At 41.4% G+C, this 144,179-nt stretch overlaps 1 protein-coding gene, 1 long non-coding RNA gene and 2 pseudogenes across 8 annotated transcripts; 1 reads left to right on the top strand and 3 right to left on the bottom strand.

Annotated features, from left to right (window-relative positions):
• Positions 1 to 66,655: 66,655 nt before the first annotated feature.
• Positions 66,656 to 68,093, bottom strand: LOC114708844 (annotated as a pseudogene).
• Positions 68,094 to 88,179: 20,086 nt separating this feature from the next.
• LOC114708871 lies at positions 88,180 to 89,269 on the bottom strand (annotated as a pseudogene).
• An 8,702-nt stretch (positions 89,270 to 97,971) lies between these two features.
• On the bottom strand, positions 97,972 to 98,939 carry LOC114708859. The gene is made up of 2 exons (XR_003736858.2): positions 98,815 to 98,939; positions 97,972 to 98,244 (listed from the first exon to the last, which is right to left on the bottom strand). It is a non-coding gene; the product is annotated as an uncharacterized LOC114708859 (long non-coding RNA).
• Positions 98,940 to 108,113: 9,174 nt separating this feature from the next.
• Positions 108,114 to 138,204, top strand: Resf1 (retroelement silencing factor 1). 7 transcript variants are annotated; one of them, XM_028892383.2, is made up of 5 exons: positions 108,114 to 108,218; positions 109,030 to 109,071; positions 127,997 to 132,461; positions 134,152 to 134,235; positions 137,318 to 138,204. In XM_028892383.2, exons 3-5 carry the CDS (start codon positions 128,054 to 128,056, stop codon positions 137,473 to 137,475), a joined length of 4,650 nt encoding a protein of 1,549 aa, XP_028748216.1. In that variant the 5' UTR covers positions 108,114 to 108,218; positions 109,030 to 109,071; positions 127,997 to 128,053; the 3' UTR covers positions 137,476 to 138,204. The 7 variants fall into 7 exon arrangements, with proteins under 7 accessions (XP_028748216.1, XP_028748210.1, XP_028748217.1 ...); XM_028892377.2 differs by having other exon boundaries at positions 109,030 to 109,089; XM_028892384.2 differs by lacking the exon at positions 108,114 to 108,218 and adding an exon at positions 108,241 to 108,625.
• Positions 138,205 to 144,179: the final 5,975 nt, after the last annotated feature.

Genomic DNA, 144,179 nt, shown 5'->3' with positions numbered 1-144,179 from the left:
GACACTCCCTCTCCCAACAGGTTTTTTTTTTTTTTTTTTTTTTTTTTTTAAAGATTTATTTATTTATTATGTATACAGCATATATGATGGCCGGCCACAAGAGGGCATCAGATCTCATTAGATGGTTGTGAGCCACCATGTGGTTGCTGGGAATCGAACTCAGGACCTCTGGAAGAGCAGTCAGTGCTCTTAACCTCTGAGCCATCTCTCCAGCCCCCAACAGGTTTTTGTAGGGTTATGGATAATTGTCATCTGTTAGGGCTTGGTTACACATTGTAATAGGGTTGGAAGTGGAACAATAAAGTTTAGACTCAGGAAATCTCCTTTGGAAAAGAAAAAAGGGGATAGATAATCTAGGATAGGATAATTAGGTAGATTATTATCTCTACTTGTAAACTAATTTAGCAACTATCAGCTTTAGATAATTTGCAATAGTATGGATTCTCATATGTTGATACAAATGTAAAATTATTTTTCTATTCCTGTTTAAGATAATTTATATATTGATACAAATTAAAAACTATACTTGTCATATTGTACATGTGTTCCTACTTCTGTTTAAAATATTTTTGTAGCCAGGCAATGGTGGTGCACGCCTTTAATCCCAGCACTCAGGAGGCAGAACAAGGTGGATCTCTGAGTTCGAGGCCAGCCTGGTCTATAGAGCGAGATCCAGGACAGGCACCAAAACTACACAGAGAAACCCTGTCTTGAAAAAACCAAAAAGAAAAAAATTGTATATTGATATAAATGTAAAATTATATTTGTCATGCTGTATGTTTGTTCTACTTTTGTTTAGGATATTTTGTATATTGATACAAATTAAAGATATTATCATATTGCACTATACATTTCTACCTCTGATTAAGATACTTTTGTTTATTGTCACAAATTTGAGATCATTATCCCTATACTGTACATCTGTTTACAGATTGTTCAATTTTAAAATGTGAAGTCTTAGTCTTTAAGTTATATAGGTTGCTAAGAGTTACAAGTTAATAATCACCCATGCTTGTCATACTTATAGTTATGTTAGTTAGGTTTTCTAGATATACAGAGATATATGTGAGATGGATAGGTAATCTTCAAACATTTCATAGACCTGGAGAATATGGCATTTAAATGTTTTAATAACTTAGAATACTATTGATGTGAGATACGATTGCTCCTGGGAGCACCAATCTACTCCTGAGAGGATGTTGGATTTTGGAGAAACTCCAGATGGAATTTGTCTTCTTCTTGGCAAAAGTGGCCTGCTGGGCAAAGAACTGCCCTTGCCTTGACTGCTGACAGTGAGCACGCTGTCCAATCTGGACAAGCAGGACACAAGATAAGTGACTGCTGAATCTTGCCAAGACAGGGTAGGACAGTCTTTCAAATTTTCCTGCTTCTGAAAAAGGTCTGTCAGATATTCTAGGTCTGTAGTCAATAGTGGATGCCCCAACATTGCAGAGAAACCCTGGGTGACTGTCCAGGCAGCCGGCTGTCACTGTCATTTCTTGCATATTTCAGAAGTTGCTTGCTTGCGCTTCCTGCTCACTCAGGTAATATTCTTTTCCTCCTCAGGTGTTTGATGGGGTTGAAGACTAAATTGTTACAGTTACAATCCTCTTGTGACTTAGCTAAAAACACATTAATTACTAGATTTAGATTCTTCAGTATAGGACAACTATTCGAGTATTGTAATTTGCCATTTATTTATGGTCTGGACATTTAGTATGTGTTTCTTGCTTGATGTTCTTGTTGGTTGTAGTTCCATTTCTGTTTATATTATTCACTTTCCTTTCTCCTGGGCAACACTTCATCATCATTCTTATTGTATATAGTTTTGTATTAGGTTTAGAACCTTCTTATTTAGACAAAAAGGGAAGGTGTTGTGGGAATTCATTCCACCAGTAGCTTTGCAGTACAAGTCTTAGGACATGGTTTCTTGTCTGCCTATGTGATTGCTTAAAAGAGGAGAGGGGGGTTGCTCTCTCTTGGGTGGTGGAGACCTAGTCAGGCAGCGTGGAATGGCGAGTTTTGACCCCAATCTTTCCTGGGCAAAATGGAAGGACTCTGCAACTGGATCTACCTTATCTTGTACCCATGAGTCTGTTTTCCCATAGCACCCATTAATAAATTGATATATATTCATATATACACCCTTTTGGCTCTCGTTTCAAACATTATTGGGTCTGACAAGTTATAACACTGCATTTGTAAGTGTGAGTTCATCCTGAGTTCTCAGATATGGAGTCCATGAAAAGAGGAGGTTAGGGCTATAACTCTGCTACAGAAACTTGTTTAATATTCACAAGGTCCTGGCTTTAATTCCCAGCACAGGAAAAAAAACAGAAAAGGAATAAATTAAAAAAAAAAAAAAACCACAGTCACAATGAGAAAGAGAACACTCCAGGTTCTTATTACAGTAAAACATGTTACTCAAATAGTAAACCAGGTAAATATTTGGAATAATTTCAAAGCTTATAATACCTATTGCAAAAGAAATTTGTATTGAAAATTTGTGGGAAAAAGGGATATAGAAGAAATATATATTATAATTTCTTGTGCATTTTTGATAACATTGTATGTAATGACAGCACCAAGAACACCAGCCGTCTATGGTAAACTACTAAATGATAGATTAGGGCAATGGCTTGCTTTGTCTTCAGTAAATATTCACTCTCCTTCCCCTTCTACTGAAGGCAGGTAAATCTTAGGCCTGGCCCTATGGTTTGCTTTGGCCAGTGAGATACTGAGAATGGATATGAATGTGAACTGAGGCCTTAAGTAGGCTTGACTTGCCTCTTGGCTTTATTTGCTTTTGTAGTCAAATCACTGAACAACACAACATGCCCCCTAAAGCATGGATCCTTCAGCCTGAGACTTACAACAGCTGGACTAGAACTTGGGAGCCTAGATTGCCACACCCCAGTCTGAAGCATAATTATCAGTTGACTTGCAGACCTCTCAGTAAGAAACTAAAGACTTGTGTGTGTGATGGGTTGAATGAGAAAGGTCAATATGTTGGAATACTTGGTCCCAGTTGTTGAACTGTTTGGGAAGAAGTGGGAGGTGTAGTCTTATTGGAAGAGGTGTGTCATCAGGAATGGGTTTTGTGTTTTAAAAAGACATCATTCCCAGTGTGCTCTATCTGCCTCTTGCTTGTGGATCAAGGGAGCTCTCAGCTGCTGATCTAGCTGCCTGTCACCATGCCTTCACTGTGCCAACATAGACTCAAACTTGTAGAAGTAACCGTCTTATTAAATAAGAAACACAGAGCCAATGCAAAGATGAAAGCCCAAGAGGTCAGAGCTAAGAGCCTTACCCTTCACTGCTGCAGCTATCCTCTTCAGCCAAGAGACCTACTTCCTGTGTGTTTGTCTTTATATAGACTTTCTGTTCTGCCTTCTCATTGGTTGTAAACCCAACCACATGACTGCCTCGTCACTGCCTGTCTGTACAGACCTCCAGGTCTTCTATGGTTGGTATTGAGATTAAAGGCGTGTGTCTCCATGCTGACTGTATCCTTGAACACACAGAGATCCACCTAGCTCTGCCTCCCAAGAGCTGGGATTAAAGGTGTGCACCACCACCACCACCACCACCACCACCACCACCACCACCACCACCCAGCTTCTTCGATGGCTTGCTATTACCCAGCTTCTGTGATGGCTTGCTATTAGCTCTAACCCCCAGGCAACTTTATTTATTAACATACAAATAAAATCACATTTCAGTACAAATAAAATATCACCATACAAACCCTTTGGAACCATACACTCAAATTAAGTTCTTTCTTTTGTAAGTTATTTTGGCCATAGTGTTTTGTCACAGTAATAGAAAAGTAACTAAGACAGTGTGCTACCTGGTTTGGCGTCTTTAAAAACAGACAATGATCTGGGCAGTGGTGGCACATGCCTTTAATCCTAGTACTCGGAGGCAGAGGCAGGCAGATCTCAGTGATTTTGAGACCAGCCTGGTATACAGAGTGAGTTCCAGGATAGCCAGGACTGTTCACCGAGAAACCCTGTCTTGAATAACTAAAAAAAGAAAATAAAAATAAAAACAAAATAAAAAAAAATAAATAAAAACAGACAGTGCTGGCCAGGGATGGTGGTACAGGCCTGTGATCTTGGGAGGTGGGGACTATCGAATCAGGAGCTCAAGACCATCCTCAACTATGTAGCGAGTTAAGGCCAGCATGGGCCACACGAGACCTTATCTCAAAACTTAAACAACAAAAATTGTTTTAAAACAGGGCCTTGCTGTGCTATCCAGGCTGGGCTATAATTTCTAGGCTCAAGTAATTCTATTTTAGACTCTAAAGTCGGTGAGACTGGTAGAAAGGCTTTGGAGTATTTTGTTTTTGAGAAATGGTTTCACTGTATAGCTATGGCTGGCCTGAAGCTCAATTTGTGTACCAGGTTGGCCTTGAATGCATAGAGGCCTGCCTGCCTCTACAGGGACTGTGTGTATTACTATGCCCAGTTAGTTTTGATTTTTAGACAGGTTATCACTTTGTAGCTCAGGAAGCCCTCAAACTCACAGCAACCCTCCCATCTCAACCTCATAAGTGCTGGGATTACAGGTGTGAGCCATCATACCCACTTAATATCTTTTTATATCGCATTGTATGACACTAGTTGTGGAGTTGAGAATGAGATATTTTGTTGTTGGATTTTTTTAAGATAGAGTTTCACTGTATAGCTGTAGCTGACCTAGAGCTCCTGACAATCCTTCTGCCTCTATCTCCTGGGTTCTGGGATTACAGGTGTATATCATAACACCCAGGTATGAAAGAATACTTTTGTTCTACTCAGCAGGATTTGGTTAGCAGGGCTGGCTAAAACTAGGAAAAAGTGGAGTTACTTTGGCCAGTTCTAATAGTATATGAACTACATTTCAATAAACTTATTCAAAAAAAGAAAGAAAGAAAGATATTCACAATTTCAACATTGCTAAATGAGACAGTTGACCTATGTGCCAATGAGAACATTAGGATTCAGGGAAGTTTGCATATACAGCTTGCCTTCCAGACCCCAAGGATCCACATCTTTAGATTCTATCAACTACAGTCTAAAAACTATTTTGGACCCAGCATGATGCTTATTTTAGTTTTAGGGAGGGAGGGAGATTCCAGAGAGTCATGGAGACTGAGCATCCTTTGACAGAGTTCAATTAAAGCTGATGAGGTAAGGTCTGAATAAAGCTTCAGCCCTCCAAGGAGAACAAAGTGTATTTTTTCAAGGTCCTTTGCAGGAAGTAGAGGGAGATAGGTACACTACAAAGAAGTGGATCCAAAACTGGGCTGAGCCGGGCGGTGGTGGCGCACGCCTTTAATCCCAGCACTTGGGAGGCAGAGCCAGGTGGATCTCTGTGAGTTCGAGGCCAGCCTGGGCTACCAAGTGAGTTCCAGGAAAGGCGCAAAGCTACACAGAGAAACCCTGTCTCGAAAAACCAAAAAAAAAAAAAAAAAACTGGGCTGACATCACCAAACCAGACTAAGAAACTATTTTATTTTTTTTGTGTGTGGGTTGGATCAAGGCAAGTGTTTGAAAAGTCCCAAGGGCATTCCTAGATAAGGGGTCTCTGGAAAAACAATGAGCCTAGTTAGTATGTGGTGTGACAATGATTAATTGTCTTGCCTGTAGCCTTTTTCACTTAAGAAAGGCTGGCCATGAGGGGCCTATTTCTAGAAGCGACAGGTTTCTGATTTTTTGACATGACAAAACACACCTGCGATTCAACACTCAGGATGCTCAGGAAGTATGATTGATTTAAGTTCAAGACTAGCTTGGGTTTGTGAACGAAAACTTCTGGAAAGAAGCTGCATTTGGCTGTGAATGAAAACTCCTGAAAGGAGTCTGTCTGCAGAGACTTTTGGGCTGATTAGAATTTTAGTACTGTGGAGAGACTGTAATGTTAGTAATTACCTTATCTAAGGTCTGGCCCTCCAAAACAGCAATTCTTTGCCCACCTCTGTAGCAGAACTAACATCTTGTGGTGATAGATAAAAACCCTTTTAGCATCTATTGACTTAGCAAAGCATCTAGCTTTTACCAGTTCAAAACCTAATGTTATGGAGTTCCCCAGGAGAAGGACTGAAGGGTTCACAACACGCCCCCATGGTTGGGCATGTTTGCATATGCGCGGCGGACACTTCCACCTAGCCAGTTCCAGGTCAGGATAGCCATTTCTGGGTCAGGGCGCCTCGCGTGACCAGGATGCCCTGCGGACCTGGACACTTCTGCCTAGCCAGTTCCAGGTCAAGATAGCCATTTCTGGGTCAAGGCGTCTCGCATGACCAGGATCCGTGATGTTGCATGGCTACATAGGCGCACAAAGTGGCCATGTGATCTACGCATATGCGTGGAGTAGTGACATCGACCTGTGCACGCCCAGGCTTTAAAATCCGGCGCCATGTTCCCGGTTCCTCCTTTTCCACACACGTGTGTAGTTAGTGTTTTCCTGCCTTGCCCACAGTCAGGACAAATCTTTGTCACCCGCCAGTCTCACAGCCGCTCAGACCCAACCAAGAAAACACAGAGACTTATATTGCTTACAAACTATATGGACATGGCAGGCTTCTTGCTAACTGTTCTTATATCTTAAATTAATCCATTTCCATAAATCTATACCTTGCCATGTGGCTTGTGGCTTACCGGCGTCTTCACATGCTCCTGGTCCTGGCGGCGGCTCGCAGTGTCTCTCTGCCTCAGCCTTCCGCTTCCCAGAATTCTCCTCTCTCCTTGTCCCACCTACTTCCTGCCTGGCCACTGGCCAATCAGTGTTTTATTTATTGACCAATCAGAGCAATTTGACATACAGACCATCCCATAGCACACGTGTCTCTCCCACAGGCCTGCGCACTCTCTGTTCCTTTATCTTTAATAAAACTCTTATTAGCGGGTTCTGTCGTATCTCATGACATTTCCTTGCAGGGTAAGGGCACAGCACTGCCAATTAACTAACAAGGACCATAGACTCAATTCAATTATAATTAAGGGATTTATTGAGTACTGCTAGCAGGACAACAATCTCTGAGCCAAACACGAGACGAGGGGAGGATTTTTAAAGGCAAAACCCACAAGAAGATCTTGAGTATCTGCACAAGCAAAACAAGAGATGTTATGCTCTATTAAGATTAGGTAGTCAGGTGACCTCAAAAGAGTCCTTGACTGTCTGCATAGGCAGGTTACAGAAGCCAAAAATCAGTTAGTCATATCATAGATAGACAGTCATGGCTGTACACTTTTAGGTGGGGGGGTCACTGAGTCAGGGTTACTGGAAACTTATCTTCTAGAGACTGAAGTCAGAGACAGATGGCTAGTGGGTACCAAAATGGATGCTTAGCATAAAATGAAATTTCATTAGCCATCACACTAAGAATACCATCAGATAGCTTCTTAGACCTATAGAATACCTCTCCATCTTGTTGTACATGCCTTTCTGGTGTACCCACAAACTTAATTTAAACTTGCCTTGATGTAGAGAACAAAGAGCCTTGTTTACACAGATAAGCACTGGAGAAGCCAGGGAAGTTTAACACACAGCTCACCTCTTCAAAGGAATGAGGTGTGAAGCTATTCTTCCTGGAACTAGGAATGATGTCGTTTTATATCCTGGTGATCCTTTGCTATCTAATGAGACAGGCTCTGCCTTATCTTCCAGAATTTATGTTTCTACTTATCTAAGACCTTTCCCCCTAAATCCTGAGCATTGCTTTTAGACCATAAAACCCACTCTTACAAGTGATGTCACATGTGCTTTACAGCAGCCTAAGTGATTTCTGTGTTATCTTAGGGCCAGGCCAATCCTGACACCCGCAGTTTACCTCACTCAAACTCCCTAGACCCAGAATCTTGGGCACTATCTCTGAGTCAACAGCACCTATTCTTGTGAAAGCCAGATGTACTTTGTAAGGAATCTCAATGTAAACATGTCATAAATTGTTGTGCACTTGGAACTAGGTTAATAGTTATCTGAATACTTTTTCCCAAAATTGTGCTGTGCTTATAATGACTAAAGTAAAATGATCTGGGCCAGACTTTAGAAGTCTTGGTCTAGCACTGATTACAATAAAAATCTGGCTAAGCCATTCTTGTCTCTCCATGGATCATTTTTTCCCTGCCTGCTGTAAAGCCTGTAGAGGAATCACCACACCTTGATTTATGACTTTCTTTGTTCTGTTAAACTATAAAAACCTTGTAAAGTTGCTTCCACATTGAAACATAGAATTTGGGGTAACCTAATCTGTGTTTCTGAATCATGGTTATTCACAATGGCTCCAGAATAAACTATCTCTTATTCCTTTTTAAGATGAGAGCTGTGTTTTTTTCAACAACAAGCTACATAGTGAGATGCTTTCACAAACAAAACAAAAAGCCTGGGAATAGAATGCTATGATAGAGTGTTTGCTTCCTGGTAAGTTCAAGGCTTTAGGCCCAGTCCCTGGAGTGGGGTGAGAAAAGAAGGAAATTAAAAAAAAAAAAATGTAAAAGGGAAGCAAGGAGAGAAGAGTCATGTTTTCCTCCTTCTGAGTCCTTCTCACTCTGTGGAGGCCCACAAAGTTTTCCTAGTGAGAACTGAGCTTGCTTTACCCAGCAGGACTGCATTAAGGCATGGTTTGACCCTGTGCGTGGTCACCATGTGATTGGAAGGGTCTGCATCTGGCTGTGCGAGGGGCGGGTCTTTTTCCCCACTTGGCATTCCTATAAAAAAAGCCCCTTTGAATAGATGGAAGGGGCTGGTGGATATTGATCTAGACCCTCCTGAAGTTATCCTATGTTTTTTCGTCTGTCTCTTCTCCATACTCTTCCTAACTAATATTTCTTATCCCTCTCTCCTCAAGAGTACCCTGGGAACTCTGTCTCTCTTTTGGCAAGGATGGGGGACATGGGGAGTGGGACAGGGAGAGAGCTTTTCTGTCATTCTTGACAGTTTCCTGCTGAAGGACTACACTTGCCAGCTTACCTTGCAGACTACTTTCCACCCCAATAAGAGACAGCATCCTATCTTCCACTGTAGACATTTTGGCTATCTGCACAAGCTGCCCCCTTGCCATGAATAAACTGTGAAACCTCAGTAAAAGCCCCCACTCTATCCCCTACAAAGAGAAGCTTAAACCAGGATTCCTAAGTGTAGATAAGAACTTAGGCCCCTTTTAAGTTCCCAGGTGGTGATATCAGCTACAGGGACTTAAAAACACAGAGTCAGGGTATTCGAGCACCTGGTAGGGGCTAATTGGTCATAAAACATCCCAAACTTCCCAAACCCGGGAGACAGCTCATAAAACTCCTAAACATGGTTGTTGAACAAACGTGAGATAAAGATAACATGAAAGACTTAAAAAAAAAAAAAAAAAGGAAACTGATACTAATCGGGGAGAGGGAGGTGGGTTGTGGGAAATGAATTATGTGGTCTGTGCCTTTAAGAACTAGCCTCACAAAGAAAGGGCAAGCTCCTCCCAGCCTCATTGCTAAAAGTGAGTGCTTTGGATCAGTTTCCCTTGCTGCGGCTTGTAAACAGAATAAACCTTGCTTTTGCATTCTGTACTTAAACTCTCCAGTGGCCTCTTTGGGGATGCGATCTGGGCACAACAAAACATGGGCCCTCTAAGGTCAGAACAAGCTTCTCTTTTTTTCTGTCCGCTCTTTCACTATAGCTGCTTTAAAAAAATAGTCTAACATGTGGTGCTATATGATTTAGAGGATGTGGGAAGGAGGGATACATTTCATTAAGGTGTATCCATTACATAGATGGAGGATACGCCACGAGTAACCTGAATTTTCCCCAAGAGTCTCATGCTTGGAGGAGGAAAATGTTGAAGCATGGAGCTAGTCAGAATGGAATGACTAGTCATTTATTCACACAAGAATGAAAACTTATTAGACCACCTTGCTGGAGAGACTGGAGCCAAGAAACTGATGGGTCCATGGTGGGTAGGACCACACATGGACCAGGGCTAATTAGATGGACATATCCCAAGGTGGGTAGGACCACACATGAACCAGGGCTACTTAGATGGACATATCCCAAGCTCCTACTTAACTTCAGTCTCACTTCAGGACCCTGAAGATGGACTGAACGGGATTATTAGATCTCTTTGTCCCTCTTGACAGTGTGGACACTGTCTCCTTTTTTGGATTTTTTTTTTTAAACTATTGATTTGGCTATTTTAATTGACTTCTCCAGAAAAAAAAAATGACCAAATCTGGTTTCTTGGGGTACAGATTATGACCCCAAGTTCAGTAAGAAAAACTAAGGCATTATATAATTTAACTCAAAACTTCAAAGGAGACACAGACTCCTATCTCCTTTTCTACTATAAGGTCACTAGCTATGTGGGGTGGTTTGAATAAGAATGGCCCCTGTGATGGCTGTTCTTGGTTGTCAACTTGACTATATTTGGAATGAACTACAATCCAGAAATAGAGGGCACACTTTTGATCCAGATCTTGAAGGCATAAAGGCACAACTTTAATCTGGGCCACACCTGGTTCTTGAAGCCTATATAAGGACAATGGGAAGAAGAAAGGGTTCTTCTTCACCTGCTTGCCCTCACCTTGTCAGCATATCCATTCCTTCACTGACATTAGAGCCTACTTCTTCTGTATATATCAGCATATACAGAAGACCAGCTGAGACAGCCAGCCTCATGGAACTGAGCAACTGCTAGATTCCTGGCCTTTCCATTCACAGTTGGCCATTGTTGGACTGCAGTAAATTCATTATATTATTATATTATATTATATTATATTATATTATATTATATATGAATAAATTCTATGATCTTGTTGGAGGAAGTATGTCATTGGGGGTGGGCTCTGAAGTTTCAAAAGCCCAAGTTAGACCTAGTATCTCCTCCTTCTGTCTGTGGATCTGGATGTAGAACTCTCAGCTGCTTCTCCATCACCATCTCTGCCATACTTCCTGCCATGATGATACTGGACAAAACATCTGAAACTGTAAGCAAGCCCCAGTTAAATGCTTTCTTTTATAAGAGTTGCTGTGGTCATGGTGTCTCTTAATAGCAATAGAACAGGGACTAAAACACTATGCCTTTTTATTTCTAGGCTACTTGGTTCCCTACCACCATGCTTTCCAAGGATCAAAACTTGGGCTTCATATATGATAGGTATGGTGAGCATGGCTGGTGGGCTTTGAGGGACTTGGCAATTAGGATGTCCACATGATATTTGCCTTTTGAATATTCATAGTTTATTCACAAAAACATTCCTTATGCCGGCCAGTGGTGGTGCACGCCTTTAATCCCAGCACTCTGGAGGCAGAGCCAGGCAGATCTCTGTGAGTTTGAGGCCAGCCTGATCTACAGAGCGAGATCCAGGACAGGCATCAAAACTACACAGAGAAATCCTGTCTTGAAAAAAAAGAAAGAAAGAAAGAAAGAAAGAAAGAAAGAAAGAAAGAAAGAAAGAAAGAAAGAAAGAAAGAAAGAAACATTCCTTACAATACCATACTACAGGTATCTCACCAGAGCAGAAAATGGCAGGAAATGCTGCAACCTTCTCCTGAGGTACCGTCTCTGGTGAGGATGCTTTGGGAGCAGCATGCATCCACTATAAGACCCTTCAGCTGTGGCAGGCTGGGGATGTAAGTAAGGCTGCAGTAAAGAAGCCAGCAAGACAGTAGCTCCAAGGTTTGGGGAAAAGGTTTGATTGAAGATAGGAGAAAGAGAGACCATCCAGAGGGATCTGGAACAGTCCAATAGAGAGAAAAAAAGGCCAACTGAACATGGACTGTCTATGAGAGAAGTAAAATTATCAGAGTGGGTGGTAGAAAGCCCTTGCTGCTGCATAGAGAACAAATGGGCATCTGGGAGGAGGGAAGCCTGTGAATGACAACAGCCTTGGAGTTAGCATAGTGGACATGGAGTTGGGGAGGTGAGAAGGGCCAGGAGGCCAGCACGGGCTTTGATATGCAGCCATACATAAATGCCAGGGGCAATGGCCCCCTCTGGCAGGTTTCTGAGAAATGCTTGCTGTCTGCTTTTAGCAATCCTTCTACAGTGCAACTTTAGCTATGCCAAGACTGTCATTTCTGGACATATGCACTGCCTTTTGAAGTTTGGGGAATCAGAATTTCCTTTGGAAGTTCCAGAAAGTTCTTAAGGGCATCAGGCAGCTGCTAGTGCTGATGGGCAGGCATGTGTGAACTCAGTAAGAGGCTTGAGATACTATGACTTGGGAGCATGGCAGTGCCAGTCTTTTGTATTGTCCAGTGAGCATTAGTTTTATGATATCAAGGTTTACAACTTAGGGTTGGTTCATTAACATATCAAACATACCAGAGCCACCCTGAGGCTGGCTCATTAACATATCAGCCTGCTTGGCTCATATCAGAGCTGATTTGTGGCTAGCTTCTTAACACATCTTGTAAGCATTACATTATCCCAAATAACACAGAATGATTTTACATAAAATGGTTTCTGTAGTATGCATCCTAATTGATCTTAATAATAAAAACCTGGAGTCAGATGTAGGGGTAAATGTTGAAAGATCAGAGAGACAAAAGAGCAAGCCACGGCCACCACCTCTTACCTCGACAACTCTTCAGCCTGAAAGAGACAGAGCTCCTGTCTCCTCCCACCTTATATTCCTCTCTCTGCCCATCCATATCACTTCCTGTCTGCACCTCTAAGTGCTGGGATTAAAGGCATGATATCCCAAGTGCTGGGATTAAAGGTGTGAGCCACCACTGTCTGGCCTCTATGGCTAACTAGTGGCTTAGTTCTGCACTCTGATCTTCAGGCAAGCTTTATTTGTTAGATCACAAAGCATCACCACAGGTTTCACTTTTGCGTCTTTTTTCTTCTATTTATTCTTCTCTCATACAATACATCCCAACCACAGCCCTCTACTCCTCCTAGTCCCCCCCCCCATCACCTTCCCTTTTCCCCAGATCTGCTGCTCCTCTCCATTTCCCTTCAGAAAAGAACAGGCCTCTTAGGGATATCAATAGAACAAACATAACAAGACGCAAATAAGACTAGGCATGAACCCTCATATCAAGGCTGGACGAGGCAACCCAGTAGGAGGAAAAGGGTCCCATGATCAGGCAAAAGAGACAGTGATGCTCCCAATTCCACTGTTAGGAGTCCCATACCCCCCCCCCCCCACGGCATGTATGCAGAGGACCTAGCACAAATCCACGCAGTTTCTATAGTCTGCTTCTGTCTCTGAGTTTCTATGAGCTCTGTTTAGTTGATTCTGTGGGCTGTGTTCGCATGATGTCCTCCACCCCTGTCTCCTACAATCCTTCCTCCCCCTGAGCTCTGCCTAATGTTTGACTTGTAATACCATAAATTCACCTGTAAGCCCCACCTGTCCAAGAACCAGGTAATTTCTTGGAATTCTGGGAGTTGTAGTTCTTGGAAAATAACAACAAAGCCACACGGGAAAAATACAGTGGGTTGTTCCATAAACAACTCTGTAACGTGTTTCAGGGCCACTCAGCCGGCAAATTCCAAGGAGTAGTTCTGACCAAAGTCCGTCTTGGTCAATATTTAACATTTTAATAAAGCTTGCTTCAAATTCAGCTCAAAATGGTAGAATTGGTTTTTCTCTGGTGAATTTTAGGAATAACAGGTGATGGTCTTTGCATCTGCTCCCATCAGCTGCTGGAAGAAGCCTCTCTGATGACAATTGTGCTAGACACTAATCTATGAGTATAGCAGAATGTCATTAGGAAACATCTCATTGATCTTTTTTTTGTCAGTCATATTTGGTTCTACCTTAGGCCTCTGGGCCATCCAGCTTCCCATTCCCGGCCACTGGGGATCAGGGCAGTATCAGGTGTGAGTTCCTCCTGTGGCTTGGCCCTCAAGTTAGACCAGTTATTGACAATCTCTGAGCCATCTTGCAGGCAGGACATATTGTGGGTCAAAGGTTTTGTGGCTGCATTGGTGTCCCAGTCCCACCACTGGAAACCTTGCCTAGTTACAGAAGATGGCTGATACAGACTCCATTACTAGGAGTCCTTGCTAGTCACTCTGATAGGTTCCAGGAATTTTCCACTGCACTGTTTCCACAGCACCCCTAAGTTCTCCCTATTCCAGTCATCTCTCCCCATACTCTCTCCCCCCCCTCTGTCTCCCACCTGATCCCTCCGGTTCTCATCCTCACCAGTACCCAGTCCACCCACAAAATCTATTCTATTTCCCCTTCCCAGGTAGATCCATGCATCTCTCTAGCTCACTGCTTGTTATTTAGCCTCTCTGGGTCTGTGGATTGTAGCGTGATTATCCTTTACTTAACAGCTAATATCCACTTATAAGTGGGTACATATAATGTTTGTTTTTCTGGGTCTGGGTTGCCTCACACAGGATGATTTTTTTTTTCTAGTTCCATCCATTTGCCTGCAAATTTCATGATGTCATTTTTTTTTTTTATAGTGGAGTAATACTCCAATGTGTAAACACACCAGATTTTCTTTATTCATTCTTTGGTTGAGGGATATCTAGATTGTTTCTCATTTCTCTCTACTATGAATAAAGCTGCCATGGACATAGTTGAGTAAATGTGCTTGTGGTAGGTTGTTGGGAGCTTTGGCATGAAGGTACTTGTGCCCACAGATCTCCAGAGAAGCTAGGAATGTTAAACACACAGGGTTGTCTGGTGATCTGCGGTATCTGTTGGGCCAGGCCATATTAAGCTCTTACAACCAGGACTGAAGGTAACTAGTAATCTAAATGACCCTTATAGTCGGACACTTACCCAAGCTCCCACAACCAGGACCAGAGGTAGCTAACATCCCAAATAACCTCCATGTTATCTGTATGACTGAGACCAGGCCAGACCCTTAAGCCCTTAAGTTAGTACAGGTAGCATATCTCTAGAATCCATCTTCTTAGAAGAAATGATATGTACCCTGAATTGAGTTTCAATGTAATTACACTTTATTGTGTAACTGGGATTGTATTTAACCAGGGAACTTTTTTTCTAAATTACACTGGGCTTAAATACATTGGGAATAAACTGCCTGGTACTAGACTTTCCAAAGTCTGATCCAGGTTGGCAAAGTCAATCTGCACCAGGTTTTCATTCTTATCTTTTACATGGTTTGCTTCCCTGTATGACACCTGCAGGGACCCCCAAGTAGGGTGGAGTATCCTTGGATATATTCCAAAAAATGGTATAGCTGGGTCTTGAGGTAGATTAATTCCCAACTTTCTAAGGAACCACTATATTGATTTTCATAGTGGCTGTACAAGTTTGCACTCCCACAAGCAGTTGAGTAGGGTCCCCCTTGTTCCACATCCTTGCAACCATAAGCTGTCACTTGTGTTATTGATCTTAGCCATTCTGACAGGTGTAAGATGAAATTTCAAAGTAGTTTTGATTTGTACTTTCCTCATGACTAAAGATGTTGAAGATTTCTTTAAGTGTTTTTCAGCCATTTGAGATTCCTCTATTGGAAATTCTCTGTTTGGATCTGTACCCCATTTTTAAATTGTATTATTTGTTTTGTTGATGTCTAATTTCTTGTTTTCTTTATATATTTTTGGATATTAGCCCTCTGTCAGATGTAGAATTTGTGAAAATCTTTTCTCATTCTATAGGCTGCCATTTTGTCCTTTTGACAGTGTCCTTTCTTTTACAGAAGCTTTTCAGCCTCATAAGGTGCTGTTATTGTCTACCCTAGTGCCTGCACTATCAGGGTTCTATTTAGGAAGTTATCTCCAGTGCCAATAAGTTCAAGGATATTCCCTACTTTCTCTTCTATCAGGTTCAGTGTGTCTGGTTCTATGTTGAGGTCTTTGGTCCACTTGGACTTAAGTTTTGTGCAGGGTGATAAATATGGATCTTTTCGCATTCTTCTAAATGCAGACATCCAGTTAGACCAGCACCATTTGTTAAAGATGCTTTCTTTTTTCAATTGTGTATTTCTGGTTTCCTTATTAAAAAAAATCAGGTGTCCATAGGTGTATGGATTTATGTCTGGATCTTGAATTTGATTCACTTATGTTTCTAGCACTAGGCTACTTAATATTCTCTCTCTCTCTCTCCCTCTCTCTCTCTCTCTCTCTCCCCCCCTCTCTCTCTCTCCCTCTCTCTCTCTCTCTCCCTCTCTCTCTCTCTCTCTCTCTCTCTCTCTCTCTCTCTCTCTCTCTCTCTCTCTCTCTCTCCCTCTCCCTCTCCCTCTCCCCCTCTCTCTCCCTCTCCCATTTCTCCCTTATTTCCTCTGTGTGTTTTTGGAGGTGGGGTGTAACACAGGGTCTCATCTCACAGGCCAGGCTAACCTGGAATTCATGGTGTCCTCCTGCACTCTTGAGTGCTGAGACTGAAATCATGTGGCCCCACGATTGGCTAAACTCCTTTTCCCTACTTTTTTTATTTCATTTTTCTTTATTAAGAAATTTTCTACTCACTCCACATACTATCCACAGATCCTCCCTCCTCCCACCCCCAGCCTTCTTTCCCAAGCCACCTCGCATCCCCACGTCCCCCAAATCGAGGTCTTTCATGGGGAGTCAGCAGAGCCCAGCACACTGAGCCTAGGCAGAACCAAGCCCCTTCCCACTGCACCAAGGCTGTGCAAGGCATCACACCACAGGCACCGGGTTCCAGAAGCCTGCCCATGGACCAGGGACAGATCCCGATCCCCCTGCCTGGGTGCCCCCAAACAGTTTGAACCAAACAACTGTCTTCCATATCCAGAGGGCCTAGTCCAGTCCCATGGGGGCTCTACAGCCACCAGTCCACAGTTCATGGGCTTCCACTAGTGTGGCCGGTCATCTCTGCACATCTTCCCATCATGATTTCGACGTTCCTCACCTGCAGTATCTCTCCCCTCTCTCATCAATTGGATTCCTGGAGCTCAGCCTGGTGCCTGGCCATGGATCTCTGTATCTGCCTCCATCAGTCACTGGATAAAGGCTCTATGATGACAACTAGGTTATTTGCTAGGCTGGTCACCAGAGTAGACTGGTCCTGGCACCCTCTGGACCACTGCCAGCAGACCAAGGTAGGGTCAACCTTGTGGATTCCTGAGAGCGTCCCCAGCACACTGCCTCTTCCTATTCCCACGATGTCCTTATCTATCATGGTATCTTCCTCCCTGCCCTCCCACTCTGTCCCTTGCTGTGGATATTGCTTTGTATAAATAAAATGCTGATTGGCCAGAAACCAGGCAGGAAGTATAGGCGAGACAAGCAGAGAAGAAAATTCTGGGAACAGGAAGCCTGAACAGAGACGATGCCAGCTGCCACCATGAGATGTTAAGATACCGGTAAGCCACGAGCCACATGGCAACTTATAGATTAATAGATATGGGCTAATTTAAGATATAAGAACAGCTAGCAAGAAGCCTGAGCCATTAGGCCAAACAGTTTAAGTAATATAAATCTCTGTGTGTTTACTTGGTTGGGTCTGAGCCGCTGTGGGACTGGCGGGTGAGAGAGATTTGTCCTGACTGTGGGCCAGGCAGGACCAGGAAAACTCTAGCTACAGTCCCTGTTCCAGCTTGACCCTCCCATTTCCCTATGTTCTCATCAACAACTCCTCACTCTCTGTCACCACCCTACACACCCACTCTGCTCATGTAGATCTCATCCACTTCTCCTTCACAGGGTCATCCATGTGTCCCTCCTAGGGTCTTTCCCTGTTAGCTAGCCTCCCTGGGTTGTAGCTTGCAGTCTGGCCAACCCATCCCTCACATTTAGTATCCACTTATGAGTAAGTACATACCATATTTGTCTTTCTGAGTCTGAGTTACCTCACTCAGGATGATATTTTCTAGTTCCACCCATTTGCCTGCAAATTTCATGGTATCATTGTTTTTTACTGCTGAGTAGTACTCCATTGTGTACATGTGCTATATTTTCTTTATCCATTCTGCAGTTGAGGGGCATCTAGGTTGTTTCCAGCTTCTTGTTATTATGAATAATGCTGATATGAACATAGTTGAGCATGTGTCCTTGTGGTAAGATTGAGTATTCCTTGGGTGATATGCCCAAGAGTGGTATAATTGGGTCTTGAGGAAGACTTATTCCCAATTTTCTGAGAAACTGCCATACTGTAGATGTAACCAACCGTCTTATTAAATAAGAAACACAGAACCATTGTAAAAGAGAAAGCCGAGAGGTCAGAGCTCAGAGCTATATTCTTACCCTTCCTCCTGCAGTGCTCCTACCTCTCCGAAATAGACCTACTTCCTGTGTGTTTGTCTTTAGATAGTCTTTCTGTTCTGCCTTCTCATTGGTTGTAAACCCAAACACATGACTGCCTCGTCACTGCCTGTAAGTACAGCCCCCCAGGTCTTAAAGGCATAAGTCTCCAATGCTGGCTGTATCCCTGAACACACAGAGACTCACCTAGCTCTGTCTACCAAGCGCTAGGATTAAAGGCGTGCGCCACCACCGCCACTTTGCTCTTGCTATGGCTCTAATAGCTCTGACCCCTGGGCAACTTTATTTATTAACATACAATTAAAATCACATTTCAGTACAAATAAAATACCACATTTCCCTTTTTCTATTTTTTAAAAAAGAAAAAAAGCAAAAGGTTATAACTAACATGAGAAAAACTATATACAAAAGTACAATAATTATATACAATATATACAAGTAATAAATACCTAAACAATGTCTAGTCCATTTGTATTTGACAAATTCAGAGCAAATAATTTCATTATCTATCCTATTTCGGTAAGTCCAAAATGTATCTAATTTACTTTCTAATCTAATTAATCTTCAACTATAACTAACTAACCTTCAACTATAACTAACTAATCTTCAACTCCCTCAGAGACACAAGAAGGAAATAATATTAGCTAGCAAAATTAAAAACAGGAAGTACATGCAAGCAACTTCCAAAAAATTTGTGAGTTGACAGAAACAGCCAGCTGCCTGGACAGTCACCTGAGGTTTCTCCACAGTGTTGGGACATCATCTTCAGCCTATAGGCTTAGCGTATCTGACAGACTCATTTGTGAAGTAGGATGTACACAAGGTCAACAGTTCAACCTCACATTGAGTGAGAGCAGTCCATGTACCAGAAACACCTGAATTCCACTAGTGTCCTGTCATGATTCAGGATTTTAAATTCTGGAAATTGTTGACGGTTTTTTTAATTCAGCTGTCCATTCTTCTTGGCTGTGTATATATGGCTTCATCTCAGCATCCCCTTCTTCTCCACATCCCTCTATTAAATGCCAGTCTACTATTGAGAGGCATGAGCTTTCAGCTGCTGTTCCATTGCACATAAGAAGCCATCGGCCCACTGCCTGTTAAGCTGCCTTCGAAGAAAAGGGCACCGTACCTTTTCCGGATGCGAAGGCCACTTCAGGGATGGGGCCATAATGTCCTGGCCTCAGAAGATGCCTTTTGATAAAGCCATAACCACACTTGTTTTGGCAAGAATCAGTAGTCCTTTGTTTCATGTTCTGTCTGTCCATTTTGTCCTGTTGATTTGAGGATACTTTGTTGTCCAGTGGCTAACTTTTGCCACAAGGAAAGTTAACTCCATATGCAGTTTCTTCAATGCCCATATTTTCTCTGAAGTAGATTGGTACTGCCAGGAGCTGACATGTCTCAAAAAAGAAAAATTTCTAAGTTATTAAAACATTTTAAATGCCATATTATGTAGATCTCTGAAGGATTTGAAGATGACCTGTCTATCAAAAATATATCTGCTCATTTTTTTTTCTTTTTCTTTTTCTGTTTTTTTTGGTTTTTCAAGACAGGGTTTCTCTGTGTAGCTTTGCGCCTTTCCTGGAGCTCACTTGGTAGCCCAGGCTGGCCTCGAACTCGCAGAGATCCGCCTGGCTCTGCCTCCCGAGTGCTGGGATTAAAGGCGTGCGCCACCACTGCCCAGCTCAATTTTTAAAACATATCTAATATGACTACAAGTTCTATTGTAATGTCTAACTACTAACTTTCATTTCTTTATATCCTAGTAGTTGGTAATAATAACATTCAAGGATCAGAAAATTGCATTACATTGTTAAATGAATGGTATAAATACAATTAGAAATATACATATAGCATTTTCTAACAATATCAATTTCACTATATATAATTTTTATACAATATAAAACAATACAATCCAATGTAAAGTATTTAAAACTAATAATTGTCTTTTTCTTCTTTTCTTTCTTTCCTTTTTTTTAAACAAGAACCTTAAATCTAATCTCCTTTGCTTAGCCTTTTTTCTAACCCTTGACAACAACTTGTAATCAACCCCCCTAAACAATGAAAATTATCCCAGACCCAAAACCCATTAAAAAGATCAAAAAACCACCCGTCCCACACCACCTCTTTGGGAATGTGGGCATCGTATTCTTAAAATTGCTTCCTGCTGGGTATGGGCGAAGTTATCTTTATCCTGAAAGAAAAATTTTAGGTTAATTGTCAAATTCTAGGAAAGGTAACTATATCCTTCATTATTATCCAGTCTGTGTATAATGCCAAAGTTCAGGGTTTATCTCAAGTCCTTATTCAAGTAGTCTTTGAGACTGGATCATCTCAGCTAGTCATCTCAAAATTGCTCTGAGCACCTTGTAGTTCAAAGTTGATCTGTAGATGATGTTTGTCAGCTTAATGATATTATTATTGTCCACGTGGAATTGTTGTTGTTGTGGGGCCCCATCTTCTTTCTGGAGACTTCAGTTGATGTTAGACCTGGCCATGGTTTCCTGTAGAAAACTGATAAGAGACTCGAACACAAAGACATATATATGCAGCTAATTGAAGTCTTTTTTCTAGAATTAGTTAGTACTCTATATGACCATTCATATCTTAACAAAGTTTAAAATGTATATATATATAATATATATATTAATCTATATATATATATTAATCTTGTAAATTTTGATATAAAATTCATACTTTAAGAAAAGTTTAAAGAATCAGAATAGAATCAAAGAGTTGAGATTAATAATAGAATAGTCCCTTAATTAATTTGGCTTTTGTCCTGTCCCATAGCAGAAGATGGCTCTTTTATTCTGGCATGATACAGGGAGTTTGCATTTTCCTTTTAACATCATGCTTGAATTTAAAGAAGGAGAGAGTCATCTCCAACTCCAAAGTCAGCTTTAAATTTTAATCGAACTGGGACTATTAGAATACTAATAGTGTTAAATCTTTAGAGAAAAGCAGAAACAAACGTTTAGGAAGACATAAAATTTCTTAGATAATATATACCCATACACCGTTTCACTCTGTTTCCTGGGATAGATGACTTGTCCCTTTTCTTCAGTTGTCTCATTTGTCTTGTGTTCTTCAGATTCCTTAAGCTTCATTCTCTTAAAAGAAAAGAACAAAAACCTTTCCCCAAGACTAATTTTGGGGATGTTCCTTTTTGGCAAGTAATTATTTGATTAAATGCCATTCTGACAGGTGTAAGGTGATATCTCTGAGTCATTTTGATTTGCATTTCTCTGATGATTAAGGATGTTGAGCAGTTCCTTAAATGTCTTTCAGCCATTTGAGATTCTTCTTTTGAGAATTCTCTGTTTAGCTCTGTAGCCCATTTTTTAATTGCATTGTTTAGTATTTTGATGTCTGGTTTCTTGAGTTCTTTATATACTTTGGATATCAGTCCTCTGTCAGATATGGGGTTAGTGAAGGCATTTTCCCATTCTGTAGGCTGTCTTTTTGTCTTATTGACCATGTCTTTTGCCCTACAAAAGCTTCTCAGTTTCAAGAGGTCCCATTTATTAATTGTTGCTCTCAGTGTCTGTGCTACTGGTGTTATATTTAGGAAGTGACAACCTGTGCCAATGCGTTCAAGACTGCTTCCTACTTTCTCTTCTATCAAGTTCAGTGTAACTGGATTTATGTTGAGGTCTTTGATCCACTTGGACTTGAGTTTTGTGCATGGTGACAGATATGAATCTATTTGTAATCTTTTACATGTTGACATCCAATTATGCCAGCACCATTTGTTGAAGATTCTTTCTTCCATTGTATAGTTTTGGCTTCTTTGTCAAAATTCAGATGTTCATATGTGTGTGGATTAATGTCAAAGTCTTCAATTCAATTCCATTGGTCTGTATGTCTGTTTTTATGCCAGTACCAAGCTGTTTTTATTACTATAACTCTATAGTAGAGCTTGAGGTCTGGGATGGTGATGCCTCCAGAGATTGCTTTATTTTGCAGGATTCTTTTAGATATCCTGGGTTTTTTGTTTTACCAAAGTATTGTTCTTTCCAAGTCTGTGAAGAATTGTGTTGATATTTTGATGGGGATTGAATTGAATTTGTAGATTGCTTTTGGTAAGATTGCCATTTTTTACTATGTTAATCCAACCTATCCATGAACATGGGAGATCCTTCCATATTCTGATATCTTTTTCAATTTCTTTCTTTAGAGACTTAAAGTTCTTATCATACAGGTCCTTCACTTGCTTAGTTAGTGTTATCCCAAGGTATTTTATATTACTTGTGGTTATTGTAAAGGGTGATGTTTCTCTGATTTCTTTCTCAGCCCTTTTATCATTTGTGTATAGGAGGGCTACTGATTTTTTTGAGTTGATCTTGTATCCTGCCACTTTACTGAAGGAGTTTATCAGCTGTAGGAGTTCCCTGGTAGAATTTTTGGGGTCACTTACATATACTATCATATCATCTGCAAATAGTGAAACTTTGACTTCTTCCTTTCCAATTTGTGTCCCCTTGATGTCCTTTTGTTGTCATATTGCTCTAGCTAGAACTTCTAGTACTGTATTGAATAAATATGGGGAGAGTGGACAGCCTTTTCTTGTTCTTGATTTTAGTAGAATTGCTTTGAGTTTCTCTCCATTTAATTTGATGGTGGCTGTTATTATGAAGGGTTGTTGGATTTTGTCAAAGGCTTTTTCAGCATCTAATGAGATGATCATGTGGTTTTTTTTCTTTCGGTTGTTTATATGGTATATTACATTAACAGATTTTCATATGTTGAACCATCCTTACATCCCTGGGATGAAACCTACTTGTTTATGTTGGATAATTTTTTTTTTTTTGATTTTTTGAGACAGGGTTTCTCTGTGTACCTTTGTGCCTTTCCTGGAACTCACTTGGTAGTCCAGGCTGGCCTCGAACTCAGAGATCCGCCTGCCTCTGCCTCCCAAGTGCTGGGATTAAAAGTGTGCACCACCACCGCCCGGCGGATAATTTTTTTGATGTGTTCTTGGGTTCAGTTTGCCAATATTTTGTTGAGTATTTTTGCATCAGTGTTCATGAGGTGTTCATGAGGGAGATTGGTCTGTACTTTTCTTTCTTTTTCTTTTCTTTTCTTTTTTTTTTGAATATATATTTTATTTTACAATACCATTCAGTTCTACATATCAGTCATGGGTTCCCCTATTCTTCCCCCTCCTACCCCCTTCCCTTACCCCAGCCTACCCTCCATTCCCACCTCCTCCAGGACAAGTCCTCCCCCGAGGACTGCGATCAACCTGGTAGACTCAGTCAAAGGAGGTCCAGTCCCTTCCTCCCAGACTGAGCCAAGTGTCCTTGCATAAGCTCCAGGTTTCAAACAGCCAACTCATGCAATGAGCACAGGACTTGGTCCCACTGCCTAGTTGCCTCCCAAATTGATCAATCCAATCAACTGTCTCACCTATTCAGAGGGCCTGATCCAGCTGGGGGCCCCTCAGCCTTTGGTTTTTAGTTCATGTGTTTCCATTCGTTTGGCTATTTTTTTTCAATAATTGAGTAAAACTGAAATTTATTATAAGCCACAGTCATCCTAGGGACCTCCATGCTATATATATAGCCTCTATGGTTCTATGAGTTGTGGTCTGATTTTCTTTATTTTATATCTAGAATCCACCTATGAGTGAGTACATACCATGACTGTCTTTCTGGGTTTGGGTTACCTCACTCAGGATGATTTTTTCTAGTTCCATCCATTTGCCTGCAAATTTCATGCTTTCATTGTTTTTCTCTGCTGAGTAGTACTCCATTGTGTATATGTACCACATTTTTTTCATCCATTCTTCCGTTGATGGGCATCTAGGTTGTTTCCAGGTTCTAGCTATTACAAATAGTGCTGCTATGAACATAGGTGAGCATGTATCTTTATGGTATGAATCAGCATTCCTTGGGTATATGCCCAAGAGTGGGATGGCTGGGTCTTGAGGTAGTTCGATTCCTAATTTTCTGAGAAACCGCCATACTGATTTACACAGTGGTTGTACAAGTTTACATTTCCACCAACAGTGGAGGAGTGTTCCCTTTGCTCCACATCCTCTCCAGCATTGGTTGTCATTGGTGTTTTTGATCGTAGCCATTCTAACAGGTGTAAGGTGGTATCTCAGAGTCGTTTTGATTTGCATTTCTCTGATGATTAAGGATGTTAAGCATTTCTTTAAATGTCTTTCAGCCATTTGTAGTTCTTGTTTTGTGAATTCTCTGTTTAGCTCTTTAGCCCATTTTTTAATTGGACTGTTCAGTACTTTGATGTCTAGTTTCTTGAGTTCTTTATATATTGTGGAGATCAATCCTCTGTCAGATGTGGGGTTGGTGAAGATCTTTTCCCAATCTGTTGGCTGTCTTTTTGTCTTATTGACTGTGTCTTTTGCCCTGCAAAAGCTTCTCAGTTTCGAGAGGTCCCATTTATTAATTGTTGTGCTCAGGGTCTGTGCTGTTGGTGTTTTATTTAGGAAATGGTCTCCGGTGCCAATGCGTTCAAGAGTGCTTCCTATTTTCTTTTCTATTAAGTTTAGTGTAACTGGATTTATGTTTAGGTCTTTGATCCACTTGGACTTGAGTTTTGTGCATGGTGACAGATATGGATCTATTTGTAATCTTTTACATATTGACATCCAGTTATGCCAGCACCATTTGTTGAAGTTACTTTCTTTGTTCCATTGTATAGTTTTGGCTCCTTTGTCAAAAACCAGTTGTTCATATGTGCATGGATTAATGTCAGGGTCTTCAATTCTATCCCATTGGTCCGTATGTCTGTTTTTATACCAGTACCAAGCTGTTTTTATTACTATAGCTCTATAGTAAAGTTTGAGGTCAGGGATGGTGATGCCTCCAAGGGTTGCTTTATCATATAGGATTCTTTTAGCTATCCTGGGTCTTTTGGTTTTCCATATAAAGTTGAGTATTTTTCTTTCCAAGTCTGTGAAGAATTGTGTTGGGATTTTGATGGGGATTGCATTGAATCTGTAGATTGCTTTTGGTAAGATTGCCATTTTTACTATGTTAATCCTACCTATCCATGAACATGGGAGATCCTTCCATTTTCTGATATCTTCTTCAATTTCTTTCTTTAGAGATTTAAAGTTCTTATCAAAAAGGTCCTTCACTTGTTTAGTTAGTGTTATCCCAAGGTATTTTATATTGTTTGTGGCTATTGTAAAGGGTGATGTTTCTCTGACTTCTTTCTCAGCCCTTTTATCATTTGTGTATAGGAGGGCTACTGATTTTTTTGAGTTGATCTTGTATCCTGCCACTTTACTGAAGGAGTTTATCAGCTGTAGGAGTTCCCTGGTAGAATTTTTGGGGTCACTTATGTATACTATCATATCATCTGCAAATAGTGAAAGTTTGACTTCTTCCTTGCCAATTTGTATCCCTTTGATCTTTTTTTGTTGTCTTATTGCTCTAGCTAGAATTTCTAGTACTATATTGAATAAATATGGGGAGAGTGGACAGCCTTGTCTTGTTCCTGAATTTAGTGGTATCGCTTTCAGTTTCTCTCCATTTAATTTGATGTTTGCTGTTGGCTTGCTATAAATTGCTTTTATTATGTTTAGAAATGTTCCTTGTATTCCTGATCTTTCTAAGACCTTTATCATGAAGGGGTGTTGGATTTTGTCAAAGGCTTTTTCAGCATCTAAGGAGATGATCATGTGGTTTTTTTCTTTCAGTTTGTTTATATGGTGTATTACATTGACTGATTTTCGTATGTTGAACCATCCTTGCATCCCTGGGATGAATCCTACTTGGTCGTGATGGATGATTGTTTTGATGTATTCTTGGATTCGGTTTGCCAATATTTTGTTGAGTATTTTTGCATCAGTGTTCATGAGGGAGATTGGTCTGTACTTTTCTTTCTTTGTTGCATCTTTGTGTGGTTTGGGTATCAGGGTAACTGTAGCCTCATAAAAGGAGTTTGGTAATATTCCTTCTGTTTCTATTGTGTGAAACAATTTGAAGAGTATTGGAATTAGCTCTTCTTTGAAAAGCTGATAGAGTTCTGCACTGAAACCATCTGGTCCTGGGCTTTTTTTGGTTGGGTGACTTTTAATGACTGTTTCTATTTCTTAGGGGTTATTAGTCTATTTAAATAGTTTATTTGGTCTTGATTTAACTTTGGTATGTGGTATCTATCCAGAAAATTGTTCATTTCTTCCAGATTTTCCAATTTTGTGGAGTACAGGTTTTTTGAAATGTGACCTGATGATTCTCTGGATTTCCACGTTGTTTGTTGTTATGTCTCCCTTTTCATTTCTGATTTTGTGAATTTGGATGCTCTCTCTTTGCCTTTTGGCTAATTTGGCTAGGGGTTTGTCTATCTTGTTGATTTTTTCAAAGAACCAACTCTTTGTTTCATTGATTCTTTGTATTGTTCTCTTTGTTTCTATTTCATTGATTTTGGCCCTCAATTTTATTATTTCCTGGCGTCTATTCCTCCTGGGTGAGTTTGTTTGTTTGTTTGTTTTTGTTCTGCAGCTTTCAGTTGTGCTGTTAATTTATTGGTATGAGATTTTTCCATCTTCTTTATGTGTGCATTTAGTGTTATGAATTTTCCTCTTAGCACTGCTTTCATAGTGTCCCATACGTTTGGGTATGTTGTACTTTCATTTTCATTGAATTCTAGGAAATCTTTAATTTCTTTCTTATTTCTTCCTTGACCTATTGGTGCTTCAGGTGGGCATTATTCAGTTTCCATAAGATTGTAGGCTTTCTATAGTTTTTGTTGTTGTTGAAATCTAACTTTAAGGCATGGTGGTCCGATAAGATATAGGAGGTGATTCCAATGTTTTTGTATCTGTTGAGATTTGCTTTGTGACCAAGCATGTGGTCAATTTTGAGAAGATTCCATGGGGTGCTGAGAAGAAGGTATATTCTTTTGTGTTAGGGTGGAATGTTCTGTAGATATCCATTAAGTCCATTTGAGTCATAACATCTGTTAGTTTCCTTATTTCTCTGTCAAGTTTCAGTCTGGTAGATCTGTCCTTTGGTGAGAGTGGGGTGTTGAAATCTCCCACTAGTAGTGTGTGGGGTTTGATGTGCAATTTAAGCTTTAGTAATGTTTCTTTTATAAATGTGGGTGCCTTTGTATTTGAGGCATAAATGTTCAGAATCGAGACTTCATCTTGGTGGATTTTCCCCATGATGAATATGTATTGTCCATCCTAATCTCTTTTGATTGATTTTAGTTTGAAGTCTATTTTATTAGATATTAGGATAGCTACACCAGCTTGCTTCTTAAGTCCATTTGATTGGAAAGTCTTTTCCCAGCCTTTTACTCTGAGGTAGTGTCTGTCTTTGAAGTTTAGGTGTGTTTCTTGTATGCAGCAGAAGGATGGATCCTGTTTTCATATTCATTGTGTTAGCCTGTGTCTTTTTATAGGTGAGTTGAGACCATTGATATTGATGGATATTAATGACCAGTGATTGTTAATTCCTGTTATTTTTTTGTGGTAGTGTTGTTTTTCCCTTCTTTGGTGTTTGTTGATGTGGGACTATCTATTGCCTGAATTTTCATGGTTGTGTTTAACTTCCTTAGGTTGGATTTTTCCTTCTAGTGCTTTCTGTAGGGCTGGATTTGTGGATAGGTATTGTTTAAATCTGGTTTTATCATGGAATATTTTGTTTATTCCATCTATGGTTATTGAGAGTTTTGCTGGATATAATAGTCTGGGTTAGCCTCCGTGGTCTCTTAGTGTCTGCATAACATTTGTCCAGGACCTTCTAGCTTTCATAGTCTCTATTGAGAAGTCTGGTGTTATTCTGATGGGTCTGCCTTTATATGTTACTTGGTCTTTTTCCTTTGCAGTTCTTAATATTTTTTCTTTGTTCTGTATGTTTAATGGTTTGATTATTATGTGGCAAGGGGATTTTTTTTGGGGGGGGGGGATCCAGCCTATTTGGTGTTCTATAAGCTTCTTGTGTCTTCATAGGTATTTCTTTCTTTATGTTAGGAGTTTTCTTCTATGATTTTGTTGAATACATTTTCTGTGCCTTTGAGTTGGTATTCTTCTCCTTCTTCTATTCCTATTATTCTTAGGTTTGGTCTTTTCATGGTGTCCCAAATTTCTTAGACATTTTGTGTTACAACTTTTTTGTCTTTAGTATTTTCTTTGACTGACGAATCTATTTTCTCTATTGTGTCTTCAACATCAGAGATTCTCTGTTTCAACTCTTGCATTCGGTTGGTTATGCTTGCTTCTGAAGTTCCTGCTTGTTTAGTCAGGATTTCTATTTCCAGCATTCCCTCAGTTTGTGTCTTCTTTATTGAAATTCTTATTTCAATTTTCAAATTTTGGACTGTTTCCTTCATCTGTTTAATTACTTTTTCTTGGCTTTCTTCCTTTTTTTTTTTTTTTCCTTCCATTTCTTTAAGGGAATTTTTTTTATTTCCTCTTTAAGGGAGTTTTTCATTTCCTCTTTAAGGGTCTCTATCATCTTCTTAAAATCATTTTTAGGATTGATTTCTTCTGCTTCTTCTGCCTTGGTATGTTCAGGTCTTGCAGGTGTAGAATCACTAGGTTCTGATGTTGTCATATAGGTCTTTATGTTGTTGCCTGTATTTTTGCACTGGCATCTACTCATCTCTTCCTCAGCTTGGTACGGGTGGTGTCTGTGTCTGTAGGTGCCTCTCTTGTTCTAATTGATGGTCTTGGTCTACTAGGAGTTCTTGGTCGAATTGGTGCTGTTGGGCTCTGTTTCTCCAGAAGCAGCTTAGTCCAATCAATGTTAATGGGTTGTGTCCCAGGGAGCAGTTGTTCCCAATTGGTGCAGGGTGGGCTTATGCTCCAGTGGTTGTTGGGTTTGCAGGCACTGGGGTTTTTTTTTGGGGGGGTGAGGGAGCTGGGAAAGGTATCTGTTTGGTCCCTAGGACTCCAATGTCTGGGGTCTAGGGGCTAGAGACCTGGTCTGCTGGACTGGAGGTGAGGTCTTACCTGTTCCCAGTCTGTGTAGGGTGGGCTTATGATTCTAATGATCTGGTTTGGTGGCTGGACGGCTCTGTCTCTTACATTCTTAGGTTGCGTTTTGCTCATCTGTCAGCTCCTCGGGTAATCTTATTTCTTCAGACTGCAGACTGTAGGCTTATAAAATCTCTCCCGAATAGATCTCAGCTGAGCAGGTTGATCAGTAGGGCAATCTCACCAGCACCTCCAAGTTGTTGGGTTTCACAGGATTGGCAGCTGGGCCCTCGTGGTTTTATATAATATATATTTGGGCCTTCTTCCTCTTTTCCACACATGTAATTCCCTGTTTGTGATATTTTGTTTGTGTTCTGACAAATTAATCTTGTGTGGAGATCAGAGGGCCAAGCTAGCCACTAATTAGCCATAGAGATCAGGCAGTGTGTGGAGGCCCAAATTACTCAGGTTCCAAGAATCTGAGCCTGCTTTATCAAGCAGGGCTGCATAAAGGGATAATTTGACCATGGACTTGTTTACCAGGTATTTGGAAGGGTCTACACTTGGCTGTATCTAGCAAGGGTGAGGTCTTTTGCCTTGCCCCTTGGCATTGTTATAAAAAATCCTTTTGAATAAAGTTCTGGGCCATTGTGTTTTGATCCAGGTCCTCCTGAAGCTATCATGTGTTTTTGTCTTTATCCTCTTTGCTTTCTATCGAAAAGTTTCTTATCCCTCTCTCCTCCTCATAGAAACCCTTTAAAAGGAGGGAGCAGGCCCCCCACAGATGGTGCCCTGAACAGGGATATAGGTTCAGGGACCCCCACAACAGCCGTGGCACATGCCTTTAATCCCAGCTCTAGGGAGGTAGAGACAGAAATATAAATTAGGTAGAGACAGGATCTCAGCCCCCATTCATTCTGAGGATTCGTAGAGGTAAGAAGTGTCCAGTGGCTGCGGCTCTGCTTCTCTGATCTTTCAGTTTTCACCCTCTATCTCTGACTCTGGGTTTTTATTGTTAAAACTATTTAGGATTGTGCTTCAATTTCCAAAATCTTTAAATTTTTCACAATGATACATTTTTGTGTGTGTGTGCTGTTACACAGTTCAAGACCATTGGGAAAAGACTCAATTCAAATTATAATTAGATGAATTTATCAATGTTGGTAGCAGGACAACCGACTTATGGCAAATTGGAGGCATGACTTCCAGAAGGGGTTGAGGGAAGGAGTTTTAAAACCAATAACCACAATTATTTCATTTCTGGGGAATTTGCAGCTATGTGAGGAATTGCCTCACTCCCTCTGCACACAGCAATAAGCAGGTTTACAGAAACCAGAGCAAGCACTTAATTGTTTTATAACAGTTACACCATTCTGGGGAGGGAGCAGTTGCTGGGAGTTTATCTGTTGTGGGAATTCAATCCCTTCAGCCAATGGCTTCGGGGTAACAGGCCCTCAGGTGTGGTCCATCAAAGGACTACTAAAAATGGATGCCTGGCACAAAAATAGCCATCACAGCATTATTCATTGGGCTAATGGCTGCCAGACCCCACAGAGCCACAGGATGAGCTGGTCACAAGGAAGACTAACACAGGGTAAGGGGTTAGAATCTTTCAGATCAACTTCTGAGCCTCCCACAAGAAGAGAGAGGCTGTTGATTATCATTGGTTATTAAGATGATCTATGTAATAAGGATTCCATACAAGCACACAATAACTGGAATTCCAGGAAATCCCAAGTGACCAAACACATGGAAGCTTCTGGAAGGTGGTGTGTCCAGTAAGGATATATTTGGGTATAACCTGCCCTCTGTATCTCTTTACATGTATCCTTAATAATAAATCAACAAATGGAGTTCAGGTCTTTTCCTGAGCTTTGTGATCTACTCTAAAAGACTGATGAAACCTAAGCCCAACAAAGTAGGCAGTGTTACTTTTGTCTTTTTCCTAAATTTTTTCCCTAATCTTGTAACTGACCACCTCTTTCTTCATTTATTAATGTATTGAGACAGGATCTCCTCATTGTTGTATAGCCTCTTCCTCCAGATTGAAACATTCCCTCCTGGAGGAAGGAAGAAGGCCCAGAAGACTCAGAAAAGTCATGAAACCAGGGCTAGCAAGATGGCTCAACAGGTAAAGCCACTCGACATCACGCCTGACAACCTGAGTTCAATCCCTGGGACCCATGTAGTAGGAGAGGACTGACTCCCACAAGTTGTCCTTTGACCTCCATATGTCCACCATGGCATGTAGGTGCACACATGTACACAAGTTCAGGAAAATCTTGATAGTTACAAGATTCACAAGGCCCTCCCTGAAGTTACATGAGCAGTAACAATTATGAGGAAGAAGAAATGCACCAGCTTGTGGGACTCCCTATAAGCCATGCAGGAAATTCCAGGGATGCAGCTTTTGTGAGTGGTCACCCATGCAAGGATGGTCTTTGATACAGTGGCCTTTGAGTCATCCATATTCCTGTAAGTAACTCTAATAAACTCACTGGTTCACTAAACTAGACTTGGATGGAATCAATTATATGGTCTGTTACTAGTGCCATATCTAGGGTGGATAGACATTTGTTCACATCTCCCTAGGGAAAACCCTACAAGAACTATGTAGTCCTGACTGGCCTAGAACTGGCTGTGTAAATCAGCCTGGCTTAAATGTTCACTAATCCTCTGAAATGGCCTAGGAGAAGTCAGGCTATTCCTGAACCCATGACTGACTTCATACCTTCTTCCTTTTTGACAAGAACCAATGGTCCCTCCTTCTTCCTGAAAAATGATACCTGTTAAATGTTTGATAGAATGAAGAATTCCTCCTTCATTGCAGAGAAAAAGTACTTGTAAATTTCCCTTGACTCACGTCTGGTTTTTACCTTTATAAACCTTGTATTGCTCTACTTTGGGGCAAAGAGTTCTTTGTAGTGGGAGCTCACTCTTGGTCACTGGCTTAAATAAAAGAATTTTATTTGGCTTTCTATTCATGGTTATCTGTAAATTACTAGTGTGAGTATTTCATCTCCTGCTTCTGCCTCCAAGTGCTAAAATTACAGGTGTGTGCCACCATACCCAATGGTATTCTAAATTCTAAAGACTGAAACCTATATCAATGCCTGTCCTCAGGTCATAATAAATCAATAGATACTGGGAGAATGGATGGATAGATGGATGGATGGATGGATGGATGGATGGATAATTTTTTATTCCATATGACAGAAATCATATTCTTAGTGTTATTTTTAGTCTGAGTTAACTTTCCAGCTCAAGTGGCACTTGGATGAATTCGAAGAGTTGATGATATTAACCTCACTCAGTGGTTTGCAAAGGGCCTGAGTTCAGATGTTTAGAAATATGATCATTGGGAAGAAGTGCAAAGGTATTATGAAAGGGCACAGATATCAGGAGTTTCAGGAATATAAAGCACATTTGGCTGTGGAAACAAGCTTGAGGTTTTTTTTTTTTTTTTTTTTCTTCGAGACAGGGTTTCTCTGCGTAGTTTTGCGCCTTTCCTGGAGCTCACTTGGTAGCCCAGGCTGGCCTTGAACTCACAGAGATCCACCTGGCTCTGCCTCCCAAGTGCTGGGATTAAAGGCGTGCGCCACCACCGCCTGGCCTTGAGTTTTAAGTAATAGATTACTATGGTTCATTTTCAATATGAGTCATATCTTAGTTATTTTTCTATTGCTGTGAAGAGACACTGGGTATGATAAGATAAAAAAGGTCAATTATTGAATCTACTTTTAAAAAGTATTTGTTTTACATAGGATAAGTAATGAAAATTTTTTGTCTGAGTTTATCAAATGTTTCTGGACTGCACATTGTTAATATATATAATGGAGTTTTTTGTCTGAATCTGTCTAATGATAATGGACTAGACATCATTAATGTAATTCTTGACTGTATATATTGTATATATGTAGCTAGAGTTTTCCTGCCTTGCCCACAGTCAGGACAAATCTTTGTCACCCGCCAGTCCCACAGCCGCTCAGACCCAACCAAGTAAACACAGAGACTTATATTGCATACAAACTGTATGGCCGTGGCAGGCTTCTTGCTAACTGTTCTTACAGCTTAAATTAATCCATTTCCATAAATCTATACCTTGCCACGTGGCTGGTGGCTTACCGGCATCTTCACATGCTGCTGGTCATGGCGGCAGCTGGCAGTGTCTCTCTGCCTCAGCCTTCTGCTTCCCAGAACTCTCCTCTCTCCTTGTCCCACCTACTTCCTGCCTGGCCACTGGCCAATCAGTGTTTTATTTATTGACCAATCAGAGCAACAGATTTGACATATAGACCGTCCCACAACATATATACTTACTGGATATAGTTTTTCTTGTATTAGTTATAAGCTTTTTAAAATTTTAGACAAAAAGGGGGAAATGTGGTGATATTGTGTTCCCCAAAATATTGTGAACCCTAATAAATTTATCTGGGGTCAGAGAACGTAACAGCCACTAGACAGACATAGAGGCCAGAAAATGGTGGCACTACACCTTTAATCCTAGCCTTCTGTAGGCAGAGATCCATCTGGATCTCTGAATTTAAAGCCACACTGGAAACAGCTAGGCATGGTGACTCACACCTTTAATCTCAGGAAGTGAGCCTTTAATCCCAGGAAGTGATGGCAGAAAGCAGAAAGGTATATAAAGCGTGAGGATGAGGAACTATAGCCTGTTTAAGCTTTAAGGTTTTTGAGCAGCACAGTTCAGCTGAGAGGCATCCAGTCTGAGGAAACAGGATCAGCTGAGGAATTGGTGAGGTGAGGAAGCTATGGCTTGTTCTGCTTCTCTGATCTTCCAGCTTTCACCCCAATACCTGGCTTTAGGTTTGATTTTATTAATAAGACTCTTCAAGATTCATGCTACAAGACACCATGAACAAGGCAACTTATAAAAGAAAACATTTAACTGGGGATTTGATTACAGTTCCAGAAGGTTAGAGTTCATGCTCATCATGGCAGGAAATATGGTAGCAGGCAGACAGACATGGCCTTCGAGCAGTAACTAAGTACTTAACATCCTGATCCACAAGTTGGAGGCAGATAGAGGAGACTGAGCTTGGCTTGAGCTTTTAAAACCCAAAATCTCACCCCCAGTTACTTTCAACAAAGCCATACCTCCTAATCCTTCCCAAAACAGGTTCAAAAATATGAACCTATGGGAGTCATTCTCATTCAAACCACCATGAGGTGGGTTTAGAATTTACTGAGTTACAGAAGGCACTAGGCCCCTCCCTCCCCTAGCTGGCATCTGCTTGTCTTAGGACTCTGAAAGTTAGAAAGTTCTACATGACTGAGCCAAGTATTGGAAGTGGGGAGAGGTAGTCTCAAGCCTTTAATTGTTGATGAGGCTTTGTGACATAGGCCAATGAGATGAGGAGTTTTGAAGGGGTTCAGGTTCTAGTCTATAGCAGAAGAGGTATGTTGGCTAGTTTTATGTCAACTTGACACAAACTATTGTCACTGGAGATGAGGGAGCCCCAGTTGAGAAAATACGTTCATAAGATCTGGCTGTAGGTAAGTCTATAGGCATTTTATAAATTAGTACTTGATGGGGGAGGGCCCAACTCATGGTGGGCGGGGTAGCCCTTAGGCTGGTGGTCCTGGGTTCTTTAAGAAAACAGGCTGAGGGCTGGAGGAATAGCTCAGCTGTTAAAGGCTAGGCTCACAACCAAAAATAAGAAAGCAGGCTGAGGATCAATCCAGTAAGCAGCACTCCTCAGTGGCCTCTACATCAGCTCCTGCCTCCAGGTTCCTGCCCTGTTTGTGTTTGTGTCCTGACTTCCTTCCATGATGAACAGTGATATGGAAATGTAAGCTAAATAAACCCTTTCATCTTCAAGTTGCTTTTGGTCATAGCGTTTCAGTGCAGCAATAGTAACCCTAACTAGGACAAAAGGACAGGAATTTCTTGTCATAGGAGGATTCAATTTTTTTTTTTAATTTAGCCAGGCAGTGGTGGCACATATCTTTAATCCCGACACTCAAGAGGCAGAGGCAGGCAGATCTCTGTGAGTTCAATGTTAGCCTGGTCTACAGAGTAAGATCCAGGACAGCCAGGCTGTTACACAGAGAAAACCTGTCTGAAAAAAACAAAAACCAGCCAAATAAACAATTATGTATATGAATGTTTTTCTTGCATGAAATGCTTTACTTATGTACCTGGTGCCAAGGGATGCCAGAAGAAGACACCAATTCCTTGGAACTGGAATTATAAGCGTTTATGAGCTATCACATAGGTGCTGGGAATCAGAGCCAGGTCCTCTTGAAGAGCAGCCAGAGCTCTCATCCATTTCCCTAGTCTGATGAAAGAATTTAAAAAAACTTTCTTGTACCAAATCAGCATTTCTCTATGGTGGCAACACTTTCTGCAGAATTGTATATTAAAAATTGCTTCATTTGTACTAGTCCCTTATATTTGTTACTATCTTATTTCTAACAGAACCTCAGGATGATTTGATGTTTTTGTTCCCATCCTTATAACTGGCCTTAAAACTGCCAGCTTGAGATGAGGTTTTGGGGCTTTTTCTTTACTATGTTATTCCTCTGCCTTCTCAGATCAATGGACATCTGAAAAAGGTATGATTTAAAGATTCAATATTCTTCCCTGCTGTTGTGGTATTGATGTTTGTAGTAACAGGCAGCAGAAACTCCACATTCATGTTGCAAATTGACTTTCAGAAAAGCAATTGTCTTAGTTAGGTTCTTATTGCTGTGAAGAGACACCATGACCAAGGCAACTCATAAATGAAAACATTTAATTGAGGTGCTCCCATATAGTTTCAGAGATTCAGACCATTATCCTCATGGCAAGGAGCATGGTGGCACACAGGCAGACATGGTGCTGGAGCTGAAAATCCTACATCTTGACTCAAAGGCAACAGGAAGTCAACTGACTGTCACACTGAGAGAAGCTTGAGCAAAAGAGACCTCAAAGCCCACTCCCACAGTGACACACTTTCTCCAACAAGACCACACCTCCTAATAGTGCCACTACCTTTTGGGGTAATTTTCTTTCAAACCACCAGAGCAATGTATCTTTCTTTGGAAACAAAAGGCATGTTCAGGTCTTAAGATTCTAGTTCCAAGATCTAGCTGGAATTTTTCAGAGAAAAGGACAAACAGATGGTGTCTCATGGAGAAACACCCTTCTATGGTGGTCTGAATAAGAATGGCCCCCATAGGGCCAGGCAGTGGTGGCATATGCCTTTAATCCCAGCACGTGGGAGGCAGAGGCAGGCAGATCTCTGTGAATTCAAGGCCAGCCTGGTCTACAGAGCAAGTTCCAGGACAAGCTCCAAAGCTACACAGAGAAACTCTGTCTTGGAAAGCTGCCGAACCCCCCCCCCCCAAAAAAAAAAAAAAAAGAAAAAGAAAGAAGAATGTCCTCCATAGGCTCATATGTTTGAATGCTTGAGAGGGATTAGGAGGTGTGGCTTTATTGGAGGAGGTGTAAGCTTGTTAGAGGAAGTTTGTCACTGGGGGTTGGCTTTGGAGTTTTAAAAGTTCAAGCCAAGCCCAGTGTCTCTCTCTTCCTGCTGCCTGTAAATCTGGATGTAGAACTCTCACCAACTCCATATCTTCCTCATGCCACCATGCTTCCTGCCATATGAAAATGGACTACACCTCTGAAACTGTAAGCAAGTCCCAATTAATGCTTTATTTTATAAGAGTTGCAGTAGTTATGGTATCTCTTCACAATAATAGAACACTGACTAAGATACTCTTCCAAACATTTGTTTCTTACCACTTATCTCATTTTAACTTGTGCCCTGTGTGTTGGCTAATCTTGGAAGTCAACTTGACACACCTGAGAAGAGAGAAATTTGATTAAATAGTTGTCTCCTCCATCTGATTGACCTGTGGTCATGCCTATGAGGCATTTTCTTAATTGCTAATAAGTGTAGGAGAGCTCAGTCCACTGGGGGCAGGGCCATCCCTAGCATGTGTGCATGGACTGTAAAAGAAACCTAGCTGAGGAAGTCAGAGAAAGCAAGCCATTTAGCAGTATTCCTCCATGGTTTCTGCTTCATTTTCTGCTCAGCTTTGATTTTGATTACCCTTAGGGTGTCCTAGATATATCTTGGGAATTTGTGGACCTGCAGCAACTCCCCTGGAATGAGCATGTTAATTGAACTTATTTTTGTCTGCTAAATTCACAAATAACTTTTAAAATAAAACTGTCACCTGGGTCCTCAGGTTTCTGATCCTCCCCTGGGATTTATCAGGTTAACTTGTTAGGGGCTCTTATTATGTTACCAGTCTTTGCAATTAAGCCATCTCACCTTACTATTGATCTCAAAAAAAAAAAAAAAATCAATATTGCCAGTTCTCTGAATTCATACCAAAAAAAGTAAAGAGTTATCCAAATAAAATGTGATAGAAATTTGTTGCCTAAGAGAATTAGTTTTGTCTAAAAGTTCAGGTCTAAGCCAAGCATAGTAGTACACATCTATAACCCAATATCTATGAGGCTGAGGCAGAAAGATTACAGATTCAAGGCTAGTCTGGGCTACATGAGACACAGTCTCAAAATGCCATAAGAAAAGAAAGAAAAAGGAGAGAAGGAAGGAAGGAAGGGAGGGAGGAAGGGAGGGAGGGAGGGAGGGAGGGAGGGAGGAAGGAAGGAAGGAAGGAAGGAAGGAAGGAAGGAAGGAAGGAAGGAAGGAAGAGCGTGTTGGCAGCAGACGCTGAACAGGCCTTGTGCATAGCCTGTTTGCTTGCCCTAAGGTGGGTGCCCTTTTGTTCTTTCTCTTTCCCTGCGGTCAGTAAGTCACAGGATGTTTACGATACAGCTATTGCTGGAACATTGTTTTGAGAATCAGCTCTCTGCCGATTCACTTGCGGTTTTCCTGTTTGGCTGAGCTGCTGGGACACAGATGGGAACCTGAGGACCGTACCTTGACCCTGGTATATAAGGCTGATGGATAGTCAGTAAAAGAACTCTTTTTGGATGACGAATCACGGTGTGTCCTGAGTGCTGCTTAACCTCGACGTCCCTCGCCAGTTCTCGATCTCCTGCCATGCGGGCTGCAGGGGAGGGGGAGAGAGAGAGAGAGAGAGAGAGAGAGAGAGAGAGAGAGAGAGAGAGAGAGAGAAGAGAGAGAGATATTCCCCAGTATCTGAAAGTCAACATTCAGCAACAATTTTGTCGGAAACACAGCCACATTATGAAAGCTAATGTGGGTCTACTTTCTCCTCCACAATCAACACAGACACTAAACAAACAAGTCCTGAAACCTTGCAAGATAGTGGTTTGCTCTTCTCTAGAATACTGTGCCTGATGATGTGTTCTTCATTAGTAAATTCTAAATTCATCTTTTTAGTTTCAAACATGAATGGTAGTTCTCCCCTTGACAAAGCCAGATAAACAGAAGCAAAGACGGCATCAGATGAATGTACAAAGTTGTTGTAGTAGACTAATGTAGAAAAGACCAGTTATTAAATACTGATTATGATGGCTGTCCTTGGTTGTCAACTTGACTACATCTGGAATTAACTAAAACTTAAACTACTGGGTATACTGTTTTGCTGGGGCGGGGCAGCTTGACCACACAGCTGCCATGACAAGCTTAGAGGCCCAGACACAGTTTCTGGCAGGCAACACCTGGACCCAGGAAAAGCCCTAAACTGGCCCCACCCAGGGAGGCTGGCATCTAAGGGGAAATACCTGACATTCTAAACATTCCCTATATCCTTAGACAAATATCAACCAATCAGAGTCCTGAACCCTGGAAATCCCCTCACCCCAACCTCTGCTAAGATTAAAAACCCCACTATGCCTGGGCTTGGGGCTCTCTGCTCTCACTGCTGCATGGGACAGAGACCCCAAGCTCTGAGCTTGAAAATAAAGGCTCTTTGCTTTTACATATGGGATTTGGTCTCCATGGTGGTCTTTTCTGGGCATAACAATACTTGTGAGGGATTTTTCTTGACTGAATTATTTGAAGTGGAAAGACCCCCTAAATCTGGATCTCTTGAGGTAGGAAGATCTACCCTAAACCTAGGCTGCATCTCCTGGTGGCAGCCTATATAAAGGATATAGAAAAAGGAAGCACTTGCTCTTTGCCTGCTTGTCCTCACTCTGGCTGGCAAGTTCATTCCTTCACTGACGGGTATTAGAGACTACTTTTCTGGGAGTCCACTGTATACTGAAGAGCAGCTAAGACAGCCAGCCTTGTGGACTGAACAACTGCTGGATTCTTGGACTTTCTGTCAGGGGACATCTGTTGTTGGAATAGTCAGACCATAACCTGTAAGCCACTCTAATAAAACCCATATGTGTGTGTGTGTGTGTGTGTGTGTGTGTGTGTGTGTGTGTGTGTGTTCATTCTATCAGTTCTGTTTTTCTAGAGAACCCTGACTAATACACTGATTTATTAATTTACTTAGTGATTTATTTAAAGTACTACTTACACTGCTTATTGCCAAACACGACTTCACCTTGCTATTTGGAACAGAATAACCTGGAGGGACTCCAAGACAGGTAGAAAGGAGAAGTAGCTGAAACAATAAGTCATTGCCCTTGGCAACCTGACCACAAAAGTTTACACCTGTCAACTGCAACATATGGTTTTGAAAAGCTCCCAACATTTCAAATCGTATCCAGCACTACTGTCTTCCACGGTCCTACTAGTATGGCCCATTAAGCAACACTTAAAGCATTTCCCTACTTTCCTAACCCAAAGTACCAAAGTCCAGATTCCTCCAAACAAAATCATGGTCAGGCCTATTGCAACAATACCCCAGTCCCTGGTACCATCTTCTGTTTTAGTTAGGGTTTTATTGCTGTGAAGAGACACCATGACCATGGCAACTTTTATAAAGGAAACATTTAATTGAGGGTGGCTCACTTACAGTTTCAGGGGTTCAGTCCATTATCATCATGGCAGGAAGCATGATGGTGAGCAGGCAGACATGGGACTGATGCTGAGAGTGCTATATCTTGCAGGCAACAAGAAGTGGATTGACTGAGGGAAGCTTGAGAAAAAGAGACCTCAAAGCCTACCGCCCCAGTGACACACTTCCTGCAACAAGACCACACCTGCTCCAATAAGGCCACACCTTTTAATAGTGCTGTTATTTATTAAGCTGCATAATGTTATTCGTGAAACAGTGCTGTTTACCATGCGAGAAAAGCCACTATAAGAGTTTATTAGGGGAAGGGGAACAGAAGGGATGTGTTTAGGCCTATGGGAAGATTGTGCAGGAAGAGAAGGGAGGGATAGATGGAACCCACTTTTTTATAGGTTCCCCCTGCACATGTGTATATAGGCTTATGTAGCTACTCCATGCATGCACGTAGATTGTGTGATCACGGTGCATGAAAATTATGTGATTACACAGTGCATGGATTATGTGGGACATAAAGCCCTGGGATGACTAAGCTTCTTGCCTGGCTACTGGACAGCACATGTGCAGTCATGTAGCTGGGGGAGTGGCTAGGAGTTCTAACAAGTGCCATTCCCTCTGGGGACCATTTTCTTTCAAACCACCACACCTCCATGGGTTGGGGAGAAAGCTCAGTGAGTTAACATTCTTCCTGCAAAAGCATGAGAACTTGAGTTCAAAACTCCAGAACCCACATAAAAGCTGGACCTTAGCACAAGTGCCTACAATTCCAGTACTCCTACTAGGAAATGGGAAGTAGAAACAGGAAAATGCTAGGAAGCTCAGGAACAAGTTATCATGGTTTATGCAGTGGAGAACAACAAAGAGAACCTGTTTCAAAGTGGAAGGTGAGGGCCAACTCCAAGGATTATCCTTTGACTGCTACATGTGTGCTGGGGCACACACATGCCTGTGTTCACACACACACACACACACACACACACACACACACACACACACACGCGGGCGCACACTCGCACAGGATTTCTGTAATTAAATGTGTCCTCTATCTGCTTTGTGCCCTATGCTTATATACTTATGATTAAGTTTTATTTATAAATTAAGCACAATAAGATAACATAAAAATAATAATAAAATACAATTATGATCATAAACTAGAATGGAAAGTGAAGGGTTCACAACACGCCCCCACGGTCAGGCGTGTTTGCATATGCCCGGCGGACACTTCCGCCTAGCCAGTTCTAGGTCAGGATAGCCATTTCCCCATCAGGGTGTCTCTCGTAACTAGGATGCCTGACGGACCTGGACACTTCCGCCTAGCCAGTTCTAGGTCAAGATAGCCATTTCTGGGTCAAGGAGTCTCGCATGAACAGGATCCGTGACATTTCATGGCAACGAAAGCACGAAACGTGGCCATGTGATCTACGCACATGCGTGGGGTAGTGACATGACCTGGGCATGCCCAGCCTTTAAAATCCAGCACCATGTTCCCGGTTCCTCCTTCTTCTCCACACACATGTCTCTCCCACAGGCCTGCGCACTCTCTGTCCCTTTATCTTTAATAAAACTCTTATTAGCGGATTATTTGTGTTTTGTGACATTTTCTTAGAGGGTAAGAGCACAACACGGCCAATTAACTAACAGAAAGCTATGGTACTATTGGCTCTTGCTCTTGACATCATGTAATTGGAAGTAATTTTAAGATCATTTTTCACTCATTCCTTATTCATTTACCCAAAGCTTGTTGAATATTTACTGTGTAGAAGTCACTACAGAAACCTTTAGAGTTCAAATTTTGAACAATACATAATCTCTGCTTTCAAGGAACTTATACTATGTCTTGACCCCTACCTGGGTCCTTTTATTTTCTCTGATTTATAGAAAAAGTAACAAAAGTGAGTACTAATTGTACAGTAAAGGAGATTTTTATTTTTGGCCAATAACAGAAATGAGAAATAGTCCATGAATCAACTTCTCAATCCACTGGAACTGGAGAGGTTATAGACATATAATAAAAGAGATAAAGGAATAGGCTGATAAACGGAAAAAGTGTGCATGGATTTTCTTTTCTTTCTTTTTTTTTCCCAGGTAGTAGGGAAGTAAGAGGATATTTTATGGAGATTCAAGTGCCCCTTCTTCTCACTCCTTTTCAGTTGGCACCATGTGTCACAGCATGGGTGTGTGGGTTCATGTGGATCCATTGAATGAAGACTCAGAGGCACCTTAAGAATGAATACAGCCTTTTGAGGGGAATCCAGCACTTTCCCTTTGCCCAGGACATTTTTATTTTTCTCCATATTTACACTTTAGCCAGTTGATTTCCATATGCTCAAAACAACCTGAAAGAAGCTCCCAAAAATACAATGCCAAGTGCAAATTCATCAGGTACCACAGTTTTCTGGGTGTCCTGAACCAAGTTTTGCATAGGCTTTGTATCCTTGGGTCACACAGGACAAGAGAAACAAAGGGTAACTGAGAAACAAAAGAGGGATTAGGCTAGGTGTTAGGGCTTGGAGCCAGGCCAGGTGTAGCCCAATGGGTATTCTCCCACAGTCATGGTTATTGTCAACTGTCATGGTACTAGTCTGTCATTTAGCATGCAAAGGGACTCATTATAGTGAAGTTAGAGTATTATTCTGGAAGACATCTTATATCCAACCAGTTTCAACTGGTCCATCTAAGGAAGGCCTTCTGAACTTCATTTACTCTGTTTTCAGAGACAAGCAAGATTATAGAGGAAGAGAAGTCCAGCTAGGCCAAATAGATAGAGGGTTTCTGTAAGTTGGAGGTCAGCCAGGAATACATAGGAAACCCTATCTCAAAACAAACAAAAAATAATGAACATTTATAGTTGTTTATATTTTTCATTTTTTTTGTTTGTTTGTTTGGGATGCTTATCTTTTTACTAAAATAACCTCTCATTCTTCTTATAAGAACACAATTTCTTCTCTATCTCAGCACTGAAAAATGGAAAATAACTTACACCACAATTTGCAAAACAGGATGTCTTTCAGAAAGAGTTCTAATCAGACCCTTGTGCTCAGGAAAGATAAAACCACAGCTTTTTTTTTTTTTTCTTTTTTTTTTTTTTTTAACTATAGCCTTGCTTAGCCTATCAAGGAAATTCTGACACTCTTTCCTGCCCCAACCCCAGCCTTCCTTCCTGTCCCTCCTAACAGTCTTGATAACTCCCACCCTAAAAGTATCTGTTGACCAACTCTCTCCCCCAAAAAGGTCTACAAAATTCATATACTAGGATGTAGATGAACCTCCGTTGGTACAGTACTTGTCTAGTGTGCACAGGGCCCTGGGTTCGAGTCCTAGCAGCACATAAAATGGAATGACAGTACAGGCTGGGCAGAGTGGTGCACACCTTTAATCCCAGGACTGGGGAATCAGAGCAGGGGGATCTCTGTGAGTTTGAAGCCAGCCTGGTCTACATAGCAAGTTCCAGGTCTACCAAGGATACAAAGTGGGACTCTGTCTCAAAACAACAATAAAAGCAATGGTGATACATGCCTGCAGTTACAGCTCCCACAGTCAGGAGTTCAAGATCCTTTTCAGCTACAGAAAGGGTTCAATGATCGCCTAGCATACCTGAGATCTCACCTCAGGCAGCTAGAGAGATGGCTCAGGGTTAAGAGCATTGAATGCTCTTTCAGAGGACCCAGACTAAATTTCCAGCACCCACAGAGTGGCTCACAACTGTCTGTAACTCCAGTTCCAGAAGATCTGATGCCCTCTTCTAGCTTCTGTGGACACCAGGAATGTATGTGGTGTACAGGCAAAATACCCATACACATAAAAAAAAAATAAAGTAATGAATAAATAAATACAGGAAATGGAAAGATGGTTTAGCATTTAAGAATACTTCCTACTCTTGTAGATTTCCTGAGTTCAGTTTCCAGGTCCCAGCAAACATGTCGGGAAGTTCACAACTGCCTTTAACTCTAGCTCCAGAGTATCTGATATCCTCTTCTGGCTTCTTCAGGCACACACACACACACATGGATGTGCACATGCGCAAACATGCATATGCACACACAAATAAATAATAAATCTTTAAAAAATATGATTCAATAATTTATAATTAAAATGCTAATACCATTTAGCCCATTTACCAACTCCATTTGATCATTGCTGCCCCTCCCCCATTTCCTGGCACATTTCCAATAAATTATACTGATTTCTTGAATGGTGAGATTATAAATGGGAACCACCAAGCTTGGTCCAAGTTATCTATTATTTCATTTTTATTTTTTTTAAAAATAGGCTCTTACATAGCTCAGACTGGCTCTGAACTTGCTATGTCAGGTCCTGAAAAAACTCAGAATAAATGGCTAACTCTGCACATAATGCATGCTGGCTTCACACAGACTCCATGCTGCTGGCATACTGGCTCCTCAGCACTTCTCTCCCTGCCTCCTACCCGAAACCTCTCCAGCCCAGGGCTTTGCTTTCCTTCCCCCGGATTCTCTTTCCTTTAAAAACCTGGCATTTTGGCCACCCACTATTGGTCCTCTTGGCCCTCTTTCCTCTCCTCTTCCTCTCTGGATGCCCTGCCCCCTTTCCTCTCATGGCCCAGTTCAGTTTGTTGGTCGTGTTTAGTCTACTACTTTCTCTCCCTGTTCTAGACTCTTCCAGATGCCTCTGGCTGTACTCTCTGTCATATCTACAATAAAAACCTCCTTAAACATACCTTGGGGTGGTCATGTCATCATTTCCATTCACTATGTAGCTGAGAATAACATAACTTCTGATCCCCCTGGGCTGAGATTACACATGTTTGACACCACACCCAGGATAATTAGTTTTAGAAACATTATGTAGGTCAGAAGATTAGGTAGTAAAATGGTTTGCTTATCTAACACACAAAATCAATTCTTCCTTTTCCACATCCTTCTTTTTCTTCTTCCTTCTCTTCTCTTTTTCTTCTTCCTCTTTTCTAGTGCTAGTGAATCAAATTCATGGCCTTTTACAGACTAGGTAAGCATGCTACCACTGAGCTATATCTCCAGTACTTAGTGTGTTTGAGACAGGGCCTTGCTATATATTTTACACTGGCCTGAAACTTGAGGTCCTTCTATCTCAGCTCCCTACCCACTCCCTGAATGCTGGTATTGAAAATATCCAATGCTCAGTTTGGACTCACAGAAGACTTTTCATATGCAACATTAAATTTAGGAATGGCTTAGGAAATATATGTGGCAGCTTTCTCTTTAAAATTCCTGTTAGTGCAAGTAGAAGTAGACAATATTTCTCTTACACTGCCTTGAGCTTTTTAGCATCTCAGCTTTATAAGGCCACACCACATCATGAGGTCAGAACATTTATACAAGATGATGATGTTAACCCATTAGCTCATCAAATACAAGGCCAGGATGTTTGCACACAAGATGTTCTATTTAAAAGAGAGATGTGGTAGCACAGGTTTGTAACCCCAGCACTGAAGAGCCTGAGGCTGGAGGATTGGTTCAAGTTTGAGACCAACTTGAGTTACAGGGTTGGTCAGAGCTCAGCTTGGGTTACAGAATGGGACCTTGTTTCAAAAACCAGTCAAACAGAAGCTCTTTTAAAATCATGTGGTTAAGGAACAATTATTTAAGGGTCCAGAAATCTAGGGATAAGATAGAAATATAGAAATAACATAAGAATATAGGAATAAGCTTAAGAGACAGAAACTGACAGCCATCAGCTTAGCCAGCAAAAAGGGATTAATCTTTAACTGGGCCCTTCCATGTTTTATAATGGGCAGCTCTGTCAGCAACCCAAATGTTAGTTTTATACTAAAGATTGCCCTCTGTAGCCCTGGGGTTAGCCATTTTTCGATAACCCCCTACCACTCACTACTGAAACCAAAGTTAACTTTTAATGAGTTCTACGTGACAACCTGCTTTGCATTGTTTCATTTTCTTCCCACTATGGGAACTCAGTTACATCAGGAAAAGTTGCAGGTTTGGGCAAACATCAATCAACTGTATCAGGAAGGGCTGTAGGGATATACAAACATCATTTAGCTGAAACCCTCTAAAACATTGTTAATGGAAAATTATAAAACCTAAAAGCAATTTGTCTCTAAAAGTTTAACTTCAAAGTTATAAGAATTCCTTTGTCCATGCCTAATGCTTTCCCCTTACTATAAAAAAGGGCTCATAACCCTCCACTATTGCATGACCCTGGGCAAAACATTATCAAACATTTTCCCACTCCCTATACAAATCAATTCAAGTTCTCCCTCTCTTCAACTTTCTTTTAGACAAGGCCTCAATAGGCAACCTTGGCTTGTCTGAAAATTACAATTGTTAACCTGAAAATTGCTAGGAGAAAGACCAAATCCACAGTTGTCTAATTGAAGCAAGCTGTATTTTGGGATTGACCCAGAACTGGCCATTCTGACTGCCTCTCCCTAAGTCAGGATTTTAGAGAGCAGCCCCTGCTGGTCTCCTGAGGTCCCATTTATGGGAGAGATAAAGTGTTTACAAGGGTAAGAGAGTTGGCTGTTATACATTGTTAGAAAGATACAATGAAAGGGAAGGAACAAGGGTAAGGGTTACATCATGTGAATGGGGCCACAAGTTTAGTGTAGGTTTTGTGAAGGCAATACAGACTCCATCTTAGGGAAGGGCCACCATCTTAGACCACCTGCTGTACTCAGTTCCAGGAAGGACCTCAGGAATGTGCCAGGACAACTCGAACAGATACAGGGCAGTATCTTCCTGGAGACATTCTGTCAGTGGTTTATGGCCCTTGAAGATATCTAGATAATCCTGCTGAGCAGCCCAGATAATCCTGCTCAGCAAGTTGTGATCCCCCACCAAAAGAATAATCCAATAGTTTCAAATATGGTTTCATGCTGAAAGTCTAGACCAGTAGTTTCAAAAAAATCACCTTGCCCCATATCCTTTCTACCCAATCCCAAGTTGCCAAAGCATGTAATTCCTGGCCCATGGTTTTTCCCTATAAAAACTCTCTACCCCTGGGCCCACCACTGCTGCATTTCCCTCCACCTGCACTGCAGTGGCCCAGGTTTGAACATGACAATAAAAGGAACCTTATGTGCTTGTATCAGAAAGTGGCTCCTTGGTGGTCTCTGGGGGTTTCAAAATGGGCACAACAGTTGAAAAACATGTTTTGCAATTTACATCAAATCTAAGAAACAGGAACTTATTCTCAATCACAAATAGAAATCTTAACTTGTAAGGACTTAACACAGGACAAACAGGAACTTATTCTTTAACTGCAAACAGGAACCTTAACCTGCACAGGTATATTGTTGCTGTTTTGGTCTCACATTATGTCAACTAGGCTGGCTTCAAACTCACAGAGATCAGCCTGCCTCTGCTGTACTAAAGATGTGTGCCTCATTGTGGTGATATTTTATTTGTGCTTTGAAAAATAAAGTTTGTGTGGAGATCAGGGGGAAAAGGCCAGCCATTTTAAGTAAACAAAGTCAGGCAGCACATGCCCTTAATCCTATCACTTGGCAGGCAGGGTCTCTGTGTGTTCACGGTCACACTAGGGAACAGAGCCAAGCGTGGAGACACATTCCTTTAATCCCAGTACCAGCCATAGAGACCTGGAGGTCTGTACAGGCAGACAGACTGTGACAAGGAAGTGAGGTAGCTGGGCTAAGAGCCAATGAAAAGGCAGGAAAGCAAGGCAATAAAGGTGTGGGTAGACAGGAAGTAACTCACATTCGGAAGCTGCAGAGTTGGTGAGGTAAGGTTGGCTGGTGGCTTTCACCCCTATATTTGGCTCTGTGTTTTTTTTTTTTTTAATTTAATAAGACCACTTAGAAATTCATCTACACCTCATGCCCTTCTAAAACCCCTTCTCAAGTTAGCTATCTGATCAGCTCTGTGAGTACTAGCTTTCTTCCCCTTGAGTTGGCTGGTTTAGGTTGAGATTCCAATAAATAAGCCTTATCTGTGTTGTTCTGAATATGAGACATGGCCTCATTCCTGTTTCTCCTGTGATAAGATCCCACCATCTAGTATCAGTCCTTTTTTTTGTTTTCCATTTTTCTCTTTTATTGAAAATAGATTATTTTCTCATACAATAAATCCTGGTTACAGTTTCTCCTCCCTGTATTCCTCCCAGTTCCTTCCCACCTCCCCTCCCATCCAAATCCACTCCCTTTCTGTTTCTCATTTTAAAAAGACTTCTAAAAGATAATAATAAAATATAACAAAATAAGCCGGGCAGTGGTGGCACACACCTTTAATCCCAGCACTCGGGAGGCAGGCAGATCTCAGTGAGTTCGAGGCCAGCCTGGTCTACAGAGTGAGTTCCTGGACAGGCTCCAAAGCTACAGAGAAACCTTATCTCGAATATATATATATATATATATATATATATATATATATATATATTAGTAAGATAAAATTAAAACTATCACATTGGAGTTGGATAAGACAAACAGAAGGGAAAAAGCCCAAGAGAAGACACAATAATCAGAGATCCACTGGTTTGAACACTCAGGAATCCCTAAACTGGGAGCCGTAATATATAAGCAGAGGTCCTAGTGCAGACTCATGTAGGCCCTGTGCATTCTACTTCAGTCTCTGGAAGTTCATATGAGATTTGGTCATTTAGAGGATTTTCTTGGTGGCCTCCATCCCCTCTGGTTCTTATACTCTCTCTGCCTCCTCTTCTACAGGGTTTCTCTGAGGCCTAAGGGAAGAGACTTGATAGAGAATTCCCATTTAGGGCCAAATGTTCCAAGATCTCTCACACTCTGCAAAATTCCTGGATGCAGGTTTCTATATTTGTTCCCATCTGCTGCAGGAGGAAGTTTCTCTGATGATGGCTGAAGCAAGGCACTAATTGATTGTTATGCCCATGTCCTGAGTCCCCCCCCAACAAGACCATCAAGGAACTGACTTCTGATGCAAAAACAAAAGGTTTCTTTATTCAAGGCAGGCCTGGGCAGGGACTTCATCCAACACTCAGTTACAGCAAATGAAGGAGGAAGTCCCTGGGCACTTATTACAAGGGGTATTATAGGAAAAAGTTTACATGCAGTGGGTTACACAGCTTGTCATTCCGGGATTGGATCAGGGAGCTAGGGGTGAGGTAGTTCTTTGAAGTTATTGGTAGAACTATAAACATGAAATTAGTAATGGCTGAAAGGGTGCAGGGTATCTACAGAGACATAAATTTTTACTCCCTATATTCTGTTTTGCTGGGTCCAGGATATATACATTCAGATTTATTGTTCCAGTTCAGTCACTGGTCAGCTCTGAGTTCACCTACTGATCAGCTCTGGGTTCACTTGCAGGTCAGCTCTAAATTCATCTACTGATCAGCTCTTTGTTCACCTGCAGGTCAGCAGATACCTCAGGCTGGGGGCTGACTCTCAGGAGGGCTACTGATTTTTTTCCCTTCACTATAAGTACAGCAGAATATTATATCATTAGGAGTAATTTTATCACTACTTTATTTTTTTAGGTCAGTAGTACTTGGTCTCACCCTAGGTCCCTGTGCTATCCAGTCTATGGCTCTTAGTCACCCAAGCAGTGTTGAGTATGGCTCCATCTCATGGAGTAGGTCTTAAGTGAAATCAGATTTTGGTTGATTACACCCACAAGTTTTGTGCCATCATTGACCTAGCATATCTTACAGGCAGGACACCATTGTAGATCAAAGTGTTTGTGGCTGGCTTGGTGTTTACCTTTGTCTTTTGATAGTGTGGGAATGTGACAGTCAGTCTTAACCTGATGGCACTGTGTTATTGCTTGCCCAGGGGAAAAAAAAACACTCTCTATCTCAGTCATTAATGACACTTCTTTCCATTTTTCCACAGTGATCTAGTTTGTGTGACAATTTATACATGATTCTCCTGTGATGCCTAAAGAACTTAACTTGGTATCAGGCACCACTTAACAGCCATTTGTTAAGTTTTGAAATGCCTATGAGAGTCTAGTGGCCTGCGGGTATTATGGCTGTGAGATAAGAATAATAAAAATGGTATTCTCACTATTGTGAGACAATCAACCACTTGCTTTGGCTTTTGGATGAACATTCTTTTTATTGCTATATAATGGGAATGAAAAACAACTGAAAAGAGCAAAGCAATTTTCTCTCCCAGCTGTGGATTCCTTAGGGCATGAGGTAATCATGATGCCTACCTTTGATGTCCATCTTCATAAACTTGTCCTTTAGTCCCTTTTGGCTCTAAGGCTATTGTCCTCCTACCAGTAAGAATAAAATTATGCTGGGCAGTGGTGGTACATACCTTTAATCCCAGCACTCAGGAGGCAGAGGCTGGTGAACCTCTAAGTTTGAGGCCAGCCTGCTCCACAAAATGAGTTCCAGGACAGCTATGGCTACACAGAGAAACCCTGACAAAAAAAGAAAGAAAGAAAGAAAGAAAGAAAGAAAGAAAGAAAGAAAGAAAGAAAGAAAGAAAGAAAGAAGGAAAGAAAGGAAGAAAGGCAGGCAAATAAGAAAAAAAGGATAAAAATCATTTAATCTAAATTTGAATTGAGTCTAACTAAGTCTTTGGTCTTTCTGAGTGGATTGAAGTTCACAACATGTAAAATACCACCCTGTACCAAAGACACTTGTACATAGGGAAGAAGGCTCTATGTAGGCAACAGCTCAACTCTTCCAGGTTCAATGAGTTGTGTAGGTATTGTCTTCAGCAATGGGATCTTACCATCAATTTGTGGACAGCAATCTACATCTTAGCAACAGCCTGAGTTATCTGGGGATTCCCATGGGATCCCTTGGTCAGCAACCCAGTTAGATGTAACCCAGTCCTGATACCAGAAGCTTCATTTGATGTCAAAAAATGGCCAGTTGAGTCTCCCCTACTAAGTGGCAATTTCATTTAGACTTAGGAAGCTTCTACTATATTAGGTTGCCATATTACCCCTCAAATGCCTAATTTTACCCCTTAATTTTAGCTGTCTCTCCTCATATTCCTTCCCTCACATCTCTCCCCTCCCCCTTGCCACTTGATCCTCCTATTCCAACCTCTTCCGTTCATCCATAATTATCTGTCCTATTTCCCTTTCCTAATGAGATCTATCTCTACTTTCTAGTCTCTTACTGGAGACTACTAGTCCCTACCCTCTGTGGTTCTATGGACTGTAGTAGCTTAGTTATCAGTGAGTTAGCAGCTAATATCCATACATAAGTAAATATATACCATATTTGTCTTTCTGGATCTGGGATACCTTACTCAGGCCAATCTTTTCTAGTTCCATCTATTTGGAACTAGAAATTTGCCTTGGAAATTTCATGATGTCTTTTTCTTTTTCTTTTTTTTTTTTTACGGCTAATACTTCATTGTCAAATGTACCACATTTTATCCATTCTTCTGTTGAGGGACCTCAAGGTTATTTACAATTTCTGGATATTATGCATACAGCAGCAATGAATATGGTTGAGCTAGTGTCTTTGCGGTAGAATGAAATGTCCTTTGGGCATATGTGGTGATATTTTGTTGTACTCTAATAAATTTGCCTAAAGATCAGAGGACAGAGTCAGTCACTAGATTAAACACAGAGGTCAGGCAGTAGTGGCACACACCTTTAATCCTAGCACTAGGGAAGCAGAGATCCATCTGGACCTCTATGAGTTCAAGGCCACACTGGGCTACATGAGATTGATCTAGTCTAGGAGAGAAACAGAGCCAGGCAGTAGTGGCACACACCTTTAACCCCAGTATTTGGGAAGCACACATGCCTTAATCCCAGCACTAGGAAGGTTGAAATGGTTGGGTGGAGAAAGGCATATAAGGCATGAGGAACTTTTGGCTGAGGACTGAGGCATTCAGTCTGAGGATTTGTGGAGACAGGATCAGCTGAGGATTTGGGGAGGTAAGAAGTGACTGTGTCTTGTTTTCTCTGACCTTTCAGCATTTACCCCAATATCTGGCTCCAGATTTTTATTATAAGACCATTTAGGATTTGTGCAAGAGGTATATACCTAGAAGTGGTATGGCTAGATCTTGAGGAAAATCTATTCTCAACTTCCTGAGGAATAGCCACACTTGTTGATGTAACCAACCGTCTTATTAAATAAGAAACACAGAAACAATGTAAAAGAGAAAGCCAAGAGGTCAGAGCTCAGAGCTAAAATCTCACCCTTCCTCCTGCTGTGTCCCAGCTTCCCGAAAGAGAGCTATTTCCTTGTGTGTCAGTCGTTTCAAAGTCATTCTGCCTTCTCATTGGTTGTAAACCCAAACACGTGACTGCCTCGTCACTGTCTGTATGTACAGCCCTCTAGGTCTTAAAGGCATATGTCTCCAATGCTGGCTGTATCCCTGAACACACAGAGATCTATGGGATTAAAGGTGTGTGCCACCACCGCCATGCTCTTTCTATGGCTCTAATAGCTCTGACCCCCAGGCAACTTTATTTATTAACATACAATCAAAATCACATTTCAGTACAATTAGAATACTACCACACACACTGATTTCCGTAGTGGCTGTACAAGTTTGCATTCCCACCAGCAATCAAAGAGTGTTCCCCTTGCTTCACATCCTCACCAGCATGAGCTGCCACTTGTGTTATTGATCTTGGCCACTCTGACAGGTATAAGATGGAATCTCAAAGTAGTTTTGATTTACATTTTCCTGATGGCTAAGAATGTTAAACACTAGCCGGGTGGTGGTGGCACATGCCTTTAATCCCAGCACTCGGGAGGCAGAGCCAGGCAGATCTCTGTGAGTTCCAGGCCAGCCTGGGCTACCAAGTGAGTTCCAGGAAAGGCGCAAAGCTACACAGAGAAACCCTGTCTCAAAAAACCAAAAAAAAAAAAAAAAATGTTAAACACTTTTTAAAAAGTGTTTCTCAGCCATTTGAAATTCCTCTACTGAGAATTCTTTGTTTAGACATGCACTCCATTTTTTAATTGGGTTATTTGTTTGTTTGGTTTCTTTTTTTTTTTTTGGTTTCTAGTTTTTTTAGTTTTTTATATATTTTAGATATTAGCTCTCTATTGGATATATAGTTGCTAAAAATATTTTCCTATTCTGAAGGTTTTTATTTTGTCTGAATGACAGAGTCCTTTACCATGCAGAAGCTTCTCAGCTTCATGAGGTCCCATTTATTAATTGTTGTTCTTAGTGCCTGTGCTAACAGTGTCTTTTAGCTTTTCCTGTGCCGATGATATCAAGGCTATTCCTTACTTTCTCTTTTATCAGGATCTGTGTACCTGGTTTTATGTTACAATCTTTGATCAATTTGAAGTTAAGTTTTGTTTAGGATGATAATATGGATCTATTGGATTCTTCTCCCCGCAGCCATCCAGTTATACTAGCACCATTTGTTGGAGATGCTGTTTTTTTCTCCAGTGTGCATATAAAGAAACCAGAAGTTTCTTTACTAAAGAAAATCGGGTGATCATAGGTATGTGGATGTATGTCTGCATATGCAATTTGATTTTATTGATTAACTTGTCTGTTTTTGTGTAACAACCATTTTTTTTATTAAAATAATTCTACAGTACAACTTCAGGGAAGGTCATACCTTTGTCAGTTCTTTTATTATTCAGCATTGCTTTAGCTATCCTGTTTGTGTGTGTATATTTCCATATGAAGCTGAGAATTGTCCTTTAAAGATCTATGAACAATTGTGTTAGAATTTTGATGGGGATTGCATTGAATCTGTAGATTGCTTTTGGTAGGATGGCCATTTTCACTGTTAATCAACCACACTAAGAATTTATTTATTTAATTTATTTATTTATTTGTTTGTTTGTTTGTTTATGGCATGACTCCATTCTTGGACCATGTTCCAATAGATTCTAGTTCCTCTTCCAGGTCTTGAACAGTTTTATTCATTTCCTTCCATTGTTTGTTTGTGTTTTCATAGACTTCTTTAAGGGATTTATTCATTTCCTCTTTAAGGACCTCTATCATATTCATAAAGGCTGTTTTATGGTCTTCCTTGTGCCTCAGCTGTGTTGGCACATTCAGGGCCTGCTGTGAGTGAGTTGTTGGGCTCTAGTAGAGACATATTGTTCTGGTTGTTATTGATTGTGCTTTTATGCTGCTCTTTGCTTTTGTATATGGATTCGGACACCTTGGTGGTCTGTGGGGTTCCCCATGATCTGGGCATAACAGTATTTAGGCATCTGGGAAGGAAGAGTGTAATTTGAGGTGCTGATATCTGGTCTTGTCTTTGTTGGGTGGGTATTTTTTCCCTTGGTTTCTGTTTTCTCTCTGGTTCTGAGGAGTGGCCAGAGAAGAAGGTCTACTAAAGAGCTAGACTTGGAGGAATGGAGTGGGAGGAGAAACTCTGCAGTTATCCTACCTGCTTCCCTGGAAAGAGTGGCCTGTGGGTTCCTAGGGGGTGCCTGATGAAGTTGGGGCCTGGGACAAAGCAATGGACTTGAGAGGGGGAAGTAGAGTTTGGAGTGGAATATCTATGTGATCCACCAGAGATTGGTACAGGGTGGAAACGGAGTGCAACAGGTGTTTTGCTGAAAAGCCGGGGATAAGACTGGGGGATTGGGTTTGGAGGAGCAGAGAGAAACGTGAAGATCATCAGTTAGCTTCCCTGCTTCCCTGGCCAGAATGACCTCTGGATTCCAGGTGTTATGCCAAAAACACCCCCAGAGAGACCACCAAAGACCAAAGATGTCCAGAATGCAAAAGCAAGGTTTATTTTTGTTTCAAGTCACAACAGGCAACTTGTCTCAAGCACTCACTCATGGTAGCACAGCGAGGAAGGGAGGAGTTGCTCTTTCTTTGTAAGGCTGGCTTTTTAAAGGCAAAAACCACGAGTCCCTCCAGGTTGTGGGGGAGTTAGTATGGGTACGATTCTAATTGACTAAATCTTCCCTGGCCTCCATTTTATCTTATTTTAGTTGTCCGTTTGTTCTGTTAGAACTTTTACAGCCCATCTCTGGAATTGAGAAGTGCCATCTCCGGCGTCGGGACATCCCGTGGTTAATCAGTCACTGCCAAATGGCCTGGCTTTTGTCTGGCATTTGGGGCACTCTTTTGTTAATTAGTTGTTACCAGATGGCTGTACTTTTAAGTTCCTAGGGCTGGAGCCATCATTTCTGGGAGCTTGAAACTGGCCTGGGTGTATCTATATTAAGATATCTTTGTCTAAGCCTCCTTCTTCGCCTTAGAGAATAGAGTGAGGATCTCACACAGGGAGTGCCTGTAGACTTTGTTGTTTGAGATAGCATGTCCTCACCAGGCAGTGGTGGTGCATGCCTTTAATTCCAGCACTCAGGAGGCAGAGCCAGGCCGATCTCTGTGAGTTCAAGGCCAGCCTAGTCTATAGAGCAAGCTCCAGGACAGGCACCAAAACTACACAGACAAACCCAGGCTCAAACAAACAAAAAACAAAGAGAGAGAGAGAGAGAGAGAGAGAGAGAGAGCGAGAGAGCGCGCTTGTCCTCCTAAATGCCAGGTTGGCCTCAAATTCACTTTGTAGTCAATGATGGCTTTGAATTCCTGATCATTCCATCTCTTCCTCACAAGTGGTAGGATTACAGGAGTGTATCACTATGCCCAACACTGTCAGTTCTTGATCAAATGAAGCAAGAATACAGAATACAATTTTCTTCCTTGCATACTTTCCTGACTCAGTATGGTGTGTGTGTGTGTTCCTGGAAACTGAACCAGAGCCTTGTGCACTCTAGAGAAACACTCTCCAAGCTGAACTCCATCCCCAGCCCACCTCAAAGAGAATTTCTTATTTATCACTGCCTGGGGGACCAGCCTCCAACAGCACAGGACTAGAAAGGAATCCATGGTGTGGGAACATACTAAGACTTTTCTAATTGAGGGAGTTAGGGAAAAAAAAAACATTCACACTCTCTTGATAGTTTCCTTCTGTATTCTCTGTTCTTCCATGTTCTTTCTGTGTTCTTTCATTGTCAATTGAAGAAAAAAGGCACTCGGGGTTGGGGATTTAGCTCAGTGGTAGAGTGCTTGCTTAGCAAGCGCAAGGCCCTGGGATTGGTCCTCAGCTCTGGAAAAAAAAAAGGAGGGGGTGCTCCAAGACATATTTTTAAGGCCTATGTGATAGTAGGAAGGTCCAGCCTCTTCTGATGGATTAAACTGGATGGGACCGGACCCTGAAAAATATACAAAGGCATATTCATTGATCATTACACAAAGTATTTCCTTATACCAATGTCCCTAATCTTAATTTACATGTCTTACTGAAGGAGAGCATCACTTGCCTCCATGACTCTAGTCATTTTATTATGTATCATGTGCAATACAAGAGCCTCAGGTATGCCTGAGTGGTCTTGTTACTAAAGTCAAGGGATAGCTACAAAGTCCTTTCAGCAAAAGAATCATTGTTTTCCACAAGGATTCTTCAAGGTCAAAGTACTTCTAAAAAACAGCTGTTCATTCTAATATTTATCCTATACAATGATTCTGCTAAATTCCTACAGAGTACAGGTAAAAACATGTTTTTCATCTCCCTTACATGATTAAAAACAAAGTCATCCCAATAACCCATATATATTTACATCTAAGTAACTTGTTACATATTAACAGAACATGAGCAAGCAGAAAGTATTTTTTCATAGCCAACTCTTTTGTTGGCAGGTGATAGCAGCAGCAAACATGTAAAGGCACAGCAGAAGTAAAAGACATTCTGGTGGTGTGTGGTCTCAGGGCTTTGCCCCAAGATTCCAGGGGAGGTTGCCTCCTGGTGGGCTGACTGTTATTATTCCTAGTCACCTCCCAGCTACATGATTCTCCATGCACTATCCAGCAGTCAGGCAAAATGCTTAGTCACTCCAGGGCCTTACATCCTATGTAATCCGTGTGCATTATGGTCACATAATTTATGCACATGTGTGGTGTAGCTACAGGAGCCCATACACGAATGTGTGAGGTGACCTATAAAAACAGGCTCCACCCACCCGTGACTCTCTCTTCCGCACCTCTCTTTCTGGTAGGCCTATTTGCACATTCCCCCTTTCCCTTCCCTAATAAAACTCTTATAGTGGGTTCCATTGTTTTCTTATGCCTGGTAAATAGCGCCACAAATAAATAACATTGGTGCTGTGACCAAGCAGGCCCTCCCTGTGCCCTGCACTGGGATTCTGAAACAAGGTTGGTTCATCTACAACTGCCCACGTTCCATCTGCCTGGCCTCTGAATCGCTCCACACAACACCAGCTACTTTGATTGGTGAGTTTTCCCTTAACCATTCAGTGAAGCAGGTCATTGGAGCTACAGGAATGACCATCAATTGTCTGGCATATTTCTGGTGTCCTTGGAACTGGAAGTACCCCATCCATGGTCTTTAGTGGCTATGGTTGGCCCCCATGGCTGACTATCACACTCAGCCATTCCCCACAACTGTGGTCTGAGGTATCATTCTCATTTGTTTCTCATCTCTCAGACCCTCATCCTTGGGCTACTGCCCCAGCTCTCTTGAATGGATGGAACACTGAGTGACTTGGGCCATTAATCGATCCTTGCTTGATCTCTGGGACCCCTGAGATATTTTTGAAAGACCCCCCGCTCCATTATGAGGACATGGGGCGTTGGGCCGATGAAATGTCCCCCCCCAATAACTTAGCCTAAGAAACGCCATTCTGAAGGAAACAGAAAGACAGAAGTTCACAGCTGTAACTAACTAGCCATCCGGCCTTGAGAGGGAGAGATAACTATGGCCAGTCATCCGGCCTTGAGAGAGATAATTGTGGTCAGCGGCCTTGAGAGAAAGACAGTTGAGTTAAATTAGGATATTTTATGGCGGGCCCCTGGCCTTGAGGAATAAGCAGCTGGCCTGGGCAAGGCCAGATCAGCCACACACATACGACCCCAAGTTCACCCTGGCCTTCTTTGAAACAACCAATAGGGACCCTGTAACTATGCTTCTTGCTTCTGTATCCGCGCCTCTGCCCTGGAATCCCATAAAAAGTCCCCTTTGCCCTAGGAAGGCGCGCAAGTCCTCCGAGAGACTTCGCCCCGGGTACCCGTGTATCTAATAAACCCTCTTGCTTTTGCATCTGATCGGTGGTTTCGGTGTGTTCCTTGGGTTTGGGGTCTCTCCTGAAGGAAGATCTCCTCTGGGGGTTCTTTCATTTTAACCATTGGATCTCGTTTTTTTTTTTTTTTTTTCCCTCTCTGTTGCAGTCATGGGAAACAAGGATTCTAATCCCATAAGCCTGATATTTCCTCTGGGATGCCTTTTGGAAACCCTCAAACCTCTCAGCCCAATGCCTTACTTAAAGACTTCTAAGCTTATCCACCTCTGCACTTAAGAAAAAAAACAACCTAAATATCCCATAGATAACAATAAAAAATGGCTACCTAATGGCTTGTTGGACCCTGATATTTTATGAGAGTTATCTAACTTCGGTCAGCAAATGGGCAGATGGAAAGAGTTATCTTATATCCAGGCCTTTTTCTATCTCAGCTCTAAACCTGCTCTCCTTGACTCCATAGAAATAGAAGCTGGTGATAGAATTGCTCAATTATTATTGCTTTCATATTTTAAATGCAAAATGGCACCTATATATAGAACTGGAGGCTTTGAAAGTACAAGAAAAGAGGTGTTTTGACAAACAGTTATCAATGATAAGCAGCCTAAATTAAACATAAAATTATATGGGATTGAGATTAAAAGATTATTGGATTCTGGTGCTAGATATATCTATAATTTCACAAGAATCCTGAGATCCCAATTGACCCCTTAAAAATTCTACCTCTAACCTACAAGGTATTGGCACAGCTCATTTTTTAGTAAAAAGGGGGGACCTTTAGGGCCCTGGTCTCCTCCCATATAGAGTAAAGCCATTGTCTGCTTGCCGACCTTGACCAGATGTCCTCCCTATGCTAATTCCCTGCCAGTATCCACCCTCCTGAATGCTTAAGGGAAGTTCCTTGTCTGTGTATCCTGCATACTGGGTGTTAACAGCTTAGATGCAAGAATGTAGAAGTTCTGTAGCGAACTTCTGCCCTCTGGGGTCCTCCCATTGTGCTGTAAGCCTGTATTTAAGGTTTCCTCCCTCTTTCAATAAACGGCATTCAGCATTCTGCTGGGGCGAATGACTCGCTGTCTTTTGTCTCTTATTTTTTAATCCACAGCCCCTCGCTCCGACATGGTAAACGGGTATCGGTAGCGCGGGCGTTAACCGCAATACTACTCACTTGCCCACGTGCTGTTAGCTACGCACCCCGAACCAGAGGAACTCCTTACTACTGCTCTGGACCCTGCTAATAAACCCCACCTGATGTAACTGGACGGAAAGAGGAAGTAAGATGGCAGGGCACAGAAAAGTATATAGGTGTGAGTTTACAGGAAGTAGTTCTCTCAGAGGCTGAGGATTTCAGTCAGAGGATTCGTGGACTTCTTGAGGTTACATCCTAGGTAGTCTATGTGCTGTATGGTCATGTAAATTGTGCACAGTGTGACCACGTGATCTATATCTATGCACGTGAGTGGAGCAGCCATGTGGGCCCAAATGCGATCGCATGTGGGGGTTGGGGGTGGGAGGGTGGGGGGTGGGGGGTGGGGGGTGGGGGTAGTCCTTAAAAGGTGGACCCCATGTAACCCCCACCTTCTCATGTATCTTTCCAGCAGGCCTGATCACATCCTGTCCTTTCCTCTTCCTAATAAAACTCTTGATAGTGGGTTTTTGTTGTGTCTCGTGACTTTTCCTTACAGGGTAAGAGCACAGCATAAAACCAACAAGGCATGCTAACACATGCCTTTAATCCCAGCACTCAGGAGGCAGAGGTGAAAGACCCTAATCCTTCAGGCTTACACCCCCCAAGCCCCAGGAGAATGAGGAACTAAAAAGCTAGTTCCAAGGGCAAAGTGACTCAGCCATTACTCAACCACCCTTACCACAATGTATGGAGATTTCTGTTAAGATATGTTGCTCACCTGTGACTGGGATAATTGCAAGTGTTCCAGGAAAGACCACTCTAACTAACCTTTGTGTAACCTTCACTCCCATCCTGATACCCCCCCACCCTGAGGTTCCGGGAAAAATGTGCATATGGACGTAATTGTATCTACCCTGTGATCAGGCCATGATCTTGTGAAATTAGCCCCTAGACATGAACCAATCGGAATGAAATTGCATGGGAATTGTAATCTTATGTTTTTTGTGGGTTTTTTTCCTTTAAAAGTACCTATGTGGCTGCAGTAGGGTGCGACTCTTGGGAGGAGAGGAGCCCGACTGTACAGTCGCATCAATAAACCTCTTGCTGTTTGCATCAACTGGACCGGAGTCTGGGTTGTTGGGGCGCCCACCCAAGAAGGTAGTACCCTGGGTCTGGGTCTATCAGAGGCAAGCAGAGTTTGTGGCCAGCTTGGTTTACAGAGTGAGTTCCAGAACAGCTGGGAATATACTAAGAAACCTGTCTCGAAAGGAAACCAGAGAGAGAGAGAGAGAGAGAGAGAGAGAGAGAGAGAGAGAGAGAGAGAAACCTCTACAGAAATAGACTAGCCTTTAATTATAAAAAAAGAAGGGCATCCATCTATCTAGGGGGTGGGTGGATACTGTGTGTGCCAAGGTACAGGGGTTTGGGGAGTTTTATAAGTCAGAGGGATTTTCAGGGTGGAAGATTCCATCTGTAAATTTGTTTTCTGGGCAGTCTCAAAGTTGTAAATACTAATGAAGGCTGAAATGTTGACCTGCTTCCCAGGAGCTTCCCAGATCCTAACCTTCTGTAGAAGATGTTATCAGTGTGTCAACTTTCATTTCTAAATTTTCTCAGCTCACTTGAGGTTTTTAAGTTATTAGATCTTTATTCCATAAATCTGTGACATAAAAAGCCCATTCATAAGAGGAGTCTTGTCACTGAATTTTTTTGTCTGACTCCATCTTTTGTCTTTTGATATACAATTTTTTTCAAACATAGGCCTAGCTAAAATAAGAAACTTGAGAAACCCATTTGTTCATCTTTAAAGAAGCTGTAGCCATCAAAAAGAAAAAAATCTTTAAGATGATTGTATTTATATATACATTCACTTATTTATAAAACATGTTTAAAAGCACACACATAAGTTATTATTATCCAAAGGGAGCATGAATATACAATAGGACAAAGGTTTCCTGAAGTAGGAGTGATCATCTCTTAAAGTTAATTTATACCCTCAAGCAATGGGACCACATTGTGGAACCAGAATTGGGATAAGGATCAAAGAGATGACATTTTCACCAGAACTGTAGGACTATGCATGTCTTGTCTTTAAAAGAAAATTTAAAATGTAAACAATTATGTTCATTGTCCATAAACAGCAAAATAAACTGAGGAAGGAATTTTGTGATCTCAGCTCAAGGAAGCAGAGTTTGGAGACAGCTAACTAGTATCACAGCTTGAGGTCTCTCAGAGTTGCAGAAGAGACAAGGGAAGGAGAAAGAGATAAAGGAGCTTTTAAAAAACAAAACAAAACAACTCAAGACCCTATTTGTCTCTAGATGGTGAATAACTTCCCAAATCTCCCTAAGGAATGTTGCCAGCCCAGTTCCAGGACTGGCAGGGGCGGTGAGGGGGTGGGGTATGTGTGTGTGTGTTTCCAGCAGCTTAGCAGTCTGTGTGCTTTCTCCCTGTCACAGTTAAGGAATTAGCTTTACTTTTTTATCCTTTTACAATAGTTGTTTTTACTATAGACATCTCTCTATAATTAATAGAAACCTCTGCTGGAAATAGACCCATTAGCTGTCCTTAAGGCACCATGTCCTTACTTCCTGAGCTGTTTTATTTTCCTTTTCCCTGTTACGGAGTCAGGAGGCCAGCTTGACCCAGGACAGGGATTTGGAGGACATTTTGAGACAAACATGCTTGAGTCTGAAGTAAGATGGCCAAAACTCATCTCAGTGAGCTTAAATAGCACAAGGCAATTTGCCAACACAACCTATCAACAAGCATAGGGATCAGAAATGTCTTTTTGTTCTTACAGGATTTAGGGGACTTCTCAGTAGGAAAGAGGTCACAGATCTCAACTGGACCTTTTGTGTCAAGGAGTGTGAGTGGGATATGTGTTTGCAATACATAAAATTTGTGATAGAGAGGAGGCAGTGTTTTTTAAAAAGTTAGTCTAGTAGTATCATCAACCATGAGGCTGAATGGTGATGTGGCAGATACCTTGGCTCCTTGTGGCTTTTGCCATTGTACCCAAACAAAAGGGTAAGGATTTCTGTAAGGGTTCAAATTATAATGTCACCTTAAAAGACAAGCTGAAGCACACTGACTGCAGACAAAGTTTATTCTAGCCATAATGATAAGGATGGCCAGTTGGGAACCATGTCTTCTATTTGTATAGAATAAGTGCCCCAAAATGGTGCCTTTGAGACTAGTTTCATAAAGAGTGTGGGGTTATATTATAGTATGTCAGTTTTGATAATTACCTTGGTTAAAAAGAAATTGGGCTGGCAAGATATTTCAGTAGGTAAAGGTGTTTGCTGTCAAATCTAACCATCTAAATTCATCCCTGTTATCCATATGGTAGAAAGAGAGAACCAATTCCTTCATGTTGCCCTCTGACCTCTACATGTACCCTGTGGCATGCACCACTCCCACCCATAAATAAAAATATTCGTGTGGAGGGGGAGATTCCTGATTTGTCATGGCTCACTTACATGTTCAAGGAACAAACTGACATGTGTGGGAAAAGGCTTTTTATCAAGGTTATTTATTATTGTTATGATGTCAAGAGCTTGGCAGAAACAGCCTGCTGGTCAGAATGACCTAGGTGACTGAGGGCTCATACCACATATTTTCACTGAGCTGAAGAAATTATCTGAGCTTGTTCTTGAACATTTTGAATCCACTCTCAAGAAGATATAATAAACCATGGCTCTCTGGTGTCCAATGTGCTGTCCTTAAAATCTCTAATGCTTGTCCTGATTTTTTAAATTACAAGTGTAAATAAAACTTTGTCATAATTTGGAGTCCCAAGAGTAGTGAGTCTGTTCAGGACAAGGGTACATATTTTTAAACTAACTAAAATCACGTAAAGGAGAAGCCAGGAAAGGACACATCAGTATTATGAGAAATCCATGGAGTCTGCTTAAAGGGTAAAAGAATTTATTAGGGAGGAAAACTCACTACAGCATGGGAGATTTATTGTAGGGTCCTGGAAAGCTGAGTTACAGTCCCAAGCTGTTTTTCTGCCTGGTCTATCTCAGTACCCAAACCCCACAAGGGAGAACAGAGAGAGGTCTATGTGGGTCTCAGTCTTAAGGGTAGCCCTGAGCCATGCCCCAGGGGCAGGTACTTCAAGGTCATTGGTATGTAGGACAGTTACCTCCTACATCTCTGGGCTTGTGCTTTAAGGTCATGGACAGAACAGCTACCCACTACACATCAGCTTCCAGTGGCTGTGATGCTTATGAGTTCAAGAAATCCCTAATTTTGTTTTGGTAGTTGGCAAGGTGAAGTCATGAGGAGGTTCCATTACCTGATAACACCATGACCAAGAGAATATACTTTGGTTTAATGAAATTGGAATTGGTCCTTTGAGACTTTATCCTTTTTGTTAATGTTACTAGCAAGTGGAAGCATTCAATTCCTCAAGACTCTGTTTGGAAAGAACAATAGAAAACCCACTTGTCATGTAAGACTCACTATATCCGGGTCATGGAAGGAGACAAACTGATAGATGAAGATCAGAGAGGTGTGGTGATATATTGTATACCCTAAATGAGGTAAGAGGTGGTGGCTGTGGCTTGTTCTGCTTCTCTGATCTTCAGGTAAATTTTATTAGGGTATACAATATATCACCATAGAAAGGTTATACTAGGAATTCTTGGGCTAATCCTGAAATCTTAACTAAGGAGATTTAGAAAGTGCTTAACTATGTTATATAGGATTGATCTGTTTGTTTTTCATTTATTGTGTGTATCGAGGTGGGGTTTAACCCCTTGATTTGTCTCTAATTCACAGAAATCCTCCTGCTTCAGTCTCCAGAGTGCAGGAATTACAGGTATGAATCACCATATGCTGTGGAATAATCCTTCTGTATACTGTTAATATGTATTGCTCTTATTGGTTAATCAAAAGCTGACAGGCTAGTAGCCAAGCAGGAAGATTAGATGGGATAGCTGTACACAGAAGACTCTGGGAGAAGGAAGGACATAGTCAGGAGAGATCACCAGCCAGCTGCTGTGGAAGCAGGACATATAGAAAATGAAGTAACAAGTCATGAGGCATGTGTTGAAGCATAGATAAGAATTATGGATTAATTTAAGTGTAAGAGTTAGCTAGTAACAAGCCTGAGCTATTGGCCAAAAATTTATAAGTAATATTAATCCTCTGAGTAGTTATTTGGGAACTGACAGGTGGGAGAGAAATGACTGACTACACCATACCCATAAAATGTGATTTTAAATAAGGTTTAAAGCTATAGGGTTAACTAGATTGATCATCATCCTTATCTAATGCCTAGTGAGAAGGATATGGATTTTAGATACTCAGTATTTTTACTAGCCTATCCTAAGAAGTTTAATGTAAGCAATTATACAACTTTTCTTTGGAAGACTCTTCATGCCCACTTAAAAATATTGACCATTTGCTGAGAGTGCTAGCCTATAATCCCAGTCTGACACAGGTGGATCACCACTAGTTCATATCCAAGGTCAGTCTGTACTACCTAGTTAGTTCCAGGACAGCTTGGGATATAGAATAAGACTCTGTCTCAAAACAAAACAAACAAAACACACACACACAAAAATGACTATTGAATTTATATTTACAGTGTTATGTGAGTGGATTTTTTTTTTTCATATCTCAGGTTCCACTGAATGGCTGCAGTTCTTTCTTTCTTTTTCCTTTCTCTCTCTCTCTCTCTCTCTCTCTCTCTCTCCCTCCCTCTCTTTCTTTCTTTCTTTCTTTCTTTCTTTCTTTCTTTCTTTCTTTCTTTCTTTCTGGCTGCAGTTCTAAAGTGTCCATGTTAAGACTCTGCTAGGCTGGGGCTACATGTTAACTCGGTGGCAGAGTACTTGTCTAGCATGTACTACAGCTCTGGGTAACTTCTCAAGCATTATCCAAAACCCAGACCAAACCAAACATAAATGTTTACCTTACTTACTAGCCAGATATAGTGGCACAAGCCTGTAATCCACAGCATTCAGTAGGTCTCAGAGGCAGGAGGATGTCCACAAGTCTGAGATCAGCTTGCACATTGTGAGTTAGAGGCCAGCCAGGGCTACATGGTGAGATCCTGTCTCAAAAAACCAAACCAAAACCAAACAAAAATAAAATGACAACAAAAAAGAGAATAAGAGCTCACATGGTACTTCAACATGGGGAGAAGGTTGCTCAAAGCAATGCTCACTTTGTAGACTAGTCATTGTGACTTGAGAGGACACAAAGGGTGTGGGCCTTGTTTTGTGCTCCTTGTTGTAGCCCAGGCCAAGCACATAGTTCAGTTGGATTCAAATTGAGGCATCACAGTTTTAGAAAACACAGCTTAAAAACCTGTTGGGGTTCAGAATATGAAATTCAAACTATGGTGATTTGTTGTGTTGAATGTTTTGAGTTTGGGCACTTTTTTAAAAAAAAAGATTTATTTATTTATTATGTATACAGCATGTATGACTGCAGGCCAGAAGAGGGCACCAGATCTCGTTACAGATGGTTGTGAGCCACCATGTGGTTGCTGGGAATTGAACTCAGGACCTCTGGAGGAGCAGTCAGTGCTCTTAACCTCTGAGCCATCTCTCCAGCCTGAGTTTGGGCACATTTTTATCTGTTGTTTTACAAATTCCCACTCTTAATCCTTCTGTGTCTGCCTCCTGCCCTGCTTGCATTCTAGACCATTTTTCTGTCAAGAAACCAGTGTGGTGGTGTTTTTGTTTGTTTGTGGTGCTGTGACAGGGCAAGAAAATGCAGTTTCCTCCATCTCAGATTCTTGCTGAAGCCACTTAAGTTTCACTATAATTTGATTTCCTTGATGGAAAATTCCATAGGAAATTACTCAAATCTATTCTAAGTCAAGATGCTTCAACTAACTTGTCTTGGCTTCTGTTAAGCTGCCTGCTTGTGCAAACCAACCCCTCCAGCTAATTGCTTGTTTTCTGTTAAACTATTTGCTTGTATAAAACTTCCCACCTGTAGCTGCCAGCAAAATAACAGAACATGGAGGTTGCCTTTAAAAGCACATTGCTCTAAAAGCTTGGTTATACTTGAGTTATGAATGCCTGAGTATAGTTCCAGCCAGCCAGAATAAAGACTCTCTATGGGCTATGTCTGAGTGGTTTTCTCTGGTAGGGTCCCCATAAAAGCACAGAGGATGAAACCTAGGTCCTGGTGCATGCTAGGTACCCAGTCTTTGCTGAGTACTTTGATTGAGATAAAGGCCGGTGGGAAACCTCAAAAGGAGATTCAGAATTGTACTGACTAGTTTTATTCCAACTCAATACAACCTAGAGTCATTTGGGAAGTGGGAGTTGAGAAAATGTCACCACCAAATGGCCTGTGAGTGAGCATGTGGTGCATTTTCTTTTCTTTCTTTTTCTTTTTCTTTTATATGCATTGGTGTTTTGCCATGGGTGTTGTGTTCTCTGGAACTGGAGTCACAGACTGCTGTAACTTCCATGTGGTTGCTGGGAGTAGAACCCCAGTCCTCTGGAAGAGTAGTCAGTGCTCTTAACTGCTGAGCCATCTCTCCAGCATCCTTCTTTTCTTCCTTCCTTCCTTCCTTCCTTCCTTCCTTCCTTCCTTCCTTCCTTCCTTCCTTCCTTCCTTCCTCTCTCTCTCTCTCTCTCTCTCTCTCTCTCTCTCTCTCTCTCTCTCTCTCGATTTCTTCCTTTCTTGAGATAGTTTTACAATTATATTTATGAACAGAAAACTTAGCAGTGTACATTTAACACAGTTTAGTGGCGAGTTCTTTGCCCTTTGCCTTTTCCAGCTTGGCAATTCAAGTCACAGGTTTAGGATCCAGGATGTTGCCTCCCCAATGGTGCAGGTCTCATCATATTTGTAGTTGTCTTTGTAATTGGTCCTAATAGCTTTCACCAGCTTATCCAGAGCACTCTTGTCTTTCAAGTAAACCTGTGTGAAGGCAACAATGGTGCATGTCTTCCTGTGGACGAGCCACCATAGCCTGGCCTTTCCCCTGATGGTGCAGTAGAGGACCCCCATCTTTTGACACAGTGTACGCAGGAAGACTACCAACTCAATGGGGTCTACATCATGGGCAATCACCACTAGATAAGACTTCTTATTCTCCACCAAGGTGGTGACTGTATTGACTCCTGCTCAAAGGACAGGTGGTCTTTAAGTTGGGATGTCCCCTTGGCCAGCAGCTTTCTTTTCAACATGGGCCAAAAGCCTTTACTTCTTCTTCTGCTTTGTCTCTGACCTGTTCTTGTGGGCAAGCTTAAGCAGCTGGGTAGCTGTTTGCCAGTCCAGGGCCTGGGGAACTGGTTAATGGCAGGAGGTACTTGGAGCCGCTTATAGAGGATGACCCTTTACTGCTGCAGCCTAATGCAGTGGGGGGCCATTTGAGGAAGTGTGTGAGATCTCTTTTGGGCTGGATGTCCTGCCCAATGCCAAAGATTGTAGGCCTTTTCTCAAACAAAGGATTCATTGTTGGTTTTTGCAGCGCTCTTACCCTGTGAGGAAAAGTCACAAAACACGACAGAATCCACTAACACGAGTTTTATTAAGATAAGGGAGAGGGACAGATGTGCACAGGCCTGCAAAAAGACATGTGAGTGAAGGGGGAATCATGGTGCTGGCTTATAAAGGCTGGGCATGCACACACAGGCCATGTGGCTATTCCACACATGCGTGTAGATCACATGGATGCGCAGTGCTTTATGCAACCACGCACAGCCATGGGGTCCTGGTTATGCAAGACATTTTGATCAGGAAATGAGTAGGCAGAAATGACTAGGTTCCTCTGGGCATGCGTGACCATGCCCAATCGTGGGAGCATGTTGTGAATCCATATCATTCACTACCTTTTTGGCTTCCTGTTTCTTCACAACAGCTGGAGCCAATGTCACCTCCTTCCCCTTGGCCTTCTTTCCTTTGGACATCTTGTTCTGCTGGAGGAGAGAGTATATGGTGCATTTTCTTGATGTTTGATGTGGGAGGGCCCAGCTCACTTGGGGCAGTGCCACCCCTGGGCAGGTGGTCCTGAATGGTATAAGAAGGCAAGGTAAGCAAGCCATGAACAGCAGTCCTCCATGACTGCTTCAGTTCTTGCCTCCAGGTTCTTGCCTTGGCTACCGTCAGGGATGGATTTATAAGTAATAAGGTGAAATAAACTTTTTCTGCCTCAAGTTGTTTTTGGTCATGGTGTTTAATGACAGCACTAGAAATCCTAACCAAGACAAGAATCAAGATCCTCCACAAGAGCAACAAGTACTTTTATCCACTGTGCCATTTCTCCAGCCCAAAAATAAAAATTTCAAAACTCCAGTTTTAGCAAAGAACTATGCTTAGTCAGTTGAGTTAGTTAGATCCTAACTCTCTGTATCTGATTAGATTCCCTATCTGTGGTGGTTTGAATAAGAATAGTCTCCATAGGCTCAGATAATTGAATGCTTAGTCATCAGGGAAGGGCACTAATCAAGGGGAATAAGGAGTTGTGGTCTTGAGGGAAGCATGGGCTCTAGCATTTCAAATGTTCAAGCCAGGTCCAGTGTCTCTCTCCCTGCAGTCTGTGGAGCTGGATGCAGAACTCTCAAGCTCCTTCTTCAGCACCATGTCTGCCTGCATGTTACCATGCTTCCTGCCATGATGGTAATGGACTAAATCTCTGAAACAGTAAGCCAGCCCCAATTAAATGCTTTCCTTCATAAGAGTTGTCATGGTCATGGTGTCTCTTCACATGGGTTAGAATTTTGATTGACATCCTCCCCCTTTAAGCTGCAGGTGATACATGGTTGTCTTGGTCTGTTGAGTTTTTTAGCCAGAATTGCCTTCATCTCTGACATTATCTTTTGACACTTTTCCATCTGTCCCTTTTAAGACAATTGGTAAACACCTTATTAATAAAAACCTGGAGCTGGGCGGTGGTGGCCCACGCCTTTAATCCCAGCACTCGGGAGGCAGAGGCAGGCAGATCTCTGTGAGTTCGAGGCCAGCCTGGTCTCCAAAGCGAGTTCCAGTAAAGGTGCAAAGCTACACAGAGAAACCCTGTCAAAGCTACACAGAGAAACCCTGTCTCGAAAAAACAAAACAAACAAACAAACAAAAAAAACCCTTTCTTTAGCCGGGCGGTGGTGGCCCACGCCTTTAATCCCAGCACTTGGGAGGCAGAGCCAGGCGGATCGCTGTGAGTTCGAGGCCAGCCTGGGCTACCAAGTGAGCTCCAGGAAAGGCGCAAAGCTACGCAGAGAAACCCTGTCTCGAAAAACAAAACAAAACAAAACAAAACAAAACAAAACAAAAAAAAACAAACCTGGAGCCAGATATTGGGGAGAAAGCCAAGAGATCAAGGAATAGGACAAGCCAGAACCAACTTCACCTCACCAACTCTTCAGCTTCCAAAGAGATGTACTTCCTGTATAACCATGCCTATATTCCTTTCTGTTCTGCATCTTACTTCCTCCCTCCACCCAGCTATTGTTGCGGTAACGCCTGCACTACTGCTATCCATTCACCATGTCTGAGCGAGGGGCTGTGGATTAAAAAATAAGAGACGAGACAGCGAGTCATTTGCCACAGCAGAATGCCAAATGCCGAATGCCGAATGCTGTTTATTGAAGGAGGGTGGAAACCTTAAATACAGGTTTACAGCACAATGGAGGATCCCCTTCTTGCACCTAAGCTGTTTACACTAAATGCAGGATATGAGAACAAAGAACCTCTGGTGATCCTTCAGGAAGAAGGAAACCGGCAGGGAATCTGCATAGGGAGGACATTTGGTCAAGGTCAGCAAACAAGGCGGCAGGCACTCACAGTGGGGGGTCAGGGCCCACAAGCTATATCACTTCCTGTCTATCTGTCCTGACCTCCAGACCTCTATGGTTAGTGTTGGGATTAAAGGAGTGTGTCACCATGCCTAGCTGTGTTCCCCAATGTGGCCTTGAACTCACAGAGATCCAGATGAATCTCTGCCTCCCAAATGCTAGGATTAAAGGCATGTGCTACCATTGCCTGACTTCTATGTTTAATATAGTGGCTGGCTTTTTCTTCCGATCTTCAGATAAGCTTTATTAGGGTGCACAATATATTGGGGGACACAATATATCACCACAGTCCTTGACCCTACTTCTTAGTTCTAAATTTCCACTTGTACATGATGTTTTTGTATTTAAGCCCAAATGACTCCACTATAAGACCTTATTGCAGCAGTTTCAATATCTATTACCACAATCCTAATCAAAGTCTCAACTGTGCATTAACATGTATTAGTACTTTTCCCACCAATATTTTGAGAATTACTATTATGTCTTGAAGGGATTTCTATGACTTGTTGAATAAAGCAAAAATCATAGTAGTGTGTACCATGTATAACTTAATGGTGTTAAAATTTCTGTTTATTTTATTAGTATATTGCTAAATGAATATGGAAACCATTTGAGGAAATTGGAGGGTTATCCTTACACAGGTACTATAGTGTATATGTGTCTGCCAGTCTGTGTCTGTGTGTTTGTCTGTCTACCATGAGCTAAACTCCTAGTGTTACAGAACTAATATGCCTTCTCAAAGAGAAATCACTTCACACACTTAGAGATTAACAAAGAAAAAGCTCTTTAACAGTGCTTGTCTGGCCTAGGCTAATGCTCAAAGAAGAGCTGATCTCTAATAGAAGACTTTATTAACCTATACGTGAAGGTGAAAAACCAATAGCCCTCTTGAGAATTGACCCCCATCTCAAGTCATCTGTTGACCGGGGGATGAACTCAGGTGGAAATGGCCTGGAACAATAAATCTAAATGTATGTATCCTACACCCAGCAAAACAGGATATAGGTAGTAAAAATTTAACAAAGACCAGATGTCTCTATAGATACACTGCATCCTGTCACCATCCTGGGGCTTTCTGCAGACATCTTGTCAGTCATTAGTAATTTCACGTTTATAGTTCAACCAATAACTTCAAAGAACTACCTTACCCTTAGCTCCCCCTTCCAATCCTGGAATGCCAAGACATGTAACCTACTGCTTGTAAACTTTTTCCTATATAAACCCCTTGTAACAGATGCTCGGGGCTTCTGCCTTCATTCGCTGAATTTGAGTGCTGGACAAGGTCCTTGCCCAGGCTTGAATAAAGAAAACTTGTTTTTGCATCAGAAGTCGGCTCCTTGGTGGTCTTGTTGGGGACACTCTCAAGGCAGACATAACAATACACACCACAGGTTTATGCATTTTACATATGCTGTCATCCTTAAATTTCTTAGTTCACAACCCAGGTTACATTTTGAACAATTTAAACAGAGACAGGAGACTGCCAGTCTGGCCACTTGGGTAGATGGGAGATTTATACATCAAATATATTGCCAGTGTTGTTTTTTGGAGTAGTTGTTGGGGTCATCTTGCCATCTGGCAGAATTATGTTTTTCTCAAAAAAGAGAACTGAGGGCTTTAATGGCACCCCAGGACTTAACATTGTTTGTGATCCTGCGCTCAGCTAAAAGAGGAAAAGTGAAGCCAGCTGGCCCTTAACACCTAGTACCACACTTCTGGATGTAGTAAGTGTTGATATCATGGTGTGAAACTCCTTCAACTTTATTTTCAGAATTATATGCATTATTCATGCTCTTTTGTATTTCTAGGCTCAAGTCTTCCATTAACCTCTTTTTGTTAAATACAGAGAATGTTTTCTAGTTTACTTACATGACTTTAACAGAAGCGAATAGTTTTTGCTCATGTGAACTATTCTTTCTTTGCCTTTACAGTGCCATTCTCCTAGCTCCCTGGTTGTTCTAGTGTTTTTAAGCCTTCTTTGCCATCCAGCATAGGAATTTTTCAAGACTTGGTCCTTGGTCTCTTTTCATTTCACGCTGTGCAGAGTGCAGAGGCTCCTCCATCTTGTATTCTTGCTGAGGCCATTTCAGCTTTGAGTAGAATTTAATCTCTTCAATGTAGAATCCCATAGAAAATTACCCAACTTGCCAGGCAGTGGGGGCACATGCCTTTAATCCTAGTACTTGGGAGGCAAGGTAGGCAGATTTCTGTGAATTCAAGGCCAGCCTGGTCAAGAGTTCCAGAACAGCCAAGGCTACACACAGAGAAATCCTGTTGTCTCGGCCAGCGGGATCTTCAGCAGAGATCCTAGAAGGGGGAATGGTGAATGAAAGGATAAGAGACACAAAGAATTGACAGCAAGATAGTATTCTGATCAAACTGCAAAATTTTATTTTTCTCAGGTGGGTTTTATAGAAGCAGACCAGGAAACTTTCTTTGGGAAAAGATCAGGGGACTGTTGAGTTGCCAAGCAACTCAACCAAACAACCTAACCACAAAACATTGTTACTAATGGTCACTGTAGCAGAAAGATAAGGAAATGTTAAGTTATTTTCTAATAACTCAGGACTTGTCCAGGCACGTAAAAAAGTTTCTGGTTAGTGGCTCAATACTGGACAACAGAAACTTAACTCAGGCAGGCAATATGGCATGGCTCTTAAAATTGTCCTCGGCATCCTGTCTCAAAAACAACAAAAATTACCCAACTCTATTCTAGAAACCCAAGGTCAAGATGCCCTAGCTAACCTATTTTCGCTTCTGTTAAACTGCCTGCTTATACAGAACTCCCTCTGGATAATTAGCTTCTGTTAAATTGCTTGCTTATGATCCCCACCCCTGCCCCATCAACCTTCAGAAACCCTGTGCTCTGCACACTCAGGGCTACACTTGGGTCTGAATACCTGAGTGTAGTCCCAATCGGCTGGAAGAAAGACTTTTAATTGACCATAAACTGTGTCTGAGTAGCCATCTCTGGTGACTTCCCTGTAATGATATAGAAGAAATCAGTGACTCCTAGTTTCATTAATAAAAGAACATAAGAATGGACTTGAATGGAAACACAAGAAAAATTTTATTGGAGTTTAAAAGAAAAACCACAGAGCAGGCAAGCTATGAAACCTCAGTAGCTGCCTAGAAGAGAATGAAGGAGAAAAGGAAAAAGTCATGCCACTTAAGCTGGCATGGAGGTCAGATATAGTAAATATGTAGCCACATGACAGGGAGGAAGAGTTTAAAGAGTGAGTGTTGATATTCTGATCCCACCCCTTAGTGCTACCTTCTGTAAAAAGTCTCTTTTTAAGGAAAAGCTCTGCCCATTTCCCTCTCTCCTCCCCTCCACTCCCTTGGTGTGTGTGCCTCTCGACTCCCCTCTCGCTCTCTCCCTTCCCCTCTTTCTGTCTCTCTGCCTCTTTACCTCTGTATTATAATAAACCATTTCTGCATGCCAGCATCATTCCCTGCACATGTGGGAACATACTCATGGAGGCTACCTGTGTAATAATAAATCATAACAGTAAGGAAGCCAAAATATTGGGGAGAAAACCGGAACTATTAAGAAAAGCGTGCTTAGAAAACAGAAAAAAAAATGAATAAAGGAAAAATTACAATTTTCTGAATAATTCAGAAAAGCTGGCAGACTTAAGGTCCTATGTGAGCTTCTGTACTAGAGGTGGGGATTTGGGGAAGGAAAAATATAGTATCTCCTTAAATAACTAAATATTCCACCTATCTCTTTAGTATAGTGTACGGTGAGTCTGCCTTCCTAGGGGTAGGTCCTTAGCCAAAGTGATTGAACCAGCACAACTGGAATTTTAAGTCTCCACCCAGGTCAGGGAGTCTATTTTTGTGACCAGGAGCTTTTTCTACTCTAACAATTCTGACCAAGCTATTTCATGACCAGAGAGGTACTTAGCTTTGAAAAAAGAGTTTTACTTATCAATAATAGGTTAGCTGGCCTAGGATTGAGCTAGATTTTATTTTTTCTTCAAGACAGGGTTTTTCTGTATAGTTTTGGTGCCTGTCCTGGACCTTGCTCTGTAGATCAGGCTGTCCTTGAACTTACAGAGATCCACCTGGCTGTGCCTCCCAAGTGCTGGGACTAAAGGTGTGCTGCACCACCGCCTGGTGAGCTAGATCTTTATTTTTTTATTTTTTATTTTAATTTATTTACTATATATACAGAAGAGGGCGCTGGATCTTATTACAGATGGTTGTGAGCCACCATGTGGTTGCTGGGAATTGAACTCAGGACCTCTGGAAGAGCAGTCAGTGCTTCTTAACCTCTGAGCTATCTCTCCATCCTGAGCTAGATCTTTAGTATTAGTTTCTGCTTAATTTTTCTCACTCCAGGACCAGTAGCCCAGGAGTGGCACTGCCCACAGTGGGCTGGGCCCTTCCACAATACTTACCAATTAAAAAAAAAATCCCACACAGGCATGTCTACTGGCCAAACTGATGGGACCTTTCCTCAATCAAGGTTTCTTTTGCTCAGATGACTCTAGTTTGTGTCAAATTGACCAAATTAATAATAATAATAATAATAATAATAATAATAATAAGAGTGCTGGCTAGTTTTATGTCAATTTGACACAAATTAGAGTTATTGAAGAGGAAGGGCCCTCAATTGAGAAAATGCCTCCATAAGATCTGGCTGTAGGCAAGCCTATAGGATATTTTCTTAGTGATTAATTGGGAGGGCCCAGCCCATTGTGGGTTGTGCCAACCCTAGGCAGATGGCCTGTGTTCTATAAGAAAGCAGGCTGATGGGCTACCAAGTGAGTCCCAGTAAAGGCGCAAAGCTACACAGAGAAACCCTGTCCCAAAAAAAACAAAAAAACAAAAAAACAAAACAAAAAAACAAACAAACAAAAAAAAAAAAAAGGAAGAAAGCAGGCTGAATAGGCCAGAGGAATCAAGCATCACCCTTCCATGGTCTCTGCATCAGCTCCTGCTTCCAGGTTCCTGCACTGTTCAAATTCTTGTCCTGACTTCCTTCAATGATGTGGAAATGTAAGCCAAATAAACCTTTTCTTCCCCAATGTGTTTTTTTGTGGTGATATTGTGTTCCCCAAAATATTGTGCACCCTAATAAACTTATCTGGGGTCAGATAACAGCCACTAGATAGACATAGAGGCCAGAAAATGGTGGCACACATGCCTTTAATCCTATCACTTGGGAGGCAGAGATCCATCTGCATCTCTGTAAGTTTAAAAGCCACACTGGAAACAGCTAGGTATGGTGACTCACACCTTTAATCCCAGGAAGTGATGGCAGAAAGCAGAAAGATATATAAGGTGTGAGGATGAAGACCTATAGCCTGGTTAAGCTTTTAGGCTTTTGAGCAGCACAGTTCAGCTGAGAGGTATCCAGTCTGAGGAAACAGGATCAGTTGAGGAATTGGTGAGGTGAGGAAGCTATGGCTTGTTCTGCTTCTCTGATCTTCCAGCTTTCACCCCAATACCTGGCTTCAGGTTTGATTTTATTAATAAGACCTGTTAAGATTCGTGCTACAGTTTTGGGTCATGGTGTTTTATCACAGAAATAGTAACGCTGACTAAGACCCTAACCAAAACAGTTTCCTTTCATAATTTTTTGTGTTTTGTGTTTGTTTGTTTTGCCTTTTGAGACAGTCTCCCTTTGTAGCCTAGGGGAGACCAGGCTGGCCTCAAACTCACAGAAGTCTGCCTGCCTCTGCATGCCCAGTGCTGGGGTTAAAGCAGTGTTTCTTAACTTTCCTAATGCTGTGACCTTTTAAAACAGTCCCCCACCCCAACCAAAAGGTTTGTTTCATTGCTACTTCATAACTGTAATTTTGCTACTGTCACGAATCATACTGTAAATATTTTTGGAAATAGAGGTTTGGTAGGGGTCATGACCCATATATTGAGAGACAGTGGGTTAAAGGCATATGTCACCATGCCTGGCCTTTGCTTTTGTTATTGTTCATTGTATGATTTTATTTCTGCATGGTCAGTGGTGTGCATAGAGGTCAGAGAATAATTTATAGGAGTTGGTCCTCTATTTCTACGTGGTTCTCAGGTATGTAACCCAGCTCTTCAGACTCAGCAATAAGGAACCCTTTCCAATTAAGCCATATCACTGACTCTAGCTTATTAATTTACATTTTTAAACAATATTTTATTTATTTATTTATTTATGGAGGGGAGTCATGAGGAGGGATGTACCCATGCAATCATGTACGTGGAGGACAACTTGTGGGAGCTGGTTTACTTATTCTATTATATGGGTCCCAGAGATTGAACTCAGGTTGTTAGGCTTGGTGGTTAGGGTTTTTACTTTCTGGACATCTTGCCAGCCCATTGTGTTTTTAAAAAATTTTTTCCAACAGGGTCTGCTGTAGTCTAGGCTGCCTTGGAACTTACTCTGGAGCTGATCATGACCTTGAACTCCAAATCTTCCTGCTTGTACTTCCCAAGTGTCAGGATTGCAGGCATGTACCACTATATCTGACCATTTCTGCCTTTCTTCTAAGTAGAAGTGAGATATGAGCATAAGCTGAGAGAAGACCCTACAACATAGTCTAAGCCCTATTCCACTTATACTGATGGATAAACTATCGCAAAACCCTGGCTTCAGCTTTTATGGTAAGGAAGGCCTCAATTTTAAAGTATCAGAAGTTTACCTTGAGGTAACAGGATGTTTAACCCACAGATAGTCATGAGATCAGCCACAAGAACTTGAGCAATTTCAAAAAGGAGTAAACAACTTCTAGTTCAAGAGGATTATAAACCAACCTGTGGAGGGGGGAAATATTTTAACTTACCAATTGAGAGGCAGAGAATGATGTAGAAAAGTGTGAGCAGGATAGATTAAAGGCCTATGTAGCCTGGTGTGGTGGTGCCCATCTTAAATCTCACCATGTGGGAAGTGGAGGCAAGAGGATCTCTGAGTTTCAGGCCATCCTGATCTACATAGTGAGACCCTGTCTCAAAAACAAACTGAACTGAACCACAGATTTTGTTGGTAGATCTTTTGCATATGTACTGTTAGTTACTAAACCTTGCTTGCTTTATCTTTGTGTCATGTTGAATTAGTTTGAATTCTTCTCGTCAAGGGCAGAAGAACTTCAAGGCCTTTAAAGGTTTATGTGATTATACTCAGCCTGAAATATATTTAGGTTTGGGAGCTGGTGGTTAAACACTGTTCACACAGTGTCACTAAGAATGTTATTTTAGTGTTGAGCTTTCCATAAGTATTTAAAAAAAAAATGTAGCCGGGCGGTGGTGGCGAATGCCTTTAATCCCAGCACTTGGGAGGCAGAGCCAGGCGGATCTCTGTGAGTTCGAGGCCAGCCTGGGCTACCAAGTGAGTTCCAGGAAAGGCTCAAAGCTACGCAGAGAAACCCTGTCTCGAAAAAAACCAAAAAAAAAAAAAAAAAAAAAAAAAATGTGTCCAAGTGTATGTATGTGTGCCAGCCCTTGGAAGTGAGAAACGTTGAATGCCCTGGAACTGGAGTTTCACTCAGTTGTGAGCTGTCGTGTGGGTGCTGAAAACAAGTTGGGTATGATCCTCTGCAAGAGCAGCCAGTGCTCTAAATCATTAAGTTCCGAAGCCTGGGTAACCAGCCTCCAGCACTGCAAGGGCTCAAAGGGAATCTATGGAGTACTTTTTTTTTATCTGAGGTTAAGAAAAAGGTACCCACACACTCTCTTGATGGTTTCCTTCAGAACTTTCCTTTATTCTTCTTTTGTATTTTCTATCCTCTATTCTTATCTCTATCCAGAAATGTCCCTTCTGTCTCTCTTGATGTTTTCCTTCTAACTCTATCTTTATTCTTCCTCATTCTCTCATTCTTGATGCTTTCTGTCCCCTCTATTTTTCCCTTACAGTTTATATACTCCAGCAAAATCTTTCAAGCAATATAAAAATTGTGGTTACATTCTATTTTTCAAGTAAATGATCACAATGAATACAAGTAAAAAAAAAAAAAAAGCATGTTTTTCTTATCCCTTATATAATTAAACATTTTACGTATTATAGGTGAAAAACAAATTATCCCAAGAAACCACATATATTCACACCCAAGCAACTTGTTATAAGATTAACAGTGTAGGCAAGCAAGATATTCTTTTACTGGCAGGCTGCAATTTTGTGGTTACAAAGAAAGGACCAATCATTTTATTACTTATCTTGAAAGGTAATCTTATAAGGGATCTTAAAGGAATTGCAAACATAAATTTTTATACATGAAAAGCAACCAGTCAGCTCTACTTTAAATCTTTACGATGCATACCCACTCATCAACTGTGGCAGGGTCCTGCACTGTTCCCTTGGGGCCCAGTAGACACAGAGTCAATGACATAGACTCTGGGAGGATGTTGAAACAAGCTCAGTTTATTCAGGAAGAGGCAAGCCTTATCTATCCTCCATCCTGCCCTGGGGAAGGTCTGATGAATATGCATCTGCTGGTGTGACATGGCTGCCTCTCATTGGTCCAGGTCATCTCAGATCATATCTCAGTTGCTGTTGCTAAGGCCCTTAGGCAGAGCCAGGTTGGCTCTCAGGAAGCATCTTATGCCAGCTAGCCTTCAAGCCTGTTAGGGCTGAGTCATTTCATAATCAAGTTTTTTTATATCAGGAGATTGAGGGCAAAAATGGGTATAAGGAATTAATCATCACCTTTGGTCATCAACCAATCCTAGGAAAAAAAGTACTTCAGGCCGGGCGGTGGTGGTGCACGCCTTTAGTCCCAGCACTCGGGGAGGCAGAGCCAGGTGGATCTCTGTGAGTTCAAGGCCAGCCTGGGCTACAAAGCGAGTCCCAGGAAAGGCGCAAAGCTACACAGAGAAACCCTGTCTCGAAAAACCAAAAAAAAAAAAAAAAAAAAAAAAAAAGTACTTCAGCTAATGATAATTGGGCTGCTTTATTCTTGTTCCCTGAACTTAAAGAGTTCCTCATTCAACTATGTGCCTTTCTAAAACTTTAAATTGTCTTGGGTTTCTCACCTCAAAGCTATTTAACAAAAACATCTTAGTATAACTTCATTTTCAAAGCTTTGTTTCAGCTATGATGCACTCTGAAACCTGTGAACACATCTTCCAACATTAAGGTTAAAAGAATTTAAGTCAACCTGGCTCCTGGGGACTCAATTGTTTTCCTTAATCATTAACCTGAACTGCAATCTATGCAGCTACTTAGGTGAAACACGTAGGCCCTAGCTGTGTGACAATTCCTTGTATTTTTAATCATCAAACTCTATTTAAAATAACATTATTATTATCAATTAGACAGTATAGCTAAAAAAGAAATCTTTTTCACAATAATCTGCTGGGAGCCAGCCTCAGCAGTTGACAGATCCAGAGAGGATGTAGGGTTTTGGCAAGGGAAGGAGGGAGCCAGGCATGATGGTTGGGAGAATCTTGCAGCCTGAGTGACTAGCAGCCAGAGTGCTTCTTTATTTATACATAATTCAGTAAGCAGGAATAGATTCATGTTGTTCTAAAACATGGATCATTATCATTTTTGTCTTTGGACATGTGTTTCACTTCCTCTTGCTCATCTTTTAGTCATCATTGATGAACTAAGACAGAAGAGAGTTATCTTTTCCAATCATTTCCCCTCAAGTTCTGACACCACTGATTGTGGTGATATTATATCTGTGCTCCCTAATAAAGCTTATCTGAGGATCAGAGGAAAAAGCCAGCCACTATATTAAACATAGAAGTCACGTAATAGTAGCACATACTTTTTATTCTCACATTTGGGAGGCAGAGATCCACCTGGAACTCTGAGTTCAAGGCCACATTGGGGAACAGAGCCAGGCATGGTGACACACACCTTTAATCCCAGCACTAACCATAGAAGTCTGGAGGTCTGTACAAGACAGACAGGAAGTGATGTAGTTGGGCACAGAGAGTTAATGAGATGGCAGAACAGAAAGGCAAGTAGCCATGGGTATACAGGAAGTAGGTCTCTTTGGGGACCAAGGCATCAGTAAGGTGAGGTTGGCTGTGGCTTTTCCTATTCCTCTGATCTCTCAGGCTTTAACCTCAATATCTGGCTCTGGTTTTTTTATGAATAAGATTGCTTAGCAATTCATCTACAATTGATGAACAGTTATCATTTTTACTCACAACTCTATAACCCAATTTTTAAGAATCTAGAGGTATATGATAGCCTGTCATCAGGCTGGTAGCTCTGGTTGCTTCAAGGATGCTAGAGCAAAACAAAATTTCCAAGCCAGCCCAGGCAGATTGCTGTGTCCCAAGCATGGTATTATTAACTCTTAAGGTCAGAGTACCCATAAAAATTCCTCAGGCCAGCCGGGCAGTGGTGGCGCACGCCTTTAATCCCAGCACTTGGGAGGCAGAGCCAGGCGGATCTCTGTGAGTTCGAGGCCAGCCTGGGCTACCAAGTGAGTTCCAGGAAAAGGCACAAAGCTACACAGAGAAACCCTGTCTCGAAAAACCAAAAAAAAAGAAAAAAAAATTCCTCAGGCCAAAGCTGCTGCTGTTTTTATTCAAATTTTAGCACAATACAAGGTTTATATTATATATCTTTATAGAATTTGTTTATATGTCTAATCCTGGCATTCTGTTGCTCCTCAGTTCTATGACACCACAGTGAGTCTGCATGTGCTAACTTTTCTAAGAAGGGAGGTCCTGACATCTCATTCTTTTATCATCTTTCCACTCCATTCTTTGCACATCAATATACGTCTATGTAGAGCAGAAGTAACTTCAGCCAGTCTAACTTTGTCGCTGTATATGCCACGTAATTGCCTGAATGTACAGTGGGAAGAGGCTTGCAATCTGATCTGTGGCCAACTCCTCTAGCCCACCTTTTAAGTTGATCTTAAGTTTACTTTGTTTTGATTATCCTGTTTCTAAGTAAGTACAGATGTTTCAAGAATGTCTCATAGCATCATAAAAAGACCTCTGGCTTCTTTATGTGTGTCACAACCTCCAAGGCATAAGGAAGACCTTCAAGTAGATAAGGATATCTCCCTAAAAGTGGGTGGGGTAGTATTTTCAGGCCTTTCCTGGGGAAGCTTAGAAGCAGTACTCCTAGAAGAAGGTATAAATGATTCATAAGAAATTTTCCATCAATCTAATATCCCCAAATTGTGCAAATATTAAAAGTCTCACAAGTATGCAGCAAGTAGAGATGAAAACCAAAGGTGGCACAGTGGCCATCATGTGGCTCAGTGTAGCTCGAATGTTAGAACGTCTTTTAATAAAAATCTTGGAACCAGATATTGGGGCAAATGCTGAAAGATCATAGAGACAAAGGAACAAGCCACTGCCACATCTTACCTCTAGGACTCCTCAGCCTGAAAAGCCTCAGTTCCTGTCTCATGCCTTATATACATTTCTCCACTCAGCCATCACTTCCTTCCTAGTGCTGGGATTAATGTCATGTATTCTTCTCAAATACTGGGATTAAAGGTGTGAGATCTCAAGTGCTGGGATTAAAGGTGTGTGACTCCCAAGTACTGAGATTAAAAGTGTGTCACCACTGTCTGGCTCTGTTTCTCTCCTAGACTGAATCAATCTCATGCAGTCCAGGGTGGCTCTGAACTCACAGAGAACCAGAAAGATCTCTGCCTCCCAGGTGCTAGGATTAAAGTGTGTGCCACCACTGCCTGGCATCTATGTCCACCAGAAACTTTACAGGTTGGCCCTCTATGATGAAGGTTATCATGTGGTGATATACTGTGTCCCCCACTATATTGTGTACCCTAATAAAACTTACCTGGGGTCAGAGAACAGAACAGCCACTAGATTAGATGCAGAGACCAGACAGTGATGGCGCATGCCTTTCATCCTATCATCCAGGAGGCAGAGATACGTCTGGATCTCTGTAAATTCAAGGCCACACTGGAAACAGAGCCAGGCATGGTGGCACACACCTTTAATCCCAGCACTTGAGATCTCATGTCTTTGCTTGGGAAGGACACACCCCTTTAGTCCCAGGAAGTGATGGCAGGAAGCAGAAAGGTATATAAAGTATGAGGACCAAGAACTAGAGGCTTTTAAGCTTTTAGACTTTTAGCAGCAGTTTAACTAAGACCCTTTTGGGTGAGGACTCAGAGGCTCTTGGGCTGAGGATTTCCTAGAAGGCTTTTTAGTAGCAGTTCAGCTGAGATCCATTCCAGTGAGGACTCAGAAGCTTTCAGTCTGAGGAAACAAGGTCAGCTGAGGAGTTAGTGAGGTAAGGTTGGCTGTGGCTTGTTCTATTTCTCTGATCTTTCAGAAATCACCCCAATATCTGGCTTGAGGGTCTTTTTTTTTTTTTTTTTTTTTTTTTTTTATTAATAAGACCATTTAGCAATTCGTCTTACATTAACATAAGCTCCTGGGGGCCTAGTTCAAAGGAGCCTCAGCCTCAATAATCCTCCATAGCTAGGATTGGTTTGTGTTTCGGGGCAGCTACCTCTTTCCAGCATGAACATTCATTTTTCCAATAACCCATTTCTGTGCAGTAGGCATATTGGACCTTTTGTAAAGGTCTCCTCTTTTTTTTTTATCCTGGTGTACATGGATTGAAAATGGCTGGGGCTTATAGGGCAGCTATGGTGGCATGCCCAGTCTTTTTAATCAGAAGATCTTCTTTGCTGTCTCTGCCGTCAAACACTTTCTGGGTTATTTGTAATAGTTCTGACCTGTTCTTTCCTGCAAACCCATCCATCTTTTGTATCTTCCTATGTATGTCAGTGCGGGCAGAGTTTTTCTTTGGGACTGCCAGTTACCCAAATAACCACATAGAGACTTATTAATAATTATAAATGCTTGACCGATAGCTTAGGCTTGTTACTAACTAAATTTACAACTTAAATTAACCTATATTTCTTACCCATGTCCTACCAAGTGGTGGTACCTTTTTTCAGCACAGCATGCTCATCTCCTGCTTCTTCTGTGTCTGGCTGGCAACTCCACCTTCATTCTTCTCAGCGTCCTTTCAGTCTGTCTCTCTTCCCTAACCTCTTCCTGCCTAGCTATTTACCAATTGGTTCTTTATTAAACCAATGAGAGTAATACATATTCACAGTGTACAAAAGGATTAGTCCACAGCATATCGGGGCCAATCATGAAACAAAGGCCAGGTTAATTGCCTTGAGATTTGCTGGGTCCTCTGGGTCTATAGGAGTGGGTGATAGGTGTCCAGGAGGTGCTCCAGAAAAGCTGAAGGTGACTCACATCTGCTACCTTAGCCAGGTTAGTGGGCTTTGGGGCTGCCCATTTTCATCCCTCCTAGCAGAATCTGGTGGTATTCATTGAACGATCTCCTACCTCTTTCTGTGTTATAGTACCACTGGGGTCTCCTTCTTGGCAGAGCGTGATCAATTTCTCTGCCCCCTGGTCATCAGCATTGAAACTATTCCAGGGAGTGCTTCAGTTATTTTCATGAGAATTGGTTTCTTTTCTTCGGCAGTGAAGAGGGTATGGAGAATATGCTGACAGTTGTCCCACATGGGTAGATGATTGAAAAAGATATAATCAATTTGAGAAACCAAGGAATTAGGGTTAATGATGAAAGGGGATTTCTGGTTCTTCTAGTTGTAGAGATCTGTGATGGAGAAAGGGACATACAGGTAGCGACTGTAGGAATGGCCATAGGGGAGCAAGGAGTGAAGGAGGAGTCAGGAGGGCCATATGGGACTCCCTGGCAGGTGTGAGGAGAAACGACGGGGAAGTAGAGAAGGGTGGGGAGATGAAAGGCAGAAGTAGGAAAGAAGTATATGGTGGAGTAGGGGTAGGTGCAGACAAGGGGGCAGAGTAGGCCTTGGAGGTAGGGACTGAGGTGGCAAAGGTGGATGCTGAGGTGAGGAGAGGAGAAGAGGTTAAAGATGGTATACAGAGGAAGGAAGATTCTTCCTCTTGTGAGTCCTGCAGAACAGTTTTCAGAGGCGGGTTGCTGGTTTTTGCTACAGACCCTCAAAGGGTCAGTCTGCCAACTAGGGCTTGGCCACCTTGCTGATGTGAACCATACAAACCTTCTTCCAGGGGGGTGGGTTGGAAGTTGCTTTAGCCCAAGGCAAGACATATCCAAACTGATCTGACTGGCCAGGCTTACTGAGGGTGCCATTAACCATTGCCCAGGCTGAGAATGAGAAATACCCTGGGAGAGCCAGTCAAACCCAAATGTGGGCCAAGCAGTTTCACAGGATGTTCAGAGGTGATGCTTGGTGATAGGATAATCATAATCTTCCTTAGCTATGGGGGGCAGGGGTAAAGTTTATCAAAATTCCTTAGAATATAGGTTAGAGGGCTGTTAGGCTTGCTAATCTTACTACCCATACTGCCCATCAGTTCAGTTGCCCCAAGTCCAAAATAAACCAATTAACACAGAAAGTGCAAAAGACAGAAAGAGGACAGTAAACATGAAGCCAAAGACAAGACAAACAGGACATAAAACCAAATCGAGAACCTCAGATGGGTGGTGTGACATCTTGCTTGTTGCCCTGGACAGAATATTGGGGTCCCCTCGGACCCCCTCAACATCCCAAATCGGTATCCTACAAAACAGAACCAGACTATAACTCACCAGGAGGCCTCCATAAACACTTACTGCTTTTCTCAACATGAAAGTTCACTCCATAGTTGCGAACTGAAGGCAATCTTGGAGCCTTAGATCATCTCAAGGCATGTGCCTCCTGAGGCAGCCACCTCTAGCCCCCCGGGGGTTTTGGAGCAAATGTCCAAGTTTAGAATTTGGGTGGGTGGTCTGAATCTCACTGGGACTCTCCAGAAAATGTTAATCCCAAAGGCAAGAATAAGAACTCTGTCACAATTTGAACCAAATTTGAGGCAAGCTTGATTTTTTATTGGGGTGCACCCAAGAGCTGGCTAGCTATTGATTGCCCCCTTAGTTGGGTTAAAGAGAGCAATCCAGAGGGCTGGAGAGATGGCTCAGAGGTTAAGAGCACTGAATGCTCTTCCAGAGGTCCCGAGTTCAATTCCCAGCACCCACATGGTGGCTCACAACCATCTGCAGTGAGATCTGGCACCTTCTTCTGTATACATAATAAATAAATAAATCTTTAAAAAAAAAGAGAGAGAGAGCAATCCAGAATCCATCTCTTGGGCCCCTTTTAAGGAGTAAAATCATGAGTAGTTTTACAGAAGAGAGACAATGGGGCAATAAGGAAATACAAAAAATCATGAGTAGTTTTACAGAAGAGAGACAATGGGGCAATAAGGAAATACAAAAAAGTCTTTTAAAAAAATCATGTGATAGGGAGGGTTCAGGGATGTCAGGGAGGGTGTGGAGGATATTCTCAAAAACAAATCAAGGTCATGGGTTGGGAAAGGTCAGGTTCCAGGAAACAGAGCAACTCAACTCTTCTTTTTTCTCCAGAGCTTAAAATTTTCTAGTTTATTTCTAATAACCAACACTTGGTGGTTGACTCAGGTTTTATTTGCATTTGTCTACAGTATCATTTCCTTGTGAAATGAACTAGTACAGCTCAATTAACCCAAATCAAATCATAATCATCTGAACTGTTTGCAAACTCCCATGAGCTAAATTTTAATCTTGTGTTTGCCTAGTACAGCCCAAGTTTTAAACACAGAAAGCACGAGAACAAACCAAGGCCAACATGTCGGATCTAGAAGATCTGGGCAACTCAGGAAGTCGACTTTCTGAAAAGTCTGAGGCACAATTACAGGAGAGTAAGAGTTCGTGTACAACCTTCAGTAAAATAAGACAAAAAACACAGGAAAGATTGTAAAAATGTTATGAAAATATTTCTACATACAATATTTTGTTTTCATCTTTAGATCAGCTGACGTGAAAAACACTCACTTTAAAAGCTGATCTCTCATCAGCTTTACACTACTTTTAATTCGAGAGGATATTCGCAATTGCAGGAGTAAGTTATCCATCTTATTTCAAAATGTCTATCTGAAATAAAAGTTTGAGAAATATGAATATCCTTTAAATCTAGTTACCAGATATTGTACTTAATTGATAAAGGTTTTTAAAAAGCATAAATCATAGTTAATGAGCAAACTGAAGAAAGCATTTGAAGCCTATTTCTCGGTGACAGGCTGACAGAGACATGAATTTAACATTTGCCTGAGATGTCTGATTTTTCAACACTGTAGATATCTAAGTAACAGAAGAATTCTTATTTCTGCATAATTTAAGCACAATCTTTTTCTTTTTTTTTTTCTCACCTGAGAAAACATATGGCTTAAAATGCTTTCAGAGCTTTATTTCTAAAATTAAAATCTGGTCACTTGAGATTCATTTTGTTCTCTGGTTTAAAAGTTAAAAGGTTTCTTCTAACAGTCTCTCCAGCAGCAAAGCAAGGTATACGAGGGGCCGGCAGTTGTGCTGGGGCTCCTTGTTACAGGAATTGTTTTCCTGTTTCTCCCTCTAGTATTTGTCTGCTCCAGTTTAAATAGGTGAAGCATTCTAAGATGTTTAGTAGGCAGATCAAGCAACTTAACCCTTATAGTAACAGAAACTTGTTTTTAACAATACAGCATAATGGCTCCTGCCTTCAAAATGGAGCCAAACAGGTTCTTCACAGTGTGTTGACAGCTTCAGATGAGCTTTTGTTGGAAGCTCAGCTGTTCCCCTTAGAGCTCCTGTTGGAAGTAATGTTGGTTCTCCCATGGAGGGATCTGTCTGCAAAGGGATTTACCTCACAGCTGCAGATTTTCTGAGAATCTGCAAGTACCAATCAGCAGTACCATGGGCTACTAGAGCAATTTGTGGTACTTCAGTACCCAGGGGACTGTGTTGATAACTAGCCTCCTGTCACAACTCAGGGAAGCAAATAGCCATGGGTCATCTGAGGCCCAATCCAAAGGGTACATACTGTCTTCGTGTTCCTCAAAAGTAGCAATAATATTGTCCTGCAAGGGCTCCTAACTCTTCTCAGCATGGTGCTCTGGGAGGGGGGTCTAATGACATTATTATCCACCAACTGGTCGAAGGGCTCTGAGGAGATGGATATATTGGTGAAATCATTAAGGGTACTCCACGTAGTTAAAAGGGAGGTTTATTTTGTGGGGTGACTTACAAGTGAAGGGATAGGTTACAGGGTCTGGACAACGTGTAGCGCAGCCCGGTGGTGTTCTCTGAAGAACTCTGCTCAGTCTACCTCCAGCGTCCAGGGTCCAGGAACCAAGAGAACCTGCGCATCTAGATCTCAGGTCTTTAGGGTCCTTTCTTGGCCCCACCTTGTAGGCATGACAGTTACCAAAGCCTCAATGGGGGTTGGAACTTCCAGATCAAGGCTGGAATGGCTACCCACTACATCTCCCCCTTTGTCTAAATAAGAAGGTTCTAACCTAATACCAGACTATATACAAAGGAATGGTTATCAAATATTGTCCAGGAGTAATGAATGAGGGATAATGACCTAGATAAGATGGAACTACAATCAATATGAACAATATCAAGCAAGAAACATATACTAAAATCCAGAGAAGTCTAGAGCGTAGGTAAATGGCATGTTACAAAGATCATTTCAAAAGGTATCCTATCCTAAAGAACCTGAATCTAATACTTCATATGTTCTATCTAAGAATATATATAGAGTTGTAACTATAACTGCTAGTCTTCAATCCCATCAAAGACCTGAGAAGGAATATAATGGTACTTGAGAAATGGTAGATGGATGTAAGCAACTTTTGGAAATCTTGCAAGAGTAGTCAGAGACAGCTGGCAGCCTGGACAGTCACCTAATGTTTCTCAGCATTGTTGATGCATTCAAATTGGCTATAGGCCTGGAGTATCTGACAGACCATCTTCAGAAGCAGGAATTCTGAAAGACCATCTTATCCTGTCTTGGCAGAGTTCAGAAGTCACTTTTCCTTGTGTCCCGCTTGTCCAGAAGGACAGCACTCGTATTGTCAGCAGTTGAGGCAGGGGCAGTTCTTTGCCCAATAGGCCATTTTGTGCCAAGAAGACAAACTTCCAAATGGAAATGTCTTAGAAGCCTAACTTTCTCTCAGGATCAAATTGGTGCTGCCAGGAGCAATTGTGTCTCACGTCAACAGAATTCTAAGTTATTTAAATGCCATATTCTCTAGGTCTATGAAGTGTTTGAAGATTATCTGTCCATCCAACCTATGTATCTGTAAATCTGGATAATCTAACTAATGTAACTATAGAGATGACAAGCACAGGTGACTATAAATCTATAAGTCTTATCTACCGAAATAACCTAAGGACTAAGGCTTCATGTAAACAAGGTAAACAGTCTATAAGCAAATGTATGGTAAAGGATGATGACTTCAAAATTGTGACAATACACAAGATATTTATAACAGAGGTAGGAATGTATAGTGCGATAAGCAATATGACAATAATCTTAAATATATATCAATATACAGAATATCCTAAACAGAACATACATACAGTATGACAGATATAAATTTACATTTGTATCAATATACAAATATTTCAAATAAGAGTAGAAATACATATACATTATAATAAATATAGTTCTGTATTTGTATCAATATACAAATTATCTTAAACAGGAATATAAAAATAGTTTACATTTGTATCAACATGGATACCTTGTTGAACAGGAAGACACTGCTGCCAGTAAGGATCAGCTGCTGATGAGAATGATGGTAGCAGATGAGAGTGATCCCCTAGGTGGGCTAGGTGACATTCTGTATGTTGTAGAATCACTTTGTAGTCATTTCTGCAGATGGTGAGAGAATACTGCCTGCTGGCACTGAAGTCAAGGTCAACACACCAGCTGCCAGTAGATGTTCTCTAAGCAGTATATCTGGCTCATATTCCATGTGTCCCAGACCCTCAGGGTAGTGTTACTTGCTTTGGCCACCTGGTAGTCATATGGGCTCCAATGCACTGCAGTGAATGAACTTCAGCTGTCCCCTTCCTTCTAATACTGTTAATTTGGCCAGCACTGCCTGGCTTGAACTTGCTTGGAAGGCCTACAGGAGAATGTGGCTGTCAGCCAGAGAACTGACTTTCTTCCCATCATCCATCAGCTGCCACATGGAGCAGGCACATTGCAATGGGGCACTGTTGTCAATGTGACAGAACAGTTCCAATTGCACAGTGCTTGCAATGTCATTGGTCATCCTTCACATGGCCACATATGTGTCTGGACTCCACTATCTGACATTGTGTTGTTTCGGGTGGCCAGCACACCTTTATCTGCTGGGCTGTCACTAACATGCCATATCTCACCTACTTGATGGAGAACATTTTTATTCAAATTATTTTCATCATCAAAATTTATGATGAGGTAGTGTAGCCATATCTGATGGGAATGGCAAAAATCATAAAGCCGGCACAGCTGAGTGGCAAAGATCCAGCAAAGCTGAGCGACATGACCGATGCCATGACCATCTTTCACTTTTGGTTTTGATCTCCGCATGTTGCATGCTTGAGGGGCTTTTATTATTTGTACAACTTAGGGATATTGGATTGGTAGGAAATTTCTTATGAATCATTTATGCCTTCTTCCAGGAGTACTGCTTCTAAGTCCTGAGCATACTACCCCTACCACTTTTAGAGAGATATCCTTATCTACTTGAAGGTCTTCCTTATGCCTCAGAGGTTGTGATGCACATAAAGAAGCCAGAGATCAGCCAGGAAGTAGTGGTACACACCTTTTACCCCAGCACTTGGGAGGCAAAGGCAGGCAGATCTTTGAGTTTGAGGTCTTTACCAGGCTCTGAGATATTCTTAAAACATCTGCCACCACTTACATAGGAACAAGATAATCAAAACAAAGTAAACTTAAAAAGGTCAATAAGATTCGGTGGGCTAGAGGAGCTGGCTGTAGATCAGATTGCCTCTTCCAACTATACATTCAGGCAATTACGTGGCACATACCACAACAAAGTTAGACTAGCTGAAGCTGTCTGTGCCCTACACAGGGCTTATATTGATGGGCAAAGAATGGTGTGGAAAGATGATATATGAATGAGGTGTCAATGTGATGCCCAGATCGTGGGGTCCCCCAAAAGACCACCATGGAGACTGAATCCCATATGCAAAAGCCAAGAGCCTTTATTTTCAAGCTCAGAGCTTGGGCTCTCTGTCTGAAGCAGCAATGAGAGGGCAGTGAGCCCAGAGACCAGGCCAGGTGGGGTTTTTATCATAGCAGAGGTTGGGGTGAGGGAATTTCCAGGGTTCAGGACCCTGATTGGCTGACATTTATCTAGAGATATAGGGAATGTTTGGAATGTTAGGTATTTCCCCTTAGATGCAGGCCTTCCTGGGTGAGGTCAGCTTATGACTTTTCCTGGGTCCAGGTGTTGCCTGCCAGAAGCTGTGTCTGGGACTCTAAACCTGTCATGGCAGCTGTGTAGTCAAGCTGTTTTGGGGTCCCCCACAGTCAGGACTTCCCTTTCTTAGAAAAGTTAACTTGTTAACTCCCACAAAGCCACTGTGGTATCATATCACCAAGGAACAAAAGAATGCCAAGATTAGACATATAAAGATATAAAATGTAAACATTATATTATGCTAGAAATTGAATAACTGCAGCAGCTTTGGCCTGAAGATTTTTGTTGGGCCTATTGACACTCTGACCATTAAGAGTTAATAATCCATTGCTCAGAACATGGAAATCTGCTTGGGCTGGCTTGGAGATTTTCTTTCTGTCTAGTGTTCTTGAAGCCTCACGAGCTGCCAGCCTGAGAATAGGCTGTCATATGCCTCTAGAGTTTTAAAAGTTGGGTTATGGGGGTTGATGAATAAAAGTGATTGTAAAAGATAACTGTTTTATCAAGGTTTATCAATGATGACTAAAAGATATGCAAGAGGAAGAGAAATACATTTCTGAAAACAGAAATGATATGGTCTGTTTTGGAACATCATGAATCTATCCCTGCATACTGAATTATGTATAAATAAAGAAGCACTCTGGCTGCTAGTCAGTCTGGCTGTGAGATTCTCCTGACCACCATGGCCTGGCTCAATTCTTCCCTCGCCTACTCCTTGCCTCCTTTCTGGAAGCTATCAACCACTGGCCCCCGGCAATGTGAATCTATCTGATTATTTGATTACACCCCAACCAAAAAAATAATGGCATCTGTTTCTGTAGTCTAGGGTGTTAGAGTATGTGCCTGGAACTCCAGCTCTTAGTTCATCAGTGTGAGTCCTCCATGATGTACCCACATCCTACTTCCCTAACACTGGGCCATAACTCATTCATCCATCCCCCCCTGCTGCCCCCAGAAATGGACTACCAGCCCCAGGCCAGCTCCCAGTTCGGTTCCAAGTCCAAGAGTCTTGATACCCAAGGTTTGGGAGCAGTAACACAAGCGGCCACTGTCAGTGATTGCTAACTGTAACTGCTACTATGAGTCACTGGTCACTGGCTACGGAGCACAGAGGCAGGGATAGTCAAGGCCCACAGCAATAAGCCTCTAACCATAGCACCTAATGCCACAAATCTCTGACTTGTAGAAATGGGAGCCATAATCCTGTTTTGCAGGACCCAGGGCTGCAATCCTCTGGGTCTGCTAGTCTAGCTCAAGGGCCCTTGATCCAGAATCACCAGCACTAAGATGACACCTATTCCTGACTTCCAACCAGATAAAGCAAAAGAAACCAGACAGAAACAAAACAAAAAACTCTTCAAGTGTTCTCCCTCACCCATCCCATATTATGTAGTTCTGGCTGTCCTGGAACTTACTATATAGATCAGGCTGGCCTGAAATTCAGAGATCTTCCTGCCTCTGCTTCCAAAGCATTGAGATTAAAGGTATGTGCCTGTTTTGGTCCTGGAGTTTCGAAAATAAAGGGGAGCAGACCACCAGGTCTATTAACCAGAAGCAAATTTTATTCCACTACTGTGGGGCACCAAAACTTCTAGCTAGCTAGGGCCACAGGCAAGTTAGGTGTGTGACCATGAGGGGAGGCCAGAACCCTCTTTTTATAGCAGAAAAATATATGCAGGATGGGGAGTTAAAGGAACTTTTACAATCTCGAGGTTAGGCCTTTAGGAGAATTACATTCTGAGATTTATGACTTCTGATTAACGGGTGTTAGTTCAAGATGTTTATGAAAGCCAATGGCTATCCTGACACAGCTGTTGGTCTGTCTTAATTCCTAAGCAGCCATTCTTCCCATAACTACAAGGAATGTATGGCAAAGGGTCATATAAGAGTGACTGCTAAAGGTTAACTTGTTAGCTGTGATACTCCTAGAACGTATGTATAAGCTATATGAATAGGCATACAACTTTTCCTTATTTTTGGGCTCTTCAGTGCCCCTATACCCAGCCAAAAACCACATTTATTTTTAGGTCATCTGATTATAAATTCAGTTTTACTTTCACAGGTCCTTTTATTTGTACCTAAGAAAATCATAGAGGATCCGGCCACTCCATCCAGCCAGATCCTGCACATCCTTCTCCAGGGCCTAATCTGGTAAATAGATGAAACTTTCTAAAAGATCATACTGAGTGAGGTAACCCAGATTCAGAAAGACAGACATCTCATGTTTTCTCTCTTCTGAGGCTCCTAGCTCCAAAACTTTAGATGTGAGTACACATGCTGGAGTAATTGCAAAACCCAGCAAATTAAAAAGAGACCATTGCTGTTGTGGGGGAGCAATAGAGGGAAGTAGCAGGGTACGAATAATCTGATGGGGTGTACTAGATAGTTTTATAACTTGACACAAGCTAAAGTTAAGTCAATTAAGAAAATGCCTCCACATCTGGCTATAGGCAAGTCTGTAGAGCATTTGCTTAATCAATGGTTGATGCGGGAGGGCCCAGCCCATTGTGGGTGGTGCTATCCCTGGGCTGGTAGTTCTGGGTTTGATAAGAAAGGAGGCTGAGTAAGCCAGGATGAGCAAGCCGGTAAGTAGCACTTCTCCATGACCTCTTCACCAGCTCCTGCCTCCAGGTTGCAGCCCTGCATGAGTTTCTGCCATCACTGCTTTTGATGATGAACTATTATGTGGAACTGTGAGGGAAATAACCCTTTTCTTCCCCAACTTGCTTTTGGTCATGGTGTTTCATAACAGCAATAGTAACTCTAACCAAGCCATGGGAAAATGGTTGTTAAGTAAATACTCAGTGAAACCAACAAACTAGACCACTTTATGAGTAAAATAAAGTTTATTTAGGGAACAAATGGCCAGGTTGTCTCCAAGGATCAAGGACAGCAGTCACAGAAAAAAGGCTTGTCAGTTTTGTTGGGAAGGCAGTAGTGGCAGGAGGCCCATGAGTCAGAGTAGCCAGGGGGTTAGAATGAGGACTCTGAACTGTTGCAGGCTTTTTGGGTTAATCAGGAACTAGATGCCCCTTTGGGGGCAGATCAGGGTGGTATTGACTTTCCTGGTAAACAGGAACCTACCTTACAAGATCTCTGGGGAATGTTGAGTTTAATTTTCTGTTTACCCAGTCAGAGCTCAGGTCATTATCTTAGGACACTGTCAGCAGCACTGCCATTTTTGGGGCTCACTGTGGTGATGTATTGTGTCCCTCAATATACTGTGTCCCCCAATAAAATTTATCTGAGGATCAGAGGAAAAAGTCAGCCACTATAGTAAACATAGAAGTTAGGCAATTGTAACACATGCCTTTAATCCTATCATTTGGGAGGCAGGGATCTGTCTGGATCTCTGTGAGTTCAAAGTCACACTGGGAACAGAGCCAAGCATGGTGACACATGCCTTTAATCCCAGTACTAACCATAGAGGCCTGGAGGTCTGTACAGATAGACAGGAAGTGACAGAGCTGGGCAGGAAGAGGAAGTGATGTAGCTGGACAGAGAGAGCAGATGAGATGTAGAACAGAAAGGCATATAGGTGTGGGTATACAGCAAGTGGGTCTCTTTGGAGACTAAGGTGTTGATGAGGTGAAGTTAGCTTGTGGCTTTTCCTATTTCTCTGATCTCTCAGGTTTTCACCCCTATATCTGGTTCCAGGCTTTTATTTAATAAGACCATTTAGCAATTTGTCTACAGCTCACTTAGGATCTAACAATGGGGGCTTTAATTAGATCAGGGGAACTAAATACAGGAGAGAAGAGGGTAAAATAACAGTAATGATGTCTGAAAAATTTATAAGGAATGACACTATTAACTAGCTACCTAAACAAACAAACCTATAATACATGTAAGTCTGTGTATAAATACACATATATAATTTAAATGAAACTTTCCAAGTGGGCTGACAATGGCCCCTCTAAGAACCAAAGACTAACAAAGATCCCAACACCAGGCATGAGAAGGCCTCTTCTGAGTTGTTGGTCAAGGCTGTTCAAAAGACTCAAAATATACAAATTATTTCTATTGTCCTTGGTCCCCTTACTCCCAGTGGTGGATGCCTATTGCAGAAGAAACCATTCACTTCAGACACAGGGCCCAGAGGTAACAGGTAATCTTGCCTGGTAACAGAAACCTAGCCAACTACCCAGGGCTCATAAAATTATGGATCTTTGAAGAGAATCTGTAACTACTACTTTACTAAGCCAGCATAATCCCTAACTACATTATAAATATTTGTCCTTATACCCACAGATAAATGTAGTTTTCACCACTCATCTAATAAATTTCTTTTTGTAACAGATGGAGATTATTACCAAAAATGTAGAATTTCTCTTTCTCCTTCCCTCCATTCCCTCGCCCCCCCCCCCAACCCTAAATAAACTTGCCAGTGGATGTTGCATGTCTGTCATGTGAGTAACTTTCCACTGTCTGCCATGCCCGCATGGCCTGTTCTCACCTGCAGTGGGGCACCTTGGTCCAAAACCCACCAAGGCCTCCCTAGTGCCATATTACAGTGAGGAAAAAAGATTCTAGGACCTAGAGGATTAGGGAGATTGCTATGAGATTGTGTCTTGTAGGGATGTCATAAACTATACCCATAAAAATACTGTTTAAACATGAGCTGAACAAGGACAACAATAATAGACATGCTAATGTGGATGGGGTAGGGGTGGAGTAGAGGAGGGTACCCCTGAGGCCTCAACCCTACACAAAAAATTATAGGCAACTACAGAATGCTAACATGGGAGAAATAGTCTGTCTCCTGTAAGGAAGAGCACACCATTTAGTTATCTAATACAAAATGGTCAGTCCTGAAAATACATATAAATAATATTATACAGACTGAGCAAGTTGTATTTATATATTTAGTAATATATAAGTATAAAATATACATACATGCATGTAAAATGATTTTTAAAAAGGCCATGAATCTGAAAGAGAGCTAGGAAGGATATGTAGGAGGATTAGGAGGGAGGAAAGGGGAAGGGGAAATGATGTAATTCTATTATAATATCAAAAAATAGAAGAAATAATTAAAAAGGGAAATGAAAACCACAGAATAACACCAGGAAATGATAGTCACAGGGCCCAAAATTCTACCTGCCAAATACATGGATACTAGAATATGGGGCAGGAAGATGTTTGGATGACAGGAGAATTACATCTTTATTTTTGTAAACATTTTTTCTAAAATGTGCTGTTTTCTTAAATCTTAGCAACAAACCCATAGTAATAGTGTATTAATGATAGCCCTGTCACCATAAAAATACATATTCATGTTACATCAGCACTGATGTATATAATTTTGAAATGTCATTTATGATTATCACATTCTAAATCATAGTCATTATTAGATTTTCTACTATAGCTTACTGTGCTTATAAGGAAAAATGCAGAGCTCAGAGCACAGCTCAGGTCAAGCATTTCCCAAACTTCCTCACGTCCCTGGGTTTAATCTTCAGTACCCCAGGAGAGTTAGGAGAAGAAATGTAAATGTATATTACCAGAGTACATGTCTCTTTGGTTTTAAGAATACTTTTAGTAACTTTCATATTGAGCTAATTTCTTTTATAATCTTATATAATTCATTTTATTCATTCAAAGGTATTTATTCTAAGCAGGGAACTGTGAACTGTACCAATACGCCAATCAAGTTTATGGTACAAAACTGTCTTGTCCAACACAGCAAAAGCTAAAACTTGGGAGTCCTGAAAAAGAAGAGCAATGATTACTCAGAAAGAGAGTCACACAGACTCCTTAGGTTTCTTTTGTGGAGAAAGGAGAACAACTTTATTTTATAGTCTGGTATTTAAAGGGCAGAGTAGAATTACTGGGAGTGTTGGGCTTTATCAGCTTTAGAGGTCATAGGGCTCAGAGCTACCTCATGACATATGTCTCCCCAAAGCTCAGGAAAGTATTTTCCTTCTGGCTCTTAGATTGCCTTGCAGCTTTCCATAGGACCAACAAGGGCAGGATTACCTAAATCACAGGTTGCCCTTGAATTTAGGTTTGCCCGTGATGAAAGCTTTACAGGCTGTCTGAATAGCATCCCTTTCCCCAAATAATTCCTTTCCTCAGTAGTTATCTTCTTAGTATGGCCTAAATTAGGTTACTAGAATTGTTACATCCCAACCAAATGAATGGAGAAAATGAAATTTCAGGACAATCCCTATCCTTAGGTATAATTTATATACAACATTTTATAATTCGACAATACAAAGCTAGCTGCAAGGGAGTCTTGAGGAATGTAATTTCTACTTTCAAAATGACTATGACTACAAGAAACTGGGCATGAAACAAGAGCAAGGGGATCTCTGTGAGCAAGCCTGGTCTACATACCAAGTTCCAGGCCATCCAGGGCTACATATTGATACCCTGCCCCTCTCCCCGCAAAGAAAAGAAGAGGAGGAAGAGGTTGTGGAGAAAACAGCACCGGGTACAACAGAGAAAAATGAAGGAAACTATCATTTTTCTTTCTATCTCAGCATCTTGAAGTGCTGGGATTGTACAAATGTACCACTATAACACCAGGATCCAATGTAATTTCTTACTATGAGAAATGATATCATATATTTTTCTAAAATATTGTTTGTAAGCTTAGGAAATAGGAAGGTTTTTTGTTTTGTTATTTTTGACTTTTGGTTTTTGGAGACAAGATACCAGGTTCAGTTCTTAGCACCCACATGACATTTCATAATCATAACTCCAGCTCCAGGAGATCTGGTGGCCTCTTCTGGCTTTGTCAGGCACCAGACACAGACACAGACACACACACACACACACACACACACACACACACACACACTCAAACACACACACAAGCACACGGTGCATTTATACACACGCAGGCAAAACAGCCATACCCATCAAATATAGACATACTGTAGCCCAGGCTGCACTAGAATTCACTATGTAGACCAAAATGACATCAAGCTTGCAGTTAGGCTCCTGCTTCTGTCTCCTGAGTGCTGAATTACAGCTATATGCCATTCTACCCAGCCTGGACTTCATTGTAATAGGACACCAACTTCTAAATTCCTGTCAATATTGACTCGGCTTTACCAAACCTAAACTTAAAATATCTATAATCCAAAGTATACACTGGTAAGGAGAAACGAGAAATGCCATCTTTTGTTTGTTTTCTGGCACAGGGTCTCTCTATTATGTAGCTCTGGCTGTCCTGGAACTCATGTCTTGAACTCACAGATATCCACCTGCATCTGCCTCCAGAGTGCTGGACTGATGGCTTGTGCCATCTATGGCTGACCTCCTGTTGTTGTAAAGATTTCTTTTTATTTGTGTGTGTGAGTGTATGTGACTGTCTGCAGAGGCCAGAGGCACCAGCTCCTCTTACAGGCAGTCGTGAGCTGCTGACATGGGTACTGAGAACTGACCTCGGTCCTCTGCAAGAGCAGCAAGTGCTTTTAACCTCTGAGCCACCTCTCCAGCTCCTTTGTTGTCGTTGTTTGCAGACAGTTTCATGGCTCAGATTGGCCTCCAACTAAATAGAAAAGGATGATGATGAATTTCTGACTCTCCTACGTCACAAGTGCTGTGCAGCCACTACTCCAGGTTTATTTTTGCTTGGGGTCAAACCCAAGGCTTCATGCATGCTAAGCAAGCACTCTATCAATGGCGCTTTAAGGTTCACAGCAGAGCAATAAGGAATTACTTTGAATTTGAACACCAAGTCTTCCCAGCACTGACAGTTTGGTTATGAAGAACTTATAAAGACGATCTAAGTAGGTACTCAAATTATGCTATAAGAAAGATAGCAGGCTGGGTATGGTAGTGCACAGCTTGCCTTTAATCCCAGAACTTGGGAGGTAGAGGCAGGCAGATCACCGTGGAAGAAAGAAGCAGTGACAAAAAAGAGCTGAACTCAAGCCAGACTGTCAGTACACCCCGCCATACCTGACTGGGGCAGTGTGACTGTCTATCGCTCTTGACTGGGTTCAGCTTTCTCTGCCAGTTACACAGTTAAAAAGCAGGAAAACTTTCAAGCTCAACAGGTAGCACTGGAGAAATCTCAGACACTGAAAAGAGGAGCAGACAGGACCAATAGTTTAGGAAGGGCTTTTATTGAGGGGCGAAGAAGCACACATGCAGCAAACACGCAGAGAAAAAGACTCCTCCTCAAAGTAGAAGGGGCACTTGGGGAGCTGGAATCCAGTTTCTTCTTGAGGGTTAGGGTTTTTTAAGTCTCTGAAGGGTCTTGCTCCCCTAATTTGGTGTTGATCCTTTGAAGAAAGACGGGATGGCTGGCTGGACAACTATTGTGAAAACATGTCCTGTTGGGGCTTTCAGCTTGTGGAGCCAGTCCCTCAGTAGGGGCCTGCAGGAAGGAGAAAAAGCTCACAGGGCCTTTGTTTTAAGATGCCAGGCTTCTGTCTCAGGTCAGGAGGGTGAGGAAAAACCATCCATCTCGGAAGTTTTCCACTTTATTATCCAGTCATGGCCCCTCTTCCTATCTGTCTGACTCCAATCCCTCAGTAGGTGGACTGCCTCCCTGGACTACTATCTTACACAGAATGAGCAAACCTCCTGGAGAGAAGGTGCAGGCATTGAGAGCTTGCTTCTCTTCCGCAGGACCAGGGTTTGGTTCCCAGTGTCCATGTCCCAGAGTGTGTACCTGTAACTTTAGCTTCTGGTGACACATTCTGGTCTACACACACACACACACACACACACACACACACACACACACACACACGGTTAACAATGCAGGGCACAGTAGCACATGTCTGTAATCTCAGGGAAGAACTGCCTCTAATTAGAGCAAGTCTGGGCTGCATTGTCTCAAGCAAACAAAAAGGTTAAATTACAAACAATGCTTGTGACCACGTTACTTTCCTAAGGAAAAAAGGACAGGACTCTGCTTTTAAAAGGGTACTGCGGTCCTTACCTGACTTTGCTGGAGCTTCACTCGCAGGAAGAAGAAAAAATAATGTACACCGAATCTCCTTTCCGGGAAGAAGAAGTCTGAGCCGGCAGCTGGAAAAATACTGGGCGGCCAGAACGAGGAGGCGGAGAAACGTGGACTGCGCAGCCGCCAGGACACACCAGCTCCGCCCTTCTTCCCAGCTGTGTTTTGTTCTGGACCTCTGGGTTCTCAAGGCAGTTGGGAACCACAAAGCCCTTCTGTAACCTTGAGACTAGGGGCCGTGCCCTCTGGTCAGTCCCTATAGACCTGGAGCGCCATTGCACAGCTTTGTGCCCCACGTCTGGGGAATTCTGATTTATAAAACCTCCTGCAGAGCTGTAGGCAGCCAGCACTGTCCTGAGAGGATGAATCTGGAGAGGTGAGTAAACTTTTATGACACATTCAGTTGTGATAAATCATAATATATGGCTCCCCTGTTGTAAAGTCACAGCCCAGGGCGATTTTCAACCTGTAGGGCTCAGGTTCTGAATCTCTTAGATTCTCCACAGGCCCCTCAACTCACGACTCCAAAATTAAGACATCTCACTTTCATTAATGAAAATCTATGATGTACAAGAGAAAAAAAAATCCCAAACTAAGAAAATGACAAGCTATGTTTCTTTATCTAAATTTACCATTTGAGGAATGCTCCTCAGATGCCTGGTCAAAATCTGAATTGGGGCCTGGCTCAGTTGTTAGGAGTTTTTACGTAGCCTGAGACCCTGGGAGCCATCCCTAATCCTAGCTAGCACTCAGGAGTGGATGGAAGAGGTTCAAGGTCATACTCAGCAAGTTAGAAGTCAGCCTTGGCTACATGACAACACCCAGTCTCAGAAAAAAACAAGAAAAGAAAAGCTGGACCCATCTAGGTGACTCCGTGTGCCAGGGCCACTGCCAAGCCTGACAACCTGAGTTCCCCAGAGCCCACAGGTGTCCTACTTTCACACCCCAGCACACACACACACACCACAATAAATAAATGTAATAAAAACTTTAGAAATCTGTGTTTAGGGGCTAGAGCAATGGCTTGGTGTCGTGTAGTGCTTGCAGAGCATCTGAGTTTGCCTCTCAGACCCACACAAGGTGTGCCTGTATTCCAGCTCGAGGGGATCCAGTGTCTCTGGCCCCCTTGAACATCTGCACGCATGCACACAGACACATACAGATGCACATAATTAAAAACAGAAATACCAGGAGCCGAGACATGGTGATCGGGAGAATCTTACAGCCTGAGTGACTAGTAGCTAGAGTGTTCTTTCTTTCTTTTTTTTTTTTTTCTCGACACAGGGATTCTCTGTGTAGTTTTGGTGCCTGTCCTGGATCTTGCTCTGTAGACCAGGGTGGCCTTGAACTGCCTGGCTCTGCCTCCAAAATCCTGGGATTAAAGGCGTGTACCACCGCCGCTGCCCAGTGCCAGAGTGCTTCTTTATTTATACAGAATTTAGTAAGCAGGGATAGATTCATGTTCCAAAAATAGATCATTATCATTTTTGTCTTTGAACATGTGTTTCACTTCCTCTTGCTCATCTTTAGTCATCATTGATAAACTGTGACAGAACAGAGTTATCTTTTCCAATCATTTCCCCTTAAGTTTTGACATCATTGATGAACAGAATTATCATTTTTACTCATGACCCCATAACACAATTTGTAAGAATCTAGAGGCATATGACAACCTGTTCTCAGGCTGGTAGTTCTGGTTGCTTCAAGGATGCTAGAGCAAAACAAGATTTCCAAGTCAGCCCAGGCAGGTTGCTATATCCCAAGCAGAGTATTATTAACTGTTATTAACTCTTAATGGTCAGAGTGTCCAAGAAAATTCCTCAGGCAAAAGCTGCTGCAGTTATTCAAATTTTGGCACAAAACAAGGTTTATATTTTATATCTTTATAGAATTTGTTTATATGTCTAATCCTGCATTCTGTTGTTCCTTAGTCCTAGGATACCACACTGAATCTGCATGTGCTAACTTTTCTAAGAAGGGAGGTCCTGACATCTCATTCTTTTATCGTCTTTCCACTGCATTCTTTGCTCATCATTATAAGTCTTTGTGTAGGGCAATCAGCTAATCTCTACCAGCCTCTGCCTTCCTGTGTGCTGGGATTGAAGGCATGCACTACCACGCCGGGCTCTAAGCTTTCCTTTAATTCCTTTTCACAAGTTGGAATCTCAGATGGGTGGCATCTTGCCCTGAGGTCACTACTCCTTTTATTTAACTTCTTAATCTGTTTATCTCCTTGGACACAGGATTTATCTCTATTTCACTTCATGGTGCCTCTTTTCTCAATCTGTATATTTTGTATTTTTTATTTGCTCAGCTTGCTCCTTTTCATTATAAATCTTCATTAGAGTTAACACTAATAACCACATGACAGAGTCTGTACTAGGCTGCTTTGAGATTTCCTCTGCCAATGGAATTAATCCAAAGCTCACTTTAACCTCAGGCAGACTTTTCAGACAAGGGAAAAGGCAGCCACATTCTTTACCAGAATATCACAAGAACAATCTCCAGGCAACAAACAATTTCTTCTCCTCTGAAACCTCTTGAGAACTTGTCCCCCACCTCTCCCCCACAGTTCAGATAACTCTTAGAACCACTGTCTTCTATGCTCCTACTAGTATGCCCCCATTAAGCAGTACTTAAAGCCTTCAACTGATTTTCTAATCTACAGTCCCTAAGTCCATAGTCATTCAAAGAAAAACATGGTCATGCCTATCACAGCAATATCCCAGTGTCTAGCACCAATTTCTGTCTTAGGGTTTCTATTGCTGTGAAGAGACACCATGACCATGGAAACACTTATAAAGGACAACATTTAATTGAGGTAACAGCTTACAGTTCAGAGGTTCAGTCCATTATCATCATGGCAGGAACATGCGGCATACAGGCAGACATGGTGCTGGCTACAACTTAACCAGAAGGCAACAGGAAGTGGACTGTGACACAAGGCACTATCTTTAGCATAGGGGAACTCAAAGCCTGCCCCAACAGTGACACACTTCCTCTAACAAAGCCACATTTCTTAATGAGATCAACTACCACATTCATAGAACCGTTGAGGAATGTGACCAGGGATGTAAATTGAATATGGTAACTCCATTTTGGTAACTTGGATGAACATATTCTTGCTGTGTAAAGTGCTAGTAACTGCAATGGAGAACTTGAGAAAAACAATTCTAGGAAGAAAAACAATGGGGAATATAGTCTCTTTGCAAAAGTCAGCCTTACCTCACTATTTCTGATAATTGTGTAATATGGCTTTGGTAATTATTTGCTTAGCTTGCAGCTGCAAGAAGGAAGCTGAGATGGCTAGTCTTGGTTGTCAACTTGACGACACCCAGAATTAACTAAAACCCAAAAATGGAGGGCACACCTGTGAGAGACTTTTGTTTAATTTGAAGTGTGAAGATCCACTTTTAAAAATGGAAGAGCTTTGGTCTCACAGGAAAACCAGTCTATAACCTGGGCTATAATTTCTGCTGGAAACCTATATAAAGACATGGGAGAAGGAAGCTTTTGCTCTTTGCCTGCTTGCTCTCGCCTTGCTAGCAAGTCCATTCCTTCACTGGCATTAGAGCCTTTTGCAGGAGCAAAACCAGCAGCCATCTTGAGAGTAGGCCTCCATCTTGAGGCATCTGTTGACCGGGGGGCTGAACTCAGGTAGGAATATGCTGATACAATAAAGTTAAAAACATACATGTCCTGGACCCAGCAAAACAGGATACAGGCAGTAAAAATTTAACAAAGACCAGATGTCTCTGCAGATGTATTGCATCCTGTCAGCATCTTGAGGTTTCTTTCAGACATCCTGTCAGCTATTAGTAATTTTGCACTTACATATTTTTTTGTTTTGTTTTGTTTTTGTTTTTTGAGACAGGGTTTCTCTGTGTAGTTTTGGTGCCTGTCCTGGATCTCTTGCTCTGTAGACTAGGCTGGCCTCAAACTCACAGAGATTCGCCTGGCTCTGCCTCCAGAGTGCTGGGATTAAAGGTGTACACCATCACCGTCCGGGGGAAATTTTGCACTTATAGCTCAACCAACAATTTCAAAGGATTACCTTATCCCTAGTTCCCTCATCCAATCCTGAAACGCCAAGACATGTAGCCCATTGCTTGTAAGCTTTTCCCCTATATAAACCCCTTGTAATGGTGCTTGGGACTTTTCTCCCCTACTCGATGTATTGGAGTGTTGGACGAGATCCTTTCCTGGGCTTGAATAAAGAAACCTTTTGTTCTTGCATTGGAAAGTTGGCTCTGTGGTGGTCTTGTTGGGGGACTCACGATGTGGGCGTAACACTACTTCTTCAGGATTCCAGCATATACTGAAGATCAGCTGAGACATACAGCCTCGTCATCTGAACAACTACTGAATTCTTGAACTTTCTGTTCACAGCCAACCATTGTTGGATTAGCTGGACCTCAGCCTGTAGGTCATTCTAATAAATCTCATATTCATTCTATAAGTTATATTACTCTAGAGAACCTTGATTAATACAGAAACTTTGGGGACTTTCCAGAAAGGATGTGGCTTTCTTGCTTAAATATGGACTTTGTTAAAGGCTTAGCATTACACTTAGGTCTTGAATACCTAGCTGTAGTCACCAGATGGCTGGAATAAAGACTTTCAATTGGCTCATAGATAGTGTCTGCGTGTTCTTCTCTGATTGGAACTTGCAGCTGTTATATCTGGCTGGGTAGACATTCCTGAACATGAAGAGGATTATGTATATAAAAATAATTGACCTCTCACTAAAACTAGTCTCAGTGCCTGAATTCAGCAGTTGGGGAAGGGGCAAGTACAAGGTTTGTTTTAAAAAAAAAGATAAGAATTTAATGTTCCTTAAACTGGTCATTAAATCTTCTTCCTTTGAGTGTATTGTTAATCCCACTGAATGAGAGTGGAAACCACTACCCAACTCCCTGAAGCTTACCTCATTTTTTTTGTTTATAAGGAGATAAAAGTTTTAGCTATATTAGCATTACCAATGTTTGTAATCTATACCGAAATCCAATTGTAGAAAAGTAGCCAACAGATGTCATACCTTGAGTCTTTGTTCATGCTTTTTAACCCAAAGCTTTTCCTTTTTTCCTCTGTCCAGAGAGCTGGACATATAAATTGGATAGAGATTTTTTTAGCATGATGAGAAGCACCTTTGTATCTATGCTTAGAAGACAACCAAAAGAAATTTAAAATCTTAAACTTGTGACTGATAATAGTAGTATTTTATCAGCTTATCAGTGCTCTACTGATTGATATTAAAACTTTGAACCTTCAAAATAGAGGGAGAAAGAAATTGGAAACATTTTTTTATTACCTTAGATTACTTTCTTATACCTTTACAACTTGCATTTACATACCTTAAAATACTAGCTTTCACATCCTCAGACACTTTCTTAGACCCTCAGAACTTACTTAAGTTTTCACATTTTCCATCTAACCATTTACTGGAGACACATAGTTATTACTGAGAACACTCATTGCAAAGCAAGTTCCTTTAAATCCCTGTCTTATTTTGCTCTCCTTTCTCTGTCACACAGGGCAGAGATTTTGGAGGAAACATTTATACAAACATGCTTGGGTCTAGAAAAGGAATCTATAACCCAACTCCACAACCAGCTATCCAATAAAGTGGAACAGCATGGAACAACTTTAATATTAGCCACACTCAAAAGACATCTGAATCCCTCCTAAGCTGAATCCAGTGACCAGAAAGCCTAGGGATAAATTCTGAGCCCTTGCCATCAGAGCAGCCATGGTAAGCAACATTACTGGAGAGGCTGGTCTGGCAGGGATAGAGAAAACCAACAAAACCAATAAACACAGAACCCAGAAAGCTCACATGCTCAAAGGAAATTTCTTAATGAGAAAGTTTCCAGGTGACAGCCTCCCATAAAGGGAGAACTGGGGCTGGGTTAGGCCAGGTGGGAGTTGGCTGAGGGGTTCCATGGCAAAGCTGGAATGAGTAGCAGGAGTACTGAAGGCTTCCAGTGGGCTAAAATTAGGTACCAGAGAGGGAGAAGGGGAGACTGGAGGGGCTGGAGGAAGAGAAGGAGCTTAAAGTTGAGGCCAACGAGGAGGAGGCTTCTCAGCTAGATTAGAAATGGTTTGTGCTTCATAGCTAGGAGTTAGGTGGGGGAACAGGAAGAAGAGAGAGAGGATTTGGAACAGAGATAAGAGGAAGTTGGGATATAGAGAATGGGGATCCTCTTCCCATTTCCTTGATCTGAAGGATCTGAGTACTATTGGGATCTAGGCTGTGGTTAAGCAGCCGTTTTGATCGGTGCCAAGCATAGAGGCTGGAGATTTTCTAAGAGGCATCCCAAGGGTGAATGAGAGGGTATGATGATACCACTCCCATGGATTGGGGATGGGCGTTGGAGTAGCCTGTAGTCGAGGGTGTCCCCAGGACTCTGGAAGGACCAGAAGAGGAACAAGCCATTTAGTGGGTGTTGTATTTTAAAAGTGGCATGATGCCAGGCGGTGGTGGTGCACGCCTTTAATCCCAGCACTGGGAGGCAGAGGCAGGTGGATCTCTGTGAGTTCGAGGCCAGCCTGGACTACCAAATGAGTCCCAGGAAAAGGCGAAAAGTTACACAGAGAAACCCTGTCTCGAAAAACCAAAAAAAAAAAAAAAAAAAAAAAAAAAAGGCATGAAGGGTCACACCATACAATAGGGCCTACGTTGGAGGTTTATTGAGGGGAGGGGAGAGAAGGGGCAGAGAAGGGGGCAGAAAAATGGGAAGAGACCAGTCCCTGGGGATGAGAGCAAAGGAAGAGAAAGAGAGACAGGAGGTGTACGAGGCCCGCCTTTTATAAGGAAATATAGCGAATGTGCACAGGGGGTGCTCTTAGTAGCTGCAGCTGAGGTTATATACTGTCAGGACCCTAAGGGCAGGCCAGTACAGATGCCTGAATGCTAACAGTGGGTCATCACCACATTCAGTGAGGGTCAGGGCTAACCACATGAGGAGATGTGACACTTGGTACCAGGGCTTTCAATGAGGCCTGAAAGCTTGCCAGAAGGCAATGAAAACTGAGCTCAGGAGTGAGGTCTCATCGACCGGAAAGGGATGGGGAACAGGTCACATACTATTGTGATGGCCATTCCTGGTTGTCAACTTGACTATATCTGGAACGAACTATAATCCCCAAATGAAGGGCACACTTGTGACCTGGATCTTGAGGCAGGAAGACACATGCCTTTAATCTAGACCTTGAGGTTGGAAGGCACACCTTTAATTTGGGCCACACCTTCTGTTGGAAGCCTATGTAAGGACAATGGAAGAAGGAAAGGATATTCTTCCCTGCTTGCCCTCACCTCCATCAGCACATCCATTCCTTCTTTAAGATGCCAGCAGACCAGTTGAGACACCCAGCCTTGCGGGACTGAGCAGCTACTAGGTTGTTGGACTTTCCATTCATAATTAGCCATTGTTGGACTGCAGCTGGTAAGTCATTCCAATAAATTCCCATATATATAGAGAGAGGGAGAGAGGAAGGGAGAGAGGGAAAGAGGAAGTGAGGGAGGGAGGGAGGGAGAGAGGAGAGAGGGAAGGAGGGAGGGAGAGATTAATTCCATAAGTTCTGTGACTCTAGAGAACCCTGACTATACAACTATCATAAAATTCATGAGGGATTACAGGCAGGTCTGAGGGTGGAGGCAGAAAGGAAGCAGGACAGTAAAGGGTCATAATAGCCAAGGAAGCCGCAGGATTGCAGCTCTGAGGGTAGGGGGACAGGGTCGGTGAAGAGAACCAGCCAGATGTAAGACTGGCTGGGAATACATCCATCTCCAAGAGTACCAGAGGGGTGCCAGATGCTCAGTGGTCACTTCCTCCGACTCGGGGAAGAGTTCATACCGACCAAAGGGGAAGTTTATGGAATTATCCCTGGTGGATGGGGTGCTGAGAGATGGTGAGCTCGAAGGTGAGTCTGTTGTGGGTGGACTGGAGATGAGATATAGGGTCCCAACGTGGCTTAGAACTCAAGAAGGAACACGGGCATCAGGAGAGCCTGTCAGCGTTACGGCAGCAATATAAGGGTTTTCTGTCGTAAGGGCATCTTGGCAATTAGGAGCCAAGGAATATCACATAATCAAACCATGTAACAAACCTCACACGAGAGACTTATTGGGGACAAGAACAGAACGGCTGCTGCCTCTGAGCAGGAAGAGAGACAGCAGAGGGCTGAAGGGAGGGGAAGGCCTTTATATGGTTTGGAGCATGCGCTGTGAGCTTAGTATAAGAAACATTGTTTGGACGTTAACGCTGAGTCATGGGGTGGGGGTGGGGACTTCCAAGTTTCTGAGCTCAAGGTCAAACCCCTGGCAGGATGTTTTTCCTTTGACCTTTGTCTTGGGATCAAATCAGGGTTCAGGGTGTTTTTTTCTTGGCTCTGTTACCCTACAGTTGTGTCTCCATAAATGTCTACACTTGCAGCAGCTGTTCCCATTCATGTGGCTCACATCTTGTAACATAAGTGATTTCGCCCAGGCTGTATGGCTACAGGAACTACTACTGCACGTGACAAACAATCCGAAGCGTGGCAGAGCAGGAGTTGTTTTTAAGGAGAAAAATGGGGAAGGCCGTGATAGGATGAGTTGATAAGCCCAGATTGGTCATGTTAGTTTAGCCAAATAAACATTTTTGATAGCTGGACCTTGGTGGTCAGCCTCAGGAATGAGTCAGGCATGAGGAAGTGGCTGAATGAGTCTAATGTGGAGTCTAGTGGGTTAGCAAAACAGTGCGGAGGGACCAGGACCTGTGCCATGTTTGCCATGGTGGGCTTGTTAGAGCCCTTCAGCACTACCTGCCTATCTATCTATTTTTTTCCCTTTGGTTGAGAATTTTGTCCTGGAACTTGCTAGGTAGGCCAGGCTGGACTCATTCACTCACAGCGATCTTGCTTCTCCCTCCCAAATGCTGGGTTTAAAGGCATGCACCATTATGCCCTGCAGAGGGTGCATTTTCTTTCACGTACTTCATAGAAAATGTTGCCATCCCATCTGAAAATCGATCATTGCTTATGAGATCTTCATCGGCTTATCTTCACAGAATTACAACTAGTCTGAAATAGAGTTTCAACCCCATCCCAACTGACTAGATCGGTTATATTCCCGCCCGCGCTCGGCTTTTTGCTTCAGAAGCCCTCCAGGTGATTCTGGTGCAAATTCCAGGCGCAGGGCGAGGCTTTGATCTTCCCTCAGGCTGCAGAAGGCGCATCTTCCCGGCACTAGGACCGTGGTGGTGGCGCAGACGCCCGGGGGCGGAGCGCGGAGCCAGCTGGATCCGCCCAGACCGAGGCCGCCTCCAAAGCTCGGCGCGGTCCGCGCTCGGCGGAGGCCTTGATCCATGGTAGAGGCGAGCGAGCACCCGCAGGGGCGGCAGGTCTGCGGCGGAGCGGGCTTTTGTTCTTCGTTCGGGGCTCAGGGCTGGGTCTCGGTCACCTCGGTCCCCACCCAGGGGCGCCGCTAGCGTCCCCGCAGCCCGCTAGGGTCGCGGCGCACGGGGCGGGCGCGCGGTCTGCGGTTGTTGGCCTGACGCGGGCGGGCTTGTTGCAGCTTCACGTTCCTTCCTGTCTCGGAAGGAGAAGCAGAGCTTTGTTTTGCTTTTCGGTTTCTTTCTGGCTCGTCTTCCGCGCCTTACACCGCCTCCGCCCCTGCGACCCGGCGGCATTGCATTGCGCTCCTCCCTCGAGCTGCCCAGGCCTGGGTGAACACCGCGGCCCGCAGCATCTCGGAAGCACTTTGCATTTGTGGTACTTTGAGTGCCTTCCTAGAAAAACGAAAAAGCAGGTGAAGTGTGTGAGCTTGGCATGCATTCCAATAGGCCAGCAGCCGAACTTGCGTGGGTATTTAAATTGTCTGCTAAATGTGTTACATTTCAGGGGAAGTTTGTTTCTTGTTAATATGCTAAGGTCTTAGTAACTGCTTCCCTAAGCCCCAGTCGAGTTTTCTTTTACCAACCCAATAAAGAAAATTGCTAACGAAGTGTTTTTGCTTTGGAATTTAGGACAGTAGTGGACTTGGAGAAGCACACTTGAATTCTAGTGGCAGGGGATATTTTGAGACTAGCCTAGTTTAGTGGTTTTGTTTTTAGCGTAACTAATACCAATTCAGTAAACTTAGTAAATCTCAGTACCACTTTAAGGAAGATAGATATGCCCTCTAATCTTAAAAACGTTTCTTGCTTTTCCTAGGATCAAAGGCGTGAACATACTCCTTGTGGGAGAGACTAAAAGGTAAAATTGTATTTACAGGTAAGTCTGCACTTGAAAAAGCCTGTCCTGGTTCTACAGGATAACTATTCACATTTTACCCTGGAGTAATTTTTTATGGAATAAAATGTCGTTGAGTCAACATTGGTTAAACCTACAGAACTTGGCCTGCCATTGTTTGCAAGCCTTTAATTCCACCGTTTGGGAGGTCAAGGCACGCATATCTAAGTTCAAGGCTAGCCTGGTTTACCTAGTAAATTCCAGGTGAGTTAGGACCTACATAGTGAACTACTCAAAAACAACCCCCAAAAGCTGAGCGATGGTGGCCCAAGCCTTTAGTCCCAGCACTTGGGAGTCAGAGACAGGTGTATCTCTGGGTTTTGAGGCCAGCCTGGTCTACAGATTGAGCTCCATCCAGGTCAGCCAGAGCTACACAGAAACCCTGTCTCTGAAAATCAGGAAAACAAAAAACAAACTGCCCCCAAACAAAACCCTCAGGAACCAGTGCAACAACAGTGGATTTGATGGCAAAACCTAAGAAATAAAATTATTGGTGCTTAACAGTTTTTATTTATGCCTTAGTTTTAAAACAGGGGAGAGGGTTATTATTAATATTACTATTAGTTTTTGGCAGTGTTGGAGATGGAACTTTGGGCCTAATTGCTACCCTAGGAGAGGTTATATTAGGTGGTGAATTTAAGTTACCTAGGCAAAGGCTAGCTCTTTTAGGGGGAATGTAGTACCAGGGACTTTTTCTTATTTTTAAAATTTTTTTGAAAATTTGTTTTTTTTTATGAGCATAAGTGTTTTACCCACATGTAAGAATATGTTGTGTGTACTTGGTCTATGGAGGCTAGAAGAGGGTGTGGATCCCCTCAAACTGACCTTACAGGAAGTTGTGTATCCACCATGTTGGTGTTGGGACCCTACCCCGGGTCCTCTTCTAGGGCCACAATACTGTTAACTGCTGAGTCATGTCTTTACATTCAGTGATCTCTGAGGGTTCCATCCCATGACAGTAAAGCTTGTTAGAAAGCCTCTTCTGCTGACGGGGCTGTGGTTTCTGTAGCTGCATGTTGCAGTATGTTATTTGTGTCCAGGTGTTGGCGCCTCCACTTGGCTGTACCCCTCACTGTAAAATCTCAGAAGAATTTTACTTCCCTGCTTCAGCTTCTGTAAAATGGGATAACAGTAGTACTGAAAGACCCTGGCCCTTCAGGCTTACACCCCCCAAGCCCCAGGAGAATGAGGAACTAGAAAGCTAGTTCCAAGAGCAAACTGACTCAGCCATTATTCAACCACCCACAATGTAACAATGTAAAGAGATTTCTATTAAGAGATGTGCTCAACTGTGACTGGGTTAATTGCAAGTATTCCAGGAAGGACCACTGTAACCTTTGTGTGACCTTCACTCCCACCCTGATACCCTCCTTGAGGTTTTGGGAAGAGTGCATGGGACGTGATTGTACCCACCCTGTGATCAGGCTATGATCTTGTGAAATTAGCCTCTAGACATAAATCAATCAGAACGAAATTGTATGGGAATTGTAATCTTATGGCTTCTGTGGGTTTTTTTCCGCCTGGCTCTAGAACACTCTTAAAATAGCTTCTGGTACATAGTTAACTGCTTAATAGAGCTTTAAGTTTTATCCTGTTAGAGACAGTGTACTATTTTTTTTTTTTATGACCGTAGACATTTTAAAGCTATACTATCTTGCAGTTCAACTTGCAAGAATAAATTAATGAACTTTGTATATCAAATCCATCTCTTGTAGCTTGGCCTGGCCTTGAACTTGCTGTCTAGCTGGGGATGATCTATCTGTCTTGGTCCTTCTGGCCTTCCTAAGTGCTGGGATTAGATTTTCACTCCCTGCTTGTGAAGCCAAATTGCTCAGCAAATTCCTTGGATACAGAGATCTTGCCTAGTTTTGTTTTCCCTTTTTATCTATATGATTAGTTCCTCTCTTTTACATTATCAGTGCCATGATTTTAGGAACTCAGCTGCTTAGGGAATTGTAATCATGTTAAAAGTTTAAGGGTGAACTTCAGGCATCTTTGTCTTACCAGGCTTCTTTTCCCATTTCTTTGGAAACTAATCCATGTAAAACAGAAGTGGGAAGCATTCAGTTTTAGATAAAGCAAGACTTTGTACCAGCCCTGGCTATAGAAATGCAAACTAAGAAACCCTTAGGACCTTGAAGAATTCTGATTTTTTTTTTTTTAGAAGCTGTGCAGGGCTTAAAATTCTTGATATGCTAAATGAAGTTGTAAATGAAAGGTGTAGTTAGAGCCAGCCTAGTGAGATATAATCCCAAGTGAGATTAGAGCTATGCCACAAATGAGTGTCTAAGTGAATACTGCTTTTGACCTCTTACCCAGTCTTAGACAAGACATCACAAAGGTGGTTGAAGTCAGGTTTTTATTTTCATACGAAGTAGAATGTATAAATTGAGAGAAACAGGTTCAATTAGAAATCAAACAAATGTTTCTTCAAAGGAAAGGATTGATTTTTTTTTTTAAGAGAAAAACAGGTGAAATAACTTGTTTTGAGCAATTTCGATTGGTCCAGGTGGTCTGTTCATATACTTAGGTCAAGTGTGATTGGTTGTTATGTGCACTTGAGTGCAGGTGCTGTTGGAGTCCAGAAGAGGGTGTCAGATTCCCTGGAGAAGGAGTTAAAGGTGATTATGAGCTTCCTGATGGGGGTGCTAGGAATTCTGCAAGGTTTTGTTTGTTGATTTATTTATTTTTTTTCTTTCTTTTCCCTCTCTCCCTCCCTTCCTTTTTGGTTTTTTGAGACAAAGTCTCTGGCTGTTCTGAAACTTACTATGTAGCTCAGGCTGGCCTCTAATTCACAGAGAACTACCTGCCTCTGCCTCCTGAGTGCTGGGATTAAAAGTGTGTGCCACCATTCCTGGTTCCTTAAAGTTGTCTTCATGTTACTGTGAATAGAAAACCTTCCTTAGTTTCTGGCTTAATTATGAAGAAGTGCATTTTTTTTCTTTTCCTTTCATTTTGTTTTTCTTTTGTTTGATACAATATCTTGGATAGCCCAGACTGCCCTCAAGTTCATGAACTTCCTGATTCTCTCTTTAGAGTGGTAGGAATATAGGCATATGTTACTATACTATGGGAGCCCACAGTGACTCCTGCTTGTGGCTTGATTCCATCTTGATTTAAGGTCAGAGTTCAAGCTTGTTTTTGCTCCTCAAGGCTGAATAATGGGATGTTTGGTCAAAGATATGGTTACTAGATGTTTTGAGAATTAAGGAGGTGTTTATGATTTTTCCTTGAACCATGGTAATGAAATCTTTTGCTGCCCTCGCTTTGGGTATAAAAAAGCTATGAGATATAAATTCAGGGCTGCTGCAGTATTCACCGAGAGCCCTCCCAATTCTGTCTCTTGTCTCTTTCTTAATCCTCACTTCCCCTATTCCAATTTTGTTCAACAAGTCGGCTGGTCCCAACACTATACCTAGCTGGTTTTATGATCAATCTTGTATTTGTGACCTAGCCAATTTAGTTATTTATTTTTGAGAAAAGGTGTCATGTAGCCAGGGCTGGCCTTAAACTCATTATATAGTGAAGGATGATCCTCCTTCCTGCCTCTACCTTCCAAGTGGTAGGATTGCAGACATGAGCTATCATTCTTGCCTTCAAACTTAGTTTTTAATTCAATTTTTAGAACAAATTTCTTTTGATTTTCTATATAGAGGATATTTTCTACAAATAGGTAACTTTCTTTTGTCTGGAACCTGAGTTGCTGTCGTCCACTCCGCATGCTTTATTGTAACTGCCATGGCCAGAACACCTAGTAAGTGTTGTGTAGAAGTGGTAACACTGGGCATCCTTGTGTTCCTCTCTCTTAATGTCACTCTTAGAACATTAAACACAGCAGTGGTTGTGGGCATTTTGTTTTTTGTAGTTTTATAATCCTCAGCAGTTCTCATGCACATTGATTATATGTTGATTTTTGATTGTGGTACAATAGGGGTGTAGGTACCAGCTTTTCCTGAATCTTCATCCTCACACTCAGGACAGATATACAGGGATACTGCTAATGGAACATCTTTATTTTTTTGGCCCAGGGTTTTTTTTATTGGGCATGGCATCAATATGTGTACACACACAGCCCCCGTCTCCTTCCTGCAAACACGCGGAGTGCTGAGGGGGATTGCCTCTTGAAGCCCCTTCCTGTGAATGTTGATGGTGTGTTCTTGGATTATCACTTCAGTTGAGGACAGAATGGCCCTTCTTTTCCCCACTACCCTTCTTTGCTGGTACCATTCTCTTGGACTCAAGTTGGAAGGGCAGTTGGGAATATTTTAAATAAACTTTCTCTATACCTATTGAGATCATCTGATTTTCATCCTTTTTTAATTTTTTTGTTGACTCTGCATTAATTTGGGATGTTGAGTGAACTTTGGATTACTGGGATAAATTACAGAGTCATGGTATATAACTAATGTGTACTTGGATTTTACTTGCTTGCATTAATATTTCTTGAGGGGTTTTTATGTCTTTATTTGTGAGAGATTATCTTCATTTTGTACAGGGTAATATTGGCTGAAAATAATTCAGTTGGGTGGTTTTCCCTGTCTCCTGTGTAAAATTGATTTTAAACCTTTAAAGATTTAATGTGGCTAACAAAGCCATCTGAGCCCAAACATTTCTTTGTGGGTAGCTTTTTGGCAAATTGTTACGGTTTGAATGTAAAATGTCATCCTCTCAGGTAGGGTAATGATTGGGCACAGGACACCCCGATAGTGGTGTTGTGTTGGGAGGTGCTAGAATCTTTTTGTTTTGTTTTTGGAGACAGTGTTTCTCTATAGCTCTGGCTGTCATGGAACTTAACTCTGTAGACCAGATTGACCTTGAACTCATAGGGATCCCCACTTGCCTCTGCTTCCTGCCTGCTGGGTTTAAAGATGGATGCCACCACCACCACCAGTTCGAGGTGTTGGAATCTTTAGGAGGGGGGGCATACTAGAGGCACTAAGTCGTTGGGGTGTGTCTTTAGGAGCTATGTCTTATCTTGATCCCTTTCCACATTCCTTTCTGCTTCCTATTACTTTGTACTTTATGAGTTTGAGCTATTGTGATACGTTTCACAATAAGCCCAAACAGTGGAGCCTGCCAACCATGAACTGCAACTCTTGAAACCATGAGCCAAGATAAACATTTCTACTATAAAGCCTTTCCTGGCTTGGAATTTGCTGTGTAGAACGGCTGACTTTCAATTCAGAGATCTACTTGCCTCAGCTTCCTCAGTGCTGGATTAATTAACATCCTTGTGGGTGATGAGGATTTACTACTGAATCAGTTTTGGTCATACTGTCCTTGGGGGTCACTGTTGGTATTCACTTGTTTATGTTCCCTTGGTTGTAAAGTTGTAAATAATGTTCCTATTTTGTTCTTGATTTTACTATTCAAATATTTTTTTTTTTTGGTTTTTTCGAGACAGGGTTTCTCTTGTGTAGCTTTGCACCTCTCCTGGAACTCACTTGGTAGACCAGGCTGGCCTCGAACTCACAGAGATCCGCCTGCCTCTGCCTCCCAAGTGCTGGGATTAAAGGCGTGCGCCACCACCGCCCGGCTCAAATATTTTCATGGTCAGTCCAGTAAAGGCATTAGTCTTGATCTTTTTCTAAGAACCTACTTATGGTTCTGTTGCTTTTTCTATTTCTGTATTCTTGAATTTGATAGCAGAAGGTAATAAAATAGCTGTAAGAAACACATACCCATAGAGAATGTCCTTGAAGTTTCCATAGTAGGCCTTGGCTTTCTGAAAGCAGGATGGATGTGCTTTCTGCAGGTAACAGAGACACATGGTCTCAGAAACCATTTGTGTCTTTTAAAAAATAACTTAAGGCGGGACTAGAGTGGTGACTTAGGAGATTAATAGTACTTACTACTGTTGGAGAGGGCTTGTGTTAGTTTCCCAGCATCCAGACAGTGGCTAACAACTGACTGTGACTTCAGTTATATATAATGCCCTTCTGACCTCCGAACAATGCATACACTTACATGAATGTAAAACATTCATACACATGAAATAAAAGTAAACACTTAAAAAAATTCAAGATTTGAAAGTACATATTTTTATACAGGTTAAATTAATAACACAACTCATTTCGAAATGATAGTATATCTTTACATATTAGCATTAATATTTTTACCCCCCCCATAAGATAATGGCTTTTCTAATTTTTTTTTTTTTGTAAATCATGGTAATAGTTGACTTATTATTACAAAATAGTTGAGCAAGGCATGATGGTGCATGCCTCTAATCCTAACACTTGGGAGGCAGAGTCAGGTAGAGCGCTGAGTTTGAGTTTAGCCTGGTATACAATGTGAGTTCTAGCCATCCAGAGCTATGTAGTAATACTCTGTCTCAACACACACACACACACACACACACACTGTTTTTGTTTTTTTGTTTTTGTTTTTTTTTTTTTATTTTTATTTTTATTTTTTTTTATTTATTTATTTTTTTTTTGGTTTTTCGAGACAGGGTTTCTCTGTGTAGCTTTGCGCCTTTCCTGGAGCTCACTTGGTAGCCCAGGCTGGCCTCGAACTCACAGAGATCCGCCTGGCTTTGCCTCCCGAGTGCTGGGATTAAAGGCGTGCGCCACCACCGCCCGGCTTGTTTTTTTTTTTAAAGGTGACTGTTGGCATAGGCCAGTAATACCAGGACTCTCAGGCTGAGGCCTGTGGATCACAAATTTGAGGTTAGCCTGGGCTATATAATGAGTTGTTGGTCAGCCTGGGCATCATGACTGAAATTTACTGTTCACTCTGGCACTAAAGATTGCTATAAATCCTGACAAGTCTGTGTATTTAAATTCTACTGGATCTGGACTAGGAGGTCATTCTTCAGTGACAGGTTCCTGAGAGGGAGGACGAGGGAATGAAAAATGAAGATAGGAAGACTGAGTTATGGAGGTTTTGACGCACAAGTTATGCCAAGCAAGTTTATTAAGAACAGCATCTTATATATGATCTGCAGGGGGGAAATGGGAGAGAGTCAGGAGAAAGCTATCTTACAATGGGGCAAAGTCAGCTGAAAGTGATCAGTCAAGCAATGTTGTACAAAGAGACACAGGATATCTCAACTGCATCACTGACTGAGCACTCAGTGTCCTTGAGACTGATAACTCCAGTCTTCTTCAGGGGGAAAAGTCAAGTTCTTAGGAACTGAAACCTTAACTCCTTTGAGGCTGTTGGCCCTTTGCCAAGTCTGTCTCTGGGCAAGGACATAGAACTAGTTCCCTTTGTCCTTTAGCAGGGCCTCTGGGGAAGTCTTAGGTCAGTCTGGCACACAACACATGCCTAGAACAGTGGACAAATACTGTGACTAGGATGGCTTAAATTTTGGAATTAGTTGGCAACTGAGTGGTTTTCCATTCTTTCTGGCCCAGCAGACTTAGTGAACAGAAGTGTTGGCCAATGGAAGGACTCCCAGGAACTCCCATTGGGTGGTAGCTGTGAGAAGGATGTCCTTGAGTAACTAGTATGATTTTTTTTTCTGTTGTTTCTCCACCACAAGACAGGCTAGTTAAATTAAGAGGCAAGGTATTTTGGCAAAATGTGACTATTTAGAAAGCTAGTCCAGTGTGATGGACAGTTCTGTCACAGTGGTGTTTTGAATAAGAATGGCACCCTGAAGCTCATGTATTTGAATGCTTAGTCACCTGGGAGTGGCACTATTTGAGAAGGATTAGGAGGTGTGGCCTTGTTAGAGGAGGTGTGTCACTGGCAGGGGAGGGGCTTTGAGGTTTCAAAAGCCCAGGCCAGGCCCAGTCAGTCTCTCTCCTTCCCCTTCCCTCCCCTGCCCTCATGGATCAGGGTATAGCTTTCAGCTTCTGTTCTAGCACCATACTTGCTACCACATTCCCTGCCATGATATGTACTGACCCTCTGAAACTGTGATCAAGCCTCAGTTAAACACTTTCTTTTGTAAGAGTTTTCAAGGTCATGGTGTCTCTTCACAGCAAAATAGTGACTAAGATAGTCATAAAATGTGTCTTGCTGAGAAGCTGGTTTAGGGCAGTTTATATAAGGTAATTGGTGTTCCCACACTGGGTATCTTCACATACAGATATGGATGCTGCCTATTTGATCCTTATTACCTACCTAGTCATGGGGTGACTTAGGTTTTCATTTCTTTCTGTCTTTCCTTTCCCTTCAAAACTTGTGAAGCTCCTGCCTCAGCCTTTCAAGTACTGGGATTACAAATGGGCAGTACTGCTTTTCCTTGCTTAGCTCTGCAAATTGCCTTAAAACATTTTCTTTAACTTGTATTTATATTGTATATGTAGTGATGGGGTGCATTCACAGGTCAGAGGACAACTCACTAGAGTTTTTTTTTTCCTCCTACCATGTGAGTCCTCGGGATTGAACTCAATGTCATCCTGCTTAGTTGGCAGCAGACTCCTTTGCCCCCTGAGACATTTTGCTGGCCCCAGTTCTGCAAATCTTAAAAGTGAAAAATGGAAATCCTGGGGGCTAATCCTGTTACTCATTAGCTGCTCCAAGTCCTTGCTGATTGCCAAACCTTCGGTAACTTAGTAATGAATGGAAATATCAACTTTGCTTTATTAGTTTTGGTTTCCCATGGTCTCCTGGTGCCGAGAAAGCAGAAGTACCCTGTATGACTTCTGGATTACAGCTGTAACTTGGAAGAGATGGCTAGGTCTGTCATACCCTTTTACTGTGCTGACAAGATGGTGGACTCTGGCTAATGGGACCTGGAGATATTTTAAGTCCCTTTCCATAATTAACTCTAGTCTTCAGTTTGTAAGATCTAGGCTTTCCTTCCCAGGCCCACAAAATGCCTCTGCTGAAGTTCTTATAACCAACTAACTGAACAGAATCTGAAGAACCAGGGTAGACCCTGGAGTGTTGGCTGTACTTATCTATAAATAGCAGGAAAGAAAATCCCATCAAATGTCTCTCTGAAACTATTTGGGCCTATTTAACAGGAATCATTCAGCTCTGCATAAGGAGTTCTGTCTACCCCCAAGAGCACAATCAGCTTGTTCCTTGTAAGGAGTGATACTTAAAATTTTTGTATGTCTAACTCAGTTTGAATTCCAGCAGTCAGTCCGCTTTGTCTCTGTGTCTGTCTGTCTCTTTCTATTTTTGAGAAAGGGTAACTCAGGATAGCCTTGAACTGATTCTCTTGCCTCCATCTCCCAAGTGGTAGGATTACTTGTGATAGGTCTGGCAGAAATGTTGTCTCTGAAGGCTTATACTTCCTCACCACACAGTAACTTACTATGTATACTTGGAGGTAGTTGTTAAGACTTAATAGATACTTAAGACCACTAGCTTATTAGCATGATGGTGCATGTCTTTGACCCCAGTACTCTAGGGAGGATTCCAACACTTGGACAGGAAGATTTCTTGAGTTTGAGGCCAGCCTCAGCTCTCTCAAAAGAAAAAAGTTCTCCAGAGCTGAAGAGATGGCTCAGCAGTTAAGGGAGTTGCTGCTCTTCCAGAGGACCTGAGTTTAGTTCCCAGCATCCATATTGGGCAGTTTTATAAGCTCCTGCAACTCCAGTTGCATGGGATTTACAGCTTCCTCTGACCTGAGGGCATCTGCACATATGTTGCTTAGATACAAATAATAAATATCTTTTTTTTAAAGGTCTTCATCTCTCTAGTGTATCATATTCCTTGGGATAAATAACCTAATAAGATCCTGGGCAAAATTCTAAGAATGATATCTGACTTCTGTATGTGTTGTAATGTTTAATTCCAGTGGTAGGGTGGTAATACAGCCACAAGGGATACAACATTGAGTAAAACTATACACAGCCTGGTACATATGTAGTCTTTTGTGTAATGAGAGCCTCAATGATCGATACATATCAATTTATTAAGGGGTACTTTGGGGAAAACAGACTTACTGATACAGGATAAGGTAAATGCAGCTGCAGAGCTCTTGGAAAGCTGGGGACCGATCACACGCTGCTTCACACTGCCTGATCTGGTCGGTCTTCACCATACAAGAGAGTATGACTGCCTTTCTCCTTTTTTAAGTGGTCACCTAGGCAGATAAGCACTGCTTCTATCAGGCCAGATAGCTCAAGGTCATGGGCAGAGCAGATTCCCACTACATTGTTCTTGTTAACTGAGGTCTAGTCTGTGACATTATCTGAGCTGGCCGTGCTTGTTAATGGAATTTGTATTGTAGTTGGATTAATAAAAAAGTTTTGTGAGATAACAGTTGCTAAAATGTGTAATGATTTGCTCTTATTGATAACCAACCCAACTTAAGTCACTTCTTGCATACCTTGTAGGGATTGAGAGGGCACTGAATAAGACTTGGCGAGACAGCCACAGATTTTTCTGCCTCCCTAGTTCCTGTTGCCAGGATTTTGCACCCCTCCTCTTCATCCCAGGTATAGGAATGGCCCACTTCCAAGTTGGCTTTTCAGTAGCCCATGTTTTGACTGATCAATCCTTATTCTTTCTGGACTGTTGTGAAACCATGACTTTTGTGTTTTACATTGAGCTCCATTCTCAGTTCTGGGTCTAAGATTCCTTGAAACCAGAGGATGCTTATATTATTTTGTGTGTAAGTTCTGCATATCCTCCTGTGTACTTCACATCATTTCTAGAATATTTAAAATACTGTTGTTGTGCTGCAGTGTTTAGGAGCTAGAGCATGACAGAATCAGCGCTAACACAGTTTCTCTTGTTTTTAATCTTTGGCTGACTCTCCGGTTTGTATGTGATTGTTGTTTGTGAGTGAGTTAATGCAGAGACCTGTCCATGTGTCCATGTGTCCATGTGTCCGCCAGTGGGAACTGCTTACCTTTGTTAATATGCTAAATGAGGTGACGTAGTTAAGTGTGGTGTGCAGTTCTTTCTTGTTCCTTTGTTATTTGTTTTTCTTGACAGGATATTGATGCATAGACAAAGCTGGTCTGAGCTATGACCCTCTTTTCCCAGCCTCTGGTTGCCTTTGCCCACCTACAGTTGTTAGTACAAATAAAATTCTGAAAGGTTAATTGTTATTTATTGTAGACTAGAGCTGTTATAATGTAAAATTAAGGTAAATTGATTATACAAAAACTATCAGAGGAAGCCTATTTAGACCGACTTTCTTCTGTGGTTAAGGATATAGAAGGCCAAAGATACTATAGATTGACTAAATCATAATACTGTAGCAGGAATCTTCACAGTTCTTATTAATAAAAACAAACCTGAGGCCAGTTATTAGGGTGAATGCTGGAAGGTCAGAGAGACAGAACAAGCCACAGCTTCCTTGCCTCGCCAATTCCTCAGCTGATCCTGTTTCCTCAGATTGGAAGGCTCTGAGTCCTCATCCAGAATGAATCTCAGCTGAACTGTGCTGCTCAAAGTCTGAAGCTTAACCAGCCAAATGCTTCTAGTTTCTGATCTTCATGCTTTATATATCTGTTTTCTGCCATCACTCCCTGGGATTAAAGGCTCACTTCTTGAGATTAAAGGTGAGTGTCACCATGTCTGGCTGTTTCTAATGTGGCCTTGAACTCACAGAGATCCCAGATGGATTTCTGCCTCTGGAATGCTAGGGTTAAAGGCATGAGTGCCAACATTTTCTAGCCTCTGTATCTAGTGGCTGTTCTGTTCTCTGACCCCAGATAAGTTTATTAGGGTGCACAATATTTTGGGGAACACAATACCACCACATAATACCTTTGGAATTCCTGAAAAGTGACATTATCTTGAATTTTGGCATTTGTAATTTTGTTGATTTTTATTGGAAATTATATATATGAGTGTATGTATATATATATATATTCTGGTGCTTTTATTGCAAATTAGAGTGTTAATAGAAATACTGGCTTTCATTTTAACTGCATCAGTTTGTACAAGCTTCACTTTTTGTAATGTGTAAGTTTGTTAGGGAACAGATGCTGGTAAGTCAAATGTGGTATGTGCAGGAAAACCTTAACGTTCTGGGTTAGGAGTTAAGGGAGCATGTGCAAGGGCCCTGAATGCCGTGTTAGGATTTCAGGATTTGTCCTAGGGCAGAGACAGCAGACTGTGCTGGAGATCCAGATAAGGAGTGGAAACAAAAATCACTGACAATTTGAATACTTGTGATGTGTTATACTGTCAATATTCTTGGGGACTCAGGACCCAAAGCTCCTTGGCTTGCTGATTCCATTGAACAAAAAGAGACAAAGGACCTCTGATGTGAGTTTCTCTCCACTCTTCTTATCTTCCTGTCTCTAAATCCCTCTTCCATGAAGCCAGCCATGGAACCTGGAGATACCATTCTGTTCTCTACCCTCTGCTTCTTTGTAAGAACTGGCCATAAAGAGTTTCTCTGACTTATTAGGACAGTAGATTGTCAGCCCTCACACAGGGGTTTCTGCCCCAAACCCAAGAGGAAAGAATGCCCTAGGAGGTCAAGAAGAAGTTAGCTGGACAGGCTTAGCTGAATTTTTTCATACGTCCATTAAATATTACCTTTTTTATCCCATTATTTTAAAAGTTAATTTGCTCTTAGGTATATGGGTGTTTTGTTCATATGTGTCTGTGCACCATGTGTGTGCCTAGTACCCTCAGAGGCCAGAAGAGTGCATTGGATCTCTTGGAACTGGAGTAACAGATGGTTGTGAGCCACTATATGGGTGCTGGGAATTGAACCCAGGTCCTCTGGAAGACCACCTAGTGCTCTTAACTGCTGAACTCTCTCTCCAGCCCGCTCTAGTCACATGTCTAAATAGGTGTTCATTCTTTAAATCTAAGCATAAAAATGGATACTCTCTCTGAGTCTTCATTTCTGAAATTTCCTCTGTCACATAAAATGTTGATTAAATTTATTATCCTTTTTTAGAAAATATTTTTTCTTGGTGTTCAGAGATTTCTGATATTGCTCAGCAAACATTTATGTCTGTTGGATAGTGTCTCATGTATCGTTTGGGCCCCTCAAGTTAGAACTTTTATGCCTTTAATGTGGCATTTAGATCCACTGGGAAGACCAAATACCTAGACTCAATTCAAATTTAGATTAAATGAATTTATTCTTACTACTGGCAGAAGGATGGAAGCCTTAGAGCCAATACAGCTTGCTATTTGGAGGTGGGGGTAAGGTGGATTTTTTAATTAAAGGCGGACATTGGGAAGGTGTGCATTACGACTACCCATGGAATCCGCAGCTGGGCAGGAGAACTGTTTTACTTCCCTCAGTTGTTTTCTTTCCCACTATGTAGTAATAAAGACCATTTCACCCCTTTCCCATAGCAGTAAGCAAGTTTTACCCAAGCAAAGGCAGCTGTTAAAACCTCACAGCCCATTATCCTATTCTTACCTCACCTACTGGCCACTAGGATCTCCCAGGCATTCCAGAGCAAAGGTCAACAGCCCTTAAAGGATGCCTGGCTCCATATTAAGTTTCTCTGGTCATCACAGGGGGACCTGTGTAAATTGTTACTGGAGTCTGAGCTGTAATGACTGGGATAGAGCAGTTCATTTCTGGGCAGGCAGAAACACAGTGCCATCAGGTTAGGGCTGGCTGTCACATCTTCACAATAAAATAGCTCAACAAAAGGAACTTTAAAGGAGAGACAGTTTAAAGGGTCACAATTCCAGGTTGTAGTCTTATTGTGGGGAAGTTGAAGCAGGAATTTGAATTAGCTGCTCCTATCCAGTCAGGAGCAGAGAATGAGTGCTTGCATGCCATCGCTCGGTTTGCTTTCTTAGGCAGTGTGGAGTTCAGATCTACCTCAGTTAACATAATCAAGATGGCCCTTCCAAGACATCCCCATTGGTCAGGTAATTCCTTACTTCACTCATCTCGGTGATGGATTCTAGGTTGTATCAAGTTGATTGTTAAATAAAACTAACCATCAGAAAACCTTAGTAAGATCTTCATAAAATTTTCAGGTGAAAATCTTTACCTATTCACTTCATTCTTTTCTCACTCCCCTTTAACTCAACCTCCCTAGAAAACTAAAAAGTAGACTTTATTTACTTCTAGGTTGTACGTTTTGTTTTATTTGAGATAGTTGCCCAGGCTGATCTTAGCACTGAGGTTTAAGTGGTCCTCTTACCTCAGCCTTTCAACTCCCAAGTGCACATTATCACACCTGGTTATAATTGTGTGTTTTGTTTGTTTTTATTTTTGTTTTGGAGGTAGGATCTTAATGTTTCCGAGGCTGGCCTCAAACTTCATAAACAGGGAGGGAAGGAAAGCCTTGAGCTTCTGATTCTTCTGCTGGGATTACTGTCTTGTGCCATTATACCTAAGTTGTGTGGTATTGGGGATGGAAAAAGAAAGGGCTTCATGCAGCTGATGATTCTTCTTACATACACAGAATAATAAAGTCATCTTCCTACTTAGAGAAGTGGTTCACAGCTTTTTTCCCCCCTTTTGGCATGTTTGAATTGCCATCATTGCCACTCATGTTTTGGGGGCCATTATTAAGTAAACCTAATTGCTCGAACACAACCTTAACAGTAAGTAGCAGGTGGGTATCCACTGGACAAGGGAAGTAATTAATGTCCTGGGGAGAGTGGTATGAGATTTCATCATGCTACTCAGAACAGTGCATGCTTATACACAAAAACTTTACTTCTAAGAGTTTTCCATCTAATATTTTTAAACCATGGAAAGCAAAACCACAAATAAAGAAGGACTACTCTCTGTCTAGAGATTAAATTTAAGTTTTGCTTATTATAGCTAGTTATAATAAGAATGTTTGTAAGAAAATTCTCAACAGCTGAATATAAGAATGTAGTCTTTTAATACATTAAAAAATAGATAGAAATATATAGGATATATGCACAATCGGATGTTTAGTCATAAAGTAGTTCTATCATTTTTATTAGCACATATGGAACAGGAAGTCATTATCTTAAGTAAAATAGGCCAGATAAATAGTACATTGTTACTCTCCTACAAACTGAAAAGCCATTTCCACAGCAGAGTGGCCACTACAAACTGAAGGGCAGAAAGTAAGACAGGGACTCTACAGATAGGCAGGATTCTGTGTTTTGTTTGCTTTTGTGTGTGGATGAATGTGGAGGTCACATTTGGGGGGATCTGCCTTCTATCTTGCTTGAGGCAGGTCTCTTGTTTGCTGCTGTTGAACCATTAAGATTCAGAGGATTCTCTTGTCTCCACCTCCCATCTCATCATAGGTGCTGTGGGATTACAGGTGTGTGCAGCTGTGCTGGTCTATACATAGGAGCCGGTCTTTATACTTGGCCTTTAGTCCTTTCACTCTGACAAGAAACTTTAAGGGACAAAGAGTTCATTTGGTTAACAATTCTAGATTATGGTCCCTCATTGCAGGAAGTCAGGCAGGAACTTAAAGCAGTCATGAGTAGAGAGAGAGAATGTGTATTTGTGCTACTTTCAGCTTGTCCTTTTATATTGTCCACTGTCCAAACCCGGGAATAGTGATACGAACAGTGGAGGACTCGTCATAATCAAAACCAGTGACAAGTCGACAAGTACAACTAACTGTGACACCCACTGAGCCTTCTTCATAGCTCTTTCGTTTTGAACATTGGCCTGGAATTTGTGATGTTCCTGACTTAGCCTCCCTTCCAGGTGCTATGAATTCAGGCAGCTCTACTATACCTAGCTTATTTCTGATTTGGGCATAGCATAGAAGAGTAACGTAAGTATAACAATACCTGATAAACCTAATCTTTTACATTTTTGTTTTAATTTTTTTTTTTTTTTTTTTTTTTTGAGACAGGGTTTCTCTGTGTAGCTTTGTGCCTTTCCTGGAACTCACTCTGTAGCCCAGGCTGGCCTTGAACTCACAGAGATCCGCCTGCCTCTGCCTCCCAAGTGCTGGGATTAAAGGTATGCGCCATCACTGCTCGACAACTTTCAGATTAAAAAAAATTTTTTTTTTTTTTAAATAGCCAAGTCACCCTCCAAAATAATGATTAATATTTAAACAGGTGGACGGGCTTACTGCCTCATTTAACCTTTAACCATTGCACACTGAGAACATATATAAAATTACACTAAACCCCTGTATTGTATTTCAGTAGATACAGTTCAAGAAAATCCAGTGTTTTGACTCATCCCACTTGTGCTCTGTCTTAGTTACTTTTCTGTTGCTGTGTAGACACCAGGACCAAGACAACTTAAAGAAGAAACAGATTATTGAGAGCTTTCAGTTTCAGAGGATGGGTCCATGATCATTACGGCAGGAAGCATGACAACAGGCAGGCGGGCTTGGTGCCAGAGCAGCACGCAATAGCTTATATCTGATGGATAAACACGAGGCAGAGAGCTAAGTGGGAAGGATGTGGGCTTTTGAAACTTCCAAGCCCACCTCTTCCTGCAAGGCAACATTTCTTAATCCTTTTCAAACAGTTCCACCAGGTGGGAACCAAGCACTCAAATATATGACCCTATGTGGACCATTCTTATTCAAACCACCACATGCTCCTGTGAAATAACTAAAATACATAGTGTGTAAGAATGCTTACTAAATAAGCAAGATGACCTGAGTTTAAATCTCCAGCACCCGTGTGAAAGCCAGGCATGGCCATTTCGGATAGGTTAGCTGGCCTTAGAATTCCCGATCCAGTGGTCTCCATCCTCCAACCTCCAATATGAGATTATTTTTTATGGGGTTATATGGGGTTATCTTCTTAGTTGGTCATGGTCGAACATGCTCTATAATTAGAGTACTTGAGAAGTAGAGAGGCAGGAGGATCACTACAAGTTTAAGGTTAGATATGGCTACATAGTGAGACCCTGTCTCAAATGTGTAGATATTTAGGGACCCAGTCCAGAACTGGGGCAGTAGTAAAACACCGATATATTTTGTACTGTACTGGATGACCTAGTGAGGTGCTCAGCCAGTGTTCTCATCTCTGCAGCCTGGAGTCCAGAGTTAAACTTCTCCCAACGTTTGTTTCCATGGCCTGTTCCTTTTTGTGCCAGTGACTCTAGTGTGTCGCTTCCCATGACCCACGTGGTTGCAATGCTGTATTTCTACGTTCACACAACACTTGTGAGACAGGGAATTTTCTCCCTGCCAACTTCTTTAGTTTTGTGCACATGCCTTCTGGGTATCCTGATCTCCCATTCAGTCCTGTATCATCAAATTCTACTAGTTAAAGGGCTCACTACCACAAGACTGTCCAATTCCTCCCATTCCTCGGAGTCCTGCACTACCTGCAACTGATTGCAAATTTAAGGGGTATCTTGTAACAATTCTTTCTTTGCTATACTCAGATGGGATGGATAGGGCTACCCTTTTTCAAGGGGTGGGTGGGATCTCCATCTCTAGGCAGAGTACACTATCCTGTAGCAGTGCCTTGTATCGAAGCTTACTCTGATACTTGCAGTGTTAAACTCTGGCTCTTCCTGCTTTCTAAAGCTATGGGTGGGGTTGAAAGTTCTGTGCCTTTGGTGCTGAGTGCCTCCTGAGACTGCCTTAAGTTCTTCCTCTTATCAGTAGTACACACTCAAATGTGAGCAAAAGAAGCTCTTGACAAAAGAAAGTAGAAGAAGGTGTTCCTGTTACTTAAGGCACTGCAAGTCATGTAATGTTTTCTACCCAGGGACAAAGGTCAAATAATATTTTTTCTCTTTTGTTTTTTATGGCTAGGCTAGCACAGTCTTGGACAACACAGGGTCCTGGAAAGGGGGGCAATGGTAGACAGAGAGAGACATAGGTCTATGATTCTGGCTTCACTTCAAGAATGTATAAGTTTTATTTTCCCACAGTTGTATCTATAGCAGTTTAGCTGTTTACTAACAATAGAATTGAATGCAAGTCGTCCCCTTTGTACCATTCTGAGTTCCTCTTCCACACTTCTCTGTTCCTGTGGTCTTGTGTATGCTGAAGGATATTCTTCCTTAGACTTAGACATGATCTCATGCCTGTAGCTTTCTGAAGTCATGTAGCCACACCTCAGTCAGGGTTTGTGCTTGAAAAAGGAACTGTAGACCATTTGGATCCTCACAGTTTTAACTTTTTATTTTGAGATGGGGCTTCACTGAATTGCCCAGGTAGTCCTTGAACTAACTCTGTAGTTTAGCTAGAACTAAGAACTGAATGTCTTCCTGCTTCAGCTTTCTGAGTGCTGGGATTATGGACATGCATAGCCAGACCTGACTCAGATGTCTTGGTATATCACAAGTGATATAGCCATAAGGTTGAATGCTATGCAGGTAGATGCATTTTCAGTGAAATATAATAGCCTGCCTGTGATATGAAAAACAGACAAACAGTAGATTGTGTTTGTTAGGATTCCTTGTGTCTTAAAAGATGTTTTAGATTTTGTTTCATTTTTCAGATAGGGTCTCTCCACATTGTCCAGACATACAGTTTATGAGTAGAGTGAATGTTTAGCATGCTTGAGTTGCTCTAAGTCCATCACCCTCACCTCAAAAAATAAGTAAAAGCAGAAAAGTGCTACTTTAATTTTAACAGGTGACAGCTGCTCTCTGTGGAGTCAGTGTTTACACATTTCATTGGTTTTTGACAATTGGCACGATTATGTTGCAACTCCTATTACTACTGCTCTATCTGGGTATGGCTTATTAATGTGAGGTCCTTTTGTAGTTACCTTAGATATAATATGCTTCTATTTTTCTTTGAAATTCTGTCTAAGAGTGATTAACACAAGTTTGAAGCCAATCTGGTCTACAGAGGGAGTTCTAGGCCAGAAAGATCTGTCTCAAAAAAAAAAAAAAAAAAAAAAAAAAAAAAAAAGTGGGGGAATAGGGGGAAAAGTTTATTTTATTTTATTTATTTTTAAAATTTATTATGTATACAGTGTTTTACCCTCGCCAGAAGAGGGCACCAGATCTCATTACAGATGGTTGAAAGCCACCATGTGGTTGCTGGGAATTGAACTCAGGACCTCTGGAAGAGCAGTCAGTGCTCTTAACCTCTGAGCCATCTCTCCAGCCCCAGGAGAAAAGTTTTCAATAAAAGATCTTTATTTGTATTTCTTGCAGATTCGTGACATTCAAAACCACAGACTACAACAGTACTACTGCTAAATCAGATCAACTATGAATTGGAATGCAAAGCCAGAGAATGCTACCCAAAACCCACCACCATATTCTAAAAACCAGTCATCTGTTTTGCAGCAGTTTTTAATGCCTTCCACAACTTCTCAAAGTTCTTTTAGCTGTCTTGCACAGAACCAAGAAGCATGCATGTATCCCAGTAATTCAAATTCAGCTTCACAGCCACTTCTGAACGTCAGGAGTTATGTAGCTCCTCAGATCTCCAATATGCATAATAGGACTGTTGTGGCCTCACAGACTTCAGTAGAAAGAGTCACGTACACAAATGTTAAAGGAGCCCAACAACCAAACCACAATTTGCAAACAGTGTCTTCAGGAGTTATGCAAAATGTCTGGATGAACTCACCAATGAGGAATTTTATGCCTTCTCATACAGAGGCAACTGTATCCCATAAACCTGATGGTGGGACTAATATGCCTTATATGCATGCACCACAGAGTCAGCTTGTCACATCCGATACCTATTCTGTGCAACTACAAATGACTCCTTCAAATTCTGTAAGAGTTCCTATAACTTATCAAGGAAATTATCAAGGAAATCAGGGACTTAACCACTCGATACCAGATCAGCTGGTTGACTGGACACAGTGCACATCTAATGAACTCACTTACCCAGATTACAGGACACCTCCAAAGCAGTATCCTTATTTACCACAAAACTTTGTGCAAGACTCTTCTGTTCAGAAACAAAACTTTGTGCCATCTACATCATTACAAGTTAAAAATAATCAGCTTCCACCTTCCACACAGTCATTACAGTCAAAGCATCCTGTACCCGTGTCGTCATATCAGTATGCTGCAGAAGCCAGCAAAAGACTCCCTGCCCGCCCTTACAGCTGTAGATATGGAAGCCAACAAGTGCAAAATTCTCAGCCTGTTTCTAGACACTTGCCTCTGGAAGTTCCTCAGAGTTCAGAAATACACTCATCTGAGAAAAAGAAAGATACTTACAAAGGCTTTCAACAGCAGTGGCAGAACACTAATAAAAACGTCAGCACCATTGGAAAATTCTGTGAGTTGAAAATAAATACCAAACAGTCTTACAGTGACTCTGTTAGTTCTTCTGGGGATGGTCTTCACACTCTTGTTCAAAATAATCAAGAGGAAAGAAAGTATTCCTGCAATCCAAGTACAAATCAAGTAATAGACACAAATGCCACAAAAGAAAAGCTGGTGAGGGATATTAAATCACTAGTAGAAATCAAAAAGAAGTTTTCAGAACTTGCAAGAAAAATTAAAATTAATAAAGATCTTTTGATGGCAGCTGGTTGTAGTAAAAAAGCCAATAATTCTTATACTGAACCAACTCAGCACCCTCAATTTTCAGCAAAAGAAGTGTCTGCTAAAAGTGATGGTCACTGCTCCATGGAATTGCTAGCAACATGTCTTTCGCTTTGGAAAAACCAGCCTCCAAAAAACACAGAACATGTTCCAAAACCTTTAGAAGAAAAACAGTATAATGCATCAAGAACTAGTACAATAGCAGTTGGCAGTTCAAACCCCACAAATGAAGTTCATGTTAAGAATTTTTATTCAGGTGTTAGAAATTCTCAGAAAATGACCAGCTCGTCACAAACAGTCATGTCCGTTCTCACACCGAGTTACGAGTCTTCGGATGTAGCTGTTGGAAAAGGAACAGAGCTTCAAATTGCTGTGGTGTCGCCCTTAATTCTTTCGAATATCAATGCCTTACCTGGAAAAGCGTTAGCACCTGAGGTTGTACCTGAAACTGTGTATCCAGTTGTTAAGGAAGGCAGTGTTTGTAGCTTACAAAACCAGCAGCTAGAAAATACAACAGTAACTGCGGCTTTGCCCTTTGATGTTACAGGAGCAGTAACAAGTACTACTTTATCAGCTGAGCCTTCCATGTCCATGCCAAATGAAAAGCAGCACAAACCAACACAGGATGATCTAGACATAGCTGATAGCAGCCTAGGAAAACACTCTCCCCTGGGCGCTGAAGCTCTGCCTAATCCTAGTGACAGCGCCATTGTGAGTGGACCCATGTTACAAATTGAAAGTATCTGTTCTCTTGCAGAAGGTGATGTGTCCTACAATTCCCAGATAGCAGAGATATTCAACTCTGTACAAAATGAGCCCCAGAAACCTTCACCTAGTCAGCAGGTAATCAATAGTCAACAAGAAGAACAAGTAGGTGACACCACTGAAAGTAGAGACTTTGGTTTTCAGAAAGACAAGTGTGTGCAGTGTACAGATGTTCCTCATGAAGTCACCGAGCGGTCAGAGCGGCTGCAGCCTGTAGAGCCAGCATCTAGTGAGTATGTTGGAGCAAACAGAGAAAGTCTAGAGGAAAGCAGTAAGGAGAACATTGGTGGAAAAGAAACAGCTAAGGATGTGTGTTCACCAGCTGCTGTTCAGCAAGATCCTCACCCTCAGGAAACTGATATGGTCAGCAATAAGTCAGGCCACAGTCTTCCTGAAATAAATGAGATTAATGATGAAAATGAATCTGTCTCATACCTACATGACCAGCTGTCAGAACTTCTAAAAGAGTTCCCTTATGGCATTGAAACTATGACCAGACATGAAGTTTCTGTGGGCCAACAAAAGACAAATAAAATCTCAGAAAATCAGACTGGTAGTAAAATTGGTAATATGTCTGGGGATAGCACAGACCAAATAAAAATTACAGTATTAAATTCAGAACAAATCAAAGAATTGTTTCCTGAAGAGGATCAGCTCTGTGACTTAGACAAATTGGCAGAACCTGAGAATAGAAAAGTCCGTGCAGAAGTAAAGAGCCTGTGTGACTCACAGGTCCCCAGAGAAGAAAGTCATGACCCTGGAATGTTGGACCTGGAGAAGGACAAAATCCATTGCTGTGCCCTGGGTTGGCTCTCAATGGTTTATGAAGGTGTGCCTCAGTGTCACTGCAGTTCTACAGAAGAGAAAGAGAAAGACCAGTGTTCTTTGGAGATCGACAGTTGCAAACAAGGAGAGCAGTCCTGCAATAGTGGAATCACTATTTTTGAAATTAATCCTATTTCTGATAACTCAAAAACTCCTCTGATCCAAGCAGCTGAGAAAGGCCATTTTTCTGAAATACATGGTGAAAAGATAAAAACATCAAAAACAAAAGACAGCAGTTCACCAAGGGTGGAGCAGGAATTAACTGGTCATTTTTCGGTTAAGTGTTATAAGAAAGATAAAGATGAATCTAAAACAAAACAAGATAGCTCACTGAAAATGGAGCAAAATGTAAAAAATGTTTCATCTGAATGTGACAGACCAAATCCCTTAAAAAGCAATAAAATAGCAACCCCTGAAATATCTCATGTGATAACTTCCAACTCTGATAAAAATATGCCGGCATTTTCTAAACAAGCTTCTCAGGAAAGCCTACAGAAAAAACACGTATCTCAAGACTCAGGTCCAGGAAAAGCACATGTAGGACTTTTGCCAAATAAAGATCCATGCAAAAGGAATAGCATTTTGGTACAGTCAGTGTCACCAGAAAAGAAAAAAATAAAATTCAAAGCGGGTGGCTCCAGACTGAAATATTTTGAAAAAAGAAAAACAGACCATGTGCTTATCCCAGATGTAGAAATAAAAAAGAAGAAATATGAAAAACAAGAGCAAAACAAAAACACTGGAGACACACTCAAACTGTGCAGCACTCTGACAGGTCCAAATGAAAGCACCAGTATTAAAGAAAAGACAGTGCCAAGTTCTGAGTCCTCAGACTCAAAGGGCAGCTCCTCTAAGAGTACCAGAGTTATAACTGTGCAGGAATATTTACAACGGCAGAAAGACAAACATGTAATAGGGAATAATGCTTCCAAAAACATCTGTGTAGAGAATGTGCCATGTGACCCTGAGCCTGTGAAGTCCAGTAAGCATTCTGCACCAGCAAGCTGGGGAAAGTTAATTGAGGGGCAGGGTGTCAGTGCAGAGCCCTCAAAAGAACCAGAACGTAATTCCTCCAGCCATGGCAAAAATCCCAAGGTCCACCATTCTGAGGAGTTAAGGACATACAGTGTGTCAAGAAATAGTAAAGGAAAATTTGATAGGAAGCAGCCAGACAAAACCTATATTGATAAAACCAAATTAGAAAGATTGACCAGTATGAGTAAGTCCAGCCAGATATCTCTCCAGGTAAAGGAACAAAGGAAACAGTACCTGAACCGGGTTGCATTTAAATGCACAGAACGGGAAAGCATTTGTCTCACCAAATTGGACAGTGCATCCAAGAAGTTTAGTAAAGAGAAAGAGAAGAGTAGGGCATATACACCCATGACAAAAGATGACACTGACAAACACATGTTGGAGTTTAAATTATGTCCAGATGTGCTGTTGAAGAATACAAGCTCTGTTGACAAGCAGGATGAGCCTGGGCCTGGGCCTGGGCAGGATCAAGCACCTGTGCAAGGTTCAGTATAATTTCTTCTTGGGGGGTGAGGGTGGGGGGGCAGTTTCACATCTAGGTTGCCCTTTAACTCTGATCCTCTTGTCTTCATCTCCCAATTGGTAGGAATGTAGGCCACAGGACCCAACCAGTGGTTTTGTTTATGTGTGAGGCACCCAAAGAGGTGTAGTCCTAGGAGTGGGTGGATGGGATGGGTTAGAGTTAGGGTGACAGTGAGTCAGTGTTCATTGAGCAGCATTTGTTTTCTGTTTGTTGCCCTTTATTTTAAATTATAGTAAATTAGTACTGGCAAATTTTCCAAACATTTCCTGAGCACAAATATATTTTATTAAGTCCCTAAGAAATTACACTGAAAAGCATTTCTTGTGGTAAAAGTTTAAAAAGTATAAAGTGTACATTTGTTTAAAGAAGTTTTGGTTTTGTGGTATTGGTGATCAAACCACCAGCACTCTGCCACTGAACCGCAGCCACAACTAGTGTCTTGGATTTAGTTTCCTTTTGTACTGGTAATTTTAAAGCAGCCTGTATTTGAAACTTTGTTCCAAATATTGAGAGGTAATGTAAGTGTTAATTAATGGGTCAATTTGTTGCCATCTTTGAAACTAAGGATGAAGATGTTATCCCTAAGTTAAAATGGTAACATCTAGTCTACTTATAAAACAGAAGACCTGTAGAAGCTATAATCACTTGGATTAAATTAATCACAAATTAATCTCTATTTACTCACAAAGTCTAAATGGTGATTGACAGAGTGGTACATATGGAATGCTAGAGGCAGAAGAATCTAGGGAGTTTTAGGCCACCCTTGGCTATAAGACGTCATCTCAAAAACTAAGAATAGTGAAAAAGCCAGAGTCGCAGTTGTGAGTCATAGGTATTATCTCTGTGAAGTGTAGAATTAAAGGGGAAAATGAATGAATCGTTATGGTTATAAGAGAAGGTTTTGAAGTTGTGGATATTATAGCTGATATACATTGCACAATGAAACTCAGATTGGAAAACGAGTCTTTTAGTTGAAATTTTAGTTTTGGCTCTCTTTTTCTTTTAAGTATATCTGTTGGGGTGATGAAGCTATAGCATAAACAGTACTTTTTGTGGAAAGTGATAGGTACAGAAGACAAAAATAATTTTGTTTAAAATGGCTGATTTCAAAATAAGACATGGTTGCACACATCTTAATTTCAACACGTAAGAGGCAGAGGCAGGTGGACCTCTGATTTTGAGACCAAATTGGTTGTAGTAAGCTCCAGAACTACATAATGGGACCCTATCTCAAAACAAATCAAATTAAAACCAAAAGGATCATTTAAATAGACATTTTTATTAGGTTTTTAGAATCTGAGACCTTGAGTGTAACTGGGAATTTGGAATTGAACAGGGGCAGTGAGTGACTTCCTGTCTCATACCTTTAAATAAATACCCTGAGAAATGTTGGTGATTCAGCCCAGATGAGGAAATGTTTATTTAGTGTGAAAATTAGAAACAATTCATTCACCTATTGTAAAATACTCAGTTTCCTTACCTGGTAAAAATACTATTTCAGGTCTTTTAAAAAAGTTACATTACATATGGTATAAGATACCCCATGATGTAATATATAGGTAGGTTTTTTGTTTTGTTTTTTTCTTTTTTTTATTGTGCTAAAATAGAGGAGGAGTAAAGATTATATATCTGAAAACAAATATTTAAACAGTTTCAGGAATAAAAACTACAAAAGAAGACTGGTTAAAATGCATCCCTACAAGGACAAAGATGTCTGAATCAAGTCAAGAAATAGGTAAAACACCATCTGTTTTCATTTTTTGTTTTGATTTACCAGCTTGTCTACAACATGGATATAATCACAGTACTGTCTCAATGCATGATTTTATTTATATTCTTTTTTTAGTCCCTTGGTGTTTGTTTCTGAAGGTAAGATAGCATTCTGTTTTCTCTGTCAGGATGGAGTGGGAGGCCAGGATCTAGTTCCTTAACAGAACTTTAACTTTATTAACAGAAAAATAATACTATCACACTGAATTAGGTGAGTTTTGACATAAAGTCTTGAATTTTCTGGATCCGAGCGGACCTCAATTTTGACATTGTGCCAAGTGATATGTGAATAAGAATATTGTGTAATTGTGATTAAACTCTTCCGTAAGATCTGTGGCAGGCTGAATTGGCCTCCAGTAATGTCTGACAACCTCCATTTGCTGATTTGCAGGCTCATTCATTCAATCCCCTAAACAAGATAGGCAAGGACATTCCCATTTGTCATCTGGCTTATTGCATTGCTAGATTAGGAACTTGAACCTGGTCTCTCTCTTCAGAGTTCTTTGAGGATAGCGGTGCAAGTGTTTTAAAGGACGAAAGGATGGTTGTCCTGGTAGCTTTCAGTTTGTTGGAGATTGGGCTCAGCCTTGTACTCACTGTGAGCTTCTGATTCTCTTGCCTCCACTCTCACATGCTGAAGGTTTATGTGCTGCTAAGAATAGAGTCCAGGGCTCTGTGCACATTAGGCAGGAACTTTATTAACTGGATCCTCTGTTTAATTTAAAGTGGAATGAATGTATTTCATAGAGTAGATCTGAGGAGTTCTGCCTTCGTTTTGCTTATTTTAAAAGAAGCCTTTTAATGAGTGGTAGTAGCTCACACCTTTAATCCCAGTACTTGGGAGGTAGAGGCAGGTGGATTCCTCTGAGTTCAAGGCCAGCATGGTCTACAAATCGATTTCCAAGCCAGCTAGGGTTGTTGCAAAGAGAAACCCTGTCTTGGGAAAAAAAAAAGTAAAGGTAGTTTTAGAGTCTTGAAATTGGGAATACTTTTACTAAGAGCAATGACAGAATCTTTTTAAAAGATTTATTATTATTATTTGTTTTTTTTTTTTTTTTTTTTTTGAGACAGGGTTTCTCTGTAGCTCTGGCTGTCCTGGAACTTGCTTTGGAAACCATGCTGGGCTCAAACTCAGAAATCTACCTGCCTCTGCCTTCTGAGTGCTGTGATTAAAGATATGTGCCACCACACCTGGCCAAAAGATTTATTATTTTTAATTAGTGTATGAGTATGAGTCTCTGGGCCTATGTACCTGAATGCCCTCAGAGGTGTAAGATCCTCCTGAACTGGATTTGTAGGCAGTTTTGAGCCACAAATATGCATGTTGGGAATAGATCTTGGGTCTGCTACAAGAGTGGTATACACTGTTAATCACCGAGTCATCTATTTTTTTTTTTTAATTTTAAAAAATTGTATTTTTTAAAGAGGAAATTTGACAAAGGTGAGAATAGAGATTCAGACATGTATAGGCAGGCATGTACAAACTGAGTGATAGACATACTGAGATAATGCATATAAGAAAAAGCTTAGCTAGCCATACTGTTTCATGCTTATAACCCCAGTACTTGAGGGGATAAGGCGGGAGGATTATAGAGAACTGGAGACCAGCCTGGGTTACAAAACAAAGTACTGTCTCCAAGAAGGAAAAAAATGGGCTGAGGATATAGCTCAGTAGGTTGGGTGCTTGCCTTGCATTCTTGAGGCTCTGGATTTGACATTCAGTGCCAGCCTGTTAGGGGAATACACAGGATTGAAAGTGTAAGTGTAGTGAAGAGGGAAAGGAGGCCCCTGAAGTGAGAGAGAGAGCAGCTATAAATGCCTGGAAGCAGGAGAGACAAGGCCCATGGAACAGTAAACTAAAGGGTTAAATGAAAAGGGAAGGTACAGGCTTTTCAGAGGTAGACAAAATTACCCCTTTACATTCACTGTTTGGAACTGGCCAAGCTCTTTATTGCTCTTTTCTTTTTCCCATTTCATTTCCCTTTTTCCCTTTATTTCTCCTTTTCCCCTTTCCTCTCTTTCCCTTCCCTTCCTTTCCTTTCCCTTCCCTTCCCTTTTTCTTTTTTAATTAAAAAGATGGTGTCTTGTTGGGCGATGGTGGCACACGCCTTTAATCCCAGCACTTGGGAGGCAGAGCTAGGTGGATCTCTGTGAGTTCAAGGCCAGCCTGGTCTACAGAGTGAGTTCCAGTACAGGCACCAAAACTACAGAGAAACCCTGTCTCGAAAAAAAACAAACAACAAAAAAGATGGTCTCTTATGTAGCCCAGGCTTGCCTTGAACTTGGTATGTAGTTAATACTGATCTTGAACTTCTGGTTATCTTCTCTCTTCCTTAGTGAGTGTATATGTTGGGTGAGAGAATTATGTGCATTTGGGTGTAGTGCCCTCAGAGTCCAGAAGAGGACATTGGATCCCCTGAGTTACAGGCAGTTGTGAGCCCTCACTGTGTAGGTGCTGGGAATCAAACTTGTCTCATTCTTGCTCTTTATTCCCCCCTCAAGACAAGGTCTCACTGTGTTGCCTTGGCTGACTTAGAACTCTCTTTGTAGAAGCTGGCCTCTTCTCAGAGGTCCACCTGCTTCTATCTCCCAAGTGCTGGGACTAAAGGTAGCTACCACTGAACCATCCTTTGAGTTCTTCCTTTGGTTTTTGAGGCAAGCTCTTGTGAAATTCAGATTAGCCAGGTGGTGGTGATGGATGCTTTTAATCCCAGCATTCTGTAGGCAGAGGCAGGTGGATCTCTGTGAGTTCGAGGCTGTCCTGGTCTATAGAGCGAGTTCCAGGACATCCAAAGCTACACAAAGAAACCCTGTCTCAAAAAACCAAATCAACCAAACAAACAGAAACCACAACAAAAACTCAGACTAGCCTTGAGCTGAAGATCCTCCTGCCTCAGCCTTGAAAATGCTGTGATTATAGGCATTTGCTGCCATTTCAACAATCTAGCTCAGTTTTCTGCCCCCACACACAATGCACATTTCCTGTCTCATTTTTTTCAGTGTATGTTTGTCATATTGAACATTAAGTATCAGTTTTGTTTTCTTAGATCGGGCTGATTCAAGACTCTCTAAGAGAAGCTTCAGTGCAGATGAATTTGAAACGCTACAAAACCCAGTAAAAGACTCAAATGTCATGTTCCGGACCTACAAAAAAATGTACTTGGAGAAGAGAAGCAGAAGCCTCGGGAGTAGTCCAGTGAAATAGGCACAGGATGTAGTGGTTTTACTTTACCACCCAGCTACCTAACTTTTTCTTTTCAGGCTCCCTTGCTGGAAATAACTCAGGACTTTCACATTTGGATTTCTCAGCCAAGGAGTTCAGTTACAGCTTATGTCTTTCATTGATACTGTGTGACTGAAATGTTGGATTAGCTGCGGGTGAGCAGGCAAAGAAACATTGCATTTGTCTGGGAACTACAAAGTATGTCATCTTCTATATAGTTGAACCATGTTTACTATTTTAAGTCTTGTTGGCACAGTGGTGCACACCTGTGATCCTAACATTTGGCAGATGGAGACAAGAGGATCAAGAATTAGTCATCTTCAGCAGCATAGTCCATTGAGGTCAGTTTAGACTACATGAGATCCTCTCCAAAAACAAAACAATGGCAACCAAAAAGAACGTGAAGGTGACTTACACAAATCTTACTTTGAAATGCTGTTATGCTGACATAACTATTCATTAGCTAAGGACTTATTTGACTGGGACTGTAAATATATTTTTGTTTCTAATAAGCACATTAGCAAAACTTATTTTTCAGAAAATACCCACTGTGAATGTCAAAAGTATATTCCTAAGTATTTTGTACCTTATTGTAAAGGTTTTTTCAGAAGTCTTGTTTTATACTTTTGTTAAACTGAATGGAATTTTTGGAAGATGTCTTGACATTACTTTTCATACTTGAAATAAACATTTATTTTTTAAAGAACTACAGTTGAAGTCTTCATGGTTTCATTTCTCTTTGTTTTTTTACAGTTACTAATAGACATATTTGGATAAGTTAGGCACATCTTCAAGGAGGCTAAGATGGCTTTTGCTATAGAGGACACAGAATGTTTACTTCTAGGAGAGCATTGGTTATTTAGCATGCATGTTAAGTGCTCTGCCACTTAACTATACCTCTAGTCCTGTTTCTTTTTTAACCCCTAATGTTGTATATATAAACATTGAAATATGAAAGTACATTGAAAGTGTAAGGTAGACAAGATTTTAAGATAATTATGCAGATTCAGCTTCCACCAATCTTGTGGGAAACACCTGCTTACAAGCTTTTTATGAAGTATCAAGGAATACACATGATTATTTGAAAATGCTATTGCACTTTTTTTCCATGAAAAAATATGAATGGAAGGCTGAGGCAGGAAGATTGCTGCTAATTCAAAAATATTCTGGACTAGGGAGTAAGATCCTGTCCCAATCAAAAGAAAAGGTAGAGGTTTAGGCAGTGAAGGAAACCACCAAAAAGAGAAAGCTGATGAAGATGTAATTGAATGAAGCAGCATGTTTCAGCCCCAGCAAGCAGCAGAACTTGGTAGCTTCGGCCATGTGGTTCTGGCTTTAGAGTTAAGGATACAAGAAAGGGGTTATGGAATCTCCCTTTCATAACTAAGGAAAGCTGCTGAGTCCAAGCATGTGTTAAGGGTGTCCCTGTATGGAAGCCCAGAGAAGACGTGTGAAGCTATAAAGGTGAAGCCTGGATTGCCTTGGAGACCCCAAGATGTTTGAAATGCCAGAGTCATATGGTACCTGCCAAGGAAATCTGCTAATAGATTATCAGCCCAAAAGAATTGTGTTGCAGTCAGCAAATCTGAAAGGAGTTGGAGATCTGAGGAGCATTTTAGCAACAGACATGGAAGATGCAGTTTGGAATTTGCCCAGCTGGATTTTGGTTTTGCTTTGGTCTAATATTTCCTTAATATCCTTCTTTTCCTCCCTTTTAGAACGGTAATGTATATCCTTGCCATTATGTTGGATGTGTGTGATATGCTTTTGATTTTGACTTTATAGAGGATTACAATCAAGAAATTGCCAAGATTCCCAGGAGAGATGACTTTTACGTGGTTGAGACTGTCATAGCGTATGGGGACTTTTAAAGTTGGACTTAACACATATTTGCATAATGATGTTGTTACAAACTCATGGGGGCCAGGGAGTGGAATGTGATAGTTTGAAAGAAAATGGCAAAAAAAAAAAAAAAAAAAAAGAAAAAAAAAGAAAATGGCTCCCATAGACTCAGGGAGTGGCATTATTCTGAGATGTCACCTTGTTGGTATAGGTAGGTATATGTAACATGAACCATAAAAGGTCTTATTAATAAAAACAAACCTGGAGCCAGGTATTGGGGTGAATGCTGAAAGATCAGAGAAATAACAAGCCACATCCAATCTCACCTTGTCAACTTTTCAGCTGATCTTGTTTACTCAGACCGAAAGCCTCTGAGGCCTCATCCGAATGGATCTCAACTGCTAAAAAGCCTAAGAGCTTAAAAACCACTAGTTCCTGGTTTTCACGGCTTATATACCTTTCTGTTTCCTGCCATCATTTCCTGGGATTAAAGGTATGTGTTGCCATGCCTGACTGTGTAGATGTAACAGTCTTATTTAAATAAGAAACAGTCAAAATGTAGAGTTAAAAGCCCAAGAGGTCAGAGCAGTAGCTGATACAAAAACCCTTTCTTACCTTTCGCTGCTGTCCTTCCCCTGACAAGGAAGCCTACTTCCTGTGTGTCTGTCTTTTTATTGACTTTCTGTTCTGCTTTCTTACTAGTTGTAAATCTAACCACATGACCTCGTCACTGCCTGTCTATACAGATCTCTAGGTCTCTATGGTTGGTATTGAGATTAAAGGCGTGTGTCTCCATGCTGGTGGTGTCTTTGAACACACAGAGATCTGCTTGTCATGTGATCAGGATTAAGGGTGTGCGCCACCACCGCCCAGCTTCTGCTGTGGCTTGCTGTTAGCTCTGACACCCAGGCAACTTTATTTATTATCATACAAATAAAATCACATTTTGGTACAAATAAAATATCACCATATTGCCCCCTTTCTATTTTAATAAAAAGAAAAATGGAAAAAGTTATAACTAATATAAGAAAAATTATATACAAAAGTACAATAACTATATACCATATATACAAGCAATAAATACCTAAACAATGTCTTGTCCATTTGCATTTGACAAATTCAGAGAAAATAATTCCATTATCCTATTTTGGTAAGGCCAAAATGTACCTGATTCACTTTCTATCCTAACTTATATTACTAACAGAACTATCTTATAATGTCTTTCAAATTTATACACTTACTCTTTAGTGAGTTTCTTTTCTAAAATTCTTAACAAGGAAAACTATAACTATTTAAACTTTAACTGTAACTATCTAATCTTCAACTCCCTCAGAGACGCAAGAAGGAAATACTACCTAACAAAAATAAAAGCAGGAAGTGCATGCAAGCAGCTTCAAAAAAAAAAAAAAATAAGTGAGTTGACAGAAACAGCCAGCTGCCTGGACAGTCACCTGAGGTTTCTCCGCAATGTTGGGGCATCATCTTCAGCCTATAGGCTTAGCATATCTGACAGACTCATTTGTGAAGTAGGATGTACATAAGGTTAACAGTTCGACCTCACATTTGGTGAGAGCAGTCCATGTACCAGAAACACCTGAATTCCACTAGTATCATGCCATGATTCAGGATTTTAAACTCTGGAAATTGTTGATGTTTTTTGAATTCAGCTGTCCGGCTTCTCGGCATCCCATTCTTCTCCACAACCCATTATTGAATGCCAGTCTACTATTGAGAGGTATGAGCTTAGTTACTCTTCAAGAATAACTTTTAGCTGCTGTTCCACTGCACATCAGAAGCCATTGGCCCACTGCCTGTTCATCTGTCTTCGAAGAAAGGGGCACTGTACCTTTTCCAGATTGCAAACGCTACTTCAGGGATGGTGCCATATTGTCCTGGCCTCAGAAGATGCCTTTTGTTGAAGCCACAACCACACTTGTTTTGGCAAGAATGTAGTCCTTTGTTTCGTGTCCTGTCTGTCCTGTTTGTCAGCAGTTGATTCGAGGATACTTTGTTGTCCAGTGGCTAACATTTGCCACAATGAAAGTTAACTCCATATGAAATTTCTTCAATGCCCATATTTTCTCTGAAGTAGATTGGTACTGCCAGGAGCCGACATGTTTCATAGATATAACAAAAAAGAAAAATTTTCTAAGTTATTAAAACATTTTAAATGCCATATTCTGTAGATCTCTGAAGGGTTTGAAGATGACCTGTCTATTTAAAATATATCTGCTCAATCTTGAAAACATACCTAGTATGTCTACAAGTTCTATTGTAATGTCTAACTACTAACTTTCATTTCTTTATATCCTAATAGTTGGTAATAATAACATTCAAGGATCAGCAAATTGCATTACATTGTTAAATGAGCAGTATAAGTACAATATTTTGAACAAGATTAGAAATATATGTATAGCATTTTCTAACAGTACCAATCTCAATATATATAATTTGTATACAATATACAAAAATCCAATCCAATATAAAGTATTTAAAATTAGTAATTGTCTTTTAAAAGTAGATTCAATAATCTCTTTTTATCTATATCATATCTATATCTTTTTATTTTTCCAAGTAGATTCAATAATCTATTTTATCATTCCTATGAATCTTTTTTTTAAAACAAGAACCTTAAATCTGTTCTCCTTTGCTTAGCCCTTTTCCTAACCCTTAACAACAACTTGTAACTAACTCTCCTAAACAATGAAAATTATCCCAGACCCAAAACCCATTAAAAGGCCAAAAAACCCACCCGCCCCACACCACCCTTTTGGGAATGTAGGCATCGTATTCTTAAAATTGCTTCTTGCTGGATATGGGCGAAGGTATCTTTATTCTGAAAAGAAAAATTTTGGGTTGTCAAATTCTAGGAAAGGTAGCTATATCCTTTGTTGTCCAGTCTGTGTATAATGCCAAAGTTCAGGGTTTATCTCAAGTCCTTATTCAGGTAGTCTTTGAAACTGGATCATCTCAGCTAGTCCCCTCAAAATTGCTCTGAGCACTTTGTAGTCCAAAGCTGATCTGTAGATGATGTTTGTCAGCTTAGTGGTATTATTATTGTCCACGTGGAATTATTGTGGGGCCCCATCTTCCTCCTGGAGACTTCAGTTGATGTTAGGCCTGGCCGTGATTTCCTGCAGAAAACTGATAAGAGACTCAAACACAAAGACATGTATAGAAAGCTAATTGAAGCCTTTTTTCCCCTAGAATTAGTTAGTATTTTATATGACCATTATTAACTTAACAAAGTTTAAAATATATATATTAATCTTGTAAATTTTGATATAAAATTCATACTTTAAGAAAAATTTAAAGAATCAGAATAGAATCAAAGAGTTGAGATTAGTAATAGAATAGTCCCTTAATTAATTTGGTTTTTCTCCTGTCCCATAGCAGAAGATGGCTCTTTTCTTCTGGCATGATACAGGGAGTTTGCATTTTCCTTTTAACAACATGCTTGAGTTTAAAGAAGGAGAAAGCCATTCTCCAACTCCAAAGCCAGCTTTAAATTTTAATTGAACTGGGACTACAAGAAGACCAATAGTGTTAAATGTTTTTAGAGAAGAGCAGAAACAAACATTGAGGAAGACTTATGAAATTTTATAGATGATATACCAATAGGCCATTTTACTCTTTTTCTTGGGACATTTTCTAGATAATTTGTTCTTTTTCTTCAGATGTCTCATTTGTCCAGTGTTCTTCAGATTCCTTAGCCTTCATTCTCCTAAAAGACAAAAACAAAAACAAAAAAACAAAAACAAAAAAAAACCCCCACCTTTCCCCAAGATCTCCCCAAGGGGAGGTTCCCTTTTGGCAAATTATATCTGATTAAATGAAAAGGCATGTGTTAATGGTATAAGTTTAAATTGGATGAGATGATCATGCTGGTTGATGAACTATCATCTCCTCTAATTAAGAGGCCTCTTGTTCAAATTGAACCTTAATCAATTTTGATGGTGTTCACAGCTTATCTTCTCCTGTAGAAACAAAAGCAAAACCTCATCCCCAATATAACACATATCCTGGTTTCCGTTCTGAGGTCAGCACATCCTTAAAGTATATAGGCTGGTTTAATTCTGTAGTTTTTTCTATTATCCAATGTCTCGCTGCAGCTGTTGTTCCTTTCCTATCAATAATGTATCAATCTCATCATTACCTTGTGCTAGAGGGCCTGGCAGACCTGTATGGGATCGGATGTGAGTTATATATAAAGGATGATTCCTTTTCCTGATTGTATCTTGTAACTGAATAAATAGTGAAGTTAATTCTGAAGCATCAGGGATAAATTCTGCAGTTTCAATATGTAATACCACTCTTTCAGCATACTGAGAGTCAGTTACTATATTGAGAGGTTCTGAAAAATCCATTAATACCAACAGAATAGCATACAATTCTGATTTTTGAACTGAATTATAAGGACTTTGAACCACTTTACCTAAAATTTCTGATTTGTAACCTGCCTTTCCTTGTTTGTTGGCATCTGTATAAAATGTACGAACTCCATATATGGGTTTTTCCCATACAGTTCAAGGCAAGATCCAATCAGCTCTCTTTATAAGATCAATTCTATTGCTTTTGGGTTATTTGCTGTTAATTTCTCCCAAAAAATTAGTGCAAGCTCTTTGCCAAAGTTCACTTTCTGTCCATAACTTTTCAATGTCCTCCTTAGTTAAAGGTATGACAATTTCTGCTGAGTCTATTCCTGCTAATTGACGTCTCAATTTTTCTTTCCAAATCAAGTCAGAGATTTTTTTCTCACATAAGTTTTTAATTTTTTATTTGGTTTATTTGGTAAAAATATCCATTCCAATATAATATCTAACCTCTGCATTTATATTCCTGTA

Source organism: Peromyscus leucopus, chromosome 3 (genome assembly GCF_004664715.2).
Source record: "Peromyscus leucopus breed LL Stock chromosome 3, UCI_PerLeu_2.1, whole genome shotgun sequence".
Lineage (NCBI taxonomy): Eukaryota > Metazoa > Chordata > Mammalia > Rodentia > Cricetidae > Peromyscus > Peromyscus leucopus.
Note: the sequence above shows the minus strand (reverse complement) of the source record. Positions and strands in the feature narration are given on the sequence as shown.

What these genes read in the sequence shown, in the direction of transcription:
- Resf1 (XM_028892383.2), top strand. Translation starts at nt 128,054, where the DNA reads ATGAATTGGAATGCAAAGCCAGAGAATGCTACCCAAAACCCACCACCA. An exon ending in GGATCAAGCACCTGTGCAAG is followed by an intron (nt 132,462 to 134,151) that starts GTTCAGTATAAT and finishes ATATTTAAACAG; the next exon opens with TTTCAGGAATAAAAACTACA. An exon ending in TGAATCAAGTCAAGAAATAG is followed by an intron (nt 134,236 to 137,317) that starts GTAAAACACCAT and finishes TTGTTTTCTTAG; the next exon opens with ATCGGGCTGATTCAAGACTC.